The 144,179-nt window shown below is 43.0% G+C and overlaps 1 protein-coding gene across 2 annotated transcripts; it reads left to right on the top strand.

Annotated features, from left to right (window-relative positions):
- The first annotated feature begins 28,055 nt into the window (after positions 1–28,055).
- On the top strand, positions 28,056–143,723 carry LOC149308062 (LIM/homeobox protein LMX-1.2-like). 2 transcript variants are annotated; one of them, XM_089537004.1, is made up of 8 exons: positions 28,056–28,242; positions 33,822–34,008; positions 134,505–134,737; positions 135,118–135,296; positions 136,042–136,119; positions 137,014–137,080; positions 138,818–138,979; positions 143,263–143,723. In XM_089537004.1, the coding sequence occupies exons 1-8, from the start codon at positions 28,056–28,058 to the stop codon at positions 143,418–143,420; spliced, it is 1,251 nt and encodes a 416-aa protein (XP_089393130.1). In that variant the 3' UTR covers positions 143,421–143,723. The 2 variants fall into 2 exon arrangements, with proteins under 2 accessions (XP_089393130.1, XP_089393131.1); XM_089537005.1 differs by having other exon boundaries at positions 28,173–28,242; positions 138,818–138,958.
- Positions 143,724–144,179: the final 456 nt, after the last annotated feature.

The following is a 144,179-nucleotide window of genomic DNA, read 5'->3' as shown; positions in this document are numbered from 1 at the left end:
GAGCATTGGGAAAGAGCTGCCTTTTTCCCACCCCTCCTTTAATTGACTCCTATGCCATATTAAAACACATAAACAACTTCTAACTGGCCTGCCTCTTTGGGTCTCGGCTGGATTAAGACGACAGTTCGAGAGGTGAAATCCTTGTAATTAATCCCGCATGCCAATCAGCCCCATCAGCGGAGCTCCCTTCGTTAAGATGGGTGTGTTTTTTTTAATGTTAAGCCACATTATAAACATTTTTAACAGTTCACATCTGTCTTTTATAAAAGAATTGTAATTCATATTTTGGATTCACCCCCTCCCTTTTCCTGAGGTGGTTATATTTCAGAAAGACACATTCCAGCTGGGAGATGGACCAGATTTTTTTCCCCTAGCATATCAAGGGCAGATGAGACTTAGTTAAAACAGCTACAAATCGGAAGGATTATCCATAGAAGCCCTGCCAGAAAAGAAAGGTATGGCATCCATGTGTCACCTGTCTCAGGTAGGCACACTTTCAGACCTGTCAGATCTGTTTGGCTTTCTTTCAACCCGCCAGCAAAATCGACTGCAAAAGTTCTCGGCTCAGCATTAAAGAACAGAAGAGCACTGAGCCTGAGAGCATGTTTTCAGTTCTACAATCGGCCCTTTGTATCCATGGATTCTTTATCCAGAGATTCCAGCATCCGCAGCTTGAAAATATGAGATAGATAGATAGATAGATAGATAGATAGATAGATAGATAGATAAATTCCAAAAAGCAATCCTTGATTTTGCCATTTTATATAAGCATCGCCATTTTACTGTCCATTGTATTTAATGGAATGTGAACGTATACAGATTTTGGTATCCATGGGGGGTGGTGGTGGTTCTGGAACCAAGCCTCAGCCAATACCAAGGCCCCACTGTACCACTGAAATGAGCTCTTACCATTAGGTTGTCCCAAGTTATCTTCATTTTGGAAGCCAGATGTAGATGTGAAACTGCATTTTGCTGCTGTGGTTAAAAAATCCCAGCCCAATGCCATTCTCAAAAGAGTTGCCACATCTCCAGGATTGGCCTGGCATTTCTGGGCCTGGCCTTGTCTGATCCTCAGCATGAGCGGAAAGACTCTCAGGGTGAGAGCACTGCCTTGAAATGTATTTGTCAATATTTTAATTGTGTGCTCACAAATGGTTTCCAACTTGTGGCAACCCTAAGTTGAATGGATCCTATTTTTTTCTGGGGCTGAGAGTGTGTGACTCACACAGTGGGTTTCAATGACCAAGAGGGGAATTAAACCTAAATCTCTAGAGTCGTAGTCCAACGTAGTCTATGTATTTTCCTCTAAATTTTTTTAAAAGGCTATATTTTCCCTCTTTCCTTTTTAAAAGATCTCTCCTGATTTTAGTCTCTTCAGCTACAACTGGGATGGTATGAAGCCATACTATGCTGTCTGCATACTATGGGGAAATCTCAGGCCCTGCTAAATAAGGACAACTTTGGGATGGAGTTTCCAGGTCTCTGGGCCTGATCCCGCTTCTCCCACCCTTCTGGTGTTATCTCAGCACCAAGGTCTGAGATCACTTTGTCAAAGCAACAGCCTTTTCTACTCTATAACCCATCACACCAACTTCCCAACATTTTATGACAGGCATGGTGCATATACAACTCTTGATATATCATCAGTGTCTGCCATCATGATATCACAAGCGGTCATCCCTAGGTTTCAGGGTTTGGCCCTGAAATCTCAGGGCCTGGAATAGTCCAGCCTGGCAATGCTAAATCTTCCACTAAACCCCTGTGCTGGCACAGCTGTGGGGAGGAACCAGCTTCCCTGGCACTAAGAAAATCCAAGGTTGATCTGCTTATATGCAGGGCACCTTGTGTTGGGATATAAAAGCCAGAGCCAGGTGGCCCCTGTCCTGTTTCAGGGTGACCAATGGCTAGGAAAGTACACAGCCTGGGAAACCAATCCAAGAAGACACCAGTCATTCTATGGTCAAACACCAGAAGATCTAGTAGAACAGATGCTGTGCCCCTGCTTTCCCCAAACTTTAGCTTGTATGTTGGACTGTTCTCTTTGGTTATTTCCTCACTGGCATTTGCCCTTGTGTTAGAATTTGGCACCCGTCTTCTTCGGGTCAGATCCAACATGGCTCCATGCAAAGGGAAGGGAAGAAGTTAAAACGATTAAGAAAGGTGTCAGGCTAACAAGAGTGGAGGAACACCATCCTTGGGGCTGCTCTCATCCATCAGTGTCAAAGGAAGGTCAAAGGGGAAAGCGTTTATCGTTGGCTGATAACCTTTCGAAGCCTGGGAGAAGGGGGACTTCTGAAGGAGACACCTTTCTGAAAAGCCTCCAAGCTTGCAAAACTTCCCCCTCCTTGCTAACCATAACCTCACCCCCCACACATTGCTCCACTCATAAATTCAGGCCCACCTGAAGATGGCAAGATTGGTTGTGTTTTGGATGGGCTGGTGATGAATCTAGAAGGGACAGTCTTGGCTGGAGGCTTCTCTCAGGGAAGAGAAAGTCCAAAATAAGCAAGCTGAGGTCATCCCAGGTCAGTTTTCAAACAAACCTCAAAATAAACACAGTCGGGGATCAAAGGCTTCCTATGAGCTCAAGTCTTGGACTGGCAGAAGCCAGCTCTTGGATGACAAATGAAGACTTTGGTCTGCATCCTGTTGTTGGTCCCAAGTAGAGGAGACTCACTCCAGCTATGGGATTTACTATATGTTGGCTCGCTATTCAACAATTTATTTGGTGGGTCTAGTCTAGTTGGAACTAACCATTAGGAGTCAGGTTTGGTTTTTGGAATGTATATATTCGGGGCATTTTTTAAAGTGGTGGGTGGTTGAATCCATTGATAAAGAATCCGTAGATACAAAGAGCCGCCAGCGATGGGTCAGGTTTTATTTTGTTTAGAGGAGATCTTTATGAAAGGCACCTTGAATTTCCCCCCTCACAGTATGTAAGTAAATCTAAGATTGATTGTGCGAAGGGATCTTGGAGCACCTTTGAGACCAACTGAAAGAAAGAAGCTGATCTCCTGAGCTTTTGTAGACTCAAGTCTAGGAAAGCTTATTTGGCCAGCTTCTTTCTTTCAGTTATTCTCAAATGTGCTACAAGATCCCTTTGCACACTGATTCTCCAAATTAACAGGGCTATGTCTCTGAGTTCTAAGACTGATCATTTACCACCTCTGTCTTTTTGGCCTAAATACACAATTTCATTCCAGGGACACAGTTTCATCTTGCGAGGTGTTTTTTGTATTTTCTTCTCCTTGTTACTTCTGCTGCTACTGTTGCAGTGATCTCTGTGCCAAACAATTTTTAAGCTGGAGGTTCCAGTCCAGGATAATACATACACGACTTGTATGTATATATATATATAAACAAGACTTCTGGCAAGTTGGTTCTGGAACTCAGAAGGATACAGCTAATCACTTACAACACATATTTATATTTATTAGGATGATTAATGGACAACATCACTTAAATATATTAGCCAAATGGCTAGGTGTCTGCTTCCTTCGTTTCCAAAAAATAATAATAGTGAGCTGTATCCAAAACCACAGTAAAGAGTATAAATTAATATGTATAGGTATAAGGTGACCTTGGACAAGCCACACTCTCTCAGCCTCAGAGGATGGCAATGGCAAACCTCCTCAGAAAAAATCTTGCCAAGAAAACCCTGTGATAGTTGACTTTAGTAAGTCGGAAATGAAGCCGTGCAACACAACAAACAGGTATATTTAAAAAGCTACCATGTTGTAATAGTTTGACTGGTTGGACTATAACTCTGGAGACCATGGTTCGAATCCCCACTTGGCTATGTGAACCCAACTGGGGGACCTTGGACAAGCCACACTCTCTCAGCCTCAGAGGTTGGCAATGGCAAACCTCCCTCTGAAGAAACTTGCCAAGATGGAAAATCCATCCTACCCAGGATAGGCTTGCCTTAGGGTCTCCATAAGTCAGGAATGACTTGAAAGCACACAACATGCACCCCAAAACTCATCCTCAGGTTAACAATATAGATAGTTTTTTAAAGTAATACTCAAATTCATCCTTAGATTAACAATACAGATAGTTTAAAAAAATAACACCCAAATTCATCCTCAGATTAACAATACAGATAGTTTAAAAAATAATACCAAGATTAATCCTTAGGTTAACAATACAGATAATTTGTTTTAAAAATACTCAAATTCATCCTCAGATTGTGGAGATGTTGGGAAGGGGATCTGATGGCGTCTAGGGGAAGCCCTTGACTTCCAAAGGAAATAAAAGACCCTTAACTCATCCCCTTTTATTTCTAAGTGTGGGAGCATCCCCCACCAAACAAAAAAGAAATCCCATTGAATCCAAGATAATGTTCCTTTTTCTTTATCGCTGCCTTCATTTCCAAATCTTTGTCCTCAGAGGCTCGAAATCAAGGACTTCTTGGAATAGTTTTTTTGGGGGGAGTCACTGGAAGACTTGGAGGACTGAGAGAGTGGACCCAATCCGTGGGAAGAAAAACAAAAAAGACAAAACCCTGTCTGGACTCTTTTCTTTATTTCTCTGCAGAACCTGGGAGGGAGAGAGAGACAAGACAAGGGTGGGATGCCTGTGGAGAGAGAAAAAGAAAGAGATTGACGCCAGGATTCGAATTTAGAACCCTTTGGGAAAAGAGACTCTGGCAGGATTCCAACTCCCAGACAGAACCTATAAATCGGCTCACTGATCCAGGTTTACTCTGAAGTAAGCCCCACTAGGTCCAACAAGGCTGGAAAGAGTTAAAAATTCAGGTTGCAATGTGAAGTGTGTCTGCAAACAAGTCCAACATCTATTTTATTAGCCCCCAATACACTTTTTCCAAACCCTGATGCTAATAAATAATTGCGACCAATACCTCTGTTTGTTATGCCAGAATCATCCTACAACAAGCATTGCTATTCTTTCCCCAAAATCTCATTATGTAATTATTAACATTAGCACCTTGGGGAGTATCTTTTGAAAGTCAGACGCTAAATAGAAAGGAAAGCCAACTGTTCACTGTTAAATAGAGGTTTCCAAGTTTAATCATCATCATCATCATCATCATCATCATCATCATCATCATCACAATAACAACAACAGAATAATCCCTCGTTATTATTACTAATGTAGGAAGGGCAACCTTCACACAGGGCTGAAAGGGGGGCTTGAATCCAAATGCCCACTGCCTTAGATGATGATGATGATGATGATTATGATTATTATTATTCTTAATAACAACAGCAACAATTATTATTATTCTAAGGCAGTGGGAAGTTCAAGATCCCCTTTTAGCACTGTATGACAGCTGCACCTTCCTTATTATTATTAATCATCATCATCTTCATCATCATTGAAGGCAGTGGTAAGTTCAAGACCCTTTTCACTACAGCGTGAGGGCCGCCCCATCATTATTATTATTATTATTATTATTAATCATCATCTAAGGCAATGTGAAGTTAAAGACCCCTTTTCAGTACTGTGTGAGGGCTGCCCTGTTGTTGTTGTTGTTGTTGTTGTTGTTGTTATTCATCTAAGGCAGTGGGAGGTTCAAGATCCCTTTCAGTACTGTGTGAGGGCCATCCCTTCATTATTATTGTTATTATTGTTATTATTATTAATCATCATCATCTAAGGCAGTGGGAAGTTCAAGACCCCCTTTCAGCCCTGTGTGAGGGTCTCCCCTCCTTCATTAATAATAATAACAAGGGATCATTCTGTTTATTGTGATGATGATGATGATTAAACTCGGAAGTCCAGATTCAAAAAGGAAAGCGGATAATAATAATAATAATAATAATCATCATCATCATCATCATCATCATCATCATCTATTAATAACAACAACAACAACAACGAGAATGGCTCGTTATTAACTTTCAGGGGAGGAAAAGAAGTCGCCTCCCTTCGTCTAAATCGAGCTGCATTGACCCTTTCAGGGATTTCGCATTTTGTCTTCCCCTTCCACTTTGATTTTACTCGGAGTAGACCTATAGAAACCATTTAACTCGCCTGGATGGAATAAACTACAACCTGGTCTCCTCTGGAGGAAGCTTTCTCAGCAACGTGGTTTTAATTTTAACGAAAAACATCCTTTTCCAAGAGAAGAAGGGAAGCAAGAGAAAATAGCTGAGTGAGACACCATTCTCCAAACGCTGGAAATTTAATCCGGATCGAGTCCGAATTGGGAAGGAACCTGTACCTCTCCTAATCCGAAAGCGAGCCAACGTTCTGTTCTTATTTTGTTATCATTATCATTATTATTATTATTATTATTATTAATGTTGTCGGGTTTGTTTTTATTTATTCGTGTATCTAGGAAAGGAGGAGGCTTGGCATTTTGAGCAACAACATTAAAAGTGGTCGAAATAAATATTTATTTACGTGTTTGACTTCTTTCAACCACTTTTAAAAAGTTATTATTCAAGATTCTTAGTCTCTGCTTTTTTTTCCTTTCCCTGAATGTGTCCAAAATGGGAGATTTTTATTTTATTTTATTTTATTTTATTTTATTTTATTTTACTTTATTTTATTGAGATGGAGAAAGTTTTAATTCGGAAGCCACTGCTTTCTATAGGACCGTTTTCTTGAAAACAAGAGGATTGGGATTGGGGACATTTTGGGTGAACTTTTAAGGGCGCAATTTAAAAGGAAAAATTCATTTAAGAAAATGAAAACACTTGGTTGAACTAACCTGGCTTTCAGACTATCGTTCCCATCATCCTCGACCCTTGGGGTGATCGGAGTTAGGGCTCCCAGGAGTCTGGGGAGGACTGGTTTCGCATTAAAAGTAGCCTGAAAAGAAGTTGTTGCTTTTTGAAAACACACTTTCCCTTTAACCATCAAGAAACTGATCATGGCAATAACATTGATTTTTGCATCGATTTTTGCATCGAATTTGGTAGGAAGGATGCCGCCCTCCAAATATAGCTTTCTCACACTGGAAAGAAGACATTAAAGACAAAACTTATTAATGAAGAACAAGAGAATCGTCCAGAAAATACTTGTAGAAGAAAACCGGCGCCTCTCTGGTGCGTAAAATCCATTACTTTTGCCGGTGCGTAAAGAAGACCCATTGAAATCCATTGGGCAAGGGAGTCAAATTGAACTCTATTGTGTTTACTCGTGAGTGTGACTACACAACACACATATACATATTAATAATTGCTACTTCTTAGATTTGAGAAAAAGGGGGTTTTCTTAAGAAAATCGTTTACTTTCTGCTGCGTAAAATCCATTTCTTTTGCCTGTGCGTAAAGGAGGTCCATTGACATGCATTGGGCAAGGGAGTCCATTTGGGTCCTTTTGGGTTTCCTTGTGTGTCTATACACTAAACACACATACACACATATTAATTGCTACTCCTGCTTAGATCTGAACAAAAAAATGGGGCTTTTGGAAAGGGCGCAATATCATTTTTTGTGTGCAAAAAATGGTGCCACCGCATTTCCAAAAAGCCCCCTTTTCGCAAGAGAGAAGGGGCTAAGCAATAAGGATTTTCGGCTTCAGGTTGAAACATATTTACAGGAAAGCAAAACCTTTGGTTTTATTAATTTTTTTAAAAAGGTGGAGAGGGAAGAAAACTAGGTTTTGGCCCCGATCCTCAGCAGGGAATTTGGAAACTGGAAATTTTCCTCACTGAAGGACCTTGTTTTTAGCTGTGGATGGTGTCTACCTAAGAACAAAAATGCTGCTTAGTGGGATAAATTCAACCCAAATGAAACCTTTTCCCTTCCTTCTTTCCTAGTTTTGTGAGCTATTTAGCTTCCTCTGTCAGAGAACTTTGGGGCCACAACGAACTACAAATCCCAGGATCCCCTAGCATGGAGCCAGGGCAGTTAGAGTGGTTCAAACTGGATTATTTCTGTATTGACGGTGCACCTAAATTCCCCAATAACTAGACATGGATGGAGAAAGAAAAAGGAAAAACGTTTAAAGCATGAAGATCCGTGCCTCGGATCCATGCTTTTTGCACCAAGAAATGCCAAATGATGTGGTTTGTTCTGTCTTTGGAGCTGAAGGAATGGGAGGGTGGTTTGAGTGGAGAGAAGGAGGAGAAATAATATGAAATAAGAGGGATCCGTTTTTGATTTCATGGGATCCGACGTTTTGACTTTCTTCCTCGGAAAAAGATTGCTAGGAGATCCTGGAAACTGTAGTTTTGTGAGACTTTTAGCCTTCAACATAATCCAGTTCGATACCGTTTCCACTGCCATGACTCAATGCTATGCAGGGAGTAACTTTGAGACTCACTGAAAGAAAGAAGTTGGCAGCAGGAGCTTTCCTAGACTTCAGTCTACTTCCTCAGATGCCTCTTGGAGAACTTTGGTGCCACTACAAATCTCAGGATGCCATCGCATGGAGCCATGGCCACTAAAGCGGGGTCAAAGTGGATTAATTCTGCAGTGCAGATGGCCTCTGAGGAGGAGACTTCCCAATGCGGGGAAATGGTTCACTTCCAAGGAAGTCTGGGCAGGGAACCAAATGGAAAAGAAGAAGGCGCACAGTGCGCTCTTGGCTTCTTTGCTCATTTTTGGATTGGGATCTCCAGTTTCCCCAGTACCTGAGGAAAGGGGAGAGGGAGAGGAGAAGGTGGGGTGGGTTAAGGGGGGGGTCTCCTCTGGTCTTTTCCAGGAACTATTCCAAAGAATTTTATGGTCCAAGAGGAAAGCCTCAGGGAGGCGCCTCAAAACGCAGGCACCTGCTCCAAAAGTCAGGTTGGCGCAGGCACCTTAGCTTTCTTCCCCCTTTTCGTTTTTATTTTCCCCCTGACTGACCGCAGCCAAAAGAAGAAGGGGGCGGGGTGTCTTTTTCTGTAATTTATACCCCAACCCAGGCATGGAGAGAAAAGGCCTGCTTTGGATGGAGCTTGCCTCTCCAAGTTGTGCCATAAATTACCAGCCGGCCGCTGCGCAAAGCTGTCCAAACAGTGTAAGGGTTTTTTTAAACTAAAATAAAGAATGGGGCCTTTTGAACGCCAGCAAGACCATTAAGAAAAGTCAAAGGGAAGGAGAAGAGAGGGGTAATTGGAAGAGGAGGGGCTCTGCCCCCAAGGAGACTCCAGATTCTGGGATTCCAATGGACACTAAAGGCGCTTCCAAAGCGCTTTGGCTACCAGGGTCCAAAACATACTGCAGAACATATTGCTACCGGGCTCCAAAACACACTGCAGAACATATTGCTACCAGGGTCCAAAACATACTGCAGAGCATGCTGCTACCAGGCTCCAAAACATACTGCAGAACATATTGCTACCAGGCTCCAAAACCTACCCCAGAACATATTGCTACCAAAGTCCAAAACATACTGCAGAACATGCTGCTACTAGGCTCCAAAACATACTGCATACATCCAGTTTGACACCGTTTTCATTGCCCTGACTCAGTGCTATGGCATTCTTGGAACTGGAGTTGCGAGAGAGATTTAGCCTTCTCTGTCGGAGAGCTCTGGTGCCACGACAAGCGACACTTCCCAGGATTCCATAGCACCGAGCCAGGGCAGTGAAAGTGGTGACAAGCTGGTTTAACTTCTGCTGGACAGGTGCAACCCTAGATGGGTCTGGAGGAAAAAGTCCTATGGCTACCCCCATTCTGCTGAGAAATGAAAGAGTTCCGAGTGCGAATTACTGTAGCTTTTTTTTAAGACTGAGAAATCCCCAACCTCAGATTTAGATGACCAAATGCAAAAAGGAATAAATAGTGTGCACGAATAATAATAACGAATAATATATGAGTATAAGATATAATAATGTGTGTGTGTATTTATACATATATAATGTGATGGTTAATTATTGCTATTGCTATATTATTATTATTATTATTATTATTATTATTATTATTTTCTTGATTGTCATTTTATCCCGCCCTACCACCAAAAAATGATCGCCCTAACAGCCAGCATCCAAACCAAACCAAACAGAGAAACCTGTTCAAACCATCCCCAAACTCTCCAAAACTACTGAAAAGGGGATTCCCACCTGCCTCTTCAGCCCAGGAGAGCTAGCATAGTCATCCCTAGAGGAAATATATCAAACCCATTTTTAAATTTAAAACCCATTTTTCAATTTATCTCACTCCTCCTTTTCTTTCTGCCAATCTTGAACTAACCGTTATCCAAGCCAAGAAAGTAAAAGCGAATTTTGAAACTGGAGAGCAAAAATGATTTTCTGCACTAAGGAGAAAAGGGGAAAGGGATGTTTATGGAAGAAAGATGCACCTTTTGTTATTTTTTTGGAAAGCGCAACCCTGGAAACCAGCCTTCTGAGAGTTTGGTTTTGCTTATTTTAATCCAAGAGGCTTGAAAAAGCAAGGAAAGACTTCCCCCCCCTCCCTCCTTGCTTCCCATTGCGGCCGGATATAAGAAAAGGAGTTAATGCTGGGTGCTAATGGAGAGGATCTTGGAGTATGTGCAAAGGAAATCCTCCTTTTGGTTTGGATAATTCGGAGCAAGGGGAATGGAGAACGGTCTGGAAACCAAAATAAAATAATATTTTAAAAAATCTCTCCAAACAGCCGCCTCTGAAGCCAAAGAGTCAGGTTTAAGTGGTGTCGAAAGAAAGGTCTTTGGGGCCCAGAGCAAACCCTGGAAGGGGCCAAAGTTTCCAAGAAGCAAATGGTGAAGGGTTTAAGGAAGGTTTCCACAGCTGGCTGTAACCCAAAGGCAGAGGAGGAGAATAGTGGGAAGCCTGGCTCAAGAGTCTCAGGTAGGACTGGATCCCAAGGTGGGCCAGCTTTTGGCCAAGGGATGGATTTTGGAGAGGGTTCAAGGAAGGCAGGAGGGTGAGGAACCTGGATCAAGAGGATGAGGGACGGTGGGAAACCTGGTTCAAAAGTCTCAGGTAGGCTTGGCTCCCAAACTCAAGGTGAGCCGCTTTTAGTCCAGAGGAAATGGGAATTCATTTTTGGAGAGGAAGGTTTGTTGTTGCTGTTATCTGCCCTCGAGGAGGAAAAAGAAGAGGAAATGGGGAGAAAAAGAGGAAGGGGGAAGGAGGAGGAGGAAGGAAGAGAGTGGGAAACTTGGCTCAAGAGTCTCAGGTAGAACTGGATCCCAAATTCAGGGTGAGCCGCTTTTGGGGAAGGGGAGATGAGGATGGATTTTGGAGAGGGTTTAAGAAAGGGAGGCTAAGGAAGAGAAGGAGTGGGAGGGAACGGGGAGAGGAAGAGGAGGATGAGGAAGGAGGAAGAGAAGGGAAAGGAGCAGGACAAGCAGGTGCAGGGATAAGAAAAGGGGGAAGAGAGGCAAAGGAAGAAGTTGGAAGGCCTTGCGCCCTAGGCGCACCGACCTCTCCAAAGGCGCAGTGCGTAAAAAGCCCTTCCTTTCCCAAGGAAAGGTTTTTGTCCTGTGCCCTCAAACAGGAGAATTTATCACGGGTTTTCTTGGCAGGATTAGTTCCGAGGGAGGTTTGCCTTGGCCTCCCTGGGAGGCTGAGAGGGTGTGACTCGCCCTAGGCCATATAGCAAGGTTTCCATGGCTGAGAGGAGATTCTAACCCCGCTCTCCAAAGTCTCTCTAAAGTCCTTAGTAGTCCAATGCTCAAACAAATCACCCCATGCCGGCTCACTGGCCAATAAGTTACTCTCTCTGGCCAGTAAGTTACTTGCCCTCAAGGAGCCAGGAGTTGCGTTCCTTGCCAGCCAGGAGGAGAAACGCACCTGGAAAGCGTTCCTTGGCCTTCCTGGCTTTGCTTTGGGCACGTTACTTTCCTGCAAACAAGGAAATTGGAGACCCTCCTCCATCCCTCTTGGGCTTCCCCCCCCCTTAATTTTGGGTTCCTCCACCCTTTTGGGACCCCCCTTTCACCCTCCCCTCTCCATCGGGTCGAGCCTGGCGGCGTTACATGTCAGAGTTCACGGATCTGGTGGAGGTGCCTTTAACTTCCAGCTGTAAAAAGACGGATATTAAAACCCTTCTAATGGATCCAGCGCGAAGGAGGGTTCCAGTTCCACGTTTCAAAAGGAGAGAAATTGAGTCTGGTATGGGGGAGCCCAAAACATTAAAAGCAAAGGGGGGCTTCAAAGGAGCCTAGGAAACACCCTCCTACACACACTTTATATAGTTGCTGCACCTGGCTGTTCGAAGGGGAGAGAAGGTTGGCCTTGGTTCGTTTCCTTGCAAGGCACTCAGTGTATTGTGTGTTCCATTGCAAGGAAAAGAACCAAGCCTTTGACTTCATGCCTTGCAAAAGCTGGAGCAAAACTTCCAGACTTCCCCATGTTAGTGCTTTCATACCTCTTTCCTATGGCTTCTTGGAATTGATAGTTTTCTAAGGGGTCTGGAATTCTCTGCCAGGCAGTTCCAAGGCCTAGGAGCTCCAGGGCCTTGCTGAACTACACATCCTAGGATTCTATAGAAGGGATGGCACTAAAGGTAATACTGGAAAGCTATAATTCTGCAGTGTGGAAGGGGTCTAAGAGAAGGGCTGAAGATCTAGGGCAGTGCTTCCCAAACGTTGGTCCTCCAGATATTTTGGACTTCAGCTCCCAGGCATTCCTGGCTGTTGGCCAAGCTGACTGGGGCTTTGGGACTTGAAGTCCAAATGCCCAAAGGACCAAAGTTTGGGAACTATTGATCTAGAGGGGAGGTACTTCTGCACGAAATGATGTTCGAGTTCAGCCCCTTGCATAGCTCCTTTAAGGTTCAGGCAAAAACCTAAACTTGGAAAAGATTTGAAGGCACATAGCAACAAATATGCTACCAGATGACCCTATCCATATATTCAGTTCTTCTCTGTGTGCTTCTACAGGTGCCCACCATATGAATTGAGGTGGGTGGTTGCCCGTGTAAGTTCTTCATGGTTGTGGCACTCCATTGGCTGAACATCATCCAAAAAGTGGTTCATCTGGCACACATCTTCATGTTTCTGCCTTCTAGTTGTGGTGGTTATTATTATTTGCCATCCAGTCAACTTTGTCTTATGGTGACCCTATGAATGAGAGACCAGTAAGATCCCTGGTCATCAACACTCCTTCCACAGTTTCACAAGCTTAGAGCTTTGGCTTCCTTGATCGAATTCATCCAATTTTGCTGTGGTCTCCCTCTTTTCCTACTGCTTTCCATGTTACCAAGCATATTCTTTCTAGGGAGTTTGATCATTTATTTGGAGGCCCATTCATTGGTCCTTTTTAGTATCCATAGAACTCTCCTTCTTAAAGAATTTCTTATCCTCCTGTTTCTTCATTGTCCAGCTTCCCTATACATAAAATTTGGAAATACAGTTGTCCAGCCACATTTGCAATTTGATTTTTGCAGATTTGATTATTCATGGATTTTACTAATATGTTCTCTCTAGGAATCTCTAGGTCCTCCAGTGCAACTCTGTGATCAAATTCCACAAGGAATCGCACTGGAAGACCTAGAGATTCCTAGAGATAACACTTCTCTGGGCATTTGTAGATCCTTCAATGCAATTCTATGGTTGATGCCTAGCAGATATAACCATAGAGTTGCATTAGAGACCTATAGATACTTAGAGAGGTGTTCTCTAGGGTTTGATTGCGGTTCTTCCACTTTCACAAAAGTCCTGTGCTCCTAACCCCAGAAAATGTGGAAAGCTCACTGTATTAGGTGTTAGGCAGAGGTGTTTTCATTTTCCTCAGCTTTTTAGGCCTGGTTTTAAAGAATCTGGCTGACTCTTTTATGCTCATTTTATGATCCTGCGAATTTTTGTATTAAATGATGATTTTTACACTGATTGTTGTCTTTTTCTATAAACTATCCTGGGAAGGTAATTGAGGAGCGATATTAAAAAACAGTTAAAATAATCATTTTATTTTGGGATTGTTCCAAGCCGCACCTATATGCGGATGTGACTTGGAACTGGAAAATGACATGCTGGAGTTGGGTGGCCATGATAGAACTTGCTGGCTCACTTTTCATCTGCTAAAACTTTGTATGAAAAGAATCCCGGGGCACTTGAGGTTGGCCAGAAATTCATATACTATTATAAAATATAGTCTACAATAACAGCTGTTTCTTCAGGGCAGATGGCAGCTTTCACATCACCGGAGAAGTGATATATCCATTTTGGGTTTCAGTCCAAAATTCAAACAGGTCTATCCAGGATACTGAAACCTAGCCCTGAAATACAGGCATATCATCCATCTGCAGATGGTTTGGACCAAGCCCAGAGCAGATGCATAAGTCCAGTGACACAAAAGTCACGAGACACCACCATGTAGGCGTCTTGGGTTTGAATCCTCATTCAGCCATTGACACTCATTGCAAGTCACCCTCTCTCAGGGGAAGGCAATGGCAAACCTCCTCTGCCCAAAAACTTCTATGACAAGGTAGCCATAAGCAGGATGCTCAGTGAGCCAGCACTTGTACCTTGCGATCCTCCTGCACCACCCTTTGCGAAAACAACCCTTACAGAATGATAGACATAGCACCAAAAATATGAAGCTGACAAGTCTTTTCTTCTATTTTCATGCAACTTCAAATCATAATAATAAACATATCAGTTCCTTTGGTTCATACTTGGGAAAGCATTTGCAAATGCTCTGAGGAAGGCTGTTTGCAAACAGCTTTCCCATTCACCCAAGTCGCCACTGCGTTTTCCTAAGATGGCTGCCTTACAAGTCTCATGCCCTGCCCATGCCCAACTCATCTATCACTCACACTCAAGCCCCATCACGTATAGTAGCATAGGGGAAATAAAGGCTAACTCAGTTCAGATCCCATCAGCCACTGTTCATAGAGTCCATGAGGCCTGCAAATGTTCCCAGGAGTAACTGGCTAGAGACCATCACCTGGTAGCCTCTTCCACCATTTCAATAAACCTCCCTTGGCCTAAGGGCTTCATTAAGGGCCTTCTCTTCATCTTTAGCACATTGCTGGTGGGGTCCCTTCAGCCCTCCATGCGCGCAACATGCCTAATGATGCATGGAAGCAATCCTTTGCAAATTTTCCAGAAGCACAGGCCAACCGTTGTCATCATTACACAGGGTCCCCATCCTTAGCCCCCCATGGTTAGCATGTGCTCCTTTTATGCAAACCATGTGCAGCATAAAGATCTGTTGAGGCACTGAAACAGTTGCATGCACATGTTTTTGAACGGATCCAGAAATGCATCCTCTCCATCATATTTCCTCCTTTTACTTTATTTTTGGTCTCGCCTTGCCCTGTCAGCACCCAGAATGGCTCTTTCTTTCCTTTGAGCTCAAGCCCATATTCAAACCATGTTCACAGAGTTTCTTTGCTCTTTGCCTGTACAGTATTGGCATGGGTTGCCGCTCAAAATCATTTGTGTTCCTCAAACTTGGCAGGGCGATATGGGTTCTAGAAAACCATCAGAGAAACACCTCCGAGGCTAAACCTCCTGCATTGCGTTGGGTTGGAAGTCAATCTGCATCTGATTGGAGACCTGTGGGGTCTGAAAGATGACATTACTAGTATCTTAAACCCATTTGCTTGACTGAATGCAGTGGAATTTATTGACATAGGATTGTACTGCAGGGCTGATAAGTATTTACTTATGTGTTGGACTCTATTTATTTAAGGGATGTGTATCCTGCCTTTCTCCCAAAATGGGATTCAAGGAAAGTAATGGTGAGGCATGCTTCCAGACATGCATAGAAAGTCTCTCTGTCACATCAGCATTCCTCAGTTTTGCTTATTCCAGGGTTAGAGAAGTAATTAACATCCATTTTCGTTTCGCCACCAGATATAAAGAAACCCTGTGGCACCTTTGAGACTGAAAGTGGATGGACTCCAGTCCATTTTCCCAGATGCAAGGTGTCTGAGGAAGCCGACCGGAGTCCATGCAAACGTGTGCTAGAAATTTCACTTCCCAGTTGAGTTTCAAAGGTGTGACACGGGTTCCTTTGAACAGGCCGAAGTTTCCCTTTGCTAGCAGAAGTGTTTTGGATTTTGGAGGGTTTTTGCTTTGGATTTGGGAATATTTGTACATACCTAATGAGATATCATGGAGATGGGACCCAAGTTGAAACATGAAATGCATTGATGTTTCATAATACGCATAGCCTGGAGGTAATTTTATACTCCATATTTTAAATAATTTTGCGCACTAAGCAAAGCTTTACATACATTGAAGCAAAGCTTTGCGTACATTGAATGTCACTATCTTACTATTAGGATTTTGGAGGATTTCAAATAAGGGAGGCTCAGCCTGTATGAATCCTTTTATGCCGAAACAGACTAACATGGCTACATCTTTGGGAGGTCTTTCAAAAGCTGTAAAGGGCTACATCCACACTGCAGAAATAACCTAGTATGACCCCACTACCATGGCTCAGGCCTATGGGATCCTGGGATTTGTGGTTAGTTGTGGCACCAAAGCTGTCTGACACAGAAAGCTAGGTGTCCCACAAAACTAGAGATCCCCGAATTGCATTGCACTGAGCCATAGTAGTTAAAGTGGTGTCATACTGGGTTATTTCTGCAGTGCAGGCCCAGCCCTATAGAGGAGGAAGGCATGGCCTTCTCTGGGGAAAGGGTCTTGAGGGGCAATGTTGCCTTATTACAATCTCGATGTGGGGAATTTATGTGGACCTCCAGGTATTGCATGACTGCAGCTCCCATCAGCCCTGGCTGGCAATGGTGAGGAATTCTGGGAAGCAGTGCAAAACCATAAAGGAGCAAGCACTGTTTCCAAACTGCTTACACTTCACTTGTGCTTTGCATCTTGCTTTGGGGTCCTAACTACTATCTTTTCTTAAATCAGGGCATGCCAAGATATGTTGGGATATCAGAATATTTTGGATATGTTTAACATGATCTTAAATCACAATGACTGCAAAGTCTTTGGGGGGGCATTCCAGTCACTTTCTGGCTTTTCCTCTTCTTTGCAGTTTGGGGTTCCCTCCTATTGAAAGATCTGGGGGAGAAGGGAACTAAACCTCTAAAAGGTACATATTAATTTAATATAAGGGCATAAGAATTGGAGATGCTTTGAAGATAAAAAACAGTCACCCTTTTTTTTTTAACCCTGTACTTTTATTTGAGGAAAAATTCAAAGTCAAGCTCATGGACTCTTTGCAAATAAATCCTCCTCACCTGCTGTTTTCATGGGCTTCTTTGCTTTTAAAAATGGAGGTATCCGAACCCACAAAAACTCTGGAATATTGGGACTATTTATAATTGTGATATATTTTAATTTTTTATTATATTTTATCGTTATATTGTCTTTTGTAATCTGCCTTGATTCCCTCGGGAAAAGACGGAATATAAAAAAATATATATCATTGTTATATTATTAATATATTATTATTATATTATTATTATCATTATTATCATTATTATATTATAATATATTATTTATATTATATTATTATCATATTATATTATATTATTACTATTATATTATTATCATTATTATATTATAATATATTATTATATTATATTATCATTATATTATTATATTATATTATTATTATATTATAATATATTATTATTATTATTATTATTATTATTATTATTACCATTATTATATTATAATATATTATTATTCTTATTATTAATTGATGGACACTTCCTCCTATTTGCAATTCAATTTAATTAGCATTGCATTGCATTTCATTTAAGTAGAATTCAGATTAAATAGAATTAAATTTCAGTATAGTTTCTCTCCAGGTTAACTCTTTCTTTCTTTCCCCTACAAGGGCAAGCCAAGTAACTTCTCTGTCGTTACTCTCCGTTACTTTTGGCTTTTTGAATTGCTGGTCTCTGAAGCAAGGGAATGAGGAAAGTGCTTTGCAAAAGCTATAATATGTGTGTTTGTGAGATGCTTTGGTTTCTCTATTTTGATCTCTTTTATCTGCTTGATCACAATGAATTGCAAGAAATGCAAACAGTTTCTGACTTTTATTCCAAAGTAAAGTTGCAAATCGTTAAATATTCAAAATATTCATTTATTTACTTGTTTTATATGCTTTTATTCTCCCAAGCTTGGACCCAGAATAAAATAGGATTTCAGCTCAGAGTGTCCATGGGTTTTCGGTCTCCAAATGTAAAACCAAATGGGTTTACATTGGGAAAGTCACACTCTCTCAGCCTCAAAGGAAAGCCATAGCAAACCCTTTCTGGACAGATCTGGCCAAGAAAACCCCAAAATAGGTTCACTTTGGAAACAGCTTAAAGACACTCAGCAACAACAAATAGAATAAAACAGCAAGAACAGCATCAATAATAATAATAATAAGTATGAATTAATGATATTATTTACTCGATTATTATAATCATAATGATGGATTGAATTCTCTTTTTAATCCTGACTCGACTGGAACCTATTGAATGAATGGGGTTTCATGTAAGTGTCATGATAAATGCAGCGACGTTTACATCCAAGTAAATAAGTTCATCATTGGGTTTCCAATCCCCAGTCGAGATGGATTGATTATCGAGGCTCGAGATTGATTATTGATTATCGAGGCTCGGGATTTTCTGCAATGGATTGGAAGTCTTATTATGGGCAATTCCTAGAATTGTTATCGATTAACTCTTAGATAAGGTTTATTTATTTCAACCATGGCATGTATCCGGGGAAAAATGAAACTTTGGTTTTGGATAAACAAATTGCTTTAACGGATTAAGAGAGTATTGGTATGGATTTGCATATATATATATATATATATATGTATATGTATATGTATATGTATATGTGTGTATGTATGTATGTATGTATGTATGTATAACGCAGAGCTTGGAAAGGAATAGTGTCGATCCCAGCCAAATGTAAACGGTTTTTTAACAGTTTCAACACAATCGGACTGACGGAGAGGGTCTTTTCCCCAGAGGCTTCATTTCCCTCTTGGAATAATATGAGGGAGATCAAACTTTGGAGTCGAATCGATCAGGGTTTTTCCTTTTCTGAAACTGGGTTTAGGAACTCAGAAATATAAATGCTGTTGTTGTTAAAGAAATCCACCAACATTTCCCTTCTTTCCTTCTTTTCTTTCCTCCCTCCCTCCCTTCCTTCCTTCCTTCCTTTTCCTTCCTTCCTTCCTTTCCTTTTTTCCCTTTCTTTTCTTTCTTTCTTTATTTTCTTCTGTCTGTCTGTCTTTCTTCCTTTCCTTTTCCCCCTTCCTTCCTTCTTTCCTTCCTTTCATTTTTTCTTTCTTTCCTTTTCCTTCCTTCCTTTCATCTTTCTTTCTTTCTTTCTTTCTTTCTTTCTTTCTTTCTTTCTTTCCTTTTCCTTCCTTCCTTCCATTCCTTTTCCCCCTTCCTTCCTTCTTTCGTTCCTTTCATTTTTTCTTTCTCTCCTTTTCCTTCCTTCCTTTCATTTTTCTTTCTTTCTTTCTTTCCTTTCATTTTTCTTTGTTTCCTTTTTCTTACTTTCTTTCCTTTTCCTTCCTTCCTTCCATTCCTTTTCCCCCTTCCTTCCTTTCATTTTTCTTTCTTTCTTTCTTTCTTTCTTTCTTTCTTTCTTTCCGTTTCCTTCCTTCCTTCCTTCCTTCCTTTCCTTTTTTCCCTTTCTTCCTTTCATTTTTCTTTGTTTCCTTTTCCTTCCTTTCCTTTTCCCCCTTTCTTTCTGTCATTCTTTCCTTCCTTTTTTTTCCCTTCCTTCCTTTCTCTCTTTCTGCTTGATCTTTACATGGTTCGGACCTTCTTTCTTTTCCTCAAATTTTATTTGGACTCAGAGGACAAGGTCAGGTACTTTTAAATGTTTTTTAAGTTTTCTTATTTGACTTAATACAAACTTTCGGAAGGATCTATCTATCTATCTATGTATCTATCTAGTTTTGATCTCTTTGGAAAAGCGGGCTATAAATAAACATTATTATTATTATTATTATTATTATTAGTGTTTGTGTCAATATTCGAGGAAAGAAAGTAGAAAGGAGTTGATTTAACGTTTTTAAAAAGGATTCATCGAAAGGCACAATCCAGCTCGAATTAAACATGTTTTAAAAACCCTGGATTACTTTCATTTTGTAATTCTCCGGAGGAACAAATAATAATAATAATAATAATAATAATAATAATAATAATAATAATAAATGTGATTCTTAACGTACAAAAACAGAGGCGATTTTTCAAGAACTAAACATTTTGTTACGGAGAAATAGTGACAAGGACCTTCTCAAATTTCGCTGCCTTTTCCTAGATTTCAGGTGGAGCTTTTTAAAGACAAATACTGAAATTCTTCCCCTGAAAATGAGATTTAAAAATCACCTAGTTTAAATTAATCTACATCTACCTCCTTGGAAGGAAACCCCGTTGGATTTCATGAGTTTTATTCGTAGGAGAAGAAAAAAGGTGGTTTGCAACTAACGAACTCCTTTCGGAATCAAAGGAAAAGGCAGGGAGTTTCGAGTAACGTCGTTGCCGGGCGTTACAGGAACGACTCCCGATAACGAGGGATCCGGTCCTCTTTGCAAATCTGGCCACTGATCCATAAGATTTGTCAGCTGATAGGAAACGAATGGGGCTTTTTAAAAGTACATGAATAAAAAATCCCATTCCCTGAAACATTTTCGTTGCCTGCCTCCCTGGAGACACTTGGAGACTCCTAAGATACTACTGAGATACTTCTGAGAAAGATACTTTTAAGATACTTGGAGACTTTTGGGACACTTGGAGACTCCTAAGATACTTAGACACCCCCAAGAGAGATACTTTTAAGGCACTTGGAGACTTCTAGGACACTTGGATACTTCCAAGAAGGATACTTTTAAGACCCTTGGAGACTTTTAGGACACTTGGAAATTCTGAGATACTTAGATCCTTCCAAAACAGATACTTTAAAGACAATTGAATATCTTTAGGACACTTGGAAACCTCTAAGATACTAACTTCTAAAATACTTAGATACTTCCAAGAAGGATACTTTTAAGATACTTGGAGACTTCTAAGATATTTAGATCCTTCTAAGACAGATACTTTTTAAGAGACTTTGATACTTTTAAGGCACTTGGAGACTTCTATAACGCCTCTAAGAGCATTAGAAACTTTTGAGGCAGATACATCCAAGACGCATGGATACTTTCTAATTACAGAAACGTTTCCAATATAAAGTTTCCAATTACCTGAGAGGTGTCATAGAAGCATCTAACTATCTTAGGATCATAGAAGAGTTGGATGGGAGCGCAAGGGCCATCCAGTCCAGCCCCATTCTGCCATGCAGGAACTCTCCATCGAAGCGTACATCTTCCTAAGGTTTAGGTGGATTCTCTTTTCTTGCCATTTCCATCCATTGCTTTGCATTCTTATCTAGTAAACCTTAAGAAGAGGTATGACTTGATGGAGATTTCCTGCATGGCAGAATGGGGTTGGACTGGATGGCCCTTGTGGATGGAGAAGAAGCTCCCAAAACCCATTTTGTATTCCTCCTTGTCCTCCCAATTTTTGGAAACTGCAACTAAAGCCTGGAGGAGCTGCAATTGCAGGGAGCGGCCAGCAGAGGGCAGAGCTGCCGCTTGGATGCTCCATTTCCAAAAAGGCTTTGGATCCAAAGAAATGAATGAATCCAGAGTTTTAAACCCATCTGCTTTCACTCCGGTTGCAACTTCGCTTTATTTCCAGGTCCATTTTAATTCGGTTTTTAAATGAAACGAGGAAGCCCTACAGCCCGATCCTAGGAGAGTTTAGCAACTTGCCAAGAAAACCTTCTGATAAGTCAAAATAAGTCAAAAATATAATAATAATAATAATAATAATAATAATAATAATGAAATTGGAGGAACTCCTAAAACCTAGAAACGAACTAGGTAACGACAGAGCTCAGCCTTTAGGAAAGGAACGTATTTGGAAAGTAAAAGTTTTGAATTGAATTAACTCAATGCCTAAAATTACTATCTCAATAGCAAAAGGAGAGAAACCTTTTTAAATTTGGTTGGAATAAGAATGAGATAAGAATAAGGATCCCAATAAATTTCCTTAATTAATTAATTAAATCAATGCAAATATTAATTCCAGACTCCATTCGCAGGGTTCTCTCCTTCTTGTCCTTTAGGAAATCCGACTTTTTCAAAGCCTGTTTTTGCATCAAGACAACTAGCTTCGGCTGCGTCCGCACTGTAGAAATAACTCACTTTGATGCCGCTTTAAATTTTTAATTTTTCTTTCTTTCTCTGGTTGCTTAATCTCATTTTGTTAAAAGGCTGCATTTGGGATCCTGCAAAAACTGGGGTTTGCAGTTTAGCAAAGGGGTGTTTGGAGTCCCTCTTCTAGTGCCTTTCCAAAACAACAAACCCCAGGATTCCGGAGAAGGTTGCCTTGGAAGTTCAAGTGGAATCATAGCGCTATAACTACGCAGTGTGGAAAGGCCCGATGTTTCTATGGCGGGATTAAAAACCCTTTGGAGAAATCCACCCGTTTTTTCATTGGAACCACATTTAACTGAGTTTGGATTTTGTTTCCTTGCTTAGATGAGGGGCGGGTTATTATTATTATTATTATTATTATTATTATTATTATGTTGTTGTTGTTGTTGTTATTGTTCAGGTGGCCTCCCGTTTAGGAAAGAAGGGAATATTCTTCGTTGGAACCTAACTTTATACTGGGTTTGGATTTGGTGCAACCAGATGCCCTTTTTCCTTGCTTAGATGAGGAGAAGCGGATGATGATGATGATGATGATGATGATGATTATATTGTTGTCATTTAGGATCAGACCCCTATTTCTTCCCTTATTGGCGCAGAAGGCGATCCTATAGGCTTTCCAAAGTCTTCTCTAAGGGAATATGCATTGAACACAATGGAGTTTCCTTGCAAATATGACTATGGTTACTCTTCTTTCTCCCATCCTTGCACCTTTCTTGCTCTGGAGGTCTGGGATCCTAAGACCTCTTCCTTTGGGACCTGACCCAGGCGTCCTCCATTTCTCGGACCTGTCCTCCCTTTCAGCCTCTTTTTTTTGCCAGGGAGGGATTCCTCAAAGGTCCTCCATTTGGAGCAGGACTCAGGAATGGATATTTCTATTAGTCTTTGGGATGGTCCTCTGTTTTTCTGGACTGTCCTCCTTGGCAGTGAGGGCATCTGGGGATCCTAAGCGAGGGATCCAGGGATCCTCCCCCTCCTTTTGGTTGCATACATTTTAGCCCAGGATTGTGAGCCTTCTTTGCAAAACCAGGGAAAAGATTTGGGGATTGCATTGAAAATGCCTTTTTTCCCTCCAAAGTCAAAGGAAAAGAAATCCCTGCGTTTTGGAAACCTGGCTCCAATCTTATAGGATTGACACATATGTAAGTCCCATGGGTGCAGTAGGTCTACCCTACTTAGGAAGGGAAACCAAGGGTAGCCTTTAGGGTCTGAGTTTATAAAAAGAGACAGCTTGGCGTGGTGGTTTCAGGGCTCCAACTAGGGCTCTGGAGACCTGGGTTCGAATCACACCTCGTCTATGTAAACCCAATGGGAGACCTTGGGCAAAGTCACACTCTCTCAGCCTGAGAGACATAGAGATCGCATGTGGGTTAGAGTCTAGGGAATATGGGGTATTATTATTGTTGTTATTAGTACTACTAGTAGTATTGTAACATGCATCTGAAGAAGTAGGCTGAAGTCTACGAAAGTTCTGGCTACCAACTTCTTTCTTTCAGTTAGCTCCAAAGCTGCCATTTGCACATTATTATTACTATTATTAGTATCACTACTACTAGTAGTAGTAGTACTATCACTATTAATATTACTGGAATATGCCTCTGGAGGAGTGGACTGAAGTGTAGGAAAGCCAGGCTACCAACACTTTAGTCTCAAAGGTGCCACAAGCTCCCTTTGCATGTTATTATTACTTTTGCTGCTACTACTATTACTATCATAATTATTATTACTACTAAAACATGCCTCTGAAGAAGTAGGCTGAAGCCTAGGAAAGCTCATGCTACCAACCTTTTTCTTTCAGTTAATATGCAAGATCTCTTTGCATATTATTGCTATTATTATTATTATTATTAGCATTAGCATCATCAACATTGTTGTAACAAGATTTGAAGAAGTAGATTGAAACCTAGGAAAGCTCAAGCTACCAACTGTTTTCTCAATGGTGCTACAAGATCCCTTTGTATATTATCCTTACTCTTATTATTACTATTACTGTTATTATTACTGTAACATGCCTCTGAAGAAGTAGGCCTGAAGTCCATCATCATCATCATCATCATCATCATTGTAACAAGTGAAGAAGTAGATTGAAATCTAGGAAAGCTCAGGCTACCAACTCCTTTCTTTCAGTTTGTCTCAAAGGTGCTCCAAGATCTCTTTTAAAATTATTATTAATTATTATCTATTATTATTATTATTATTATTATTATTATTATTATTATTGCTCGATCTGTCCAGTTAAATTGTCCCATTATTTATTACTTTCTCGCCACTCTCTCAGTAGAAAAGCAGCACACATTTTAATGGAGGAAAATATAGCTATATAATATCTAAATGAATCCTTGTTTCTTTACTTTTTTAAAGGAGAGGAATTCAAAAGACAAACTTTCCCAAAGGAACTAAACGTTACAGATGATGTTTAGACAGAAAAAGCCTGGAAAAGCAGGAAAGGAACGAAAGGAGAAGTAGTTATAACGGCCCGTTAAAAAAATAATAACGTTCTTTGAAAGCTTGTTCGGATTCTTTAAGTTACGTTTGGAGGACTTTGCAAGCGGTTCCCCCCCCCCCCTTTATTTTGGAAAATACTAAAACTTGAGTTGGTTTTAATAATTTGATTTTAGTCTTAAATTTGCAGACTAGACCCATTGAATGAAAGTCGACTCGTTTTCCAGCAACGGATTAAAAAGCAATGGCTAAAACAAGTAACGAATTGATAGGAATGAACTCCTATGAAGAACTGGGCTTGTCCAAAGCAGACCTGAATTTGACTGGACTTTGTCAGGAGGGCTGTATTAATATTAATAATTAATAGCATTAATAGTAATAATAGTAGTACAGTGCGTTTGGTTCCAGGACTCCCGTGGATACCAAAATCCGTGGATATTCAACTCCCATTGAGTCCAATGGCAGAGTAAAATGGTATCTCTTGCATTAAATGGTTTGCTTCTTGGAATATATATATGTGTGTGTGTGTGTGAATGGTCAATCTATGGATATTCAAGTCCCATTGAGTCCAATGGCAGAGTAAAATGGTGTCTCTTGCATTAAATAGTTTGCTGCTTGGAAAATATATATAGATAGATAGATATAGATATATATACACACACACATAGATATTCGTATTGTGTGTGTGTGTGTGTGTGTGTGTGTATACACATACATATATATTCATATATAATACAAACACACACACACACACATATATATATATAAATTTCCAAAAGCAAACCTTAATCTTGCCCCATTTTATCTAAGAGGCCCCAATTTATTTGGCCATTAGGACTATATATATATATATATATATATATTCCAACCATTGCTATTGGACGCTTGGGTTTTGACTCTGGTAAGAAAAGGGATTTCCAGGCCATGATTCTACCCAATACTAATACTAATACTAATACTAATACTAATATATCATCATCATCATCTTAGAAATGCCTTTCTTTCCAAACCTTGCCAAGGAAAAGATGGCAAAAGGAGGCTCCCATTCTTGCCAAGGGAGCCAAAACCTGAGCCAGACGTTTGTTGGTCCTTTCTCTAGAGGTTCCAAACACACTGCAGAAATAATCCACTTTGAGACCGCTTTGACTGCCTTGGCTCAGTGCTAGGGGATCCTGGGAACTGGGAGACATGAAGCCTTCTTTATCAGAGAGCCCTGGGGCCACAAATAAAACTACAATTCCCAGGGTTTTCTGTCATTGATCTCAGAGTGGATTCTTTTGCAGTGCGTTTTGGAAAGCTTTTGCGCAAAAGGAGATAGGATCTAAAGGGAAAGAAAGCTGGAAAGGAAAGGTCTCCAAGAGCTTTCTTGGCCTCCATACTTGCCTCCCAACCAGAAAAAGACCCCCCAAAAATTGAAGTCCCCCAAAAAAAATTGTTTAGGGGTCCCTTTCTTTCCAAATTTCCTGGGAATTGTTTAGAATCAGACAGAGCACCCAAATGGATGGAGGGAATGGATAAATGGATTGGAAGGAGGAGAAGAGAAAGGGAGGAGGTAAGGTGGGTAAGGGAGGCTTTAGAGGGCACCCCAAAGTGGGAAGGAGCACCCCTAAAAGGACCAAAAAAGTCAAGCTTAGAGGCCAAACAAGTTGGGAAGGATCTAGTTTGTAGGGAGTTTTCCCTAGACACGTGTCTGCCTAAATATGTGAATGTGCATCTGTGTGAATGGCAGGGTCTGGACCTTGGTGGGTTACCTATCTAGGGTATCTCCTCCCCCTTCTTTCCCATCCCAACCCAGTAACGAGGAAGGAACGGCGTTACTTGTTGGGAAAGGAATTGGAGAAAGCCAAGTGGGTGGTTGCGTTGCACAAGTGTTTCCCCCACTTGTTCCTTGTCTCTCCAAGGGAGCCTTGGCCAGGTGTAAACTAGATCTCCCTTTGGTGCCCCAGGTAATATGGAGGGGAGGGTTGAGGCATGGTGGCACCTCTCCAAGCCTGGCATTCACCAGGGACCCTCTTTGGGGGGTACTCCTCCCCCACATAGACTAGAAATCCCACCCCCAGCCCTCTCCAGAGCCCCTGGCAGTGCCAAGGAGAAAGGAGGACCCAAGGAGGGCAAGGAGAAGGAGAGGGACCTACCTCGGTCGGTGCCCAGGAGCTCCTTCTCGGGAGGGCAGAGGAGGAGGGGGGCATCTGGGACCCTTGGCCCTTCCTGCCCTTCGCAACGCAGCCCTCCTTTCTTCCATTCAGCCTCTTGCCTCCCCTTCCCTTACATCCCTCCCTACACCCAAGGTTTCTTTCCCTTTCTCCTCCTCCTCCTCCTTCTCTTTCCTTTCTTCCCCGCTTCAATTCCTCCTTCTCTCTTTCCTTGCATTCCCTCCATCCAGTTTCTCTCTCCTCCTCTCTTCCCTTCCCTCCATCTGTTTTCTCCCTCGTTTCCTTACATTCCCCTCCAAATTCTCCTCCTCCCTTTCTTGTCTATATCTATCTATATCTATAACTTCTATATTATTCCATATTCCTTTCTCCATCCAACATCTCCCTCGTTTCCTTACATCCCCTCCTACTCTGTCCTTCTTTCTTTCCTTGCCTTCCCTGTATCCAATTTTTCCTCTTCTCTTCCCTTCCCTCCATCCAATTTCTCCCTCGTTTCCTTCCATTCCTCCCAGCCAGTTTCTCCTTCCTTTTCTCCTCCTCCCTTTCCTTCCATTCACCCTCTGCAATCCCTCCATCCCCTCTCTCTTTCCTTCCCTCTCCCTTTCTCTTTTTCTTTCTCTCCATTCAGTTCCCCTCTCCTTCTTTCTTTCCTCCCATCCAATTCCTCCCTCCTTCTCTTTCCTTCCTTCCCTCCCTCCAATCCCTCCATCCTCTCGCTGTCTCTTTCCATCCTTCTCTTCTTTCCCTGAAAGAAGCCCAAGATCGGCGATTTGAGGCTGAAGATGCTTCGACGGCAGAGAGAAAAAGAGAGAGAGAAAGAGAAAGGAAAGAAAGAAAGAGAAAATCTCTAAAAATTGAAAATTAAAAAAAAGGAAAAGCCAAAGCAGAAGAAGAAGAAGAGGAGGAGGAGGAGGAAGAGGAGGAGGAGGAGGGTTCCTTCTCTCCTTCTCTCCTCCTCTCCTCCTCCTTCCCTGCTCCTCCCTTCCCTCCCTCCTCCTCCCTCCTCCTCCCTTTCCCTCCCCCTCCCCTCCCTTTCCCTTTCTCTTCCTCTCCTTCCTTCCTTTTCTCCTTCTTCTTTCCCTAGTTCTGCCGAAGAAGGAGGAGGAAGAAGAGGAGGAGGAAGAGGAGGGAGAGGAGGAGGAGGAGGAGGAGGAGGAGGAGGACTCTTTGGCCGCCTCACTCGGGCGGAGGGATCCGGGGCTCCCCAAATGCCGGGACGGGAGCCCCTTCTCTGGAGGCCGGGCCGCCGTCTCCCTCCGCCGCCGCCGCCGCCGCTGCATCTGTTGCTCTTCTCCTTCTCCTTCTCCTTCTTCTTCTTCTCTTTCGGGGGCCCTGGCTGCCTCTGACCGCCTTGCCTCCGACGGGGCCCCCGCGCATGGCCCACCGCCACCGCAGCCACCGCCACTGCAGGCCGGGCCCCCTCGCCCCCCGGGGCCAGCCTCCCCCGGAGCCCCGCAGCCCCCCGCAGCAGGAGCCCCATGGACGTGGCCTCGGGGCCCCAGGCGCTGCTCGAGAGCTGCTTCGCACGGAGCTCCGCCGCCGCCGCCGCCTCCGCTGCTGCCAGTGCTGCTGCTGCTTCTGCCGAAGGCGCCAAGATGCTCGACGGGATTAAAATGGAGGAGCACCCGCTGCGCTCCGGAGCCGCCACCCTCGGCCTCCTCCTCGGTGAGGGATCCCCGGCCCTGCCTTCCCCGCTTCCTTGACTCCCCTTCCTCCCTGCCTTCCCTTCTTCTCTTCCTTCCCTCCCTCCCTCCCTTCCTTCCTTCCTTGCCTTCGCCTCTTTCCCTTCTTTCATTCCTTCCTTCGCTTCTCTTTTTTCCTTCCTTTCCTTCTTTCCCTTCTTTCTTCCCTTCCCTTCTTCTCACCTTCCCACCTTCCCTTCTTCCTTCCTTCCTTCCTTCCTTCCTTCCTTCCCTCCTTTCTTTCTTTCCTTGTCCCTCCTTTCCCTTCTTCCATTCCTTCCTTCCCTTCTCTCTTTTGATTCCTTTCCTTTCCTTCTTTCCCTTCTTTCTTCTATTCCCTTCTTCCCACCTTCACTCCTTCCTTCCTTTATTCCTTGTCTTCCTTCCTTCCCTCATTGCTTTCCTCCCTTCCTTCCGTCCTTTCCTCTCCTTCTTTCATTCCTTCCTTCCTTCGCTTCCCTTCCCTTCCCTTCCCTTTCCTCTTTCCTTCATCTCTTCTTCCCTTCCCTTCCTTCTGTCCTTCCTGGTTCAAACTTCAACTGGTGCGAGTTGGGCTTCTCTCCTCTTCTTTTCCCTTCCTTCCTTTCTTCCTGGTTCAAACTTCAATAGCTGGGTGAGTTGGGCTTTTCTCTCCTCTTCCTTTCCTTCCGTCTCTTTCTTTCTTTCCTCTCGGCTGCGTGGTTTAAACTTCATTTACTTGATGAATCGGGCTTCCCTCCGTCTTGTTTCGTTTTCTTTCGTCTCCTCTGTCCTGCCTGCTTCATACTTCAGTTCCTGGGTGAGTTGAGATTCTCTACTCTTCTCTTCCTCTCCTTTTTTCATTCACTCATTCATTCTTTCCTTCCTTTTCTTCTCTTCTGCCCTGCCTGGTTCAAACTTCAATTCCTGGTGAGTTGAGATTCTCTTCTCTTCCTTTCCTTCTTTCCCTTTCCTTTCTTCTGCCCTGCCTGGTTCATACCTCAATTCCTGGGTGAGCTGAGGTTCTCCCTTCCCTTCCCTTCCCTTCCCTTCCCTTCCCTTCCCTTCCCTTCCCTTCCCTTCCCTTCCCTTCCCTTCCCTTCCCTTCCCTTCCCTTCCCTTCCCTTCTTTCCTTCCCTTCCCTTCCCTTCCCTTCCCTTCTTTCCTTCCCTTCTTTCTTCCCTTCCCTCTGTCCTACCTGGTTCAAACTTCAAGTCCTGGGTGAGTTGGGATTCTCTTTTCTCTTCCTTTCCTTCTTTCCTTCCTTCTCTTCCCTTTGCCTGGTTCCAACGTCAGTTGCTGGCTTTGCTGGGCTTCTCTCCTTTTCCCTTCCTTCCTTCCTTCCTTCCTTCCTTCCTTCCTTTCCTCTGGCCTGCTCCAAACTTCAAGTCTCCCTCTTCCTTTTTAAAAAAGAAACGAAAGGCACCATCCGGGCCCCGATCCTGGGAAGCCCGTCTCTCTCTGCCTTTCGCCAAGGGCTTTCTCTTCCCTCTTCTTAGAAATGCGTTATTTTACGCACTTGGCTTCCTTTTACGCACCAAATGGGAGGAAAAGGCTGGCTGGGTTTGTCTGGATAAATCATTTCAAAACTCTTCCTTCGGGGCTTTGGAAATGCAATAATAATAAAATAAAATAATATAAAATAAAATAAGCTAGAATTTCCTTTCCATTTTCCTTTCCTTTCCACTCCTTTTTTCCCTCCTTCCCGTTTTCTGCCTGTTGCCAAAGTTGGTCCAACTTCGGGGAGAATATTTTCCATGGATCGGCCCCCAGTTTTTTGGAGGATGGTTTTGAAAACCTCGCAAGTGGCCACTTGAGACCCAAACTGGAGATTTGTTGGACAGGAAGAACAGAAAGAATAGAAAGAATAGAAAGAATAGAAAGAAACCCTCGTTCCAAAAATGTAACTTGTAGTTGGCTTGGAAACTCGAGCCAAAGTTGAAGCCTTGTTCCCCTTAAAAGATACTAGCAGGTCCCTAAATTTGGCTGCTGCTGGGTCTGTAGGATAAAGGCCTAATAATAATAATAATAATAATAATAATAATAATAATAATAATAATAATAATAATAATATATTCTGGAATGTACTTTGGTTCCTTTGCTTGGAAACTTTGGAGACTTGTTTGATTTAGGTTTTTATTCATTTTTATTTCCCCCTTGAATTTCCCTTCTTTCCTCCAAATATCCTTTTGGGTTTTTAGGGTCGTCTGAACCCAAATATTTCCAGGACTAAAAGGCCAATTCCCCCGAAAGGAGAGACGCGTGTCTGCCTTTCTTTCACCGTCTGAAAAGGGTCCATTTTGGGTGGCTTTCCAACAGTCTTTATTTTGTCCTTCCCTTCCTTCTTCCCAAAGTTACTTTGGTCCAAAGTGTCCCCACAAACCTGCAACTCGACATAGATCTTCCTTCCTCCGAAGAGTAACCTAATAGCACATTTTTATTCATTTATCAAAACTATCCAAATCGTAGGTTGCTGCTTTTTTATCTGGGCAAAAAAAGTGGACTTTAAAATCTCTTAACCTTTTGAGGCCAAAAATAAGAGAAATAAATCGAGATGATCAGGCTTGGAATTAATAATAATAATAATAATAATAATAATAATAATTGGATGGGAGGAATGTAAGGAAACGAAGGAGAAATTGGATGGGAAAATGTAAGGAAAGAGAATAATAATAATAATAATAATAATACGTTTTTATTCTGTTATGTTTATATATTTGTATTTTAAAATAATAATAATAATAATAATAATAATAATAATAATAATAATAATAATAATAAATACTAGCTAACCAAGTTAATAATGGGAAAGCAACCTGAGTGACTCCGAATTGAGGGAAATTGGCAAAGGGAGGTAGACACGTGTCTATTTCTCCTGGCCCTTCAGACGAACCTTCCTTTGAGGAATACGAAAAACGTGTCAATAATGGTTTTTAGTTAGAATTATTAGGATTAATAGGATGAGTTTATTTTTAAATTTGTTATGCCCACTCTTTTAGGATGATCCTAGCCCTAGAAGGCTTAGACTGTGTGGAAGTTACTTTTTGGATACTACAGCGAGTAAATCTGGAGTACGTTGGGAAAGATGTAAGGACGTTGTATTAGTAGTTTTAAAGGTTTCATAGGCAGGGTTTACTTCCGAGTGAACAGGCCAAATTTTCACCTGCCTGCCATCCTTTTCTTCTCCTGGTTTTCTTTACAAAGTAAAGTAAATAATAGCAATGCTATTAATAATATTAATAATAATAATGGCTAATACTTATTAATATTAATAATGAGTGAATGAGAACAAAAGGAGGCTTTTGAACACTGCCCTCTTTTTCCTTCCTCAGAAACAGAATATTCTCCAAAGAGTATTAAATGACTAGGGGTAGCAATAGTAATGCTAATACTGCTAGTAAAAGCAGTACTTGTTAATATTAATAATGGGGGAATAGACAGCAAAAAGAGGCTTTCCCTCCTCAGAAACAGAATTTCCCCCCCTCAAAGAGTATTAAATGACTAGCAACAGCAATAGTACTGCTGATACTACTAGTAATAGGGGCCCAGAGCAAGCGAATACTTGCTAATACTACTAGTAATAGGAGCCCAGAGTAAGAGGAGACTTTAGTTTCTTGGACTACATTGTTCCTCAAGACTCATTTGCTTCTTTTTAGGAACAAAGAGTCTTCCTAAGGGTAGGGAACGAATAGTAATTAATAGTAGTAGTAATATTCATGACAAGAAGCAAGAGAAGGCTTTTAGCCCCCTTTCCTCGTAAGGAAGGAAATATTCTCCAAAGAGTGGTAATAATAATAATAATAATAATTAGAATAATAATAAAGGAAGGACAGTCAGAGAAGGCTTTGGACTTTTGAAATGCTGTCCTCTCTTCCTCTTGCAGGAACAAAATACTCACCAAAGTACTAAGTCATGAGTAAGTGAGTACTAATACTCACCAAGAGTAATGATTACTAAAACCATAGTATTATGTGTCTTCTAGTCTCCTTATTGGTGACTTATGAATTTCATAGGGTTTCATAGGCAAGGAAGACTCAGAGGTGGCTCTGCCAGTTCTTTCCTCTGAAACATACCTCCTGGTATTGGTTGTCGTCTCCCATCCAAGTACTAACCAGGCCTGATGCTGCTTAGCTTCCAAACTCAATAGGACCTGGTGCCTTTTGGGTACTTAGGCCCAACTTATTTCATCATAAATTGGCCTTAGGGTCGCCATAAGTCGGAAAGGACTCGTACAACACGAGTAGTAGTACTACATAGTATACATATGTCCAGGGTGAGCAGATGTCCTCCTTTTCCAGGGCGTGTCCTCCATTCCAACCTTCTGCCCAGGAGGAGTGCCAATATGTCCTCCCTTGTGAGAAGGTTGAGAGAAGCGTGAGTTTGCATTGACATCTGAGTGTTTGTGGCTTTTATGGAGAGAGGCATTGGGGCCTAGTGGTTTGGGTTTAAATTTCCCGGATTTCCCTTTCCCTGCCTCTTTGTAGCTTTTTCTTTGGTGATACCCAGATAAACCTCCATTTTGCGGGGCCTGGTCCTCCTTTGCGTGGAGGACACCTGGTGGACCCTTCCTCCCCCCTCCAAATTTTTCCTTCTCTCTTTCGTTACTTTCCTCCACCCAATTTCTCTCTCCTTTCTTCTTCTCTTTCCTTACATTCCCCATGCAATTTCTACCTCCTTTTCTCCTTCTCTCTTTCCTTACCTCCCCCCTTCCATTTTCTCCTTCTCTTTTTCCTTACCTTCCCTCCATCCAATTTCTTCCTCCAATTTCTCCTTATATCTTTCCTTACTTCCCCCTTCCATTTTCTCCTTCTCTCTTTTTTTACTTTCCACTCATCCAACTTCTCCCTAATTTCTCCTCCTCTCTTTCCTTATCTTCTCCTTCCATTTTCTCCTTCTCTCTTTCCTTACTTCCCTCCCTCTAATTTCTCCCCCATTTTCTCCTTCTCTCTTTCCTAACTTTCCCCCATTCACTTTCTCCATCCATCCTTCCTTTCTTTCCTTACCTCCCCCTTACATTTTCTCCTTCTCTCCTTCCCTTCCATCCAATCTCTCCCTCCCTCCTTTCTTCCTCCCTTTCCTTACCTTCCACCGTCCAGTTTCTCCCTCGTTTCCTTACATTCCTCTCATTCAATTTCCCCCTCCCTTTCTTCTCTCTTTCCTTCCCTCCATCCAGTGTCTCCCTCCTTCTCTCTTTCTTTACATCCTTCCCTTCCAATTTCTCCCTCCTTTCTTCCTTTCCTCCCTTACTTCCATTTTCTCCTTATCTCTTTCCTAACTTTCCCCTATTCAATTTCTCTCTCCTTTCTTCCACTCTTTCTCCCCTTGCCCAATTTATCCCTTTCTTTCCTTACGTTCCCCCTTCCATTGTTTCCTCCTTTCTTTCCTTACCTTCCCTCCATCTAATTTCTCCCTCCTTTTTCCCCGCTCTTCCCTTCCCTCCATCCAGTGTCTCCCTCCTTCTTTCTCTCTTTCTTCACATCCTTCTCTTCCAATTTCTCCTATGGTTGACCCTGAATGCGAGGCGGAGGGAGTCCTGGACGTGTCTTCTCCTCCTTCTGATGCATTTCTTCCTTCCTCCCTTCCTCCCTTCCCTTCTTCCTCCAGGGTCGGAGTGCCAGCACCCGGCGGTGTGCGAGGGCTGCCAGCGCCCGATCTCGGACCGGTTCCTGATGCGCGTTAACGAGTCCTCTTGGCACGAGGAGTGTCTGCACTGCGCCGTCTGCCAACAGGCCCTCACCACCAGCTGCTACTTTCGGGATCGCAAGCTCTACTGCAAGCAAGACTACCAACAGTAAGGAGAGAAAACCCACACAACCACACAGCCACACAAACACACCTCCACAGACAACGTTTCTCTTTTAGATGCTCCAGGAAGGTTCCCCATCTGCTTTGCCCACAGGACCCCTGTGCCACTCTCAGGGGAGTTTCCCCGTCCTTCAGAAAAACCCGACTTTTAAGGTCCAAAACACACTGCAGGAATTATCCACTTTGAGGCCGCTTTAACTACCCCGGTTCAGTGCTAGGGATTTGTAGTTTCTTGGGACACCAAAGCTCTCAGGCAGAGATGGCTAAATGTTTCACAAAAAGACCAGGTTTCCTTAGCATTGAGTCAAGGCAGTTAAAGCAGTCTCGGACCGGACTGTTTCTGCGGTGTGTTTTCAGTCCCGATCCTAAGCAATATATTGGGGAGGTTGTTCTTCGGAAAGAAGGGGACAGAGCGCGGGGGGGGGGCTGTCCCTTTTTTGTCTTCCCAGGTGGCCCTCCTGGTCTGAATCCCTTTCCAACTTAACCAGATCCTATGCAATATTGGGAGGGAAATGTGATTTTTTATTATTATTATTATTATTATTATTATTATTATTATTGAGATCGGGGAGAAGGAAGAAGTGTGTGAAAGGATGGGGAAGAGAGACAAGGGAGAGGGGTCGAGAAAGAAGGGCTTGCTTTCCAGCCTGTTGTTGTTGTGTAGGGATCCCATTAGGACCATTGTTTCCATAGTGTCAATGCGGTGTCAGAATCAATAGCGTCCATTATTGGGGTCCGGATTCTCCTGCTCCATTTGTGGCTTAGGGAATTCCATTAGGGACCATTGTTGCATCGGAATTATTGTGTTGGGGTTCCACAGTGTTGCTTAGGGATTCCATATCATGTCCATTGTTGACCGAATTCCACAGCCTCCATTGTTGCGTAGGGCTTCCATATATGTCCAGTGTTGACTGACTTCCACAACATCTATCATTGTGTAGGGATAATGTCCACTGCTGATTGAATTCCACAGCCTCCATTGTTGTGTCCGCAGTTGCATCGGAGTCTATAGTGTCCCTTGTTGTGTCGGGATTCCATAGTATCTATTGTTGTGTCAGCTTCCGTAGTGTCCATTGCTGCGTTGGAGTCAATAGCATCCATCGCTGGGTGAGGATGCCACAGTGTTCGTTGTTACATTGCGTCAGTGTCCATTGTTGCGTTGGAGTCAACAGTATCCATTGCTGCGTCAAATTCCATAGCGTCCATTGCTGCGTTGGAGTATCCATTGTTATGTCGGGATTCCATAGTGTCCATTGTCGCACTGGAATCGCTAGTCCCCATTGCTGTTTGGGGATCCCATAGTGTCCGTTGTTGCGTTGGAATTAATAGTCATCATTCTTGAGTCGGGATTCTCCAGCACAATTGTCCATCGGAATCAATAGGGCCCATTATTGGGACTCCAGAGGACCCATGGTTGCGTAGTGATTGTCCGAATCGGACAGGGTCCATTATTGTGTCGGGATTCCCTTAGGGACCATTCCTGCCCGGGGATTCCCTAGTGTCCATTGTGACGTCAGCAGGGTTCCATTAGGGACCCCATTGTTGCGTCAGGATTCCACAGCGCCCATTGTGACGTCAGGCCTGGTTAGATTCTAATTCGTAAAACCAACAGACAGACAGACAGATTTCTGATACACAGATTTCACTGAACCTAGTCCTGATCAATAGAATCACGTCCAAAAACCCGCAAGCAGCAGTCCCTTTATTGGGCAGATAGATAGATAGATAGATAGATAGAGAGAGAGAGAGAGAGAGAGAGAGAGAGAGAGAGAGAGAGAGAGAGGTCTGAGAGATGGATTTCTGACAGATTTCATCTGGAACGAGTCCTGATAAACTGAATAACACCTAAAAATCCAGGAACAGTAGTACTTTCATTGGGCCCACCGACGGACAGACAGACAGACAGACAGATAGACAGAGAGACAGAGAGACAGACAGACTGCTTATAGATTTCCTCTGAACCGAGTCCTGATAAATAGAATAACATCCAAAATCCATAGACAGAGATACTTTTACTAGGCCCATAGATAGATAGATAGATAGATAGATAGATAGATAGATAGATAGATAGACTTCCTCTGAACCGATTCCTGATAACCAGAATAACGTCCCCAAACGCCACAAACAGCCATACCTTTATTGGGCCGATAGATACATAGGTAGATTGATTGATTATTGAGAGCTTTCATCTGAACCAATAAATAGAATTACACAACTGATTGATTTGATTGATTGATTTCAGATAAATCTGTTTAATCCCAACCGAGTTCTTCCTTCCAGATTAATTCCTTCGAGGGGCCTTTCCTTCATTTCAGCCGCCTTCTGTCGGCGTTACTTTGGAGTAACGGTTGACTCCCGTTATTTCATTTCCTTTCATTTTTTGGCCTTTTGAGGCACCGAGGTTTTTATTATTATTATTATTATTATTATTATTATTATTATTATTATTATTATTCCCCTTTAAAGCCAGGAAAATATGAAACGTCTCCTTTGTTTGTGTTTCAGAAATAGAATAATATTTGTTTTCCACTGGCGGCTTGGTTGAAATATATATATATATATATATATATATATATATATATATATATATGAAGGTATTATTGCTAAATTCCTCAGTTAAATATGTTCTTTTCTAATTTGATGCGATTGGATTTAATATTTTTGGAGGCAATAAATAAATACAGTATTCTTTCATTGGAAGAATAGTTGAAATGTTTCGATGGGAAAAAGTGGAAGGAAGATGGTTATAATTACAATTATCCATAAATAAAATAAAATCAATAATTGTAAAAGGAGAGAGAAACCAGCTAGAAAGTAATATTATTAAATCCCCTTCATTAAATACGATTGTTAATTTGATGGAGGAGGGATTAGATTTAGCATTTTGGGGCAGTTCGTATGCCTTTACTGGGAATAGTAGTTGAATTACTTGGAGGGGAGAAAGGTATAACAGTTCTGGATGGAGAGAGAAACCTGAGAATTTGCTCGACTAGAAACATTATTATTAAACCCCTTCATTAAATAGGATTGATAATTTGATGGTTGGGGTTGGATTTAATATTTTGGGGCAGTTAATATTCCTTTACTTGGAAGAGTAGTTGAATTACTTGGATGGAAAAGATGAAAGGAAGAGGTGGAACAATTCTGGATGGGAAGCGCATCCTGAAAATTCACTCAGCTGGAAGTATTACTATTAATTATTAATTATTATTATTATTATTAAATCCATTTAATAAGTTCATTAAATATGATTGATAATTTGACAGTTTGGGGTTGGATTTGGTATTTTGGGGCAGTTAATATTTACTTGAATAAAACAACTGTTTTGATAGAGAAAGTGGAAGGAAGTTTGCTCGTCTAGAAATATTATTATTATTATTATTATTATTATTATTATTATTTTCCTTCATTAAATATGACTCTAATTTGAAAGTTGGGGTTGGATTTAGCCATTTTTGGGCAGCTCCTATCCCTTTGCAAGAATATCCTGGCATAATATTATATTTATAAATAATATTATTATTATTAGTAGTAGTAGTAGTATATTTCTTTGCTATTTTAGTTAATATCCATTTGCTGGAATAATAGTGGGATTATTTTGATGATGGAAGTGGAAAGTAGAGATATAACAATTCTGGATGGAGAAAGAAACTTGGGAATTAGCTCTGCTAGGATTATTATTATTATTATTATTATTTCCATTTATTAAATATGACTGCTAATTTGATGGCTGGGTTTGGATTTAGGATTTGGGGATGATAATATTGATTTACAGGAATGGATTATATTGGATTATATTGCTGGGGAAAGAAAAGGGGGTATCACCATTTGGGAAAGGAAGATTTAAATCATCAATCTGGATTAATAAATCCTATTATTATTGTTGTTGTTATTATTATTGATTTTTTGCTGTTGGAAAATAATCTAAGGCCAAAGATGGGTCAGAATTGATAGAATAATCCACGTTGAAACCTTTTAAATCCAGTCCAGCCTTTAAGGCACCGAAGACCGGCAAAGTCGCATAGAAAAAGGTGTATTTTGCCTATGGCTTTCCTTGAGTGTAAATCTAAAGGAAAGCAAAGGGGAATACTTTCGAGTAAAGGTAATATTCCTCAGCCATTTGGCTTTTCCAGGGCGAAATAGTGGGAAAAGGTCTGATTTTGTGGTTTTGAGAAAAGCCCGATTTTGAAGACCTTTAAAGCTGATTATTTTCATTTTCGTGAAAATCTTCCTTTAAAATAAGGAAATTAAACCAAGGAATATACTCAAAGCAAGGCAGAGAGGAAGACAAATTGCACCATTCTGAAAATCTAAAGAGGAAAATTATTATTATTATTATTATTATTATTCTATATTAATGAATTCTTAATTAATTAATATTAAAACTCAGCGTCCTGGTTTTTCTTTTCTTGCCCCCCCTTCTATTCTTAAGCAGTTTTCTTGGAGAGGTTTCCTCGGAAGGAAAAAGAAAAAGAGCCCGAGAATTTGGCCGGGAAGCAAAAGTCGGCAAATAAAACACCGGGTTCGCGTCCGCACTGCAGCGTCCGAGGGACTAAAGCGGATTAAAACCAAGGCAGCCTTGGTTTTGGATTGGGAGGGGGGTGAGGACACAAAGGGGTTTTGGCAGGAGGACGGCTCCCAAATTATTATTATTATTATTATTATTATTAATTAATAATTTTGAATTTGGGACGGTTCAATGCAACGTTAAATTCTGTTTTTTCCAGGCCTTCTCTTTGCCCTCGCGTTTCAATAGGCTGTTTCTTTCCGTCTCCTCCTCCTCCTTCCTTCCTTCCTTCCTTTCTTTCTTTCTTTCTTTCTTTCTCTCTTTTTTCTTTTCTCCCTCCCTTTGATCGATTCCTTCCACCGTTTTTCTTTCTCCTTCCTTCCTTCCTTCCTTCTTTTTTCACTTGCTTGCTTTTCTTTCTTTCCTTTCTTCTATTCTTACTCGTCTCCTCCCTTCCATTTTCCTCCTTCCCTCCCATCTTTCCTTTCCACTCTTCCTTCCCTCTTTCCTCTGCTTGTCTCTTCCCTTCCTCCCCTCCCCTCCCCTATCCCCCTTCCTCGTTCCTTCTCTGCTTTTTGTCTCTTTCTCTCTCCCTCCCTCATTCCTCTGGCCTGTCTTTCCCTCTCCGAAGAACCCCCTCATTCTCTGGGTCCTAGGTGCCCCACCCCAAACCAAAGCTAGGCCAGAGCCAGGCTTCCTGTGGCCCCATGGCCTTTGGGGCTTTTGTTCTCTGGGTGCCCCTTTCATGCCCTCCTGCTTTCTCAAGAGGCCCAAAGGCAGACTAAAGACAGCCAACCTTTCCTTTTTTTCCTGGGCCCCTAAGTGCTGGGTTGGAGGCTCACCAACTGGTCAAGAGCCCTTGTTGGGGTGCACCTTCAAGTCATTTTCAATGTACAGCAACCCAAAGGCGAACCTAGTTTTCTGGGCCTGAGAGGCTGTGACTTGCCCAAGGTCCTTCAGTGGGTTTCTATGGATGAAGAGGGAATCCAGCCCAGAACCCTCCTAAACCCTGAAAGTGCCTTGAACCCCATTCTGGGTGAAGGGAGGGATATACAGCCAACAAATAAATAAATCTCCAGAGTCCAGGTCCAAGGCCCAAATCTGGACACCATGCTGTTAGAGTAGATCCCTTGAATTAAGATCCCTTGAAACCCACTGGGTGATCTTGGGCGAGTCACACACTCTCAGCCCCAGAAAATCCTGTGACTGGAGCATGCTCATTCAGTTAAATGTCCAATATGGAGATACTGGGCATTAAACTCAATGAGTGTATTCCAGTTGAGACTAACCAGTCCAAGGGAGGACAAAGTTGGCTGGGAGGAACCAACACAAAGGAGGCTCTGCCACTTGGAGCCTCCTCTTCTCTCAGGCCCCTGAGGCCCTGAGAGCTTTCCAGACAGTTTTGGTGACTCCAGCATTTGCATCTGAATCAGCAGCTGCTGCCCTGGCAAAGCCATATTGCTAAGCTACTATATTCACTAACCCAGAAGTCTCCTCTTCCTCCACTTCCTTCTGAAATCTAATGAAAACCTCAACCAAGTTAAATTTGAATATTGTCAAAGCCTCTGGCTCCCCCATTTCACCTTAAGACACCTAAGGCGATGTCACCATGATTTCAGCATCCTTATCAAACCTCCCCTTCCAAACCTTTATTTGGGTATCTATTTGCCCTCAAATAAAGCCAGTGGCCTCCCAAGTTTGCATGCATTTGAGCTGTTTCAGTTGAGCTAATAATAGGCACGATGCTAGTCCAAAGTTTGGCATTTCTCAAATGGCCCACACTTGGGCAAGTCACATTCTTTCAGTGCATGGTGAACCTCCTCTGAATAAATCTTGCCAAGAAAACCCTAGGAGAGGGTTTGCATGAGCCCAAGTTGACCTTAAGGCACCTGAGAACAAGCTCCTCTGAACCCTCATGTGCTTTACAAATGAATGGGTCCTAGACCAAATCAAGCCTGAACCCTGAACCCTGAACCCAGATTACTTCTTCAGATGACTAAAGTGAGGCCACCTCATGAAAACACATGAATCACTAGAAAAGACAATAATGTTTGGGAAGGTAGAAGGTGGACCAGCATGGCATAGGGGTTTGAGCATTGGACTATGACTCTGGAGACCAGCTCAGCCATGAAACCCATGGTTTAAGTGCCAGCCTTGACCAGTTGGTGAACCTCCAACCCAGCTCTTAGGGGTCCAGGAAAAGAAGGAAAGGTTGGCAAGGGAGAGGGAGGACTGTCCTTGGTCTGCTTTTGGGTATCTTGAGAAAATAGGAAGACATGAAAGGGGCACCCAGAGAGCAAAACTCCAAAGGCCATGGGTCACTTTGGGCAAGTCACACACTCTCAGAGGAAGGCAGTGGTAAACCTCCTCTGAACAAATCTTGCCAAGACAAACCCATGATAGGTTTGCTTTAGGGTCACCATAAGCTGGAAACGACTTGAAGGGACACAGCCAGAAAGGTAGAAGGCAGGAGAAAAAGAGAAAGACCACATTGCAGATGGATAGACTCCATCAAGGGAGCCTTGAGTCTGCTAGACCTGAACAGAGCTGTTGATAACCAGGTGACTTGGAGGTCTCTCGTTCATGGGGTCGAAGTGGATGGCAGCTAACAGCCACAACCACGAAGACCCATATAAGATTGTGCTCTTACTTCCCAGAAACAAGCCTCTCCAGATACTAAATTTCTCCCGAATTCACTGGCACTCAGATGTGATTAACATGATTAAGGTCTCACCCCTGTCGCTCTCTGCCTTGCATCCTTTGTCTAGCATTTTGTATTCAGTTGTTTTATGACTTTGGGGGAGGAATGAATCGAAGATAGGAAGATAGTTGCCTTTTCTCTTTTCATCGGAGCTGGCTTGAAGGCCTGTCACAATAAAGATCAAGAAAAGGGAGACAAGAAGGCTAGGTGAAATTTGGATTTTGAAGCCAGTTGTTTGGAAACGTAGGAATAGGCATCCAAAATGGCTGGGTTCACTCTTGGAAAACAGGCCTTTGGAACAGCCAGAGCCAGGCTTAGTAGCTACTCCAGCTGAAATGTGAAATATTTCATGAACGGCACAAGAGTCGGGCAGGTCATGCGTCTGTGTGCATGTGCGAATGGCAAAACAAGGTCAGCAAAGTCCAAATGCGTTCAAACTGTGCATTCGAAAAAGAGTGAGAGATCTCGCTACGACATTATCAGCATGTGGCAGCCTCCCAGCTTTGGCAAAAAATAATGATTTTTGGGTTTGATAGACATAGTTTAAAGTCAACTTAATTATTTTAGAATTAGCATTGTCACTCAGTGTGTCAAATGACTGAACAGGGCAGATATTTTGATGCTGTAAAGAATAAATGGCTTGGGATCTAAAGCGTGTGCTTTCATATGCATTTAAAGGGTGAGTGAAAGAGCGAGTGAGAGAAACTCTTCTATTAATGATGCCTTTTATAACTAGCTTCTTCCTTCTGCATGAAGGTATTAAGTGTAACTACCGACTGGAAGAAAGTGTTGGATATGCTGGTTCTTTATGCATAATGTAAAATCATACATTATTAGAAAGATAGGTTCTGGTTAGATCCTTGAAAGGTTATAAGACTTTATAAAGGGAGAGCTGTTCTGAATATTATTAGTTCTCAGCTAGAGTAGACCCATGGAAACAATGGATTTTACTTCCATGTTGACCCATCATTCAGCAATTTGAATGGTTTTGCTTTAGTTGGGATTCACCAACAGGGTTCAGATACGTATCCTTGGCTTCATCCTTGGAGATATGTTGTCCTCCTAGATCTGTCCCTCTCACAGGTTACAATAAAGGGGAATAAAACCAGCTTATGTGAGTTCCTTGGGGCAGGGATCTTGTGCGTCACGCGGTGACAAAGCTTGAAGGCTCGCAACATCTCAAAGCCTCCTTCTCAAAGGTTCATGCGCAAGCGACATTTCAAGGTGCCAGCTCTTTTATTTGTTGTGGGTTTCTTTTGCCCGGAGGCTGTTTCCCTCCTCTTCTCTCTCTTCCTCCCCCTTTCTTTCTTCTCCCCCTCTTTCTCTTTTCCTTCTCCTCCACTTCATGCTTGTCACTAAAATTTAAGGCCCTCTTTGTGTGGAGAGTGGGGTAGAACATGGTCACTTCAATCGGGGCAACATAATATGACTCCACAAGTAGTCTGGCAGCTAACAAAAGGCGACATCTCTTGTTGTACATCCCTCTTTTGTCTGACATTCAGGAGGCTTCCCAAAAGATCCTGAAGTGAAGCTTGTGGAGGAAGGGGGGGGGGATGTTGGTAGGGAGGAGAGCAACTATGCGCACTTCATAGCGACAGGCCCCAAATCCCTTGCCATGGAAACAGGATAGTCATCGGTAACAAGATGTGGGGTGTATAAATATGGCTAGGGTTATAACTTCTGGCTCTGAATACTTGGGGATTAATGTCACCCCCTTTATATATATTAAATAAAAAAAACCACAGTGACACCCCCCAAAAGTGTTATTTCAAATGGAGGCCTCAGCTTGTGTCAGGATGGTTTGCACGTTATTAAAGTTCAGCCTTAAAAAGACATGCCCTCTGCAGGAATCTTGCAGATTTCAAAGGCCTTCGGGTTCCAGGTTGGCTGCAAAATGCTCCCCGTCTCCAAGAGAAAAGAGCTCTGGGAATTTACCCAACACCTTTCTACCAATATCTGTTCATCGGATTGAATAAATACTTGGACGTGTCACATAAAACATGGCGTAGTTTTGTAGTTGGAAAGGAGTTGCAACTTTCAGTAGCTGCAAAGTTGGACGGTGCATTTTGCGGTTGTTGCTATTGTAGATTATTTTGGTAATGCTGGAAAAAGCCTGGATATACCATTTGTCTTTTGGATCGCTCCTTTCCCCAGGTAGGGCTTCAGAACAATATATTAACTTTTGGCTCTGGACACACAGTCGTGACTAAAGGAGTAGCAAAATATGTATTCCATGCTGCCAAAATGGGGAAGCAGGATTGTTTGGTGGTTTGAAATTTATCATCATTTTCTCCATTCTTATTAGATGATGAAAGGCGTTTTATTTTTAAAGACTCCAGGCCTAGCCTCGCTTTACTGGAAATAAGCTACTTGCAATGCGGCGAGGCTTACCTCTGAGTAGACATGGAGAAGATTGGCGAAGATTGGAGTAGACATGGAACCAGATATTTGAATTATTATTTAGCTGTTAATTTTTTTAAAAGGGCTCTGAAGTCTGCAGTCTACTGAAAAAATTCATCTCTGAATATTTTGTTTAAATGCATAATAATCATGGTTGGATATGAACCCATTAGAGCTCTATGATCTTTCTCTCTGTCCTATCGCCGTCTCAGGCCTGTTTGGAGAAGGCCTCCTTGTTGGTTGCTCCCAGACTTTGGAAGGCTTTACCTTCCTAATGGGGAATGGGATCAGTTCTTGGGGGTTAACATGGTTTTCAGAAACTCATTCAAATATTAGATATTGGATGAAAAGTTAGGGTGGGAATATTGTTGAACATCAGACACAATAATCAGTACCTTTGGGGAAAACAGCAACAATTGTGGTTCCAGTGGTGCTAAGTACTTTGGCAGCAATTCCAAATGGACTGACAAAAGACATAAAATCCCATGGATAGGATGACAATAGCGCAGTGACACAAAGATGCTGCTTGGTAGGTGCCACATTATCCAATAATACTGCACTGAATCATAGATCCTTGAACAGAATCTGAATCACCGATAGTCTAAAACTCTAGTAATAGTCTGAATAACAACAACAACAGCAACATAGCAATCATAGTTGGATATGAACCCATTAGAGCTCTGACATAAAATGCAGAGACCCTTCTCTCTGTTCCTGCATCTCTTCCTCCTCTTTCTTCTTCTTGTTATTTATTTGAAGACAACAGCGTACATATTTGTGCATCTAAAATAGGAACTGTGAACTTTGATCTATCAAGTAGTCAAGTATACCTTTTATGTGTTCCATCAGTTTTGCGTACATGTATATGTGTGAATTTTAAATGGGGGTATGAATGTGTAGGTTTGCTTTGGAGAGAATAAGACCGAGCAAATTTCATTCTAACACCATGGTACCATTCGTTGCAAGTTGGCTTGAATTTCCTAGCGTGATGCAAAAAGGCACACTGTGTCGAGAACATAAGAACATGTGAACCTATTTAGGTACAGTTCGGCTCAATCTTATTTCCACATTAGCCATGGGCTGTAGCAGAAACGCATGACACGGCGCATAAAACTGTGGAATAACGAAACCCATATCTTGCAGATGGCTGTAATGGACAGCAACGAGACTAACATTGAAATGATGGATGAAGTTGTTTTGAAGGCTGGCGAGGAAGCAACTGAAAAGGCTTTGGTTGAGATTCCTAACCAACAGAAGTGTTCGTGGGGAATGTTGACTTTTGCCCATGTTTGCGATAGTGTGAACAGTCACATGTGAATGAAAATGATGGTTGAACCCTGTTTACTGATGCATGTTTACTTGGAAAGAAGTCCAGCTGAGTTCCATGGTGCTTACTTCTTTCCCACATGTATTTTAAGAGTGCAGCCTAAGTTTATGACCATCTGAAAAACTGCAGGCGAATCTCAAGATTTGCAATGCAGGTGACTCTTAAGAGATCCCTCTTTGTGGTATCTTAGACAAACACCGGTGTGTGTCTGAAAACATCAGATGACACAATTCACTAGAAATGATAACAATGCTTGGCAAAATGCAAGGCAGTAGGAAAACATGGGGATGGCTAGACTTAATCTTGGAAGCCAAGGCCCTAGGTTTGCATTGCAAGACCTGAACAGGGTAGTTGATGTCTAGGACACTTGGAGATCTCTCTTTTATAGGGTCATTGTATGTCGAAGTTGGCTGGACAGCAATAGGAAATGTACGAAAAGGGAGGATTTATATTCTTGGGCACTCACAAGACTCTGAAATCTTCACACCCGACTCCCAAAAGTATAGCAGTTGGCATCGAACATACTTTGGATATTTGTTGAAATCTCTATAACATTGCATACCCAACGTTCGGGGAATCGTCTGTGTGTGCATGCGTGTTATTCATCTATTACAAATCCCATGCAGCCCAGAGAAGATGAAAGCCCCTTAAGATATATCGTCAGAGCTTTTCTAATTGGCAATGGTAGCAAATGGCTGAAAGGCGGGTTGGTGGAGCGGCGTGTATCCGTGGCGGAGAGAGAATAAAAAGATATCAACATGTTGGCCTTTTGTTAGATCACAGCACCTCTTTGACACGACAAGGTAGCCTGCTGGGTCTGCTCCATGGTTAGATAGCAAGAAAACACCAGCAGGAAGCAAGGGAAAGAGGAGGAGTGAAAGACACAGTAAATCAGTTTGTATCTCTTCCCCTCCCTTTCTCCTTTCTCCAGTGTTTTTCATGTGAAAAAATGCAACCACATGCAATTAAATGAGAGTTTTCCCGAAAATCCACAGCCACCCCTTTCTCCCCATTAATTTAGGACCAAATACCTGGATTTCATTCCATTTAAACAAACAAGCAAACAGCCCAGGGATTGCCATGCTCTTTCAAATAGCAAGAAACGCATTCCTAGGTTCCTGTGCCTTGGAATCTGTTTTGGAGACAAGACGTTGCAGGGAGGCTCACGTCGATTGTTATGAAATGTGAGTTTATGCACACTAAAGTGTGTGCGCATGTTATTTTCTGTTAACTTTGGATTGCCTCTTGCGCGTAAACATTTGTGCTTCGTCTGTGATCTTAAATGTGTTTACTCAGAAGTAAGTTGGTCTCAAAATAAATCTGGAAACCATTGCTGAACACTCGGGAGAAATCGGAGTTGGGATTGCGGCCTGTTGTAAAAAGTAATTGCCGCTGATACCATTTGCAGATTTGGTCGTTTTATGGTTGAAGATAACAAGAGATAATCACTTTTTCATTTTAACCATGCAATTACTAGCTCTATCGGTAGATCAATCGACTTGTCTGGTGGTCGATTAATTGGCGATAATGGCCAATCTTAAATGGTGGAGATAAACCTCCACTGAAATCAAGGGAACTTTTGGAGAATGAAATTCTGGCGAAACCAATAGAGTTTGCAACACTGTTTTGAATGTATTATTGTGAGAACATGTTCAGCTGAACTGGAGGTAGAATGATGGTTTTATATCTCATCTGGTTAAGACATGTTCCTTTGAACGGCGGCCTGGAAAAACGCTTTAGCACCAAATGTTTAATTTTTACAAAATTATTCCGATGAAATTACTTAATCGACTGCATTAACGTGTTTTAAAACCATTTGGGGCCCTTTGCTGTTTTGAATCCCAAATGATTCAAAACAGAGGAAATCTGCTACGCTTTCCAAACAATTGCGCTCCTCCTTTCCATTTTCAATATGATGAGAATAATTAGAAATTTTACAGTTTCTTTAAATACAATAAATCAAACCTGCGCAATATTTCTCCAAACGTCTGGGGGAATAGTAATTTAAGACAGCCGTATGTGTTTTGTAGGTAATACGTATTACCAAAGTTAGTGCATAAAAACATATTTAGGATCACATTGTAAATAAGTGGGAAAACAGCCAAATTCTCCACCTCGGGAAACATGTCAGCCAAACTAAATAATTTAATATATAAATAAATCCTGGAATCCATAAAAGTTTTCTGTTGGAATAGTGTTGTCCCACCTGGATAATTTTAAGGGAGGTGAGGGGGAAAAATTATATATGCTTTTTCGCTTTGAAGGAAAGGGTGTGCGAAATGAATCTTGCTTTGCGGAATAATGAAGTGGGTTATTGGGAGCTGTTTGGAATGTCGGGGAATGGAATGCAGGTGGCGAGATCAAAGGTGCATGGAAAGCACAATCTATCACCCGAAATTCACTCCACATCTGGGAGATTCGCAGATAATATCAAGCCCAGATCAAGAGCTTCTGTGTGCATGCGGCGCCTAGGGTGCTCTCGCTCATGGGCCACGGGTTGTCTTGCCCTTAGCAAACTTTTGGGGTTTTCGCCCCTGGCGGTTGCATGCATCATGTGCTGAACTAGTTAGAGGTACTGCTTTTCACAACTTGGTGGATGGATGTAGATGATATGGGCGCAACCTTTGGGAGTTGCAAATGTGCTTGGAACAAATTCATCACTGACCGAGACGTAGCCATGATCCACCTCTAGGGATGAGTAGTCTGCATCGTGACATTAAAAGTAACAAGTGTTTCAAAAGATGCGTGCATATTCCCTGATGGACAGGTTCTGGAGAACCTCAAGGCTTGCTCATTGCTTTGTGTCGTTGCTGGAGTTAGCTGGCTCTGATTTATGACAACCCTGTGCCTTTTCATAGGTTTCCAACCAACTGGCTCGGGTCAATAAAACTCTAATGTCATCTATCCTTGTCTTCTCATGGTTCTTCAAATGTGGGATCGTGTGCCTTCTCATTGACTCTTATGGCTTATGAGGACTCTATTCGAAGGAGGGTTACCTTCCTCTAAGGCTGAGAGAGTGTGTTTTCCCAAGGTCACCCAATTGAGTGGGGATTCAAACCCCAGTTGTCTAGAGTTCTAGTACAACACTGAAGCCAGTACACCATGCTGTTTTTTCTTGTATTGTCATACTTAATAAAGTGTTAGATGATTGCAACTTTGAGATTATGTGAAGTTGAAGGCTTTCATGGCCGGCATCCATAGATAGCCACAGATGCAGTGAAACGTCAGGAATAAACTCTTCTAGCACATGGCCACAAGGCCCGAAAAACCCAGAAAAAACATTGAGACTATCTTCTAATGGACAAATTTTCAAATTGTGACTGTTTACATAGACACATTTTAACTTTTACGTTAACGGTGGGTGGGGGAGATATCCCAATCTGATGAACATTTGCTTGGCAATGAATCCATAGGATTTACCTTTGAGCAAATGCATATAGATTTGAAGCCCGAATGAGGGAATCATCACAGGTTCCTTTTCTTTGCCGCTGATGGCATTGTGTACATTATCAAAATGTGTGGATGTCTTTGCAAGGAAGCGAAGAGACTAGGAGACATTTTCAGTTTGTAAATACAAGTTGCCAATTCGTTCTCGTCTCTGGTCTCCTTCTTACCCAAACGCTCTGGAACTGAAATAAATCTCTATGTTAAGTATTCCAACTTTTGAGCCTTTAAAAGAATTTTGTAGGCCTTCACGCTCGGTTGTACAATATAAACTAGCACTCCGGACTGCGATTGCGATTTATATTCTGGACTCCTGTTTAATAGATACATCTCAGTGCTGTGGTCCAAGTTTTGGAAAGGCTTGATTGATTGTGGCTTTTGAAAAGCAGGAAGCGTCGGTAGACGCCAGGAGGATTTCGACAGCCAAAACGTTGAAATCCTAGATCAGAAAAGGGTTTCCTTTGCTAGCTTTTGAGGGAGCAGGTTTTAGGTGTGCGGCAGCTCTAGTCAGCAGTCTAGCAAAATGAAAACTTAAAAAATAATCTGCTCCTACTCCATGAAATTGTCCTACAATCCTCAAATTTCTAACATTGCAGAGTGAGACACTGAGTAGCATTCACGCCTCCGGCTCTTGTCTTTGCTATGTTTGCATTCCCTTGGTTATTTTGTCTGCCCCCTTTCTTCAGAGGCCTAAACTGTACTGTATTTTTAAAAGCTCAACTGAAGTTGTGAAGTTGAAGGCTTTCATGGCCAGCATCCATAGTTTTTTGTGGGTTTTTTGGGCTCTGTGGCCATGTTCTAGAAGAGTTTATTCCTGATGTTTCGCCTACATCTGTGACTGGCATCTTCAACTGAAGTTATCAGTTACTGCAATGCTGGAAGTTTGGGGGCTGTAGTAAAATTTCATTGGGGTCAGAATTCATATGTGGGCAGGGATGACTTCATTTTGCACACTCTCTCTTTATACCTTTGTCTGTCTATCTAGCTAGCTAGCTACACTTTACTATCTATCTATCTATCTATCTATCTATCTATCTATCTATTCTTGTTTGTCTTCAAATCATTTCCAACTCACAGCAATGCTAAGGTGAACCTGTCATGGAGTTTTCTTGGCAAGATCTGTCCAGAGGAGACTTGCCATTGCTGTCCTTTAATGCTGAGAGAGTGTGACTTGCCCAAAGTCACCCAATAGGTTTCCATGCCTGAGTGGAGTCTTGAACTCTGGTCTCCAGAGTCTAATGGTCAAGCCACTATGCCATGCTAACTGACCCTGTTGTTGTGTGCCTTCAACTAATTTCTGACTTGTGACAATCCTAAGGTGAACCTATCATGGGGCTTTCTTGGCACGTTTCTTCAGAGGGGGTTTGCCATTGCCATATCTATCTCTCTATCTATCTCTCTATCTCTCTATCTCTCTATCTCTCTATCTATCTATCTATCTATCTATCTATCTATATCATCATCGTAGATCTCTTTGTATCCCTTTGTCTTCACTATGAACACTCGAGTCCTCCCCTCCTTCCTTGAATGCATCAGGACAATTTTGTGGATGTGTCATCTCTTGACTACACGATAAATACCACTTTTCTGCCCAAGCTCTCCGGCAACCTGTTCTGCCTTGGCTTCTGTTGGCGGTATGTTTGGGGAAATGACTCTAGTGAACTAAATTAATGAATAAACATCCCAGGGAAGGCTTTGCTTTCATGATGGATCAACCAGTACTCATGACGAAATTGCTTTCGCAATGCAAATGCTTCCAGCAGTGTTACGACTGGCATGGTTTCTGTAGCTGATTCCCTCTGATGTGGATGTTTGTGCCCAGTGATAGCTATGTATTTATCTGTCCATCTGAGCATAGCATGGCCAAAATCCAGCTGCTAATCCTAACTACAATAGACTAACAGGATCAATGACAACTCAGAAAGCCAATGCTTAGGGAAGTCGCATTGATCCAGTGGATCTATTCGGGGATTGTATGTAAGACTCAGTTTTCAATTTCAGCATCTATGGAATTCAGCTGGAGCCATATCAATTCCTGCATATAAGCTGACAACTATGTAATCCATTTTGATTTAATGGGTCTTATCTAGATGGGACTAACAACACAATTTAGAGTCAACCTAGTGATTTGGGCCTTGGATTATGACTCTAGAGACCAATGTTCGAATCCTGGTTCAGATATGTAAACCCATTGGGTGGCCCTGGTCAAGTCACACTCTCTCAGCCTCAGAGGATGGCAATAGTAAACTCCCTCGGAAGAAATGTGTCAAGAAAACCATGTCATAGATTCGCCTTAGGGTCACCATAAGTCAGAAATGACTTGAAGGCCCACAGCAACAACAGCATACCATTTAGGCTTATACTTGATGGGGAGACCCTGCAACCTTCCTGATAATGTCGGATGGGAAGTCCCAGCAGCCCCAGACAGTGGTGAGGAATTCTGGGAGTTGCAGTCCAATAATATCCAGAGGGGCACATGATTCACAACCTGGTTAGGTGGAGAGATGCCGCAGATATGTGGAGAGCTAGTGTGGTGTTGTGGTTTGGGCATTGAACTACAAATCTGGAGACCGGGGTTCAATTCCCTGCTCAGCCATGGATACCCACTGGGTGACTTTGGGTGAGTTACACTCTCTCAGCCCCAATAAACCTCATGATAAGTTCTAAATCTAAAACATTAAATTAAAGAACAGTCTATGGGAGATGAGGGTTTCTCATCGGTAACCAAACATTGACATTTCTTCATGTCAGGCCGTTCTTTCTTCTCCCTGCTTCGTAGAAATGGGTTGGGTGTTGCGTTTGTTTTGATCCTCTCTGAGTGATCGAAATGTTCCAGGTTACATAAACATTACATCCCTCTCTCTCTGTCTCTCCCTCTCTCAGTCTCTCTCTCTCCCCCTCTGGTAACATTTAGTGCACAATTTTGCAACTCCACCTTGGAAAGAAAAACCAGGAGGGATTGCCTTCACGTAAGCTCCTGCCTTGTTTTGCAGAACCAAGAATGGCTTGCTTTATGGGAAAGAGGGAGATGCAGGTCGCCACTGAGTTCGTGGAGCAAGGGAACAAAGATCTCTCCTATTGTGCATGGCTGGGTGGTAACAGATACGGCACAGAGAGGGCCCAGTTAATGGCCATGCTCTGGTTAGAAAATCTGCATCACTTGGAAGAGGGGGAGAAAAAAGAATCCTTTTCTCATTAATCCCCGAGAACCCAGCACTGTGTTGGTATCTTGTGTCAGAAAATCCCGATCAGCTGTTGCATGGAAACTTGCCATCGTTTTGGAATGCGTGATGCTGTTTGTCTTTTCGTTCTTGGTTTGTAGGGAGTATGACTTTTTCCATGCACCGCTGACAGAATACAGAAATGGAGCCATTGTGGGTTTGGATTACTTTTGCTAATTTGTTGTCATGTGCTTCCAAGTCAACTCTGACTTATTGTCACCCTCTACGAGATTTATTCAGAGGGGATTTGCCATTGCTTTCCTCTGGGAGTCTGAGAGAATGACTTGCTCAATTCAATGAGTTTTCATGACTGAACAGGGATTTGAACCCTGGTCTCTTAGAGTCCTTGCTAAATATCCCACTACCCGGTTGTTGCTATTGCTTTTGCTGTTACTGTTGTTGAGGACCTTCAAGTCATTTCCAACATATGGCAACCCGAAGGCATAGTGGAATTCAAGGTGGCTATGAATAGTATGAAATATTTGTATGAAGGAGTATGAAACACTATTTGGTAATATGCAGATCCTGTGATTATACTCTTTCCTTCCTTCCTTCCTTTAAAAAAGGCATCCATGGAGGTGCTTGGGGGAGCCTTTTCAGCAGCATTTAATGAGAACTGACATCAAATTATGTTCGAGATGTCAAAACTTCCCCGTCGCAAGAGACTTGGGCAAATGGGGAAGGGTGGAAGAACAGTAATGAAAAGCAGCCGTGATTTCTGAAACGTGTGAGGAAGGGATTCTGACAAATTATAGAGCAGACCAAGTTGCTCTACAGGTCTGCCCATATGATGCCAACTCAAAATGAAATGGATAGATTTATCTCAGATTATGTCTGTCCACAAGTTAGTTTCTGTGAGGTCCTCCGTCTCCTTGCATCCCCAGCATCCCCCATAACATCTTATGGATGAAAATCAGGACATTTGGGATCAACATGGTGTAGTGGTTTCAGTGTGCATCCAGCTTGGGAGTTTCAATGCATATTGGTAGAACCTCATGCCCATCGTGTCGTGCATTTTTGCAATTCGGTAACAGGGTTTCTCAGTTCCTCTGCTGCGTAACTAAGTGTACGTAAAGATACATAACATAGACCGTAAGAGAGCATTGTGGTTGTTGTTAGTATTAATTCCATTGCAAAGCAATTACTGAGAACTAGAGTGGTGCAGTGGTTTGAGCATAGGACTAAAGCTCTGAAGATCAGGGTTCAGTTCCCCGCTCAGCCATGGAAATCCACTGCGTCATCTTGGGCGAATTGCACTCTCTCAGCCTCAAAAATCATAAAGACAACCATAAGTTGAAAATGACTCGAAGGAACCTAACATCAATAGAGTATCCTACTGAGGAGGAATAAAATCCCTCTCCATTGGAAAGCAAACTATATGATTGATATTGCTGAGACACTTTGTTCAGAACTGACAAAAACCTAGGAAGGAAGATACGGTTTGTTGCAACTTGTTGGGAAACGTATCTGTATTTGACTGGGGGGCAGAGTTTAGGTATGAGTTGGGAAGTTTTTGCATGGGTTCTTCTAAGCACAAGCTTTGAGGGTTTTAGGAGCTCGGTTTTCATGAGACAGCATTTATTTGGGGAATTAAAATCCGGGCAGATTTGGCTCTTAAATTCCCCCTGAAGAAGTTGGCCTGGTGACAAGAGAGAGGGGGGGGGGAGCATGGATAGACTCTTCACTTCTTCCTTCCAACATCTCCACCCTCAGAAGTCGTATAGTCCAGCAAGAGTGATTGGCAGGTGAAGCTGCCAATCATGCAGTTCAGCTATGGTACTGTCAGTAGAAATCGGAATCACACATTGCAGGAGGCGGGGGTCAGTGGAAAGGTTAATGCTGAAGTTTAAAGATGTTTTGCATTAAAGCCAACGATTGTATCAGTGCGCATTGCAAATCTGATTAGCAAATTTTGCTTTTGCAATTGAAATCGTGCCAATTTCCAAACTGTACAATGTCACTCTTCTTGTGCTGCGACTCTGTGCTGCTTTCTAGCCGTCTCAGTTTTTGACTCCAAAATTATTCTAGTCTCTTGTTACTATTTTTATGTTTCTTTATATGCTTTTGATGGTTTATGGCTATTTTTGTGCTTCTGAGCCAGTGTGGTACAGTGGTTTGAGCACTGGACTATGACTTTGGAAACCAGAGTTTGAATTCCTGCTCAGCCCTGGAAACCCACTGGGTGACCTTGGGCAAGTCACACTCTCTCAGCCTCAGTGGATGGCAATGCAATCCCCCTCTGAAGAAACTTCCCAAGAAAACCTTTGTAAGTTTGCTGTAGGGTCACCATAAGTCAGAAATGACTTGAAGGCACACATCAACAACAGCAACAATGGTTGTGGTTAATAGATTTTAACCAAAATGAAAATCAAACCAAATTGTCCATATGGATATGAATGTTCACTTTGGAAATATGAACCTGAATCTCACTGGCATCTTATTACAGCAACAGCAACAGCAACAACAACAACAACAACAGGATCAGTTAAGATTGAATCGTACTTCTTTCCAGCCCTAGTTTATTGCAATGCTCACTGTAGACACACTGCTTGCAACCTGACACTGAAGTCTGTGTTTCTCCAACCCTCCTTCACCATATTCCCAGTGTTGATGCTGCTTTAAAAAGCATCCAGCTAGACAGAGAATGAGGAAGACAAGGGAAAACGGTCAAGCATAAAAAGACATTGCAAAAAGGAGCTTCATTGCCACAGGTTTTGTTAACTAAAGGTATACCAGTAGTTTCTCCACAGAGAAGGAGGTTTACATGTGCAGCCCTGAGTAAGGAGAGGTGGGGCAACTCATCTCTTTCTGTGTGAATCTGCCCTACAGCAGGCCTTTCAACTATTTGACTGGAGTAGTTGAGAAAATGCAAAGCCATTCCCTGCGCAGTCCTCTGGAATCACTGATTCTGATGTGGTTTGAGGCTGAAACTTCTTTTTATTTTCCACGGTTTCAATTAGCCATCTTGCTGACATGTTAAAACAATAAGAGCGTATTTAGCATCCGGGTGATTCATAGTCTTGGATAGAACTCTTTTTTTTATTATGCAACATGGTGTTTCCCTTTCGCTTGTCGAGACTACAGAGAGAGTCTGGGAATTCAACCCATGGGATGGTGGTGATAGGGAAGAAGAGCCTATTATGGACTATTGGCTGTGAAAGTGAAGAAAACACATAGGATAGACATAACAGTCTGATTGTCCTTCTTGCAAAACATGGCCCTCTCTGACTAGCAATAGATTTTCACAATTTTGAGTGGAAAGCTAGGTAAGCCTGAGTATTTTTTTAAACTCTGTGTGTGTATGTGTATGTTATGTGTCGCTGTGTGTAGGGTGAGATCCTACATCTCAGTTGCACAGTGCATGTGATGCATTAAGTGTGATCCACAACCATTGCATTGGATGGGATTGTGGAAATCAGCCAAGATACCAAATGTGGAACTGAAAGCACAGTCAAATGTGCCTGGCCCCCTCCATGCACTATGCACATCCATGTGCTATGTCACTATGGATGTGACTGTGCTTCTGCCCTTTTGCTTTGAATGTGGCTGTGCCACATCAGGCAAGAATGTCCATGGACTTCCACAAGGGAACTTAACATGTGGGTAAGACACTGACAGGACTCACCTGTGTTAGTATAACCAGCCCTTGGTTTCCACGGATTCTTTATCCACGACTTGAAAATACGCAAATAATATATATAAATTCCTTGATCTTGCCATTTTAAAGAACGGTCACCATTTTACTGTGCCACTGTATTTCATGGGACTTGAGTATGTATCCATGGGGGGGTCCTGGAACCAAATCCCAGCAGATACCAAGGTCTCCCTGTACAAAAAATCCATGTCACTGTAATTTTATAATAGCTTAGGTGTGTGTGTGTGTGTGTGTGTGTGTGTGAGTGTGTGTATGCGCTGTATAAAAAAACATATTATACTGGCGAAACACTGCAGAATATACCCACACCCTCCAGACACGTAGAGAATAAAATTTTGGTGTTTCAGTGTTGGTTATCTTGGCCATAGAGCGGATATATTCAGTGACATGGGCTATAACTTTCAATTTGTCTGAGGCCGCAGCTAAACCTCTCATTTCTTCCTCTCCCATCAATCTGTTTCAAAGTCTATTCTAAGCTAGCAGTCAAGCAGAAAATACACATAAACAAGAGTGATGCATAGGCCCCACACCTTTTAACAGCCAAATTTTCATTCCCGGCCTTTCCACTCTTTGGGGACCCTTGTCTTCAGGTTGGTGGTAACTTCTACTCCCTTTAGCTTATTGATTTCGGACCTAAGACCATTAAGTGAGGTCCACAACCGTTGCCATTATGGTGTTGGAGGGAAGTGAAAGAGGGAAGATAGCAAGGAGAGAATAGCCTTGTGTTGCAGGGGATTTTATTCGGGATGTTAAGTGGAGTTTGTTTTGCCGCAACATCAATCTGTTGCTGCCTGTCATTCTTGTCCTGTATATCTGAAGACATTTGATGCCAACCATAACACCCTTTTGCTCCCCGAAGGCTTATAGGATTCTGCCCTCTAGTAGCTTCAAATGTTTATTTGTTCACAACCTACTTTCTTTTTAGAAAAGAAATGAAAAGCCTAGACTTGACCTTAAGTCTCCAAAAGAATCCATCTTCTTTCTTCTCCACCCGGTAGAAGCAAAGTTTGTGTAATTTTTCCTAGCAAGGTGCAATTGATGAGGCAGTGAAGGCTGAGTTATTTGGCTTGAACTCTTGCTGCTGGGTGGATTTGGCTGTTTATAAGGACTTCATCGGTTTGCAGGGGTGACTTCCTCGGATTTCAAGCTGGGATTGACAGCACTTCCTAACAGGAGCCATGGCTTTGCTTAACTTTCCTCAATCAAAATAAATGTTGGCCTTCAGGTTCTGCCTTGTTCCAGTCACTCAACTGAAAGCAGCTCCAGGATTTTTCCTCCCCACCCCCCCCCCCAATATATTATTCTTATTCTAAAAATACAGCTTCAGAACACATTGCGAGTAAAATAGCTGAAGGCTATAATCCAATTGCATTTACCTGGGAGGTAATGCTATTGGAATGAATGGTGCTCACTTCATAGGTAAAAATGCATGGGTGGGTGCCAGTTCTTGCACAACAGTTTTGTGAAATAATGAAACAACTTTAAAGGTGCCTCATGCAAAATATTTGTTTATACCTATATAATTCATAGTGAGGTCCACATAAGACTTCACAGGTTGAATTAGTCTAGGATGGCCGTCGTCTATGGTGGCTTGCAAAATATTCATTCTAAGGTGTCCGGTCTGTAGCAACCTTCCAAGTAAGACTTCACAAGATGACTTAGCCAAGGATGCCAACCAATTGCAATAGCTAACAAAATATTAATTCATAATATTAATGGAAGGTTATATAATCCACACCAGTTTTCCAAGTCAGACTTCACATTTGGAACATGCCAACCATCAATGGTAGCTTGCAAAAGATTTGTTTATGGGTCTAAAATCTCTAACAACCTTCCAAGGAAGACTTCATGGGTTGCGTTTGTCTAGGGCTACGTCTGCACTGCAGACTCTATGCCATGCCTCCATGCCTCTATGATATGGAATTCTTGGAACTGTAGTTTGTTGTGGCACCAGAGCTCTCCAACAGAGAAGGCTAAATGTCTCACAAAACTACAATTCTTAGAATTCTTTAGCATTGAACCATAGCAAAGTGGTGCCAAACTGCATTATTTCTGCAGTGTGGACAGCCCCCAGGATGCCACTCATCTACAAAAACTTGACTACAGAAGTCTAGGCGAGTTCCTATCCCTTGACATGGAAGTCTAGGCGAGTTCCTATAAGGATTGAATGAATTTCCTCTTTTTATTTTCTGTTATTGTTCCACGGACAGGGAGAGAATTTCACCTCCAAGAAAGAAAGAAAGATCATCACAATTAAAGTTCAGCAATTGAAATAAACTGAGGACAAAGGGGGAAAGTGAGAGGAGGAGAGAGAAACCGAGACTTTTTAAAAGCAGCTGAGAAAGTGGGATGGCACAGAATGAATCTGACCATCCCTGACAAATGGATACATTATATGATACCATATTTGATAAAGTCTTTCCCCAACTTTCATCCCCTATAGGGACTGTTTAAACAAGGAGACTCAGAGTGTTTGGAAATGTTGGAGGCATTTTTTCTCCCCCTTTAGAGGCTGCTTGGGGTAACAACGCACAAAGCCGGAGAGGTCCCATGTCCGCCCAACTATGAGAGGGTGGAGGCAGTCCTGTCACCGTGGGCTTTCGAACCAGGCCTCCTATTCTGTGCCTGACATGAATAAGGGGATTAGGATTGGCAAATTTCCGTTAGCTCACTCTAGCAGACAAAAGATGCCAAGGTTTTAGTGTCACAGGGCCTGATAAAAGTACAGAAGCCTGTCAGTCAAAAGGCTCCAAGCCACTTGTGCCCGTGACATAATCTCATTAGGAGATAAACCAGCAAAATCCCTTTCATGAGCAAAAGTTACATTTAATTACAGCTACGTTTCCCCCCTTTTTTTCCACCCCACCTCCATCTCTCTCTGTCTATCTCTCTCTCTTAGTTTACTGGCAGAGTTTGCAACCAGCCAAAAGTTGCTACTGGGAGTGTAGCGAAAGGGGAGGATGAAGGCCAACTAAAAAGGAATTGTGCCCCCCATGAATATTTTTCCAAATTTCTAGCATTGCAATATTTAAAACATTGAAAATTGTGCACCCCTACAATTCTTCTATGTGACCAACTGCCTTGGTCACTTTGTTGTCCCTTTGCTTTGAATGCCAAAACTCTGTTTCTAAATATATAATTGTGCAAAAGATACCCTATGTTGGGCCTTTAGCAAATATACCCTTTCTAAAGGCCCAACGGAAGGTTTAAGTTATTGTAATGCATAAAGTTACTGCAATTCCATAAATCAGTTTTAGGGTGGGTAAAAGCTGTTCTATCCTTTGGCTCTGCAGTGCCTCATTGTTGTTGTTGTTGTGTGTCTTCAAGTGGTTTCGACTTACGGTGACCCTAACGCAAACTTATCAAGGCGTCTTCTTGGCCAGATTTGTCTGGAAGGAGCTTGCTTTTGCTTTCTTCTAAGGCTGAGAGCATGTGACTTGCCCAAAGTCTATGGCCAGCTTAGAAACCTAATGTAATGTCCTCTCTTTATCTGTCTCAATGAGCACACTTCATGGATGCAATCAGAAAGAGTTTATTGGAAAGATTTGTCCATCAAGTTGCAAAATCTCACCAAGGAGTTTTCATAGCCTCAGCTTTGTCTGAGAATCTGGAGATTCTTCCCTGTCCATCACTGTGGAAACCAACTTCAGCTGCCCCCTTTCCATTCCCCCACCTCCCCTGTGCCTTCTTTACACAACCAACTGTTCGGAAGTCTCTTAGGCTAAAGAGCAGATTCCTCTGATCTGATTACTTTAACGGAGCCTGCAATTCTCCCTTTCGCCCCTTTCATTGTCCTCTCTTCAACTAGAACTAATGTATGTACAGCTGGGAAGGAGCCAGCATCTCTCCTCCTTATCTTTCCTCCCATGGCCTTATCCTTTTGGGTAGTCTCCTCTGACCTCTACTTTGAACAGAAATGGAAGCAACTGGCAATGGTCCCTCATCGAGTGCAGCACTGGGAGCCATGCGGAGGGCACTGTCTAAACCATGTGCCTCTGGAGCATTTGATACTTTAAGTCTCGGGGTGTACTATACAGGGTATTGTCGCTCTTGTGTGCCTTCAAGTCATTTCTGATTTATGGCAACCTGAAGGCAAACCTATCACAAGGTTTTCTTGGCAGAATTTGTTCAGAGGGAGTTTTGCTAGTGCCTCCCCCTGAGGCTGAGAGAGTGTGACTTGCCTAAGATCACTCAGTGGGTTTCAATGGCTGAGTAGGGTTTCAAACCCTAGTCGTCAGAGTCGTAGTCCAATGTTCAAACAACTACACCACACTGTCTCTGTTTTGACTACATAGGGTGTATTTGCACATTTATATCACTATTGTGCCAGTCATGGCTTCACCTTATGGAAACCTGGGAATTGTAGTTTGGGGAGGTACTTAGAGTTCTCTGTAGACAGAGGCTAGAGCCACAGCAGAGAACTCAAAGTATCTCAACAAGCTATAAATCCCATAGTCCCATGGGGTAGACTTTTTGACTAAAATCTCTAGACTGATACATGAATGTATACAGTAGATCTTTTCATAGGAACATGGAAAACCCTATGAATTCCTTTCCAATCTTCCTACCAATGGCAACGCTGCCAACAAACCCTGGAAGATAAGTCTTGTTTCTTAGCCCTGCCAGTCCACCCCCTTACAAAAGGATTGCTGCCTGCCTTCAAGACAGGAAGAAATGAGCCGGAGGAATACTTTGGAGATTAGGTTTCAGAACTTCACAGTCTCAGCAAACCCACCCACCCCCCCCTTACAAAAAGCTAAAATGATTTGTGTTCAGGGGTCTGTGACCCACTGAGGCTTCAAACAGCCAGCCAGGGAAACACTCGGAGTTCACAAGGATGGTAGATGGAGATGACCCAAGTGAAAGATAATGCAGATGGTTCCAATCAAGAGCCTGGGAGGGTGACAGGAGAAGGTCCCCCGGCTTCAGATTCCCAGTGAGGTGTAGCCTCTGAGAAATTACTAGCCGGCATTGTAATCCCTGGTGCAAAGTTCATGTTTTGTGGGAAACTGGCCACCATTTGCTTGGAGAGGTCATGGAAAGACATCAACGCACCATTGTTTATGTGCCATGGGCAGGTTCATGTGTGTATTATTTGCATCATATGGGTCTTACGGACTATTGAAGCTGCAGCTCATGGATGGCCCATGGACCATGTAAGTAACCACTTAGAGACCCCAATTCTCCCCCCTATTGTTGTTGTGTGCCTTCAAGTCATTTCTGACCTATGACAACCCTAAGGTAAACCTATCATAGGGTTTTCTTGACATGTTTCTTCAGAGGGGCCATTGCCATCCTCTGAGGCTGAGAGTAGGTGATTTGCCCATGGACACCCAATGGGTGACCATGGCTGAGTTGGGATTGAAACCCTGGCTACCTAGATTCCCAGTCTAATGCTCAAACCATTATGCCACACTGGCCCTCAAAGGTCAAGGTACTTATGGGGATAGATAAGGAGGCATGGAATGAGGGCATTGTTCCCCTGATAAGAATTGTACTTTCCCAATGATTTTTTTTTTCCAGTCCTCAAAAATCTAGCATGGCAGAGAGTAAGACACTGAAAATCGTTCAAACCTAGATCTCCTCTCACATTCCCTTGGTTACTTTGCCACCCCTTTTCCTCTGGATACGTAAATTGGGGATGTGTTCCTTCTATGAAATAAATCGAATTGCTGATCAGTTTAAATGACACTCGTTTTGAAACTGGTTCCTGTTGCAATGTGATTGATTCCTGTCATGATAAAGCATCTAAAACAGAATGGCCAAAGTACAGCCCATGGGTTGTGAGAGGTCCTGAGTTCTGGCATCCTTATTTCCAACATTATGATTTTAAGAACCAAGACCATGCAGTATATTCACACATGGGAAGAATCCAAGGCTTTGCATCCATGGTGAAGACTGGGGATGTGCCTATGTTTCAAAACAAGCTCACTCCCATAGCAGAAACTCTGCAGCCCAGAAGCATCCTTCAAATTCCAGCAAACGAGACACAAGCATGCTTTGCTTTTTAAAACCTTGCTGGCTTATTCCTCTTCAACAACCCCCGCACCTAATATACATATACCATTTCTGGCAATCAGCTGATTTTGATGGGTCATCTCAAAAAGCGAGCCACATCTGCCCTCCATATGTCTCCTGTTGCTCTGCTTACATGTGCATTTTAGGGATGTGTTATGTTAATCATATTTATTGGCCAATCTAGTAAGGGGGGGGGAGGATGAAGTGGAAATGGTTTGCAGGTTCACAGGCTCCGAACGGTCTTTGATTGAGGGTGAAAAGGTGGCCATGGCCTTCAATCCTGCCAATTGACGTGCTGCATGATGTGGGGTCTCTATGCAGACAGGTTTAGTACGATTCTCTCCCACTCTTTGGGAAACTGGAAGGATTGCACAGATTTCACCCCTCTGCAAAGCACTACCTTGGCATGCATGTAGCTTGGCGGATGGGATGCTATACCTTCCAACTATCTTCAGTTGGCAAACACAATCTTGATTAATTCTCTGTTCTCACACTTTTTCAGCTGCTTTCAAAACGTCCCAGTTTCTCTCTCTTCCTCCCACTTTCTCCCTTCATGATCCGTATACTTCAGTTGCTGCAAGATGAGTTTGAATTGCAGAAGATGGCAACGGAAACCTCCTCTGATGAAATCGTGGCCAGGGAACACCATGATAGATTCGCTTTAGGGTTACCGAAATCGATCCAATATAGGGAGAGGCGGGATGCAAATAAATATTATCATTATCATTATTATTATTATTACCTAAAGTTGAAAATGAATTGAAGGTAGACAACAACATACGATTTAAGCATGGTGTAGTCATCAGAACAATGGCCTACAGTTCTGGAGATCTGATTCCCTGCTCAGCCATGGAAAACCATTGGGTGATCTTTGGTGAGTCACACACTCTCAGCCTCAGAAAACCCCATGATATGTTCACCTTGGGGTCTCCATAAGTCAGAAACAACTTGAAGGCACGCAACAACAACCAAACCCATGGGTAAATAAAATTGATCAAACTCATAAAGCCATCTGAGCTACATCACTTCCTGCTTTAGCAAATTCTGTAAGTTACTTTAGCTAAATCTTTGGAGATGTGTTGTGTATGTCACAACATCATGTTCTTTGTCTTCCAAACCTAACTCCCAACCAGATGACTCTTGGTTCTGAAGGTCCAAAGAAGGGTGGAAGGTTGATCTCTCCTTGCCATTCACCATTGCATAAACTTTTGTCGTGTTCCCCAACAAACCTATGACCCATCTCCTCCCCCCGACCAAGAAAGATTTGAGATCTAAAGTGGAAAAAAAATTAATTATGGGGCCTTGACTGATTGTAGCTCTGGAGAAGTATGGTTCTAATCCTTATTAACGTTCTCCAAAGTCATGCATGAAATATGACTTTTATACCACACTTTGGGCCATGTGTTTTCTCTTTCCTGATGTATTTTTCAAGCTATCCACAGCTCTCGCTGTGTTCATTATTTGAGGAGAGATTCAAGCAAGCTCCAAACAGATCCAGCACAGAGGGCTTTTGTGAAGTGGGGGCCGAGAAAGAGAAGAAGAAGAAGCAGAAGGGGGGGAGAAATAGACATATCGTTCTAGCTTAGGAACACAAATTGCATCTGATTATTTAGCTTTGAATGTTTTCCCCCATGCTGTTTTTATTTAAAGAAAGAAAGTGCATTTTGCTCTTGATAGTGTCTTCAATTAAACTGAAAGGGCTCTCCGATAGAAGTATGGTCTTTTTGGAAAAAATAGCTGTTACAACCACAAAATTACCGTAAAAACCTGTTTCCAGTCAAGTCGTGCTTTACCACAGCACGAAGTTTAGCTATTTTCTTGTATGCGTTCCAACTTTTGTCGATAAACAAGCCCTGTGTGTCTTCTTCAGAAAACAAAGATGCACACTCTGCCTCCTCTTAGGACACTGTTTCCTTTAACTGTCTCTGGAAAAATGAAAATGTTGTGGACGTTTCTTTCTTTCTGCCAAAGAAACTCCTAACATTGATGTGTGTGTGTCACAAATCTTGCCAAGAAAACTCCACAATAGGTTTCCCTTAGGGTTAGTATGCATTGGAAATTACTTGAAGACACATGACAGCAAAGTATGTATGTATGAGAATAAGCAACCTACAGCCATAAGGATGCATATGTCTTTGGGTCTAATCTCAAAAGTGTTTTGCAAGCAAGCATGCAAGCAATACTGACCAGTGGTATAGCTTGGAATATATAAGCCTGATCATGGCTGTTGCCATCATCTTGTCTTCCAGAGTAGTAAAGATGGTGATAGGAAGCCCCCATTGACTGGAGGAAGGCACCGATCTTAGTCCAGAGGTGTTATGCTCCTAGAACTAGAGTTACCAGATCTCAGGGCTTGGTCCCAAGTCTCCACTTTTTGTGGGTCATCTCCAGGTGGGAGACAAGGACGCAAGTTCTCCAGACTTGGTAGACTTAGCTTTGGGCAAGAGGAAACGGTTGTGTATACATCTCCAACTCAGCTAGTATAGAGCCAAGTGACTCAGATGAAGTTGAAAGTTAGCAACTGGCTCAATGTCACCCAATGAGCGACTTGGCCAAGTGAAGATTTGAACCTTTCAGCCTGGTCTAACACTCTGACCACTCTACGACACAGCTCTCACCACCAATAATGAGAAGGTGTTGATGTTCATCACCACGTGATAAACAGTCATCTACCCATAAAGTTAGGACTTTCGTGGGCATCTAGTGACCTATGTAACGTATCTGTGAGAGCTTTGGTCTCACTTTGGTCCTCCAGATGTTTGAACGTCAGCTGGTTGGGGCTTCTGGGAACTGACGTCCCAAATGTCTGGAGGACCAAAGTTTGGGAACCAGTGGCTTGGATTAATTTAGTCTGAAGTGGGAAGGGAAATCCTGATTTCATCCAGTTTTTCAGAAGAAAGAAAATAGCAAACTTACCTTGGGAGCAAATAGTTTCTTGGTCTAAGATTTCAAGTAATGTTGACTTTGAGCTGGAGACGACATTCTGCTTTTAAACCTTAGGAGTCCAAATACTTCAAATTTTTCCCTTGCCACCCTCCTCCCCAAACTTTGTTCAACTTTTCTGAGGTCCCATCAGTCTTGTCAGTTGATGGAAGAGATTGCAACTTCTGCTGCACTCCTGAGTGAACTTCGCAGTGAGAGTCAAGTATCAGCACATGAACTGTCCCTCAACTTTTCATTCCCCTAATTGCTAATCCCCAGGTTGCATCTGCACTGGAGAAATAACCCAGTTTGACACTGCTTTAACTGCCATGGCTCTGTTTTATAGGATCCTGGTATTTGTAGTTTGGAAATTATTTGAAGACACATGACAACAAAGTATATATATTCATTCTGACACTTCTGTTGCCTTTTGAGAGCAATCTTTTTGTCACGAGGGCTAGAAAGCCAAAAGAAAGCTGGGATTCTCAGGACTGTGTTCCTAAGGATGTAATTCCTCACTGGTTTTCGTTTCCAAAGAAGCAATGTGTAATTTGAGGAATCTTCTTGCTCTTGCGAGAAACGGCTTGAAAACCATGCAGTTTTCAAAGCCAATTCGCAATTTGGGACCTCTTCTGTGCAAAATTCACATGGAGTTGTTTTGTACAGAAAGTAGCATATTCTGTACTGGAAACAGCTTTTTCTGCACAGAAAAATAATACTTCTACATGGAAATGTTATTTTCTGTGCAGGAAAAAAAAACTATTTCCATTACAGGGGAAAACAAAACGAAACAAAACCCTCTTCAATTGCAACTTTTTCTGTGCCGAAAAGAGGGTTTTTTGCGCAAAACAAGTACCTTGTAATAGTCTTGCCACCTGTACATGCTCCATTCTCCTATGGATGTAGACAGAGTTCAGCTTTCTTGAACTCCGCTGTGAATTTGAGTTCGAAGACGAGGCAAACAAAAATCCTGCATCGCCTTTTAGTCCAACCTGTGCATAAAAGTCATGGAGGCGGTTGCGGAAAAGGTTTCCGCACAACTCTTTCCCAGTCTGGCCTCTGTTTTCAGCCAAGAAGCTGCTGTGCTGCAGCAACATGAACTGTGAGTGCTCTTTTTTCGTAGCCCCTAATAAATGCAGTGTTATGAGGATAAGTATAGAGCAGTTTTTAACAGCTATAATTAAGGCGTGGGGTTGTTTTTAAAGAGGTCTGAACTGGCGGTCTGTCCCATTCGCTGCGTATCAGAGAGGGAAGTTTGAGCTAAATGCTTTTGACTCCTGTTGGACTATTTATTTATTTGAAAGCTGCAGTTCAAAATGGCAAGTGTCAGATCCTGAGCAATGTGAAACAGGGAAGCCTGAGCTGTCTGATATGCCTTGAGCTGCAAATAGACTAGGGCTGCATGCAGAATGAATGCAGTTTAATGCCGCTTTAACTACCATAGCTCCAGTCTATTGAGTCTTGGGATTTGTAGTGTTGTGTGATATTTGGCCTTCTCTGTCAGCGAGCTCTGTTGCTGCAACAAACTAAAAATCCCAAAGTTTTATAAGATGGCACCTTCCACCTAAAAGTAATGCATTTTCTAATACCTAATTTCTGCTCCTCTTAGAAACCAGGCTGGTGTATGGTGGGTCCTTCACATTTGCAAGTCCCCCATGAAAGTGAGAAAACTGCAACTGAAAAAAATACTCCTTTTTTTTTAGCCTGAGAGAACACCTCTCTAGGAATCTCTAGGTCCTCCAGTGCAACTGTATGATCAACAAGTGATTCTAAGTTGACAATAGAATCTCACTGGAAGACCTACAAATGCCTAGAGGAATGTTTTTGCTAGGAACCTCTAAGTCCTCCAGGGCGACTCTATGGTTAGCATCTGTCAGAACTGCACTGGAGATCCTACAAATGCCTAGAGATCTACCTAGGGTCACAGGTCACACAGTGTGTATACACACACACACACACACACACACACACACCACTTTCCTCCATGCCAGCATTCTCTAAAGATGCCAGCCACAGATGCTGGTGAAACATCAGGAATAAACTCTTCTAGGACATGGCCATATAGCCCAAAAAATGGGCAAATAATTATGGATGCCGGCCATGAAAGCCTTTGACTTCACGCCTAGAGAAGTGTTTTCTCTGTGAATCTCTAGGTTCTCCAGTGCAACTGTGTGGTCAGCATGCAATTCTAATTTGACCATAGAAGCTCACTGGACAACCTACAAATGCCTAGAAATCTCTAGGTCCTCCAGGGTGACTCTGAATCACACTTGAGAACCTTTGTTGTTTGTTGCTGTGTGCCTCCAAGCCATTTTTGCACTATGGTGACCCCAAGGCAAACCTATCATAGGGTTTTCTTGGCAAGTTTCTTCAGAGGGGGTTTGCCATTGCCATCCTCTGAGGCTGAGAGAGTGTGACTTGCCCAAGGTCACCCAGTGGGCTTTTATGCTCGAGCGGGGAATTGAACCATGACCTCCAAAGTTGTAAGTAGTCCAGCGCTCAAACCACAATTCCTAGAGAGAACATATTACTCAAATCCACCGATGGTCAAATTTTCAAAAGGCATGCATACGACTTTCCAGATGCATCAAGCTGACCCCCTTTTTTTTGAAAAGGGGCTTCCCTTCTTGCTTCAAGGTGTTTCTCAAAAGGCAGCACTTCTCGGCTCATGTCTGCTGACATCCCTCCAATGGAGAAAGTAGGGGGCAAAGCGCATGGGCGGGGGGGGGGGGAGAATGCAACCTTCTCAAAGGAAAGCTTCATTGAAACATTGCCATGAATTCAAAGTGACTGGGGCGTGAGCAGAGAGCAGTCCCTGAAGATCCCCGTCACGGTAGGAGAAAACACTTAAAAGTTTCTTGAGTGTGCTTGGGTTCAAAAGTCAGAGCTGGCTTCAATTAGCCTGGGAGAGCTTCCACAATCAACCATTCCTGTGGTCTTTGCAGCAAAGAGCTCTCCCCAACCTTCTCCCCCCTCCATATATATATATATATATATGCCATCTTGTGCTTCTTTTCCCATCATCTTGGCCAGAGCTTGAAAAAGGTTCCTCTTCAGGACAACAGCACCCAGAATCCTCCACCCAAAATGGTTTTTTGTTTTTTTTTGCTAGCTAGAGGGTTCTGAGATTGGTGTCCAAAAAGGAAGCTTTCCAAGAAGATCTCCCTCCTTCTGTTTCCTTACCTGTGGCTTTGGGATGAAACCTTTTTAAGACAGTTGCAGAAATCAAAAGCCCTACAGATTGCAAGAGGAAGGATGGAAAAGATAGTTGAAAATATTTGGACAATATTTTGGTTTTTAAATGGTTTTCTTAAGTGTTGAGAAACCAGGACAAAGACATTGTAGAAATTCAGGCTTTATCCAGCATGAAAAAAGCATATGGGTTTTTGTGTGCAGAAAGCAGCGTTGGAGGAGTTTCCAGACAAACAGCTTCATTTTCTGCACCGGAAATGCTGTTTTCTGTGCAAAAAACAACCCCTCGATGTTCATTTTTACCCCTCCATATTAAGTTCCAAACTGTCTTGAAACCATAGCTAACCTCTTTGGGTCCCTTAAAGGAGAAAAGTAGAATCTAAATTAATTAAATAAATTGAAATTGTCCTTGAGCAGAAACTACGATTTCTTGCCCGTTTGTAGGAGAAAGGTGTGACGGAAGCTGAATAAATAAGTGGAAACGTATTGGGCAGGTTCTGATCTATTCCCATTTTGCATCTGATCTTTGAACATGATGCTTTATAGTCAGAACATCCTTTGTTGGTGGTTTCTAAAGCTGGTGGGGTTTTGTGCGTGTGAGAGATGTAAGTGATTTGTTGAAGACCCATAAGTCAAGAAGAGCTGTTGAAATACCTTATCCCTTGGTTATCTTTTTAAACTGCTTATCTTCAGCCAAGATTTATGCTAACATGCTTCAGGGAAGGTTGGAGGGTATCTTTATGGTAATTGTCGAAGCACCAGATGCCTTCAGATCCTACAGCTTTTGCTTATTTATAGCCAGAGTTACCATGTCTGATGGGCCGACTTGGCTTTTTTTTTGTCTCGGGGAAGGAAGTGAGAAGATTTTGTCTTGATGTGTTTGGCATGATGGAGCCCGTCCGTGGAAGGAATAAATCTTAAGAACGCTACGGTGTAAGTTCTTTGTACCCATCTTCTGCTGCAGGACAATTGAATGTAAAGCCCTCTTAAATCTTTCTTGCTCCTTCCCGGAGAAGTCCAAAGAAGCTGTTTTGTATCTTCCGTCATTTCCAGATACGAAGCTGTGATTTAAGAGTTGTGTCAGTTCCCAGCATGTGTCTTATTGTCAGCCTTTTCAGGGGTGAATGTAACATGGGAGAGATATGTTCACTTGTATCCAATCTCGGGGACGGGAGATTAAAGGCACTTTAGGTGGAAGTTCTATACATGCCAAGCTGTCAATGCCAAACTCTTACAACTGCAGAATTAATGCGGTTTGACACTGCTTTAACTGCCATGGCTCCCTTCTATGAACTCCTGGGATTTGTAGTTTGCTGTGGCACTAGCCAACTTGCCATGATAGAGAAGGCTAAATATCTCATTACAAACCCTAGAATTCCAAGGCGTTGAGCTAAATCGGTGCATTAAATCTTGCCCTTCCCTGTAAGTTCAGGCAAAAGCAAACTGCTGCAGCCTCTCCTAGCTTGTCTCTTCATCATTAACCACATTTGCCATCTTGGCCACACTCTGGAGTTGCTTGGCCACATGCATCTGGTTTTCATCTATGAAATGTTGAAGGTGATTGGCATCTCTGTATTTAGCTGCACTGACGCGACTGTATCCACTTGTTAAAACATGTCAGGGTGCATGCCGGACTGGCACCCTGTTCCAGAGCCCAAGCTCACCTCCATAGCATCATGAGATGGCAGAGTGGGACATAAAGAAATGTTTGCAAATATCTGAGTCCAAGAGGCCCTTACTCCTTTGTCGTGGGCGCATCTGCAAGCCGCTGCCCCCAGTGCCAGCTGGCTTTTGTGCCCTGGCAGGCAACAGTGGCCTTGTCCTCTCTGGGTCCCAGCTGTGCTCTGTGCCCTGAGAGCTCTGTGGCTTCTTCCGGAGCCAATGTTTTTCGATGCCATAGCTAGTCCATGCTGGTATCATCCAGGAAAGGCCCCAGGGGCTGTTGAGAGGATGGAGAATGCTTCTGTGAGCAAAGCTGTTGGCTAAAGATCAGTGGACTCTTGTTGGGAAAGTCTCAAAGAGAGAGACATTTCCTTTTTTCTGCACAGGGTAGTGTCTATTTTAAAACATACATAGGTATATTCCAGCTATAAAAATATTGGCAGGAATGCACATATGCGGCAAGTTATTTTTTGGATTCCAGTTCCCACCGTTCACGCTTGGTGAGAAATTTGGGGAACTGGAGTCCGAATAAAAAGTAACTTTTTCCTTGTTCTGTGGAAGAACTGGGTCAGTTGGAGATTCTTCATTCCTGGTGTCACGTTTCCCCACTTTGATCTGGAGTTTTCAAATCCGAAGCCTGATTTATGGTCCTCTGGCTTTGAACTTTTTACATGGATTACAACCTGGAAAAGGACATCAACTTGAGAGAATTTTATCTCGGTAGTTCTGCCTCATTTGTACATGGCACGCACCTCAAAGGGCTTGGAAGAGATGGATTCTGTTCATTTACTGCCCAAAAGGAAAACATTCAAAACAGTCATCCTTTTTTCCTTTATTGCAATTGCGATTTTGGGGTATAGGCACTGCGCTTTTGGAAATACTCATTGCAGTTGCTTCATAAGCGATTGCTTATAGGTTTCTTTTTGACCTTCCAGCCAGCTGTCTAACATGAAAGTTTGGATCCTTCTTTAAGAAAAGGCATGATATGAATTGGATCAAAGGCAGATGTGTATTTATTGATGGTGGCGCAACCTTAATGCAACTGACCTAGGAGTAAGCTCCACTGAATATAGCATTGTGTTTCAAAAATCCTTGAATATTTTGGATAGTAACCAGGAGTTGTATAGTACCAGGGCTTCATAATACCAGCAGGTCCAACTCATAAATTTGGCAAGTAGAGGTGATGGTGGCTTGTGGTTCTCATGACACTGATGGTCATGTTGTGATGGTCATGGTGGATCTGCTTGAAGACAGCTAGTGTGGCGCAGTGGTTTGAGTATTGGTCTATGATTCTGGAGATCAGGGTTTGATGGAAACCCACTGGGAGACCTTGGGCAAGTCATATGTTCTCAGCCTCAGAGGATGGCAATGGCAAACCCCTTCTGAACAAATCTTGCCAAGAAAACCCCATCGTAGGGTCACCTTAGGGCCACCATAGGTTGGAAGGGACTTGAAGGCACACAACAACAAACACACTTTTGGGTGAAGTCGGATTGGATAGCTCCTTGAAAGTTTGGGTGAAAATCTGGAGTGGACTTAGAGCCTTCCAAGCACAATGGTCCCCAAACTTTGGTCCTCCAAATGTTTTGGACTTCAACTCCCAGGAGCTCCAACCACCTTAGCCAACAGTCAGGAATTTTGCAACCCAAAACATCTGGAGGGCCAAAGTTTGGGAATCGCTCTATTGCTCTGAAGGGGCTCAGACTGTGGGCCTTGCCATTTCAAGGTGTGCATGTGTGTAGGCCTGGTCACATCACCTTCCTAGGGTCACTACCATCAGCATTGCGTAGCTCGTATCTGCGTATGGTTTCCAGGTTCCATAATGCGAAGGTTGACTTGATTACGGCACATTGCTTCGCTTGCCCAGTTCATTTCACACCCGCCTCCGGAGCCACCTCCAGAAAGCAGCACTTTGATTATTTCTCCCCTTCTCCCCCCCCCCCCATCCTCACGCAACACCCGTTAAATAAAAATAGGCCATACATAATTAAAGGCGCCGGAGCTTTAATGTAGCAGAAAGACAGTCAGTATAATTTCCTACTTAGCGCTTAAAGGCCTTCTTTTATTAACTGTTATGAAGATAACTTTTGCTTACTCGGCTCATTTCATAAACGCCGATGAAAACAGCTTTCGTTTGGGCTCTCTGCTCCAGCAGCAGGAGGACATTGGGGACAAACGGGGCCGACAATTAGCGGCCCTTGAGTGCAGAATTAATGCACTTTGACACTGTCATGGCTCCCTCATATGGAATCCTGGGATTTGTAGTTTGTGGTGGCACCAGAGCTGTCTGACAGAGGGATAAATATCTCACAAAACTTTAAATCCCAGAATTCTGTAGTATTGTTCCATGACAGTTAAAGTAGTGTCCAACTGTTTCCAACATTATTTTGGAATATATGCATTTGCATATATGTCCATCATGATGTATCTTGGAGATGAGACCCAAGTCAAAGCACAAAATTTGTTTATGTTTCATATATAACCTTTTAAATGATTTTGACCATGAAACAAAGTTTATGTGCATTGAACCACCAGAAAGCAAAGCTGTCATTATCTCAGCCTTCCCATGAAAAGAGTTTTGGTTTTTGGAGTACTATGGATTTCGGTATTCTGGATAGGGACGACTCAAACTGTGTCTCTTTAAATTATCCTCGTGGCCAAGCTGAAAGAAAGGTGTGTGTGCATGTGCATAGGAATAAGTCTTCCTCCCCATGCTTCTGTCACTTTTCACAATAAAAACCCATCTATTTTCTGAAATATCTCCTCCCACAAGCCTGAAAGTCAGCCCCGAAGCAGTGATTTCTTACTGGCATGACAGCTTTCCTGCTGCGGTGCATTTCGGACCTTGGGCTGTCATCACTGTCCCATCACTAGCACATCTTTAACCTGTTCATGTGGCAGACATGTGTGGTTTTGTTCTCAGTGTTTTGGCAGACAAAGCTTGGAGATACTTTTGGAGGGAACACCAGCCCAGAAGAAATGAATATATATTAATTGCTCCATTGCCTCTCATCAGATAGGAGAGAATTCCATCCAGTTCATTTTCTGGTACAAAAATGGCAGATTCATTCATAGAATCTTACAGTTTGAAGGACCTGGAAAGGCCATCCTGTCCCAGGAATCAACTCTAAAAGGTAAAAAGCTTATCTGAGAAACCATATATATGCTTTTTACCTTTTAGAGTGGATTCCTGGTACAGGATGGCCTTTTCAGGTCCTTCAAACATACACATGCACATACATTGGTGGTAGTTCAAAAGCCAGCTTCTAAATCCATAGCCAGCAGCCTTCACTAGGATTAGAGAGAGTCAAGATGTGACTTGATCAACTTGCTCCTAAGGGAACCTGTTAGAATACACACCTTTCTGCACATACAAACCTTGGATGGTTGAATCCATAGGTAAGGAATCTGTGGACATGGAGGGCAGACTGTATTCTTTAGTGGAATTGAAAAGAAAAAGGGAAATAGAAAGGCTATCAGATCTGTCTAGACATGTTTCCAGGATCAGATCTATAAATGGGGAATGAACATTCTTGCAATACAGGCAATATAGTGGAATATGATCATGATGTTTCAACCATGCCAGATTGGCAGGGACAGATAGCTATGGTAATTTTCAGATAACCTGGACCTATACAGTGTAAGGCCTTGTAGGTCACAGTTAGGTTGCCATATCTCTTTTCTGGGAGGCTGGGAGGAGATCTTCCCGGCAGGCAGGTGCAACGCAGCCACCTCCGGGGTGCGTTTATCACATCTCCCCATTGGAGATGGTTGAGGATTCTGCACCGTTCATTTTGCACCAGGGGTTAACTCAGGTTCCCCGTCTGGATCATAAAAGCTGCGAACAAAAACTTGAGAATGAAACATTCTGAACATGGGAGAAAAAGCAAAACTGACAGATTGTTCCCATCCCTAACCCCTCGGGACTTAAAGTGCTTTTTGTGTGTGTAATTCAGTAGCAGAAGAACCAGTCTTCCTCTCCCGAGGGCAGAGGTGTCTACCTACCTATACCTCATGAAGAACATTGTTCTGTTGACTTTCCCAAATGGCTGGTCGGATATACCGTGGGAAGGCAGTTTCAACTTTGGTATATCGCCACTTTGGAAGCTTATTTCTTTTGTTTGTACTTTGCGGCCAAATATAGCGAAGAGGATTTTACCACATTTCTGTACACGGAGTCCAAACTTTGGAGAGGTTAGAAGCTGAGAGCAATCTCCTATATCCCCCAAGGAATGTAAATCCTTGACTATTAATGTGAGAAGGAATGATGATGGCATTCCCTCCAAATGTTCCGATTTGTCAGCAACAGTCCCAACTAATCCTCTGCCATCCCACTTTTTCAGCTGCTTTACAATGTCCCGGTTTCTCTTTCTTCCTCCCACTTTCCTCCTTAAGCTTAACTTCAGTTGCTGCAAACTGAACTCAAAGTGCAAAAGCCATTTGTAAATTAACTCAACAGGGAGGAAAGGTGAAGATAGGGCAGAATCTTGTGCTTAGCAATAAACCCCAGAAAAAGGAAACATGTCCTAGGTTTCATTTGTGAAATGTTGGAGGGTCTATCAATGGCAGGAGAAAACTGAATTTCTGTGGTCTTCTCCCTGTATTTGAACATCCCAAAGGAACACTTCAGTTTTTGCATTTAAAAATACTGTTTTTCCTCCAAAGAAAACAGGTTTCCTGGTCAGTAAACTGTTTTCAGCATAGGCAACCCATTTTCTGCACACAAAAACCCTGGATTTTGACAGACGGAGAAATGCATGTTGTCCTCTGCCAAATAATTTCTTTTCAAGATATAAAAACACTCAGAGAAGATTGTGCAGAATTCTTGCTTATCTATTACTCTTCCAAATGAAGCTTCCCAATCGTTGGGAAAACCATTTTTCTTCAACCTGGAAATGAATATTTATGCATACTCCTTATATCCCTGAGATCCTCCAGTTGTCCTTGTTTCATCAGAGGACATTTGCATTTTGTGAAAGGAAGCACCTCTTCATTATAAAAGAGTCTTCCCAGTTCTCAGAACTTCATTGAATATACCAGCCGATGCCATTGTAAAACTTTGCAATTGGTAATTTTGGGAGATGCTGGGAAATTCTGTTTGGGTTCCCTGGTTTAGGACACAGCCTGTTCACATTTGAATAGAGGTGTGGGAGGAATCCGATTTCAATCCAAGGTTACATGAGCTTGTCTAAGTCTGGACATCCTGAACTGTTTATGGGGAGGAGACACTTGGTGTTCTGCAAGTCTCTCATTGATGGATAGCTAATGATGTATCCGGAGAGAGAGAGAAAACCCACACACATCTGAATTGTGCATGGAGGAGGCCCAAATTCCCACCTATAGTGCACATTCAAAGCCATGCTCAGTCCTGGAAACCCACTGGATTGCTTTGGGCAAGTAAATTGAGGGAGCCAACAACAAATCTTCTCTGAAGACATCTTGCCAAGGGAACCTCAAGAGAGGGTCACCATAAGAAGAAGTCAGTTTGAAGGGACAAAACTACTAGCGTTACTACAAATAACATTACTTCATTAGCTACCATGGGAAAGCACTTTTACGTTTAAGGTGTGGCATTATAAATTATGGGAGTAATAAACAAGGAAGAAACCAAAGTCCCAGTTTAGTGGATGTGAACTACTGTGGGGCTTCTGGGGGTAGGAGGATATATATCTATATCTTTATCTATATCTATATCTATATCTATCTATCTATCTATCTATGGTATGAGGATGTGGAACCTCTTCCTATAATGACAATTGTATTTTATTGTTTATTGATTGATTGATGGTTAAAAGATCTCCAAGTACATATTGGTGGCCGTCAGGTCAAGTAGTTGAGAATGGAGAAAGAGATGGAGAGAGGGTTGGAAAAAAGGAGAGAGAAAGAAAAGAAGAAAGGGAAGAAAGAGAATGCGGAGGCAAAGCAAACCATATTCTCTGTCTCTCCCTGCATTGTGTGGTTTTTTTCTCCTATCTTTCTTCTGAAAGTCTTTACATCATTATGGTTTTATTTAATGCCCCGAATCAGAATAAACAGCCCAAGATGCCTTGCGCAACGACGAAATAATGGGATAAAGTGGCTCCATATGAAATACCTGGTTTGTATCAAACATTCTTAATGCCTTTCCAAAAAAACAAAACAAAACAAAACAAAAACAATCCATAAATCCTCCGAAATGAAACGACTAGTGACTGCTTTCCCCTCTTTCAATCCCCCCCCCCTTCCTTTACATTTTATTTTCTGTTGCTAAGTCACAATTTTGAGCTTGTTTTCCTAGGAGGCTAAGTACCCGATTATTGCCCTGGTTAACTTTGAGGAAAGTCTGACAGTCAAAAAGGTTATGGCCGTTGTAAATTGTATGGAACGGCTTAATAGTGGGGGGTGGGTGGGTTTGCCGGGTATGGACTGTTTTAATCAGACAACTCGAGACCACTGTAAAACAAAGTGGGCATCTGGATTCGGAGTGACAGGAACAATGGACAGTTCCCCTGCTTCGTAAAACATATTTTTGGGGGGTGGATGGATAGAATGGAGGGGGATTGAAATTCATCTGGCCAAGCTTTGGCTGGGAATGCGCAAGAGGCCGAAACCTAAGATTTCGGTAGAGCCTGACCATTTGATAGTATTTGTTAAATGTTTGTTGTTGTTTTGTTGACATGCTGCAGCTGATAGTATTTGGCCAGACTGAAGGAAAGGCTAATGATAAGAGAATAGATGGGGCCAAGATCCTCCACGAAGGAAACAGGGCATGACTTTTGGTTGGTAAGTTAGTTAAATACTTTATAATATTTGTAGCTGAGGATCTCAAGAGCCTTGGTTTGCAATTTTGGAGACCAGAGTTTGATTCCCTTCTCGGCCATGGAAACCCATTGGGCGACCTTAAGTGAGTCACATGCTCTCAACCCCAGAGAACCTCTGGAGACCAGAGTTCAATTCCCTGCTCAGCCATGGAAACTCTCTGGGTGATCTTGGGTGAGTTTCATACTCTCTGCCCCAGAGAACCTCATGATAAGGTTGTTGTTGTTGTTGTTGTTGTTGTGTCTATTTCTGACCTATGGCGACCCTAAGGCAAGCTTATCACAGGGTTTTCTTGGAAGTTTCTTCAGAGAGAGTTTGTTGTTGCCATCCTTTGAGGCTGAGAGAGTGTGACTCACCCAAGGTTACCCAGTGAGGTTCAATGGTGGAGCAGGGATCCTAACCCTGGTCTCCAGAATCATAGCTCAGTGCTTAAGGTCGCCTTAGGGTTGCTGTGAGCCAGAAACAACTTGAAGGCACACAACAACAACAATGTTATCTGAGGATCTCCAAGCAGAGTACAATAACACCAAGCCATTTAAAATAATAAGACTCGTTTTGAAGATGAAAATGATAGTAAACTACTATTTACCATTTCACAGATGAGAACTAGGATATGTATGGCCATGCAACATCAGAGTTTGATCAAGGAGGCAAGAGTTACCAATGTGGAAGAATAGACAAGCGAGAAGAAGCTGCAGCAGTTTGCTTTCGCCTGAGCCATACTGGGAAGGGCAGATTTCTATCCCCCTTCTCTCCCCACTTCCAAGTAGAGCGGTGTTTCCCAAACTTTGGTCCTCCAGATGTTTTTGGCCTCAGCTCCCAGAATTCCTGACTGTTGGCTAGATTTGCTGGGACTTCTGGGAGTTGAAGTCTGCACAAACCTGGAGGACCAAAGTTGGGAACACACTTATGTCGAGTTAATGGCTTGAAAAACTACCAATAATAATAATAATAATAATAATAATAATAATAATAATTTGTTTTATTTATATACCGCTATTCCAAAGATCATAGCGGTGAACAGCAAGTAAGCTAATTAGCAAATAAGCTAATTTGCCCCCAACAGTCTGGGTACTCATTTTAGCGACCTCAGAAGGATGCAAGCCTGAGTCTTGAACTCACAACCTTGTGGTTTTGAGTGAATGGCTGCAGTACAGGCATTTAACCACTGTGCCACCAGGGCTCCATACCTTTGCTCTTGGATCTCAGTTTGCAGCCTTTGAAGGAAACAAGGGACAAAGGAAGACAGTGGGAGGAGGAGAGAGAAACTGGGACATTTTCAAAACAGCTGAAAAAGTAGGATAAATTGGTCAAATTGGGACAATAGGTATGGGAACCCTAGCATTGGATCTTGGTCAATTTACAATTTTCTCACTGGGTTTGGATGCTCCACCTGCATGTCTGCAGCCTTGCGTCTTGGATCCCAGCAGCTTTGTCAAGAAGCAGAGGGCGAAAGCAAAGGGAGGGGAGAGGGCCCTGAGATTTATCTTTTTGGCTGACAGTCAAGGCAAATGATTGCCAAGGCAATCTGGCAGTTTTTAATCATTTTATCTCTCTTCCCCCTTCTCTCTGGGGAGACAGGCAGCGTTTAGCAGTCTGCTCAGAAAGACCCTGGGGCAAATTTCAGCAGCAGTGGCTCCGAGGCTTCGATTATTAGCTCTGCTCATAGGAGCACATTCAGATCTTTCCCAAGGGACCCCGGCGTGAAAAATTAACACCAGCTCAGTGGCAGATCATGGGGCCGTAGGAGCAATGTAACTGTAATTACTCCATTGATATTCCTTCCACAATAATGCTGTCATGGGTCATTTACATAAACTTGGTTTTTCCCCTTCTTCTTCTTCCCCTCCCGAATATGCAGGCACAGCAAAGAGAAGGGAATCAGGGCAACCTGCTACAGGCCCTACAAGGGACTTACACATTCCCTATCAAGTTTGTATTTGATCCTTAAAAGTATGAGAACTAGAATATAGAGTGGGCCCTTGGTATCCGCTGGGGTTTGGTTCCAGGACACCCCCTCTCCGGTGTATTCCAAAATCCATAGATGCTCAAGTCCCATTGAATACAATGCCCTCGTAAAATGGTGTCCCTGATATAAAATGGCAAAATCAAGGTTTGCTTTTGGGAATTTACATTATTTTGGAATATTTTCAAACCATGGATGGTTGAATCCGTGGATATAGAAGGCCAACTGTTGTAGGGAAAGGTGGCAAGAGATTTGACAATGAAAGAGAATGCTTCATTGGGTGGTGGACTGTCCTTCTTTAGCAATCTTCTGACTGGCGTCGGATGGGCATCTTTCAAGAGTGTTGCTGTTGTATATTTCTGCATGGCAGAGGGCTGGACTAGATATTCCTTGGGGTCCCTTCTAACTCTAGGAGTCTATGATTCATCACATGAAGTTGCATTTTTGGGTACCTGAGCAAACTGGGACTAATGTTTGTACTTGTTGACCTGCAGTTACTATTGTGCCCATGAGCCTAGATGTTTGGCACTGTTGCCATTGCTTGATGAACATGTGTAAATACCTCCCTATAGTTCCCAAATTATGACAAAAACAGTCAGTTGGCACCTGCACCGATACGGAGAGATTATTAATTAGGATCCCGTTTGACCTTTATTTCTTTCCAATGATATTTGCCTTTAAAATGGTTGTGCAATTGTTCTGTTGGTGAGAACGCCTACTAAGCATTTCCCTCCCAGCCATGTTTTGTCAAATGAACGCCCCCGACGGGTTAAGAATGTGCTGTAGATGTTGTAACTGTGATCACGATATGTTTGTGTGTCGAAGGCCTAGGAAAGGAGGAGACTTGGTGGAAAACTAGGCTTTAATTACCTAATTAAAGACTTTTGGAGTGTCAAGTCTTCCTGGGGACATCTTACCCGCCATGAGGCTGCCAAGCGTTCATCATTTATTTGGAGCTGAAAATGAATTATCGGGAGGAATGCTGGCTTGGTGCGTGATCCCCTCTTTCTTTCTTTAGGCCCTCTGTGCCCCAAGCAGACCTTTGGGGTGAAGCATTGTTATTGCTGTTGCCATCCATGGTGGGGTTCGTAAGAAAAGACACCGATGGAAGGCACATCTCCACTCCTCCAAACTGGGAGTGCTGAATATTTAATGATGCCCTACCTTGTGTTTATTTGGTTAGCTTGTCGATTTTTATTGTTCCGTCAATAGCTTCTCATCTCGGCACACGGCGATGATCTTTAGCGGCTGGTCTCCCGGGAGGCCCAGGCGTTAAATGCAATTATGGATTTTAGAGACCCCCGCAACGCGTTTGATATTTTCTCACTGATCTAATTTGCAGGCTGGTAAGTTTATTGTTTGGCATTTTAATGGCGTCAGGATGCCAACGGAAAATTTGATTTCTCTTGATAATTTCTCCACCCCGCCCCCCCAATGACATTAACGCTGATCATGGAGCGGCATGGGTTTTATTTTATTATTTTTAAGATGCAATATCTAGGAAAATGTTTGCTTTAAAAAAAATTAAGACAGAGCGGTGGGAGGGAAATATCCAGGTTTTAACTAGGCAGATCACTTTACCCATCAAAGCATCAAAGTATTTTGTTACAATATATGTTCTGCAAAATCTTGAGGCTGCTATTAGGATTGGAAAGAAAGCCTTACATTGGAATATCACATCCACCACCAATATTTTATGGCAAGTGTCTTTCCTGCTCAGGATCTGCTGCATTTCCTCTATAATCCCCCTCTTTTCCTGATCCAGATTTCTTTCTTGGGGCAGTTCAATGCTATACTACCCATGTCTAGAGTATTCCTAGGAGTTAAGGTGGAGAGTTTTTTCCCTCTGTTTCACTGTCTTCTCCATTCCATGCTTTATAAACCCAAATTCCTCCCATCTCAAATGGAAAGTTTAAGAATTTGGCATCTTCTTTTTTGGTTTTAAAAAAATGATCAGAAACAACATTCGACAGACAAAATCTGGAACCAAACTTTTCAGACTAATTCAGGAGCAAAGGTTACTCCCATCCTGGGTTCAGATCTACAGTTGGAAGTGCCAAATACTCAAATGTCACCTTCTTTCCCTCTTACACAAGAAGACAGTTGTGAATGTTGTTCAGTTCTGATCAAGAACGAATTGAAATGATTTTTTCACCCATTCTGAGTGTCTACAGCTCACATGTCTGCATCAGCATTTTTCAGGTTATTTGGTATGGGGAACTGGCACCTATTTTTCTAATATGCCAGGGACTGGTATAATATTGGTATCTATGGGGTAATGTTAATTCCCTGGAAACTCTCTGCAAACCCACTGCTGATGGCTCACAGAATCATGGACTCTTAAGAACTGGAAGGGACAACAAAGGTCAAGGAATACATCTAGAGCACTCCTGAGTATATATACAGTTGGCCCTCCACATTTGCCATTTTGATTTTTCTGAATTTGATTATTTGCGGTTTTAATTAATATGTTCTTTCGAGGAATCTCTAGGTCCTCCAGCGCAACTCTGCCAGAAGTTGACCATAGAGTTGCACTGGAGAACTTAGAGGTTCCTAGAGAAACCACTTCTCTAGGCATTTGTAGGTCTTCCAGCATGATTGTATGGTCAACTTTAGGCAGATGTTGACCATAGATTTACACTGGAGGACCTGGAGATTCCTAGAGAGGTGTTCTCTTAGATTAAAAGAATAGTATTTTTTATTTGTAGTTTTTCCACATTGGAAAATCCTTTACCCCTAACCCCAGCAAATGTGGAGGCACCACTATATGCTTAGAAATTGTGCATAGGTCATTTATGTCCTAAAATTTCACCTAAATGTGCTTTCGTCTGTAGAATGAGTTCGAGCGATGCCTACAGTTTGAAACATGGATACTTTTTAAAAAAAAGGGGGGGGTGTTCCATAGATTCAGACTTTCTAGATTTGCATAACTTTCTTTCTTGCTTTTTATGAAGTGGATTTCAATTTTCGGGGTGGAGGGGGGAAGAAGACGAAGCCAAAGGGTCTTTTTGGTTGTCAGAGCTCTGTAAACCTTGCAAGCTAGCGCATGCTTTCCAACCCCAGTTGGTCAGAAATGTCAAGAGATTGTCTTACATTCTCTGCAGCTTCTCCCTCTGGGAGAAATTGTGATTTCATGTACAAAGGTGCCTTCAGATCTCTTCCACGTTCCCTTCCGGAGAAGGTGGTGTTTTCATCCCCCCCCCCAACCTTTTGCAAATGCTACTAAGGGTGTGAGGAAACCTTATTCCTTATGTAAAGCTTGTCAAAGTCAAAACCCTTTTTTCAGTGACATGCTGCTGGTAGCCTCATTTTGATTTGGCCTTTGCTTCAATGCTGGGAGAAGGTTTCATTTCTGTCTTTCAACAGAAGTGTGAAGGCTGGGCCAGCTCTTGTAATAAATCTCGCAAGATGCCAAAAACTGTGGCGTTCTTTGTTGCTGGGGAATTCACCAGCCTTTGAAAGATTCAAGGGGCTGTTCTCTCATTCCTTCCCACACATGCCACCTCATTTTGTATTTTGCATTGAAAAATAACCAGAGAGAAAAACAAAATAAGCTTTGCATACAAGTTGCTTATTATGATGGGCTGAGATCCTATATCACAACCTATGTTTAGGAATCTTGTGTAGCTATGTGAAGCTTGTGTAGCATGGTGTAGATGTCTGAGCATTGGATTATGACTCTGGAGACCAAGCTTCATATCCCAGTCATGGAAACCCACTTGGTGATATTGACTCACATTATCTCAGCCGCAGAAGGTGGCAATGGCAAATCCCTTCTGAAAACACTTGCCAAGAAAACCCCATGATAGATGCACCTTAGGGTTGCCATAATTTGAAAATGACTTGAAGGAACACAACAACAACAACAACAACAACAACAACAACAACAACAACTCTACCTTGTAGAAATGCAATGCAAAAGTGAACTGGAAAGATGCGCATCCAGGCACCTGCAAGAGTGGTCCAATGTGCTTCTGAGGCACATCAAGTGTTTCTGCTGTGCTCCAGCACTGCCTAGCCAGTGTCTGGATGCACATCATTGCAGATCGGGCCATGGCAAAATACCTGCCTCTATTTCAGAGGAAGAAATGGGCAGATCCACTTCTGAGCATTCTTTGCCTAAGAAAACCTTATGCAATTCATGAGGTAGCCATAAGTCTGATATAATAGCCCTGTTTGAATCTTTGAAAGGTTGTCATATTGAGTATGGAGTAAGCTTGCTTTCTGCTGCTCCAGAGACTACTAGAACATGAAACAATGGATGCAAACTATAGGAAAAGAGATTCCACCTCAACATTAGGAAGCTAATAAGAGCTGTTCGATAGTGGAAGATGCTGCCTTGGATTATGGTAGAGTCTCCTTCTTTGGAGGTCTTTAAACAGGGGCTGAATGGCCATTGATCAGGGGTTCTTATTGTGTATTTACATGGTAGTGGGTTGGACTGGTTGGCCCTTAAGGTCTCTTCCAGCTTTATGATTCTATGATTCTGACAGATGACTTAAAGGCACATATAGCCATATACATTTTGAATGCTCAGCCATATACATTTTGATTGTCCAGCTTTACCAAACTATAGAGACCAGGATCCCATGGGATGGAACCAGGATGGTTAAAGTGGTATAATAGAGCTATAACTATGTAGTGCATAAGGGCCCTAGTTCTCTGCTTAATGGCATCCTCGTCCAAGTCCTGTTTTGTGATAAAGAAATGTCTGCATTGTCTTCTCTCCTGCATTGTGGTGATGCATTTCTTTTGGGTCGCATGAGATGCCCAAGTGGTCACTCCTGCCCACATAGTCCTCCTGTCTCTGTGAGGGTCATTCTCTTGACCACATCTTCAAACATTTTCAGTCACGGTTCTTGTCTTCTTAGCTAAACACTGTAGCAATTACAGCTTCTGGGATTTTTGGGAGCCCCAAAATATGATGCCAAACATTTTTGGGATGCTGCCAATTGAAACATGTTCTTGATAGAGCTGAAATATGAATCCCAGGTCACAGATGTTAAAACTCAGAAATATGTTCTGCTGGACAGAAGTCATGAGGAATGGCTAAAGGAAAGACCATGGAAGTCCCAGACCTTCTGTTCTGTGAATTGGAGTATTTTTATTGATCGTGTGTTGGCACATTTTTACATGTCTCCAGAGGTGTGAGGACTAGAAGCATGAAATAGCATGCTTGTAAGTACACCAATATTTCACTAATTTGCCTTTTCCTGTATATTGCTCCTCTTGAATTCTGGCTTAACAATTGAAAAGTTAGAGATGAAGTCTAGTGGCCCCATCTTGAAACATTTTCAGCTAGAATTCTTCCATTCCCACCTAGTCACTCAATAACAGCTGGAATTTGGGTTTGCTGGTCCAGATCCAAACACCGGTGAGAAAGCCGTCTCATTGCATGAGCTACATAGTTTAAACTGAAGTTCAGAAAGCATCCAAGTTCTGATGGGATGTTGGCTTAAGGACGGAAAAAGCCTGAACCTCTGTGATCTGTTAGCAGTTGATGGATGAGAGTCACTTTTCATTCAGCAACGCCACCAGGCTTGTAACATTTGGTTGGAATATCTATCAAGATGTTAAGTGGACGGCTGCAGCCGAGGGTGAAATAAGACCTGTGTAATCTGATGTTCCACTTAGGAAAGAAAACACAAATTCTTAACACCTCAGATGGAGCTATGCCTATTGGACATGATGAAGTGCTTTCAAAGGGTTGTTCAGTCAGTACCTGACAATCATTTCCATGAGTTCTTTGAGTGCGGAATCAGGGGAATGTTGCGTCTCTCTTGCCAAAATTTGCAGGGCTGGTCTTTGGCATATCAGAAAAACCCTGAAGCTAGATCTGGCCAAAGATCCTAGCAACCTCTCTATTCCAGCATTTCTGTTTCCAAAGTGACCACCCAATTACCCCAATAGGAAGTCTACAGCAATACTGGAATGCAACAGTAGTGTTCATTTGGGAAGTGTTGGAGGGTATGGCTGCGTTCATGATGGCAAAAGTTATTTGATCTGTTGGTTTAAATAAATAATAGAGGAAGATTACACAAGCTGGGAAAGGCTGCAGCAGTTTGCTTTTGCCTGAGTCAACGGGGAAGGGCAAGATTCCATGTCTTCTTCTTCTCCATTGAGTGAATTGAGTGTGCAATTTGAAGTCATTTTGCAAAAAAGTGAAGTAATCTCAAGGACAAAAGGGGAAAGTGGGAGGAAGGAGAGAAACTGGGACACTTTAAAAACGTCTGAAAAACTGGGATGATAGAGGATTAATCATGCCAGATCAGTACAGTTGGAGAATATGTGTTACAGTGCCTATATCTGCCATAGAGCCTTCTTACTTGAAGACTGGCATAAGCATGGAGCAGTTGTTATATATCGGGTGGTGGGCCTATTCAGACGAGAGACTGCCAGTAGCTGGGACATGGCTATCAGAGTTGCTAATATCCTCCGTTTTACTGTATATCCTCGACTATAGGTCAACCTTATGTATAAGTCGAGAGCAGGTTTGGGGGCCAAAATTATGGATTTTGATATGACCCATGGATAAGTCGAGGGTAAAACTTAGGGTCATGTAATAAAAAATGTAAAGGATAAAGCAAAGGAAAACAATGCCAAGGAACTTACAAAATTCCAGCAGGGATAACTATTAGTGCTCACACTAAAGGCTGGATGGATGAGAGAGTAGCAGAGGGCCAGAGCTTCTAGGGCAGATCAAACTCTTGCCTTTCCCCAGGAGATGGCTGTGTGTGTGTGTGTGTGTGTGTGTGTGTGTGTGTGTGTGATTTAAAGTACAGTATTTACATTGACCTGTGGATAAGTCAAATCAGTTTTTTGGGTCAATTTTTTAACCTAAATTTCTAGACCGATACATGAGTATAAGTAAGTTCTTTTCAGATTGGTTTGGTTCCTAACTGGAGATCTGGAAGGGTGGAGGGAAAAGAAGGAGAGAAAAGAGAGGCAGAATCATGTTCAGTTTGATTGATGCAATTTAATTTTATGGGCAAGAAAAAGGACTGCAACGACAAACTATAATATTCATGAATGCATAATTTCCATTCTTTTGCAAATGTGAGTTGTCCTTCTTCCAAGTCCTGTCTCTGTCTTTCTCTCTCTCACACACACACTCACTATCTTTTAAGAACAGAATATTCTGGCTTCTCCACCCATGCCCCCCACAACCCCATTCTCAGCATGAGCGCAATGCCTACGATTTCTGGATTCTAATTATAAACACAGAGGAAACATTTGCCAGCGCGAAGGCAGGACAGGAGGGAGAAAACTGGTTCAGATCCCCATATCCAGTCCTGCTCAAGTGCATAGCGAAGCCAAAGGATGTTGTTTGTACTAAAACAGTGAGAAATTAATAACGGCGCTGTGTACCAAAGAGTCGATACCAGGCTTCAAGCCCAACGTTGTGTGGAATAACCTCTGCACGAAAACAAGGCCCCGAATGTTATTTTGCATAGACAAAAAAACTCCCCATGTTTTCTCTGGGATCCCGAAAGAGGATGCCAAATATTTTTGGGCAGCTGCCGACTTGAAATGTGTTCTTGATAGAGAGCTGAAATCTGAATAGAGGACATCCCGGGTCACAGAAGTTAAAATTCAGAGATATGTTCTGCTGGATGGAAATCACGAGGGGTGGCTGAAAGAAGCATGCAAGTCTCAGAGCTTCTGCTCTATGAAATGGGAGTCTTTTTGCAACTAGGGCATGGAGAACATTTTCCACACAGTTTTCCAAGAGCATGGGGACTAGGAACATGAAGCAGCATGTTTACATGTAAACAAATGAACAAAGATGAGAGGTTTTCATTTGCATTTTTCCTTGCGTGTTTTGCAGGTTAGCCTTTCCCTGTATGCTACTCCTCTAGAATTCTGGCTTAACAATGAAAACTCTGCAAATTGTAGCAGGAGCCATTTGCCACAATATTCAGTTATGGTGCTTCTTTCCACCCATACACCTTTATGGAGGAGTGATGCATTTTGGATGACCAATTTTGTTTGATACAGTGTATAATCTCTCTAGGAAACCAGGGTTTGAAACCCCAAAAATGACTTGAAGTCACACAAAAGCAACAATACCAGTCATCATGCCAATACATCACCAGACAAAAATAGTCTCCATATATATAACACAGTGTAGTGTAGCGGTTTGAGTGTTGGACTAGGACTCTGGGAGAATGGGGTTCAAACCACACTCAGCCATGGAATCAAATGGGATACTGAAGACACTAAGAAATAGTTATGTACCATCCAAGAAGGTAGGACTGCATGGCTAAAATATTGTTGGTTGCCCCAAACTACAATAGACCTGTTGCATCATCTATTGAATGGAACGTCAACAGCCAGTTGATTCAATGGCTCTAATCTTGTTGGACTAATAATAGGATTTAGGTCCATGTGAAATGGTGGCACTTGTGGAATTGCACTTATGGAACTATGGGGTGAACAGATTTGTTGCACAATGGCCCAAAAAGTACAACCGCATATGCACACAACAGGATTCAGGCCATGTTATGGCTTGGTGCAACCTCTAGTCCCAGGCTACATTGACTACCACTTTCTAGGAAGCAAGACCAGAGGATGTCTTATTTGTGGCCTTCTTGAAGACATCCATTTAGCCAACATGGGAAAGATGCTGGACCAAACAGGCCATTGGTCAAATCCACCAGGGCTGTTTTGATGCTCTTCTAAACAGTTGCCATTGCAGATTATGTTGTTTATTATTGTCGCTGTTGTTGTTTTTGTTGTTGTTGTTACCTTGAGGCAACAGGCCAGGCTGACCTTCATAAGGGGGAAGGGGATGAGAAGAATCCAACAACAGACACTCTGTGTCAGAGCAAAACATCCACATCCACCCCTCCTTCTAACTTGGAGCACATCACAGTTGCCAAACTCGAAACAGATGTGGGCTGTACCGCAACAGTGGTGGCCGTTGCCAGCAGTTCACAGTTTGCTTTTTGTGTAACTTGGAATGAAACTAGAGTTGCTCGAGCGGGGCCGAGGACAAAGCTGGTGGGACGAGAGGGTAAAAGGCCACATTCAACCAAAACACCCCACCTCTTTGGTGTCTGAAAGTGAAGGGTAGACCTGAAGGTGAGAGATGCTGGGGCTTGGTTTGGACATGGACTCTTTATGATCACCAACTTGGGGTCTCCAAACCAGGGTCCCCAGAGTCAGTTTGTAAGCAGTGCCTGAAGTTTAGAAGACTGAAATTGCTGCGGGATCAGCTAGATTCATAAGCCCTGTTCAAACATGGGACTGAAATTGGGGATGGAAATAAGGGTGGCATGTGGATCCCAACCTCCAATGTCCCCTGGAACTCAGTTGAATGTGGTTGCACAGTATTGCTCAGACGTTTGCATGGCCTAACATCCAAGTGGTTGTGGAGACTGGAGGGTGAAGTTTACCTGTAGACTCTCATTCCTATATTTAGTTGCATATGGTCCAACATTCTCATTCCCATCCTTAGTTGCACACTCCAGCATTTCACAGAGGAAAGTTGGGACACACATAGCCAAACAACATCAGAGAGTAGCCAAGATGGCAAAAGTTATTAATGATGAAGAGCACTCAAGTGAAGAGAGACTGCAGCAGTTTGCTTTTGCCTGAATCTCCTGGGAAGGGCAAGATTTCTCCCCTCTGCTTTGAGTACATTTTTGTATTTTGAACACAGTTTGCAGCAACTGGAATAAAGCTGAGGGTTTAAAGGGGGAAAGTGAGAAGAGGAGAGAGAAACTGGGAAATTTTAAAAACAGTGGGGAAAGTGGGACAGGGATTAATTGTTAGTTGGAAGGTATGATGCATAAAGTTTCAATTGAAAAGTTTTTGGATATTTTGGTCTGATGTGAAGAATCTGCATTCAGTACAAGGTTTCAGCAACAGAGATGTGCACGTGCATCATTTCACCCAGATGTGCATTGCACACATGAATGCATTGAGCATTGCACATAGGTCCGCCTGCAAATTCAGTTGTATAATGTTGCCATAAACATAAGAGTTGCATAGGATGATCGATACCTGACTCCGCTTACAGAGGTTTATTCTATACTATCCTTGTTCTCCCCCAAAAAAGAGAAGGAAATATCTGACTGTTAAGCAAGGCTGCTGTAAAGAATTTTTATAAAACAAAATAGGTGGGCTTAAAAAGATTTATTTCTATTTAATATTTTGTATGTTTTTAGTGGGTTCTGTTCTACTCATTCTAAGACCAACTGCCTCGAGTCCCATTTGGACTCAAATGATAATCCTCACCCATTCCCAAGAAGCATATATATCTGAATGCTGTGGTTTCCTGCACCCTCCCTTTTCATATTAACAGAGGGATCCCCGATGGGACATGCCCTTCGCTAGGCAGGGAGCAGAGTCTCTCCTAGGCTGGCAATGTGACCTCGGGATCACGGCTGTTTATTTTATTAACGCTGCTCTTTTTTTGCTAATGTGAGAGCATACCTCCTTTTCCACACACACACACACACACACACACATGCACACCCCCGTTGAAAAACACTCCTCTGTCCCCCATCTTAACAGGCGGCATAGGACAATGTACCATGAAACTGCCTAATGCGGTAGAAAATTGCTAATGTAATAAAACAGAGCTCCTTGAAAAATTAGTTAAAGCTTTATTATTCAGCCTTCCTAGGCCGAGAGCGGATCTGTTTCCAGAGAGGAGAAATTCTGCAGAGAGTGGGGGAAAGTAGCATAACAGGGAGATGAAAGAGATGGCTTGTTTTCAGACTTTCATATTATACCCATATACATGCCTTGTTTTGAGCTGCTGAACTGATTTCACACTTTATAGGTGCATGAGCAGCTACTCTTTATTTATTTACTCACTGCCTTCAAGGTATTTCCCCAAACAGGCTGAATTAAAGATCTCTAGACTTGTGGGCTATACTAGACAAGTCAGTTTGCCAACAAAGGTGTGAAATGTTGTTGGTGGTGTGCGTCTTTCTGACTAATGGCAAGCCTATAATGGAATTTGGGCCGAGAGTGTGTGACTTGCCCAAGATCACCCAGTGGGTTTCTATGGCTAAGCAGGGAACTAAACCCTGATCTCCAGAGCTCACGTCCTGCACTCAAACCACTATGCCACGCTGCTTTTCTAGTCTGAAGTACGGACCATAAGTCAGAAATGACTCAAAGGCACACAACACACACACATTTATATTCTCCACCCTGACTTGCTTGCCCCCATGTTTCAACAAATCTTCACCCCATTTAATCTGATCCGTTTTTGTGGATTCGTTTTATAGGCAAAGTTCAGATGAGGAAGGAAAGTCTACAGCCCCCAAAATACACCTCACTTGTGTGGGTCCTACCACATTGGATAACCTTGGCCGTGTTTAACCACACTCTGGTGTTACTTGGCCTCACGTCCCCCATTTTTTGCTTATGAAATGACAGAAGGTATGCTCCCTGTTGGTAATGGTGACTTGGTCTTGTGTGAATTGCGGTGTTACAACATCTGGAGGGCCACCCATCACCTGGTCCTTGATCTCCATTTGCTGTGAAGCTGTATCATGAGAAAACATTGGAAAAGACAATAATGCTAGGAAAGGTGGAGGGATTTAGAAAGAGAGGAAGACTACATGCTAGATCGATGGACTCTGTTAAGGAGGTCATGGGTATGAGTTTACAAGACCTAAGCAGAGCAGTAAGAGAACCAGTGTGGCATTGTGGTTTGAGTGTTGGACTGCAACTCTGGAGACCAGGGTTCAATTTCCGGCTTGGCCATGAAATCCACTGGTTGGCCTTGGGCAAGTCACACCCTCTCAGCCTCCAGGGATGGCAATGGCAAATCCCCCTGAAAAAACTTGCCAAGAAAACCCCATAATAGGAGCATGGTGGTTAAAATCCAGTACAGCTGCCACAACGTTGTGAGTTCGATCCCAAAGGCTCCAGGTTGACATCCTTTCGTAGGTCAGTAAAAGGAGTGCTCAGCTTGTTGGGGTCAATTGGCTTACAGATTGTAAACTACTTAGACAGTGCTGAATTCACCATGAAGTGGTATAGAAATTTAAAGTGCTATTGCTATTGCTATTGCTATGATAGGGTCACCATCTTTGGGTTGCCATAGGTCAGAAATGACTTGAAGGCACGCAACACACATAACCATAGCAGTGGAGGATAGGAAATCTTAGAGATGTCTCATCCACAGGGTCACCATGAGTTGGGATCGACTGGAACGCAGTTAACAACAAAGGCTGCTTCCTAGGCCTGCCCTGCCTTTCACTTGCCAGGAGAAGAGTCTGGGATCCATCCATCCCTCCAGAAACAAAATACAGAGTGTTATTCAGGAGCATAACCTAAAGCAACCCTTTCTCTCGCTGGTAAGATCAAAGGCCCGCCAAGAAAAATGCTGTGAACTCGATCCATCCCTACAAGGCCTGATAGTCACAGATAATATACATTTTTGTAACCGAAACCCACATTTTTTGGAGGGGGAAGATGGGTTTTCTTTTTTTCCCTCCTTGTTGCCCGTAACACTATCCCCCTGTCTGTGTCCTCTCCCGCCCGGTCCTTGGTTCTCAGCTGGCTTTCTTGACTCGGCTACAGCTAAGGAACCGGACAGTAGGAAAACATGTCAAGCGTGAGAAGTGGCAAGGCGAGGGCAAACATGACCTTTCGGGCTCCTAGTTAGTGATCTTCTGAGAGCGCATGGAGGCAGGCAGCGGAGTCAGCGAGAAAGTGGAAGGAGATGGGAGGCTTGGGGGCCTCTTGCTCTTTGAGGGACTTGAGTGTTTTGTTTTAATCATGGGGAGAAGCGCTGCACAAGCCGGACTCTGCAATCCTGAGCGAGGAGGACTTTCTCAAAACAGCGAGGAAAAACATAAGTCAGCAAAGGAGCCAGGACTAGGCCAGCAAGTTCTTAGGGCATCCGATAACAGGAATCGTGGAGGATCCCAAGAAAAGGAAATTAAGTGGTATGGGAGTGGATGTTCCTTTAGCTGTTCTCTCCGATGCATCGTCATTCAAAAAGTGATGTGCATGCAAAGTTTTGTTTGGCTCTGTTTGGCATCTCGGGTAGCTAGGGTTCCCAGATATGCCATTGACAGCTTTCTGTCCAGCGCATTGCTGAGAAAGCTATCTTTGGTTAGAGTTCAACCTGATTCTTTCAGGTTTTGGTTGTGAAATCTCAAGGTTTGGTATGTTCTTTACTTTTAATGTCCACAAAGTAATGCAGGGGATGAATGCGTTTGCAGCGATCAAGTCCCTGGGGTCCTTTTTGCTGCATATTCTTAGCCTTGTGCAGTCATATAATTCCTTGTGGAGTACATTTTTTAAAAAAGGAAAAAGCAGAAAAGACCTTTTCTTCCAAAGCAAGATGGCTCCTTATTGGTCTCTCAATGAATCACTTGGTTTGTGTAAGCAGGACACAAGCCCCCGTTGCACCTTAATGTGGTCCCTGCAAATCTTCCCTCTTTCCCATCCCTTTATTTCTGGGATTCTCGGTGGCAGAAACTCTGAGCTATACCTATCTGAAACGCAAGTACAATGGTTTATAGCCCATAGAGGGATAATTACAAAGTACAGAATCACAGATTTTTATAGTGGGCTTTCCCCCAAGGGTGCTCTTAGGGAAACAGTGTGTGTCATGTAGCCAATTTAGATAATGATCCTGATAAAGATAAACGGAATTGTTTATTATAAGTAATTGGGTCGACCATGTACCTAGGACACAGATGTGTGCAGAGGCGAGAGGCGAGAGGAAGCCATCTTTCAACCCCACCCTCATCGGTTAAAGGCAACAAGGACGCAGGATTTGCATGGAAACTCTCTTCCCGAAATGGAGAGAACAACATCGAGAAGGCGGCAGGGATGTTATCTAAAACAACAACACTCCTCCCATTTTGGAGCTTTGGATTTCTCCTCCCAGAATTTCTGATTCTGGTCCATATTGTTTGGAGCTTCCGGGAGCTGAAGTCCATAACATCCAGAGATCATAGGAGAAACACATGCTTCTACCTATTGTCTCCATCCTCCCATATGTGTGGTCTTTTGTGGATTCAAGTGCCAGTGATAAACCTTAGAGTGTTTCCCAAACCTTGGTCATCTAGGAGTTTTTTGGACATTGACTCCTAGAAGCCCTAGCCAGTTTGGCCAATAATCAGGAATTCTAAGAGCTGAAGTCCAAACATCAAGAAGACCAAAGTTTGGGAACCGGTGTAGCATACATACATCTATCTTCATCAATGGTATCATGATTAAAAAATCATAATGACAGCCATGCTCCCAACAGAAGTGCATGCAAGTGTGTTGTAGTTGCACCTACAAACCATTTCTAATGCTTTTTGTTCCCACCAAGAGTGGGTCTTTGGCAAAGCAAAAGGGTCTAAATTGCCCATTGAAGACTAAGAAAACACAAAATGAGTTGCCTTATCGAGAGAAATAGCTGCCAGTATTGTTAGTGGTAAAATTCATTCCATCATCAGTTGTGAAGACTGCACCTAAAGTATGGTAAATGAGATGGCATGATGATTCCTGTTTGTCAATACGTCAAAACACAAAGACTCTGCAAGGCCTGGCTCTGTTGTACCATTGAGGTTTGGATGGTCTGTGGTTTAAGGGTACAGCATATACCTGATCAAAAGATGTCCCCAGGTACTGTCATTGGCATCTCCAAGGCTGGGAAGATCCCATTCCATGTTTGAGATGGTAGAGTGCTAATGCCAGTTGGTGTGGGCAACACTGAGCTAGTTGCACCCGACTTGGAAGAAGGTAGCTTCTCATACACTGGTAATTAACCGGTGAGATAAAAATGTGCTGTTTCTTTGCAGTATTTCAGAACACTGTATAAATACCACGAATAACATCTACATCCCTGCAGAGATGCAATGGGCAGCATCCTCTGAAGGCGAGCACCAATGTCAGAGTGCCTTCTAGTCATTTCCAATTTATGGTGCCCCTACAGGAAACTTATCATGGGTTTCCTTGGCAGGATTTGTTCAGGGGGTATTCAGCATGATTTGTTTCAGAGGATCTGAGTATGGGAGAGTCCAACTTGTCTAAGGGTAGGCTTCCAGGGCTGAGTGAGGACTTGGCGCCAAAAGAAAAGCTTTTTCATCCCCATGGAATTTAATAGAGCCCTGTTCTGTTGCAATCATCCATATACAACCAAGGCAGAGTACTCTTGACCTCTGCTCTTTGTAGGGCATTTTCTGCCACTTCTTGAGAACCAAGTGTAAGCTTGGAGGCCTGTGGTGACTCGCTTGTGTCCCTTATCTCACTTGAGATAAGATGAGATCTTTCAGTCTCGAGCACCTTGTCGGGCTATTAGCATATGACAAGATGGGTTGTTTCAGCCCTCCATCAATCACCAAATGATAGCCCTCATTATCCCATAATTGCTACTGTTAGCCTTCTCTGGTCTTCTTGAGATCCATTTCCCAGAAGGATTGGAGATTTGATCTTTATCAAAAAAGAAAAAGCAATTCTTCCAAAGGTGTGAATTTTTCCTCTGCAACAAAATGAAGGGGAGCATGCCTCCAGTTTTGTAGCCATCTGCTGGTGGAGGATTAGTGCCCTGGGAAGACAGAATGAGTGAAAAGGCAAGGGAGGCATTGGTTTTTGCAACACTTTTTCCCTTTGTTGGGCAACACTGTCGTGAAACTTGCAATGCGAACGCAGCAAAAGCATTCCATGCACGGCGTGGCGTGGCTTTTATGCTTCTTACTTTCCCTTCTCTGCATCTTTGCTTGCAGAGTGACTTGAGCTAATCGAAAAAAGCCTTTGCTTTCCCAGCCAAGGCAAATCCAACAGTAAAATAGAAGCAGGTTGCAAAAACTAATTTTTTTGTTTGTCCATCAAGAAACGTCTCTCTCTTTTTAAAAGAAGAATGTGTGTATGCGTTTGTCTCTTCCCCCCCCCCCCACTGTCCTAGGGCGTTTTCGCACCAATTAATGCCGAGGGTTTGGAGGAGGAAAAGGGAGGCCTTTTGCAAAAGAGAGAAAAGGGAGGAGGGAAATCTTATTTGTTGACATCAAATCGCAAGTGCTCGGCATGCCAAATGTATGTTTTAAGTTAATTGCTACGGCAGGGCCTCTGTTTTTCATGAAGAAGATGGTTTCCAACTGCCGCGCGCCCATGTTCCTCGTTGCAATGTTTTCCTGCGCGTCGCACACTCTAAAATACCCAAAAGGAATATATACATATATATATATATATACTGAGATAATTATGGGCCATTAGTACCCTGCTGGAGATTGTTTTATTAATGGAGCCTGGATATTGTGACGATCACAGCTTTAAAAATGCATGGATAACTTTAGACAGACTGCTTTGGCATTTCCCTTCTCCCCTTTTCTTTTTCTTTTCTTTTCTTTTTCCATCAGAAGGGAAAGAATTAAAACACAAAAGACGTGCGATGGCATGCACACACCAATGTGAGCGATTGGGCCTTTTAAAAATCTGAATCCTGAAAATTGCTATGCCTTTGCAAAAGACAGAGCGCAAAGAGGATGAGAGAAGCTGGTTTATTCTCATGTGGTTCATTGTTTTGATAAGAACGTACTGAAATCTGCTATTTCCTCATGCACATAACAGAATGGACTTGAAATGTTCAAGATTTAAATGCAGGAAAACCGACAGAGCTATCAATTGAGGCAAAAGGCTTAGCTCCCCAAAGCCGCCTTCTGAATTCCTGTGCATTCAACCATAGTTTGTGACGGTACTGAATTAGGGATGCCACCTGTTTATTTCAAACAGGCCTCTCATCTTTAACAGCTTTAGCATGCAGGAACAACATGAATCTTTCTCTGCTGGGAGCAGCTACATACCTATTATATTTGTCAGTAAAAATGAGTGACCAGTGTGATACAGTGCTTTAAACGTTGGACATGGGCTGCATCTAGACTGCAGAATAAATGTATCTGGACATCGCTTTAACTGCCATCTCTCAATACTATGCAATTCTGCGATGGGCAGCTTTGTTTATTTGGGTCTCTTCAGACCCGAACCACTTCAGGCTTTTGATACTCTCTGCGCCAACTGACCTTAAAGCTTTCCCAGTGATACTGAGTTTGGAGAAATACCCCATTTTGACATCGTGCCTCTTATATTCTCTTTGCCACTTCTAAATTACACCCTTCTAGCATGGAATTTGACCCATTGGCCTAAACTTGGGGACCAAGGTTTGATTCCCAGCTCAGCCTTGAAACACACTGGGTGGCCTTGGGCAAGTCACATACTCTCAGCCTCAGGGTAAGAGAATGGCAAACCTCCTCTGAACAAATCTGGCCACGAAAACCCCATGACTTTTCGGTCACCACAAGTCAGAAACGACTTGAAGGCACACAACAACAGCAAAGGTGGTATTTAGCCATCTCTCTAAGACAGCTCTGGTGCCACAACATACTACAAATCCCAGGATTCTATAGGATGGAGCCATGCAAGTCCCACTCTCTCAGCTTTGGTAGAAGACACATTGGCAAACCTCCTCTGAACAAGTCTTGCCAAGAAACTCCTATGACAGGTTCGTCTTAGAATCACCATAAATGGAAACAGAATTAAAGCCACGCAACACATACAAAAAGTGAGGCTTCTTTCTTTATTAACTTACTCAGATTTTGGGGGATGTATGTAGCACAAATGAAATGTGAAACTTCAGGACTTGAAGCCGCATCTCCTGACCTACGCAGATACTTGCCATTCTGTTGAGGTTTCAAAAGTACTGATCACGCATATTCAAACATATTTTTTGCACCCATAAGGGCTAGAAACTTAGGTTTTTCAACATCGGATCTATTGGGGTGGAAAACAATGCTCTGCTGCTTTGGTGCACTTCCATGGGCTGCTTGCAGCTGTAAAATATTTTCTACTAATCGTACAAATAATTCAAAACAGAGAGAGAGAGAGAGAATGCGCACACAAGGTTCACCACTAAACATTTCTGTGTGTAACAAATAAAACTTGGAGATGAGATTCAGCACAATGAGCCACTCAGAAGACTATGTCTATATCAGAAGACTATATCTCCAAAATTATTTAGGTATATTCCAGGATATCATCGCTTGACTATGATATCAGATCTGTGTGACTTTTGGGTGCATCCACACAGTAGAAGCAATGCACTTTGACACCACTTTAAGTGGCACGGCACCATCTTACAGAATCCTGGGATTTGTAGTTCTGCAAGGCACCAGCCCTCTTTGACAGAAAAGGCTCAAGACCATGTAAAATTCCAAATCCTATGCTATGGTTGTTGATGTGTGCCTTCAACTCAGTTCAGATTTATGGCGACCGTAAGGCCACAGGGTTTATTTGGCAAAATTGGTTTGGAGGGAGGGGGTTTGCCTTCCTCTGAGGCTGAGAGAGTGTGACTTGCCTAGGGTCACCCAATGGATTGTCATGGCTGAGTGAAGATTCAAACCCTGGTCTCCAGAGTCAATAATCCAATGCTCAACCACTACACCATGTTTAAAGAATGTAATTCAGTGGTGCAGAGAAAACATAAGAAGTATGATTTTAAAGTGAGGATTTTCTCCAAACTCAATAACATTGGGAAAGCTTTAGGGTCAGTTGGCACAGAGAATATCAAAAGCCAGAGGTGGTTTTGGGTCTGAAGAGGCCCAGATAAGCTCTAGTGACTTGTAACAAATAGACGTCTATGATGGATGGGCTGTGGTAATGTTAGATCGGGAGGATAAACGCTGATGAAAGAGGTCTTTTCTACGGACCCTGAGGCTTTCTTTTTCTAAGAGGCCAAGAGAAAAGAGACAGTTGAAGCTTGACAGTAAAAAAAAAACACACCACCCCCTTAAGACAAAACAGTTTTACCTGGCTTAGTTATGGATGGACTGGAACCGTGTTGGCTGAGCACTGTCTGAAAAAGAGGACAAGGTTTTGCAAAAATCTTGCAATTTATAGAAAGCGTTGCAAACAGAGAGCTAGTATGAGATAGGGGTTTGAGAACTGGATAATGACTCTGGAGACCAGGGTTTGATTTCCTGCTGGGCAACCTTGGGTAAGTGACACTCTCTCAGCCTCAGAGGAAGGCAATGGCAAACCCCTTCTGAACACATCTTTTCACAAAAATAGCCAAAGCATAATGCTGAGTTAAAGCAGATTTAAACGTTTTCAAAAGCTTTTGAAGCTATGTACAAAAGTTTTGGAGATGCATGAATAAGCCCATTTCTGAAGAAATTTCCCAAGAAGCCCATATGATAGGTTGGCCTTAGGGTCACCATAAGTCAAAAAATGACATGGAGGCACCCAACAACAAAGGCAGAAGAGAGACTTACACTTCTCCCAGAAAATATCTTAGCCTCTTAAGAGAAGTATGAAATATGCCCATAAATCAGATTATTTAAATAGCAGATGGCTCTTTGAGCATACCCAGTGCCAGGCTCAGTTCCATGGCTAGGTGGATACCCAAGATGCATTCAGTTGTGTATTGCGCATAAGTTCACGCCCACATTGTGGGTTGTGGAAACGGTTGTGCATTTTGGCATCTGGCTTCCGTTACACCATGTTGACCTTCAGGTGTTCTCTTGATGCCTAAAAGAAGCGAGTGTTGGCACCAGATCGGGCTGCTAAGAGGTGGGTATGCCACACATGGGATGCCACATCCGAGAAGGCCCTCTCCAATTTCTCATTGTAGTATATTGACCTCAATGGACAAGACACAGGGGGGGACTCAGGGAGGTAGCCAGGATTTTGGGAAGGGGGGGGGGGTCCAGACTAAGTGCTATTATTATAATGGGGCTTGGGCATGGCAGCGTGACGGCACACACCATTCATTGTATCTAATGGAAGGGGGGGGTCCAAACCCCAAGGATCCCCCCTTGGGTACGTCCCTGGGGGACCCCCTAACCCAATAGACCACAATCCCTAGGCAAGAATAAATTAGGAGATATTTTTGTTCAAAGGTTGAGGTAGAAAGCTATTTAGAGCCCTAAATATCACATAGTTGGGATGGTCAGATAGTTGAGATGGCACCATGCCCAACCTCTGTGCATCACCAAACCTCTCAGATGGCCATTTTTGGAAGGAAAGTGCCATTCTTGATCTTGTTGGGCCTAGCAAGCTCATGCCGATTTCTTATATCTAATACCCCTAGTCTTCTGCTTCCACCGTATGATGCAAGACCTCTAGTTTTCATGGCAGAACTGCTTCCTGAGTCCACGAAGCAAGCAATTTTTATTTTTCATTGCTTTGGAGGCTTGCGGTGGCGGTGGAGTACGGAAGGGGGGGCATTTGCGGTGTTTGCTTATGGCCTGATTTGATTCCAACGACAGCATTATAACTGCCCCATATTTTTACGAGAAAAATAATAAATAGAGCATAATGGTGAGTGGAGAGTTTACATTCCCAGTGGAAAGGATACATCTGTTAAGATGAGTTTCATTAAAACCTTAAGCGAAACAGACGGGCAAATTTTCAAATTGATTCCATCTTTAAGCGGGCTTGTCGAGAAGAGCTCTCTTGGAGACGGACATTATAAAGCATCTCTCGTGTTTTTTATCCTGCTTGAAGATAAACAAAACAGAACTAAAAAGAAGAGGGGGAGAAAAACATTCCTGGAAAAGGAGCCATCCGCTCCGTGGGTCATCGTTTCAACCTCTCAATTAGATTTGGGATCGACTAATTAGATATCGTTCATTAGCTGCGAAAATGAGATCAGAAATCAAGCGCTGCCCTTCCCAATACAGTGGGGTCTTTCTTCCTCATCCATCATTGTTTTAAGTAACCAATTTAAAGGCAGACAAATGCATAACCGGCATTATTACCTTGTCATAACTAGTTAGGGAGAAGGACCTGGAAGGAGCTGGCGTTATAAATCGTTTTTATCACATTACTTTGCAGTTATCTGTCAGCCCCTTTGCTTAAGATGAATGCAAGACAAATAATCACATTATAACACCGAGATGCAGAGAAGGCTCTGTGTGTGTGTGTGTGTGTGTGTTGTGTTAATTGCAGGCTGTGGGGGAGTTAAGAGATTAGAAAGATATTTGCAGCTTTGGTAGACTCCGTGGATCTAATCTACTCACAACGGTTGCTTTGGGCACCCAGTTTTGGAAAGATGGGTGAAAATGTATCCGCAGAGCTATAGCTTTGAATTGAGATGAGCACTGGTTCTGCCATGAGGACAGTCACCTTCACACTGGAGCACTTTGATACCACTCTAACAGACGTGGCTGCCTTTTGTAGAATGCTAGGATTTGTAGTTTAGAGAGCCAGTGTGGCATAGTGGTTTGAATGTTGGACTACGACTCTGGAGACTGGAGTTCAATTCCCAGCTTGGTCATGAAACCCATGGCCTAAGGCAAATCATACTCTCTCAGCTTCAGGGGAAGGCAATGGCAAACCTCCTTTGAACAAATCCTGCTAAGAAAACCCCATGATAGGTTCACCATAAGTTGGAAAGGACTTGAAGGCACACAACAACAGCGACAACACAAGCAGTAGAGCTCTCTAGCTGAAAATTTTAGATACTTCACAAAGCTACAGATATGAGCCTGTCCAAATCTTATGTTAGGGGTGGACTTTCTCTCCATTCCACCTCCTTCCCAAACACGGCTGGTGAGAGCATGAAAGAGAGCCTTCTTGGTGGCTGCTCCTAGACCTGTGAAACTCCATCACAAGGGAGGTATGATCTGTCCCTTCTCTAATGTCTTTTTGCCAGTAGGCAAAGATAATTTTCAAAAGAGGCCTTCAGCCTTGGCTGACCAACGTGTGCAATTGTAAAAGTGGTGCTTCAAGTGAGTGTATGGTTCAAGCATACTTTCACTTGAAGCAGTGTGTGTGTATATGCATGTTGTATGTTTTCCTTATGGTGACCCTAAGGCAACCCTATCCTGGGGTTTACTTGGCAACATTTGTTCAGAGGAGGTTTGCCATTGCCTTCCCGTGAGGCTGAGAGTGTGTGACTTCCCAGTGGGTTTCATGGTTGAGCTGGGAATCGAACCCTGGTCTCCAGAGTCACAGTCCAACACTCACACCACTAAGCCACACTAGCTCTCATGGTTAAAACATTTGGAATTGCTTATCTTGGAGGGAGGTAGACACTTAGTTTTTGGAGATCTTTGAACAGCAGTTGGATGGAGATCTTTTGGGAGTGCTTTGATTTGTATTCCTGCATGGCAAGGGGTTGGATTAGATGGCCCTTTCGTCCCAAAGATTCTAAGATTTTACGATTCTTGGGGAGGGTGGAACAGTCAATATTGTGACATACTGCATGGAAGAGAGCTTCTTAGAAGTGGAATGTTACCTTTTTGAGCTTTTCTGGGTGGCTATGATCTGAATCCCATTGTTAGTCCCAATTATTTTTGACCCCACTGAATCATTTAGGATTTTCAAAAATGTTGACCCACATTTGATTCAATGGGTCTCCTGCAGTTGGGATTACCAACAGAATTTAGGCATCCTATTCAGCCATGAAACCCACTGGATGAGCTTAGGCGAAGCCAGTGGCAAACCTCTTTTGAATGTATCTGCCAGGAAAAGTCCATAATAGATTCTCTGTAAGGTCACCATAAATTGGAAATGATTTGAAGGCACGCAACAACAAACAAACTTTACAGAAAACAGTTTTCTACTTGAAGATCTGTCCCCTGTGTCTTCTGTCTGAAAGGCTGTCATCCAATGCAGGGGGAGGACGATAAAAGGACAGAGGGATGTTGAAGCTGCCCTTCAAGAGTTAGCAAACTGAGCATCAGGCTCATGGGTCACCTAACCAAAGTCTTCCTCCTTGTAGGAAAATGTGTTGTACTTCTATCTAGAAGCCAAGATGATTGAACTTAGGCTGTTGTAATTTGGACATATTATAAGATGACATGACCCATCGGAAAAGGCAATAATTCCCAGTAAAGTGGAAGGCAATAGGGAAAGAGGGAGGCTTGCCAAGAAAACCCTATGATAGGTTCACCGAAGGATCACCATAAGTCAGAAACCATTTGAAGGCACACAATAGCAACAAAAACTACGGTCAAGGAAGCCATGGCTTCCTTGAACTTGCAAGATCTGAGGAAAGCAGACGGCCTGTAGTTCCAAACACTTGGATTGTTTCAGATTTGGGCTTACATGGAAAGCATATATGATCTTCATCTGAATTGTGTTCCAAACCACTGATTTTAATGGGTTCAGAACATGCAAGAGTTTTGTGTGTGTGTATGTGTGTGTGTGTTTCTGTTCTTCCCCATCTCCATCCCTCTCCAGTCTGTCTTTTTGAATGTCAAATAACAAAAGTGTAATGTTTCTCATCCATCAGCAGGTGGGTCCTGGTTCAACAACAAGCCCTTCACCTCTCTAGCTGTCATTTTAAAAATATACTCTCTTTTTTTCTCCTCCTTGTAAAGAAAGAGAAGACACTCATGGTGATTTCGTCCTTTTTCTTCCACTCTTGGTGATGTTGAAAATGCATCTTGTAAATAAGCACCCCTGTTGCTTTCTCCACACTTCTAATTTTCCTCGCTCTTCTTCTTTTCTGATGTAAAACGCCGGACAAACATCGCCCAAACCGGTTGAACAATGACAAAAACCACCACATGGCACTTGTCTGTTTTATGGGGGATTTCTGAATGCACTTTAATTGTACCGTTACTTATGTGATGCAAATATTGCTCTCGAAGGGACTCTGTTCAAATGAGGAGTAATGTCCCAGGCCCCTCTCCTTCCTAAATTACAGTTTAATCATTATTTCTTCCATTGCACTTGGTTCCAAACAACAGCAGAGACACTTCTGGAGTATGGGATCCGGGAACGTTGGCCTGGGGCATCACCAACGGGGGGTATCTTCCTTGGTTTTGTGTTCTTTGGCCTTTTCTTTTCCAACGTGAGTGATCCCGGTGGCAGGGCACAGAGGGCAGAGCACCTGGGGATGGAGTCTAGTGGGAGGAAAAAGACAGAGCCCCGGAGGCACATCAGTGCAATAAAAGGTGACAAGAAACCCAAGGCTTGGGTCACCAGGGAGGTGGAGAGGGAAGCTGCTGATTCTATTGAAGGTATTAGGCCAGAACCTCCCTTCTTAGCAAATTTGGCACCTGGGAGACCCTCGATCCAAGCAAGGGGGTGGAAAGACCTTCTGGCCCCTTATTTGGAGCCAGTGCCTTGGGCGGTGGGACACCGGTTGGGAGAAGACCCCCCCTTCCATCTTGCCTGCCGGTGGCAACATCGCCCATTGCATCTCCTCTCCATTATTCATCCAGCCACACTCGAAAACAGCTGGTCTTCAAGGGAAATTACCTAATGAATCCACAATAAAGCCATTGTGTAGGCATGACATTTGCAATAATAAATTAAGCCCTCCAAGAGGCTGACCACATTCGTCTGGTTTCAGCGTATTACCGCCTTCAGCTGCTACTATGCATAACTGAAAATGGGATGATCTTCTTTTTAGTTTTGGAAGGGGGGAATAGGTCTCGCACGCGTGCACCTTGCAATCCCGTCCCAGGTTGAACTATAACTATATTCCATGCCTTTTCGATCCTCTTGATCCCTATTTTATTTTCCCTTTCTACAGGCCATCAGCAGGGAAGAAGACAAAGATGGTTTCTGGGTCTTCTTCCTTCTTCTTCTTTTTCTTCATTTGCTTTGCATTTGCAATGATGGTCTTTTGTTGTGTCATATTTATCTTTGAATTAAATGTGGAATTTAAATATTTTTCAAAAGGAAAATGTAAACAGGGTGGCGGCGTGCAAGCGTTCGGTGGTTTGCTTTCTTTTTTGCTTTGCTTGCTTTTATGGGAAGGTGGGGAGGCAGGGGGGGTTGTTTTCATTTGGAGACCCGAGGAGGGGAGGCATCATATGGATTTGTCCCTCTTGCCCACGCCTGCGCTCCAAGAGCTGTTTTCCTCAGAAACGGTTCCAGCAGCACGGAAGGATAACATGAGGCTAATCCATTCCGCACTTTCCCCCAAATGATCTGGACATGCCTTATATATTTAAAAATGCCTTGGCTCATGCGAAACATGCTTCGAAGATTACCATTTTAAAACAGGCTGCTCCTTTGCATTTCTTGGCCGGAGCGTTTTGTTGTTTTGAAAAGGGGGGACGCATTATAGAATTAGCTAATGATTCAACAAACAAAAGGGAGATCCAGTGCGGACTCCTCGCTCCCCTGCCCCAGTTGGATGTATAGGAGGAAAACAACGAAATGTAATTGTCCATCTCCGTAGAAATTTTCCGTCTTTTTGCCTCAGCGAAATATTGTGGAACCAGTTTCTGAGTCTTTCCATAATTGTCTCTAACAAGTTGGGAGTTGGGGGCGGTTGGAGGAGAGACAACGCTGACGCTTTTTGCCAGATTTCTTGGGGGCAAAATGCATACTTTCAGAATACGGATAAAACAATCTTCGGGAATGGAACATGACAAGTAGGAAGTCTGTATTCTTATGCAAGGGGAAGCGAAAAGCAGATCTAAAGCAGAGCATGTTTGTGCAAGTATTTCAGATTTCATTGGGACCCATGTTCCATAAGCTTTCCCATTCTTCTTCGTCGTGGGGGTCCTTTCTCGACAAACTATGACTTCCATTGTCCTGCTGGTATTGGATTGAATGGTCACACTGGGTCATTTTGTAGCATCTAGTAATGTTTGGTCATGACTCATTTAAGTCAGGGATTTGGGTCTTCACAGTTGTGCTTTCCCTTCCATTCATTAAAAAAAATTCTTTGCACATTGCTTCTGGAGAAATTTGTACATTTTGTAAGTTCTTAGTTTTGCTTGCTCTCTAATTCATCCTTTAAAAGCCAAATACTTTCTGCACTTAGGAAGAAACTCCTAGGAAGAAACTGATGGGTTTTCTAAGTTCTTAGTAGCTCTGCTCTCTTTCTCTCATTCATTTTCTTTTTAAAGTCAAATTCTTCCTTATGAAGGAATTGGTTGATTCTGTAAGCTCTTATCAGTTTTATTTCCCATTCAATAAAATTATTTCCATGCTGCTTCTGAAGAAATGTTGTACATTTTGTCATCAGTATTGCTTTTCCTTCCATTGGAAACAAAAATTATTTCCCCCAAACTTCTTAGGCTGCATCCACACTGCTAAACAAATCCATTTTGACACCCCTTTAACTGCCTTGGCTCCATGCGCTGGAATTCTGGGACTTGTAGTTTCTTATAGCACCAAGGCTCTCTGACAACAAAGGCTAAATGTCCCCTAAAACTACAATGTCCAGAACTCCATGGCAGTTAAAGCGGTGTCAGACTGAATTATCTTTACGTTGCGGATGCAGCCTTATAAGCAATTTGTGAATTTTGTAAGCTCATCTCTAAACAAGTCCTATTGCTTGTGCTTTTCCCTCCCATTCACTGTTCTTGCAAAATATCAAAGTTCTTCTTATACTTCTTATCAGGAAATATTTAAATTTTATCATGTCTTACCTAGAAAGCCCAGCGCTCAGTTCCAAACCTTTCCAGGTATGGATAGGTGAGAACCTCATCTTAAACCCCAAGAACTGTGGCAGTCAATCTTGACATTTCAAAATGATTTGGTTCTTGGAATGAGGCAGCTTTCTGCATTTCTATGGAGTTACGAGGGAGGCTATATAGAGAATTTTGTTTGATTTAAACTTTAAAAGAAAAAAATCCTGCCTTGCCAATATAATTGCCTTCAAAGTGCTTACAAATTCTGGTTTCAAACAATATTAAACAGCCTGCCATAAGCAGTGTGAAAATACAACTTTTGGAAGGAGCTAGCCAAGTTAGGCTTCTGGCACCTTAAAGACTCACAAAACACACACCAAAAATATTGGCACACATTGTGGAGCACAGCCCAATGGCATCCAATGAAGTGGGCTAGAGTCCATGAAAGCCTCTGCCAAACAAAGCTTGCTAGATTCTGTTTCTTTTAGTTTTCCCAAGTAAAACAGCAGCACCAGCGGTTCAAAACAGACAGATTCGAAATGTCAGTTTAAAATTAGGGAACGTGGGATGGATTGAAGACTGGCAATTGAAAGGGAATTATGATGATGCCAGGCCAAGGTGACTAGGGAGTGGATTGCAAGGCTGAGCCACCGATCTTATCACGATCGGCGTGGTTATCGGGGTGGTTATGATAATAATGACAAATATTTCCATCACATGGTAGGAAACAATTGCAATCTCATGCCCTCCAACATTTCACAGACGACAACCACGATGGATGACCAAGCGACATCCATGTGTGGTCAAGACAGCAAAAGTTATTAAGATGGAAGATCAGACAAGCTAAAAGTGGCTGCAGCAGTTTGCTTTTGCCTGAGCCTTCTGAGGAGGGCAAGATTTGTTCCCTTTTTGCATTTTGGACCCAGTTTGTAGCAACTGAAATAAGCTGAGACTAAAGAAGGAAAGTGGGAGGAGGAGAGAGATATATTGGGACTTTTTTAAAAGCAGCTAATAACAGAGGATTAACTGAGACTGTCGCTGCCAGATCGGAAATGTTGGGAGGCTGCGCTATCTTGTTTATATCCTTGCAAGATTGCTCTTTTGTCACCGAGTAGGAAGGAAACGGATGCAGAAGACAATCATTTGCCAAGGAAGGCATGTACGCAGGTAAGAGAAGATTAGGATTCCACCCCCTCGGAGGTGTAACTTCGAGCCTATCTTATATTAAATTGGCCCAGCTTTCACCATGCTTATCTGACTATTTGCAACTGTTTCCAATGCCATAAAGAAAACACAGAAGGAATATGGAGGCGCCTGGGCAAGAGATCTAATCCGAGAAATCAAAACAAAAGGATCTGATCAGGGAGGGTTGGAAGCCAGAGGTAAATCCCTTGGGAGGCGCCAGCGTTGTGGCAAGGATTGGCACAAGCAAGAAGGCTCAGATATGAATGGATGAACTTCCCTAATTCAGAATATTTACCCATCTTGATCTATGTTGGCTTTCTCAATTAGCAGCAGCTTCCCAGCCATTGCTATCTTCCTTTTAGAGAGTCATTTTGGTTTGGAACTAGGATACCTGAAGAAAGATCTTCACCTATATTTATATATCTACTTGTCATAGGCCTAAATACGCTGAAGGCACCAGATCCTGTCTGATCTGGAAGCTAAGCAGGGTCAGCCCTGCTTAGTATTTTGATGGGAGACTGTCAACAAATACCGGGTTCTGTAGGCTATATTTCAGAGGAAGGAACTGGGGAAACCACCCAAATATTCCTTGCCTGAGAAAACCTAATGAAATTTATGGGGTCACCATTAAGTCAATAGACAACACAAATCCTGAAGGTACCAGATCCTGTCTGATATTAGAAAACCAGACAGGTCAGCTCTGGTTAGTCCTAGAAGGGGAGACCGCCAAGGAAGACCATGTTTCAAGGGAAGGAACTTACAAAACCACATTTGAATATTTGTTGTCTAAGAAAACCCTATGAGATTCATAAGTCAAGAGGTGACTTGAAGGCACATTTGTGGTTGTGTGCCTTCAAGTTGTTTCTAACTCACAGTGTATAAACACACCTTAAGGTCATCATCTCAGCCCTTTATGCAGTTACTCTACCGAGGAAGTGAGGCAAGTGACTATAGACTTTTTCACACTAGACAATCAGGGCACTTTTGGTGCCATTTTATCTGCCATATGGCTCCATCATATGGAATCCTGGGACAAGTGTTTCATGAGAGATCTGAAATTCTTTGCCAAAGAGCTGTAGTTTCTCACCAAACTACAGGTTTCAGGATTGTGCAGAGTGCAGACGAGTCAGTTACATTCATACCAAAGTGATGTAATTGTGTAGTTTAAAATAGACCTCCAAGAGAGTGGGCCTTGCCAGTAATATTAGACTCCAAGAGCCATCCAATCCAACCCCATTCTGTCATGCAGGAAGACACCATCAAAGCCCTCCCAGCAGATGGCCATCCAGCCTCTGTTTAAAAACCTCCAAACAAGAAGACTCCACCACAGTTCAATTCCACTGTCGAACAACCCTTACCATCAGGAGGTTCTTTCTAATGTTTCGGTGGAATCTTTTGAATTTGAATTCATTGCTCCATGTCCTAGTCCGTAGTACAGGTTGTGTCTTCCTTCTCCAAAATGCTTGGGACCAGAAGTGCTTTGGATTTCAAAGCTTTTCAGATTTTGGAATATTTGCCTATGCATAATGAGATCTCTTGGAGAAGGCAAGGGACCTAAGTCTAAAGATGAAATTCGTTTATGTTTCATATATACCTTATCCACATAGCCTGAGGGTAATTTTATATACCATATATTAAAAATAATGTTCTGCATGAAACAAAGTTTGTGTACACTGAACCCTCAGAAAGCAAAGATGTTGCTCTCTCAGCCACCCGTGAGGACAATTTTGGATCTTGGAATATTTCAGATTGTGCCATTTCAGTTAAGGAGACTCAACCTGTACTTCTATATTTTGGAATGCCTTCTCCAGAGTGGCTCACCTGACACTGGCATCATAGTCCTTTTTGGTATCAGATAGTATTCTTGTAGGTATTTCTTCAGTGCTTTTTTATCTTGGCACTCTTTCAACTCATGGCTGGTCTTTAATTTGATTTGATAAGCTACAGCATTTATAGTCCTGCTGATTTTATCTTGGTTTTATTGCATGCTCTCTTGAGTTATTGCTATGTATCTATCTGTCTATAGATGTGTCAATCCTGCCTAGAATACTCTGGTTGTCAGGACAGTGAAGAGCGATGGTGAGGAGATTTTGGGAGAGCTGGGACTGGAAAGTTCATGCTCTTTATTCTGATGAGTGGCTCTTTTTGCAAAACAAATTCTGTCAAAGTGCAGAATTTGATTCTTCTTCCCAATTCCTATCTTCTAAAGACCATTTTAGTTTGCTGGGGTGCATGCATATTGTAAAAATAGTGCAGGATATCACCACTTTAATTGCCATGGCTCTATCCTACAGAAATCCTGGGAGTTATAGTTTGATGAGGCACCATCCTTCTTTGGCAGAGATGGCTCAAGATCTTGTAAAACTATAAATCCTAGGATTCCATTGGATGGAGCTCCAGCACTTAAAAAGTGGTGTCAAAAAGCATTATTTCTACAGTGTAGATGCATCTTACGTCAGTTCCTTCCATGATTCAACTCTTCTCCATATATTTGTGGCCTTACCTGCTCAGGTGAACCTGGCAGGGGGAAATGGCATAAGCGTTTAGCTCTAGCTCTTTCAAGCCCTGGTACTGTCCTTGGCTTTATGAACATCGTGCTTTTCTTTGGACTTCCATGTTTACAGAGCTTTAATAAAGGGCCTCCACTTGGTAGGATCCCAGCCCTGATGAAATGTGTAGTGCGTCTCACTCCAACCAACCCTTGTTTTAGGCAAGAGCAATTGAGTTAATTGAGGATCATATTCACTTGGCTTAAGTTATTTGGGTTGGGGTCTGTGCGGAGCTGTACAGACAGGGCAAAAAAAGGCAGCCGGAGACCCTGTTTGGGTTGCCAATGCCGGGGACTGGTGGCGCGAGACCTTGCAGATTGCCATGGTGACAACGGCAAATTCCTCCCCGGGTCTTCAAAGTGAAAGACATATTTGTTTTGCTGGCACAACTTTGGGCCACAAAAGCCGGCTCTGTTGGAGGGGCAGGAGGGGGCTTCCAAACACCTGCCAATCTGTACTTTGTCCCTTTTCAAGCCCCCCGCTGATCAGAAATTCAAATATTTTTTTCCCCTTTGCTAATCTCCGTTGTAATCTGGAGAACATTGGGTCTTTCATGCTCCCAGGTTAAACAGTTTTTCCTTTTACCATTCCAGAGAGAGCGCAAGAGAGAGTCAGGGACTCTCTATTTTCTCCTGCTGCCCACGTACCTCCGCATTGTGGTCGCAGTTGGATTTCTTTTCACTTTTTGCCTCCCAGGGGAAAAAAAAGAGGGGGGGGGGACTGAAATGATTAACTAGAAAAAACTAAACCATTTCGTCACGACTGGTTTGAATATGTTTGCTTTCCTCCCTGTTGTGAGATAACTAAGCCCATAGGAAGTAAGTCCGCAAGGGTAGGTGGTGTGCCAGGCAGAGCACTGGCCTGGTTTGAATCTTTCTTTGCACAAATAATCCTTCTTTGGATGAGTCTAACCCACACTGCAAGATTTTTGTGAGGTTAAAATGCAAGAACCATGCATTTCTCACTCCAAGTTCCTTTGGAAGAAAGGTGGGATGCATAATGTTATCACTGTTGCTGTTGCTGGGTGCCTTCAAGGTGAACCTAAGGCAACCCTATCATGGGGCCTTCTTGGCAAGTTTCATCAGAGGATGTTTGCCATTGCCATAATTTGAAGCTGAGAGGGTGTGACTTGTGCAGAGGTTTCATGGTTGAGCAGGGATTCAAACCCTGTTCTCCAGAGTCATATTCCAACACTCAAACCACTACACCATCACAAAATGTGATCACACCCTCCAATATTTCCTTACTGTGAAACATAGCCTGCAGCACCGGGTCTTTATTGGTAGTCTCCCACCCAAGTACTAACCAACACTGACCCTTCTTAGCTTCCAAGATCTGACAGAATCTTGTGCCTTTAAGCCAGGATGACCACCATATCTGAAAGATTACTTTCTCCTGTATGAACCTGCTCTGTTCATAGCCTACCAAAGATCTTTAGGATTTCAATTACTAACATTGTATATTGCATAACCTCTCCACCCAAATCCTGTATCTTTGCCATTATAGGTTCCTATACTCTGTTCAACCAAGACTTGACCTGTAAAAGACAAGAGTAATCGTACTGTTAGGAGAGATGAGGCATCTCTTATCAAAACCTCAAAAGCCCCACCAGCAGACCTTTGAAGGGATAAGACTGGGGGGTAAACTACAATGGGACCTTGTTATCCGCTGGGGTTTGGTTCCAGGATCCCCCATGGATAACAAAATCCATGGATGCTCAAGTCCCATTAAATGTAATGACAGAGCAAAATGGTGTCCCTTTGATAAAATGGAAAATCAAGGTTTGCTATTTGGAATTTATACTTTTTTGGGAATATTTTCAAGCCGTGGATGCTTGAATCCATGGATTTAAAAATCCGTGGATAAGAAGGGCCAACTGTAGATATAGTTAGCTCTGTCTCTAGTACTCAAAGCAATTGGAGGTAGATCGGTGAATCTGGGGCCCTTTTACCCTACACAACTATAGTGCTATGACTTCACTTTAACAACCGTAGCTGCCTCCTTCTGTGGAGTCCTGGCAGTTGTAGTTTGGTAAGGCACAAGAGCTCTCTGGTTGTGGAAATCTAAATCTCTCTCTGTATACTACCACTCCCAGGTTTCCCTAGGATGAAACCATGGCAGCCAAAGCAGAATCATTGTGCTATAATAGTGTAGTGTGAAAAGCCCCAGAGGTTTTGTCCATGTGCTGTCCAAGGTGCTGAATCTCTTTTGGCAAGAGGGGACAGCATCCGAAATACCCTTTCTAAAGTTTGGGCAAAACTCCAGAGTGGATTCGCAACCCCACCGACATGGAAGCCAATCGCTATCACTGGTAATATGGTGGCAAAGATTTCCCATCTTTTGTAGGCAATGAAATAAACCATTGGTTTGCTGCAGGGGTCTGGTTCTGCTCTTGAGATATCTAGTTCCCAACTTTCTATTTTCAATGCACCAGCCTTGTAGTAGTACCACCATAACTGAGTATTACTACGTGCAGCCCCTATTTTGCAGGAGCAATCTAAATAATACTAATTTGGGACAAGGAAGGTTGTCATACATGTACCTTATTTTTTTTTTAAAGAAGTTTGTTGTGTGAAATTCTCCCTTGCTAGTTCAGATTGCAATACTCTCTTCCACCTCTCCATTCATTTTGTGTCTGCTAATAAGAGATGTGGCTCCTTGACACACACACACAACAAATTCCCAACCCACATGGTTCCCATCAGGCTATGAGAGCAACCAAGCCCTTCATAAGATCAGGCTTCCAAGTGTCCATTATCTCATAAAAGCCAGCCAAATCCCTCCTTGATTTTCTTCTTCGGATGCATTTGGAATAACCCACTCCACCTCCCAGTCCCAGACGCAGAGATTTGCTGTGTAAATAATCCCAACAATAATCCCGACCTGATTTCAGCTAATTAAATCTTGTCCAAACATCCCCACTCAGGGCCAATATCTCCAAAGACAACGAAAACACCAAAAGAAAGAGGTGACACAGGGCGGGTGCGAGCGGGGAACCTTAAAGCACGGCTCCCCCCCAAAAAAGAAAAGAAAACCGGGCCTTTAATCCCATATCTTTAGAAAGAGCGGGGGGGGGGGGATAGCAATGTCCTTCAAAAAAAAGTGGGGGTCACCTTTTTTCCCCTTTCTTTCTTTGGCCTGGGCACCAAGAAGTGGAATTTTTCATTAATGAGCAGCTGGGTCATCAACCCCACAAAAGCCCTTCTAATATCCTGTGGGCTTACAAGGGGGCAATGGGAGACCCTCGACAAGAGGGAAAATGTGGGGAGAGAGTGAAGGACAGAGGGTGAAAGAAAAGGAGAGGGACCCCCAAGAGACAAGGGCAAATCCCCCGGCAAATCATGATGTAGGCAGAGAATGGGCGGTCATTTTCGATTAAGGAAACCACTTCAAGATCCAGCCTTGACACCATCTTTTCTCCAGCTTTCCGAAGGTGGGATTATCCCCTCGGTCTATTTAATTACACATCAGAAGGGAGGAGTTAAGCCGGGAAAGGGGGGAAAGCAAAGAAATCCTTTGATTGCCTCTTTAGAGTCAGAGCTAAGTCAAAGAATATAGCTGGAAGGCTGAACTTTTTCATCCCAGCAATGCCTTGTCGCGGAGGCCTCTGCAAACAGCTCTCGGCCATCAAGAACCCTGCTCCGTCTCCGGTTAATATCCACGGCCGATTGAGACGAAGGCCGTTTAAGCTCCAGATATATATTCTCGTCCAGGCTGGTGATTCTTGTTATCCCCTGGTTTTCTCCAAAGAAACAGATGCTTTGTTTATTTCTGAAACAGAGAAGAAAAGATGAAAGCGACTATTGATTTCCAATGGGTCGGTTATGGTCGATTTGATCCCCAATTGCAGTCGGCCCTCCGTAACCACGAATTCTTTATCCGCACATTCAAGCATCCATGGTTTGAATATATATATATATATATACCAAAGAGCAAACCTTGATGATGCCATTTTATAGAAGGCACACCATTTTATGATACCGTCATACTTAATAAGACTTGAGCATCCATGGATTTTGGCATCCGTAGCGGATACCCAGGGCCCACTCTATTTTGTTTCCCCCCCTTTCCAATTTTAATTTTTGGCTTCCCGTTCTTAGGGACGAAAGCAATGTTTTTGGTTTGCTGGAATTTTTCAAAGTTAAAAAATAAATAGAACGATCTTCTTTATATAAGTCCAAATAACAACCCCCAGAAAGCCACCCCAAAATGTTGCAGAGATACTTGGAGAGTCCTGATTAAAAGCAGGGTCCTCTTGTAGGAAGTTGCCACTTTCAAGATCGAGACACATCTGAGAATGATTAAACGAAGCAAGCTATTAGATTTTTTTCTCTCTCTCTTAAGGAAACAATAGTTAAATATCTCTCCGCAAGTATGAAACACTTTATGGTACTGTCTCTGGCCAGCCTCATTTTAAATTGACTTGGATAGAACAGACACAGTATGTCTATCCAGTAGGTTATTACCTGCTGCCCAAGTATTTACAATCAGTTAAATGTGGGAGGTATCCTTCAGTCCTTGCCTTCTCTGACCTTGCCAAGGCTTTCTTTTCATGCTCATGGCAAAATCCATCAAGATGTCATTTTTTGTAACCGGGCAAGTTTAGAACATTTTTTGTTTTTATTTACCATTTCAAATCTACGTCTACATGTTTACGACGTTTAGGAGGAAACCATCTATGCTAGGCGTGCATGAGAATTTCATTGGGTTTGTTGTTGTTTTTATACCATTTGCTAAAAAAAAAATCACACATTTCCTCATTTAAATTGGCGGAAAGAACACGCGATATGAAAAGTATGAATTTAAGAGGAAAGGTTTGCCTATGAGCGGAGGATGCTGAGTGTGGAATTCTTTAAATTGACTCTGAATTCCTGTGGATCCAATCATATTTGTGGTGCTGAATTAGGATTGCCATTGCTTGCTTTTTTCCTGGTGGGCTCCTCATCTTTTCACAGTTGCATGCAAGGCACTGACAATATGGTTCCCTCAGCCTTAAAACCCAATAGGTGATCTTGGACAAGTCTCAGCCTCAAGGGAAAGCAATGGCAAACCTCCTCTGAACAAATCATGCCAAGGAAGCCCCATGATAGGTTCACCTTAGGGTCACCATAAGTCAGAAATAACTTGAAGGCACACAATACACACACATACACAATTTGGAAAATTACTAGCCTTATTTCCATTTGGTCAGTGCAGGTGGTTAACAAGGGCGGTCGGTCGGTCGGTTGGTTGGTTGGTTACTGGTAAGAACTTGCCCAGATTGCAAAATTGTGTCATAAACTTGAATCAAGGTCTTGAGATTTTAAAAAATGCAGTCCTAGGATTTGTAGTTTTACAAGGTCTTTAGCCTCTTCTGCCAAAGAGTGTTGGTGGCTCACAATGCTACGGACCCCAGGATCCTGTAGTTGAGGCCATGGCAGTCAAAGTGGTATCAAACAACATTATTTCTACACTGTAGATGCGTCCTTAGTGATTTTATAAATAATATTTGAATACTTGGAGGATTTGAATACTTGGAGGATACAAAGATGTAGGGAGATACGGACAGACCCAACCTGCAGTTTCTGGGTAAGAGAAATTCATGTCAGGAAAAACAAAAATCGCCCTGCAAGAAATGATTTCTATGAGATGATGAGCAGGCAATAAAGGAAGGAAGAGGAGTTGGGGAGGGGGAGAAATGAAATCTGTTTCCTCATTGCAGTCAGCCCACTTAAAGATCTGGGCCAATATGTTTTAAATTAAAGATATCATACTTTTAATACTGGTGGTTAGCCAAAGAAAATGTGAAGATTCACCCAGCTTGAAAATCTACAGAAGAGGCGCATATAAACAGAGGGGGGTGTTCTGATTAATAACTGATGTTGAATGATAAACCTACCTTCCTTCCTTCCTTCCTTCCTTCCTTCCTTCCTTCCTTCCTTCCTTCCTATTTTCCTTTTATTGGCACAAGATGGAAGCTTTCGAAGCTCTACTGGCTTAGAAAGTTTCCATCATACGTTTTGTACATTTTGGTTAGCCGATTAAAGGTATCACTGATGTTTATCACACTATACTCTTAGCGAGCTATGATTCCAGTGTGACTCCTCTAGCTGCCTCCTGCTGCATTCTGGGATTGGAAGTTTTAAGGAGGGGTATTTAGAATTCTCAGGCAGAGAACTTCTCTGCCTGAGAATTCTAAATACCCCTCCTTAAAACTGCCAATCCCAGAATGCAACAGGAGGCAGCTAGAGGAGTCACACTGGAATCATAGCTCGTTAAGAGTATAGTGTGATAAACCTCACTGTTTTGTGGGTTTTGCTGTTCCAGGAGCACACTTTGATGTTGCTTGGCCACTTGTGTCCCCGTGTTCATCTGAAAGTCTTGGAAGGCGAGTATCATCTCTCCCATACACATGCATGCACACAGATGGGGGCTGCATCCCCACTGCAGAAATAACCCACCACTTTAACTGCCATGGCTCAATGCTATGGGATGCTGGGAATTGTAGTTCTGTGAGAAATTTAGCCTACAGTTAAAGCAGTGCCAAACTGCATTAATTCTGCAGTGCAAAGGCAGCCTGAGTCATTTGGAAATAAAATGCCAACTACATTGAACTAGGTCTCCACACTTAAGGGAGCATCAAGATGTGACTGGAACCAGTGAGGCTTTGGAAGGTGAATGGAGAGCAACATTATCTTGTCTTCAGCTTCCACAAAGCCCTCATTTGTAGAACAAGCAGCTCTGGGGCTGATCCTGGCAAATGGCTGTCCCTCCGTGGCTACGGCCAACAGGCCTAGATTAATAGGACATTTCTTCCAGAAGGGATGACTCGTAGACCTCCTCTGACACGCAACACAATTTTATTGCATTGCTGAGACTAATGGCACAAAGGATGCCAGAGCATCCATCAGCAGCAAAGCCAAATTGGATATATAGTGCCCAGAGAGATGCTAAAAGGAGGCAGAGGCGGCCAGAAGAGTTCTCCATCAGGAGTACCAAGAATTATGCTGTTTGGTTTCCATATTCATGCACTCAGGGAAAAATCAACCTTTTGTTGCAATTCTTGGACCTCTCTGCATGGATAACACTGTTCAGATGTGGAGTGCTTCTGATCTGTTACACTTGTTCCCCAGATATGCCATTCCTTTCCTCTATAGTTATCTGTTTCTCCATCCACAACATTCAACATCGGTAGTTTTGTGAGGCATTTGCACTCTGTAGCAGAGAAGGGAAGTGCCAGGTTTCCATAGGCTGGGGTTACAGCACTTAAAGCGATGTCAAACTGCATTATTTCTACAGTGTAGATGCATCCCTAGAGTGGACCTATTAAATGAAATATTGACTCCCATACACAGAACTTGGTATCAGTTGGGGTTTGGTTCTGGGACCCTCCGTGGATACCAAAATCAGTGGATACTCAAGTTCCATTAAATATAGTGGCATCATAAAACAATGTCCCTGATATAAAATGGCAAAACCAAGGCTTGCCTTTTAGGATTTATATATATATTTGGAATATTTTCAAGCCATGGATGTTTGAATCCATGGATAAAGCATCTGTAGATATGAAGGGTCGGCTTTAAGTCTGTTTGATTCAGTGGGCCTTCTCAAGTCAGAAACCATAGGATTTAGCATTTGTGAAGTTTCCTGTTCTCTTGGAGGAATCAACACAGCAGCTAAAGCAAGGATATAAAGGGAGCATGGATTCTCATGCCCTTGTGTGCACAGAGCATTGGAAGTGGTATGGGTATGGGAAAGGGGGAAGATACCCAGGTGGAAAAACGCCTTTTCTGGTTGGATGACAGTTGATGTTTGTCTTGGAACAATGCTTCTCCATAGCTGCCTTGGGGAGTTCCAAGAAGCCCGCGTTCAAGCTAGCAATGGCGATGAAACAGGAAGAATTACCATTGTGTATTCTGTTAGGTCCGAGTAAACAAGGAGGCCTCTCCTGCCTCAGGTACACAGATGCTATTTGGACAGCTGCAGTGTCCATTTTGAAGGATGGCGTCTCTCGGCAGTCAATGCGCCAATCTGATACGAGGCTCACGATGAGTTGCGTGTCTCCATAGAGACGGTGAATGAGCCCACAACCGAACACAGACTGCCAGGGCAGGTTGACAGGGTTTGAGCAAAGCCTGAGCAGAGATGCAACACATCAGACCTCAGAGCGGGGTCTTTCCACTTGCTTAGCTCTGCCCAAACGCTGGAAAGGATAATGAGGAGAAAAATAGCAATTGAATGTGGGGGAAGTGGGTGGTACAGAATCAGCAGTCCAAAAAGCTCACCAAAAATGATGTGCTACATGCTGAAGATGCTAAGCCCTTGTTCCAAAGACATAAAATCAAAATCCAGGAGAAATAACAGCATGACATGAAACCTACAACAGAGAAAAGGGCAGGTCTTAGAGCTAAGAAGTAACTAGTTACAAATAAGTAGCTTTTGTTGTTATTGTTGTGTGCCTTCAAGTCATTTCTGACTTATGACAACCCTAAGGTGAACCTCCACATTGCCAACTCCAAGACGAAGTTGGGTTCATGGAGCTATTTGCTGCACGTTGTCATGTTTTGTTGATCAGGCAGTACTTGCTTCAGGAGGAGTTTTTCACCATTGCCGAAAAGGCCTGAACTACAAAGTTTCCCAGTAATAAAACTGCCTTTTACTAAGACCAGCCATTGATCCATCTAGCTCTGAGGGGCCGTGTCCATGTCTCCAAAGTCTTTTGCCTTACCTGCCCTCTGATCTTGGATGGAGTTCCCAGGGACTCAGCCTGGGATCTTCTGAAAACAAGTGCTCTACCACTAAGCTCCCATCCCCTCTTTTACTCCAAGGCCTCCTTCCATCCACCTGCTATTACAGATCTTCTCAGAAAGGAATGCCTGATCATCCTCCAAGGAATCTCTGTGGTTCTTTGGAACAGATTTTGAAAAGCAATGATATCATAGATTATTGGTTTGGATCCAGTTTTTGCTGTCCAGAGTCCAACGACTTGAGGAGAGCGCTTTTCAAAATAGATCAGTGTTTTTTGCTCACTGCATTCTGGTCCTTAAGCATTAGACTCTTCTATTTTGCTCTTCTTTTAAAAAGGAATTGTGTACAGAGCAGGAGGGAGGCTCTCAGGAGGGATATGACTGTTGGGACACTGGATGCTATTTTCATTCCTCTGCCCTCTCCCGTTTCCCAACTTATCCGCCTCCTCTCTGTTTTGACAACCATTCCTTGGAACCTTTGCAGGATTGCATACAATCCTCCAGCCGGCCCAAAGAGTGAATGCCAAGCCTTTGCAAGCACTGAGGATCTCTCAGCCTGTAGACGCTTCATGTGAAGAGTGTCTGCCTGGCAGCTTGAATGCATCCAAGAGAGATCCCAAATATGCTTGGAAGCCAGTTACTCTTTTAGCCTCGCAACCTCAAGCTGACCCCCAAGGCAGAGGTAAATCTTGAGGAGGGCAATGAGGGCTTGGCAGGGAAAGTAACTTGCAGTACTAATGGTTTGTCTGTTTAGGGAGAGACGAAACTGGCTGCATTCAGATTTTGGAAGCCAGTAATGGCGTAGTGGTTTGAGTGTTGGATTGAGACTCTGGAGAGCAGGGTTCGATTCCCAGCTTGGCCGTGAAACCCACTGGTTGACCTTAGGCAAGTCACACTCTCTCAGCCTCAGCAGAAGGCAATAGCAAATTGCCTCAGAACAAATCTTGCCAAGAAAAGCCCATGATAGGTTCCCCTTCAGGTCGCCATAAGTCAGAAATGGCTCGAGAGCACACAACAACAACAACAGTTATAAATTTATGAATATAAATATACTTATTTATAATTAGTTTGTTCCCACACAAACTCACCCAGCCAAGGAAGATGGTAGTCACTATCTGATTGCTACTCCACTTGGAGTAGACCCTTTGTCCCAATGGGATTTACCTTACATCTTGACCCACCGTTCAATGATTGACTCCATCTGTCTAACTTAGGCTGCATCTTCACTGCAGAATTAGTGTAGCTTGACTCCATTTTAACTTTCTTGGATTTGTAGTTTTGTGAGCTATTTAGCCTTCATGCAGAGAGCTCTGATGCCACAAGAAGTTACAAATTCCAGAGCAGTGTCAAACTGGGTTATTTCTGCAGTGCAGATGCAGCCATGGTTCAAGTGCTGGCTTGTATTGCTCTTTCATGCTCTGTTGTGGCTGTTGAGACAATGTTGGGGTGGACAGGAGGAGTCTGTGTTTGATAATTAAAATGTTATCTTTTAATTACTTTAGAGAAAGAGGAAAGTAAAGAGCTGAGCATGGAAAAGTTTCTTTGGGGACTACAACCCCCTTAATCCCTCAAACAGCATAGCCAGGGAGTGGTGGGTTTTGTAATCCAAAGTGTGAAATTTCTCAGAGCTACGATAAAAAGTTGCCTTTTAAAAATTCCAGCTAAAACAGGAATTAAATACAGTCTGAATATATCTTGTCCAGAATTATGAAATCCCAAATACTCCAAAATGGTTGACTGAGATAGTGACACCTTTGCTTTCTGAGGATGCACACATTTTGTTCCGTGTCCAAAATGATTCAAAATATTGTGCATAAAAGTCCCTTCAAGCTATGTCGATAAGGTGTATACAGGAAACATAAACGAATGTCATGCTTAGACTTGGGTCCCATCTCCAAGATATCACATTATGTATAGGCAAATATTCCAAGATCCAAAAGAAACCCCAAATCCTAAACATTTCTGATCCCAAGCATTTTGGATAAGGGAGACTCAACCTGGATTGGGAAGGAGGGCCTAGAAATTTGGCAACTAAAAGGAGTCAGGATTCTTATTTCGGGGGGCAGTGCCCTCTTTCTAACTCATGTAGTTACATCCCTGGTGAAGGGGTTTGTTCTTTGGTGCTAAATGCTTTAATTGACCAATTTACTGATCAAATTGATTGCCGCTTACGAACAGCCAGATGTAAGACCCGAATCCTAATCTTTAATTTAATGCCAATTCCTTCTTCTTTCCCTCCCTCTTTTTCTACGTCGTATGTCACCAGACACAACTAGCATGCTAACAAGTCACTGACACAAATACGCAAACCCTCCTGTTCATCATTGAATGGTCCATGTCTCACTTGCAGACCTGAATGTCAGAGCCTTGGCTTTAAAGTTAGATGCAAGATTTAAGGCCTGCACCCCAGTTTGGGTGGGACAAGTGGGCTGAACATCTGGGATTGTCTGCAAGTTGCCGACCCCGCAGATGCAATTGGCATTTGATAGACATATGGACCGAACAGACGAGGATGGCTAATGTAATGATCAGGGAGCGTTCCCTTCTCCAAAGGGTTAATGTGGGATCTTTTTAATTGTCAAAAGAGCTCCAGGCTATTAGGGTTGGCATATTCTTCAATAATCTGTTTTATTTTTACCTGCTGGGAGCTTAATTAAAAAACAAAGAGGCTCAATTTAAAGCCCATTACTATGCTAATTTTGTAGGAACTGGGCTGCGATTAAGAAGCTTTAAAAAGGGGAGTTTAGTTTGCCCTGGGGGAATAGGTTGGAGGCCGTTTTGATTTCGTTTCATTAGCTAGCTACAATTATTTATAAACTAAATGGAAATCATGATATTAAAGAGTAATAAAAAAAAACCTAGTGTCTATGTATTATTGAGCAGCGGAAGTTTTCGCCTTCCTCCCCCACCATTTTTTCCCTCCCTCGTTTTTTAATTTAGCATTGAAACGTGCCGCCTCTTTATTACTGTGACTTGCAGTTAACACAGCTAAATGCAGTTGTTAAATATAAGACGCCTTTTATATGGGCCCATAAATTGGGAGCTGTCTGCTCCGCTTTCCCCTATAGATCACGTGAATACATTTATAAAGACATCAGCGTGACAATAAAGATGAAGTGCGGACCGTTTGGGCGCAGAGTTTTATGAGATGGTAGGCAAGGAAGTCTTTTTGCGGAGAATAAATTATCTGAGAGGCACGAAGAAGACAGTGTGTGTTTGGGGACGGGTGCAGAAGAGGCAAGCCTCTAACCTCAACATGAGTCTGTTGCATCCAAAGAGCCAAGCTGGCCTCCGTAGCATCAGGATAAGGAGATATCAAAATAAATGGGGAAAGACAATGTGCTGAAGTAGTTAGCATTTCCAAATGGGATTTCAGAAGACTTCAAATTCCCTGCTCAGCCCTAAAACTTGAACCAAACACTTTCAGGTCTGAATCCTCGAAAGCATAGCCTCACTGGATTAATGGGATTTTCCCCTGTGTTGCCATTCAATGGTTAATTCAGTGATGTACTGAAAGCCTGTCTCCGAACTGCAGAAATAATCCAGTTGGACACCACTTTAACTGCCATGGCTCACTGCTATGGGATTCTTGGAATTGCAGTTGGTTGTCTCGATTTAGCTTTGTTCAGACCTCAACTGGAATACCGTGTCCAGTTCTGGGCACCACAATGCAAGAAGGGCATGGACAAGTTGGAATGTAGCTCTAGAAAGATGATCAAGATGGTCAAAAGATCTGGAACTAAGCCCTGTAGGGAGTAGGGTATGTTTAGCTTAAAAAAGAGAAGTCTGAGAAGGGATATGAAGGAATGTCATGTAGAAACCAGCATGGTTTAGGTGTTGGACTATGACTCCAAAGACCAGGGTACAATTCCCAACTTGGCCATGAAACCCAGTGGGTGATATTGGTCAAGTCACATCTCTCGGCATCAGGGGAAGGCCATGGCAAGCCTCTTCTGAACAAATCTTGCCAAGAAAACACCATGATAGGGTCACCATAAATCAAAAACGACTAGAAGGCACACAACAACAACATGGAGAAGATAGAGCCAGCTTGTTTTCTGCTGATCTAAGCTGCGCTCTAATGGTTTCAAATTACAAGAAAAAAATTCCACGTGTTACGGAAAACTGCATGCAAGAATAAATGCTTATAATTATAATGGAGGTCAAAATTGGATGGCACAGACTCCTGATGAAATTCATGGGAAAAAGACAAAGACTGGTACTCAGTGGTGACCACCAGCTCATGGAGGCTGAGTGAACAATTGTTTTCAAAGGCTAGCCAGGAAGCCCAAGGTCTTTCAAATGGCCTCCTCTGTTCCCCCTTTCTCCCTGAGCTGCCTCCTGACCTGACATACACCTTACATTCTTCCTTTCATGATGGACACAGTGGGTATGTGCCTCCAGGCAGCCTGTGACTTCACCCTGGCTCCTGCTTCAAAGCAACTGTTTACAGATGGTTTGCGTCGGATGCCCCATAAACAGTATTCTTTTTGTCTCCAAAATAAAAAGCAGCTTTAAGCCTTTAATGATAAGGGATTTGGGATGCTTTGCCGAGCCAAAGAGGGCGAGCCAGCCATCGGCTTAGTGAGCCGGAATGCACTGCACGCTCCCAATGAAACCACTTGGATAACCCACCCCATAGTCCCCTCCTCTGTGGATTCCCATCGTCCTGGCCCCAGATGTGAAGACAGGACTGACCTGAGTAGAAAATCTATAGGCAACTTATGGCAAGTAGGTTACAGGACTGGTCCCACTTTTAAGTAGGAACATAGTTCTTTTTAAAGCCAGGGCATAGGTTTGGGTCTTAAACCAGCTACAGGTTGGGTCTTGCTTGTCCAAAATGCTTGGGACCAGAAGTGTTTTGGATTTCTGATTTTGGGGGATTTTAGAATATCTGTATTCATGTATAGAGACAGTGTGGAGAAGTGATTTGAGCATTGGACTATGCATCTGGTTGACCAGGGTTTGAATCCCTGCTCAGACATGAGAACTCACAACACAACAAACATAATGGAATATCTAGGACAGTGATGGTGAACCTTTTACAGACTGAGTGCACAAACTGCAACCCAGACCCCACTTATTTATTGCAAAGTGCCACGTCCCTCTGACTTTCTAGTAAGAAACTCTGGCAAACTCTGTGCTAGGGCGACAGCATGTGTGCCCACAGAGAGGGCTCTGAGTGCCACCTCTGGCACGCGTGCCATAGGTTCGCCATCACTGATCTAGGAGATGGAACCCAAGTCTGAGCACATTTATTTATGTTTCGTATACACTTTATACATATAGTCTGAAGGTGGTTATAAAATTATCCAAGAAGAGAACCAGATCTCTGTGTGTGTGTGTGCATTTAGACTGCTCTCTGCAAGGTTTCCTGTGGCTCACTCTTGGTGTGCAGTCAACCGATGGAAAGAAAGGTCTAAGCCAATATTGATGTTTTTGGTGAAAGGTGCATTGCCTGCTTTACGCTTCTTGGCTTATCGACAAATCTGTAAATACAGGTGTGGAGTGTCCAATTTGCTAAATCCCCAGAGCAAATACAGAGGCCAAGATGAGGTGGGACCCTTACCATTGCTAGTCCTTTACTCCTGGTAATTGTAGGTTTAAAGGCTGACACATATGCACCAGCTTTCCCTGTTTACCGGCCCTTGAAAAGTCCCCACATCTACCTTTTACTTCTTTCAGGGGACTTATTAAAATGTTCCTAGTGTGAGATTTGTCACTCCTTGAAACTCAGCTTCCTCTTATCCAACAAATTAAAGATCTGGAATGGTGGGTGGATTTATTTTGTCTCTTAATGCAAGCACACATAAATGCACATGAGTGAATCTTGCCACTGGAAGGGACCATAAAGGTAATCTAGTTCATGGTAGAAAATCCACTTCTATGACAACCCTGAGAGGTGGCCATCCCCAGGTGGTTTTTGGATAGGATAGCAGGGGGAGACTTAGCAATGGAGATGTAGCCACATGCCAGGCATACATGATAAGCATCTCAGCCAATGTCTTTTGTGCAAAGCACACCTTTTTTTTTTTGCACAAAAAATAATATTTTGGGATGCAAATTTGAGCTTTGCACAAAGCCCACATTTGCAAAAAGAATTGTTTTGCAAATGCAAAACACCTTGTGGCAAGTTTGAGCCCATTTTTTAATGGAATCTCTTGAGAGAGTTATTTTCATCAAGCATGAGAAAAATTGCAAGTTACAGCCCTATAATGCAGGATTTATTTTCAGCATCCCAAAGAAATGGCCATCCAGCCTCTGCTTAAATACCTCCAATGGAGAGCCTACCATCTCCTGTGTCAGGATGTTCCACAGTCGAACACTGTGCCTAATGCTCACCTTAAGTTGGCTTCCCTGACATTTGCACCCATTAATTCCAGCCCTGCCCTCTGGAGCAACAGGGAACAGTCTGTTCCACCTTCTTTGCACAACAGCCCTTCAGGTGTGTTAAGACGGCTAGGCCGTCTCCTCTTAATCTTCTCTTCTCTAGGCGAAATACATTCTAGCCTTTCAACTGTTCACGTTTTTTGAATTGGGGTATGTAAGTTCTTCCTCCTCTAATTGGCCAAGTACTTTTGAAGAATAATTGCAATTAGGTCTGGAAAACTTTAATCTGTTCAATTGGCAGAGGAACGATATGATGACACTTTGCGAAGAAGGTGCAGAAAAGGGCAATCAAAATGATCAAAGCCCTGGAACAGCTCCCCATGGGGAAGGTTTATAAACTCTGGAGCTCCCTCACTTTGGAAAATGCAGGCGAGGAAGGAGAAGACACGATGGAGGCATATTGCAACATGCACGGTATGGGAAAAGGCACCCTCCCTCCTAGTACTTGAACCCGGGGTCATTGACTGAAGCTGGGAAGATTCAAGACAAACAAAAAGCCAAACCCTTTTTTTTCACGCCGTGCGTAGTTAAGCTGAAGGATGCACCACCGTAAGCTGTAGGCATGGTTGCCAACCTGGAGAGCTTTCAAAGGGAATTAAATAAATTCTTGGAGGACAAGTCTATCCATGGCTATTAGTCATGATGGGCATATGTTACCTTCTCTTAATCTGAGGTGGACATAGTATAGTCCGTGTGCCCCATGTGGCCTTTGGACTCTACATTTGGGGACCTGAAGCCCAGCACCAGCTCACCAACACCCCCCCCCCCACACACACACACACACATTTGTTTTTTAGAAATTGTATGATTTTTCTGGCAATTTTGTCCCCAGATCACACAGAAATATCTAGTCAAAGAATTGTTCTCTCTCCTCTCCCTCCTAATCCTACTCTGCTGCCAGTGCTGTGGAGGTGATCTTGGGGTTCTGGCAAGTAGCTGCCATCCAAGGACCAGTCTAGCTAAATACATAAAATTTCAGCACTAGAAGGTTGGCAACCAAGGGATAAAACTGATTTATGATTTATAGCCATATTGCCATCAACAAATTTTGTCATTATGTGCCTACAAGGTGTTTCCGACTTATGGTGACTCTAAAGTGAGCCTATCATGGGATTTTCTTGGTAAGGTTTGTTCAGAGGCGGTTTGCCATTGCCTTCCCCTGAGGCTGAGAGAGCATGGCTTGTCCAAGGTCACCCAATAGGTTTCCATGGCTGAGCTGGGCATCGAACCCTGGTCTCCAGAGCTGTAGTCCAGTGCTCAAACCACAACGTCATGTTGGATCAAAAATGCCATTGCTTCATGCTGTGGAATTCTTGGGTACATAGTTTAGGGATGTACTAGAGCTTCTCAGTGCCCTTCCCTAAACTACCAAGCCCAAGGATTTCATAGGAGGGAACCATGAAATAATTCTGCAGCATGAATGGGCCCCGAATCTAAAGCCGGGATTGCCATCAGAAGAAAAATGAGGATTTTGGAACATGTGCAAGGCAAAAGGCACCCCGCTTTTTGTTTTGCATATGCTTTTGAGACGACCTGCTGGAAATGTGTGGGTTAAACGGGGGAGCCCCCGCTTTCCACCTCCTCAACTTGGAAAGATATTAAAGTGGAATTAAACCTTTCCACAATCCCACTCCTTGAGTCATGCAGGCCTCCCTTTTTTCCAGTATTACGGCATAATTGTACCTAGCAGCGGGGTTCTGAGTGACTGGGCCTGGAAAGACACAAGGGGCGGGAGAGTTAAGTCCACAACCCTCCTGCCCCTTGCGATAATCCTCCTTGTGCCTTCCAGGCAGATTGGCTTTGGCAAGCGGGCTTGTGAAAAGATTTCTTTCTCCCCTCGCCTTTGCCTCCACCCCTTTCCCCCAAAACCAGAGGGGGAAAATGAGGGATACAAAAAAAGAGAGAGAGATTTGTGTTGTGACTCTTTCCCCCTTCTCTCCTGGAGAGGTGAGGTTGCTATAGCAGAGTCACCGCACAGGCCACAAATCCGATGGGGAATGGGATGCCGGTGTGCAAGTGTGTGTGTTTGTGTAGAAATGCAACACAGGGGGGAGGATCAGGGGAGTGAGCCAGGCAGCAAAGAAGATTCCAGACCGGGGATTAGAAAGGGGGCAACAATGGCCAACAGGAAGATCGGTGGGGGAACAAATAAGCGTTACAGCCCTCCCCGCCAAAGAAATAATGCAATGTGACAAAACAAGAGGAAGTCTTGGGAGCAAAGGAGGAGAAAAGGGGGGAATGGCTGACAGGCTAACTGAGAGGTGAAAGAGTGACAAAAGAGCAATGGATTTGCCTCCAGGTTGCCCCCCGGGGTTGGACGGAAAGGAGGAGCAAGAGAAAAAGAAGAGGGTGTTTTGGAAAGGAAGCATAGGGCTTCTCTTGGAACAAGAAGTCACTTCTTGCTGATCATTGAAGGGCATCCAATGAAGGAATCCAGCCCCACGCCTCCTTTTTTTGGGGTGGTGGAGGTGGAGGACAGGATACTACCTTTCAATCATGCACTCAGCCAGATGGATAGCTCAGAATTTGTCAGATATGCAAAATTGTGCTATTTTTGCATATACATATGCAAAGTTTCCTAGGCTTGTCCTCCACTGCTCCTTATCAAAGCTAGAGGGAGCAATGGGTTGTTAACACAACAAGGCCTGAATCCTGTTATTGGTCCTAATGTAGACCCATGCAGTTGTTGGAACTGACCTGTGTGTTGACTCTATATTTAACCATTGACTGAGTCAGTCTACTCTAGTTGGAAGTTACCAACAGGATGCCACCCTTTGCTTCTTTGAATTAGATTCTTTCATCAATGACAAAGAGTTAGGGTGTCTACAACTACAACTATTTCCAACTAGCATAGACTCATTGGCCTGTTACAGACAGCCAAAATAATGCTGCTTCGAGTCACAGTGGAGGTATGGTGTTTCAATGATGCATGCGTCCTAAGAGTCCAGAAGCTACACCAAAGCCATGCTCCAGTCTTTAGGGCTGGAGCGTGGCTTTGGTGCGACTTCTGGACTCTTAGGACGCATGCATCATTGAAACACCATACCTCCACTGTGACTCGAAGCAGCTTTATTTTGGCTGTCTGTAACAGGCCATTGACTCATTTGTGGAATGGGGAGTCAACACATAGGTAAAGCTCACCGATTCAATGAATCTGCTCTAGTTGGGAGTAATGACAGGATCCAGGCCATTATTGAATTATCATTGTAATGTGATCTTGTGATGGCTGCATCTACAGTGCAGGAATAATTACCATTTAACACCCCTTTAACTGGATAAATATATAAAATGTAAAGATATACGGATTGCAATTTTAATGGGTACTAACTATTTCATACTACATATGTAATTAATCATAATTGTTCCATGAAGCCAGAAAGATTCTCGGGGAAGCCACTGACATCAGATGTTCTTGATACTCAAAAACGTATACCCCATGTTTCATTTCAAAGGTGTGATGAAACGCTTCCTCGGTTGGTGTTTGCTTCGTTCTTCCTTTTATGTAGAGATTATTTATTGATCTCCAAGACTGATAAATCCTCTCTTTCAGGGCAAAACCTGTCCTCTGCAGCTACAGGAGAGGAATAACATATCAATCACAAAAAATCATTAAGACTGCAATTCAAAACAAAACAATTACAGCATGACAACATTGAGCCGGCTGTAGTTAAAACAACACACAGAACTGGGTATTAAAAAGCATTTTTAAAGTTTTCAGAATCTGGTTAAAATAAAGTAATTCAGAGGCCATATATCTCCCTCTACAGGAGAATTGCACTACTATGGAGCAAGAACTTGTCTCTCATGCCTATCAATCTAGTAGATTTCTAGAGAAGGGCCCACAGGAGATGTCAAGGCAGGTTGACATGGGGACAGGTAGTCCTTTCAGATTATGTGTTTCCAATAAGAGCTTTAATAGTCATCATAACTCTTTTCTGTACAGGTACAAGATAGGTCTTATACATATACCCTGATTGCTTGGCACCCACAAATTCTCAAGCAGATGTATATATACCACAGTGAAGCTTCTGAACCATCTTGATAGCCAGCCCTGGATGGAGCACCTCAAAGTAGCTTAGTCTGAAGGACACTAATAAATGAGATGAGTTTTTTGTTTCTAGATAGGATCACAGTTGAGGAATCAACCTAAGCTGAAAAAAGCTGGTCATGCAATGACAGTATAGAAAGGAAGATGCAGTCTGCACCTGCTTGCCACACTCCCAACCTCCTTGTATTCAAGGCCTTGCATCCACATAGAGCCTACACTAGGGATAAGCAACCTGAGTACCTCCAGATATTTAAGACAACAAATCCAGTCATCCCTGGCATTGGTTTTGTGATGTCCAGGTTCATGAAAACTATAGTTTACATATTAAGAGACAGGTTGCCCTCTCTCATACTGCACACATTTGCTGTAGGTGTGCAATTCGTCCTTGGTTTCAGGCTGAATGTAGTGTGGAAGGCTTATGGTAATGGCCTTCTGTTGTTGTTGGCGGTTAAGCCAACTTTGTCTCCTGGCAGCCCTATCCATGAGAGACCTCCATGGGTCCAGCCCTGAAATAGAGAACCTTCCTATGTAAAGAGGACATATGGCCACCTTAAGTCTAGTAGTATTTTTTTCTATGAAAGACATGCAAACTGTCACTTTGTGATCGACACATTTTATTTATTTATTTGTGGTATTTATACCCCGCCCTTCAGCCCTAAAGGCTCTCAGAATGGCTTATTATTATTATTGTTATTATTATTGTTGTTATTATTACAATTATTATTATATGTGAGTGTGAATACAAGCTAGAGATGTCATTCTTTGCTAATTTCCTTCTTGAAGGAAGCAACAAGTAGTTTTAACAATTTTGTTCTTGCTGCGCAAAAGTCTTTGAAAAATGTGCCATTTTTTAGGATGATTTGCCGTTTGAGACTTATTCTGTGCCAAGAAAATTGTGTGTGGTTGTTTTGTGCAAAACAGGCCTCATGGAAAAGACCATGCTTCTGCCCAAAAATATTATTTTTTTCTGAGCAGCAATGTTATCTCCTGTGCACACAAAGGCTGCTTTGTGCACGCAACAACCACATGCGAATTTTGCAAAGAGCAAGTCCCAAACTGCGAAGATTCGCATCAGTCCAGGATTTTTCACATCAGGGTTTCTCAGCACTCAAGAAGCATTTTTCCCCTATCAGTTTTGAATATTTGTGAATATTCTTCCCATCCCTAATATATGTGAGATGGACGCAAACACACACATACAAAATGAAGGCTCATAGTCCAGGGTCAGAGAGCATCCTTTGAAAAACAGTGAACCTTCACTCAAATGTGTCCCTCTAGAAATTCCTGCCTCCTATTGTTTGAACAGAGCCCAGGTGAGTCCAGGCAGGCCTCTGAATATTGAAGTCCATTGGGAAAAGAAGAGGGAGTGAAGAAAAAGTGTTCATCTCCCATTTGGCAACAAATCAGACAGGAAGAGGAGTGAGTCTCCAGCCAAATGCCATTTCCCCCTCCAACAGCAAATCTTTGCCAGCGTCGCCTTCCTGCCCCCCACTGTTTTATACGGAGAGAAGGCGAGGAAACTGTAACACATGAAACATTTTGTTTATAAAACATCCATACTTTTTTTTGTTTTATTTTCCCCCGTTTCCCCCACCTCGCCCCCACCGCCTTTGCAATCTAGATAACAGATGACACCGCCGCGCTTCCCATGTCTTCCGCAATAACTTTACTCCAAACCCCCTTTCGAGGGGGTTATTAATAAAAGATGGTGTTGATGAGTTTGGAATTTGGCAATCGACCCCCCACTGGAAAGACATTAACACCGCAGGACGAAGGAATCTCTCCCTTGCAAATCAGGGACTAAATGGCTTCCTTGATGGGCGCCGGGCATGAGAAACTCCTGTACAGCATCTCGGCAAACCAGCGGATGAAGTGATTTGCTTTTATAGAAGCCCCAACTCTCACCCGCTTCCTCCACCCTTCATCTTAATGTTCCCATTCCGGGAGAAAGAGTTGTCATAAATTCCTTCCCTAAGTCATTCTTGCCTGCCATGCTACCCAGCCATCCTTTAAGACCAAACAAAAACAATAAAAGGGTTGTGAGTTTCCTTCGTATTGTATGGGGGCTTGTTGGGTGTAGGCCAAAGCAAGGCGTTGCGGGGCTGCAGGTCCCTTCAAAGAATTGTGTGGGTTCCAGATTTAGTTATATTTAGAGTAGTCCAGGAGAGAGCTTCTGCAGAGCCTCTGGCAAACAGTGGTCCATATCCTAACCAGTGGTTCCCAATCTTTGGTCATCCAGTTGATTTGGACTTCAGTTCCCATAATTTGTGACTTTTGGCCTAGTTGACTGGGGCTTCTAGAAGCTGAAGTTCAACACTTTAGAGGACCAAAGGTTGCCCTAGACCCACTATGAGTTGTGCCAATCCCTCACACTGTCACCAAATGGAAGGAGAAATCCACTTCCATTTTCCAAAAAGACAAATGTATTTATCCACTTACTTTGATTAAAAAAAAAAAGATGGCCAAAGTCCTACACCAAAGAAAGAAAAATCATGGAGTAAGTAAGTGAGAAGAAACAATCCCCTCATTTCAGCCCCTGATTTCTGTCATAGGCCTGGTACATACCAACGTGGGGCTGATTTTAGGACTCAGGAGAGTGCAGTGTCCACATGCTCCTGAGCCCTACCATGTGCCATGGGTGCCATCATGGCTCGCCCCCATCCATATGGGGGCCGCCATGATGACGTACATGCAGCGCAACATTTATACAGCACCATGCCACGCGGATGTCATCAGCGCACATGAGTGCGGTAATGGCACCCCACGCACACCCTAAAAACAACCCAGCAGGAGCGGGTTCTTTTACGGGCTCCCAGAGGCCATGCCGTTTGGTTGCTGTGACATCCATCTGGGGCAGAAAGGGGCTGCAGCCCCTTTCTGCCCATCTGTCAAGCCCCTAACTTTCCCCAAAAAAGGAAAATTGTGTATATATGTGTGTGTTTGAATGACAACCTGTGATCAACTGTGGTTGGTACTTATGGATGGACTTCATAGCATCACCAGGGGCTGTCCCTCGGTCTCAGGGTTTGGCCAGGAAACTTCAGGATCTGAATGCTCCTGAACTGGCAACCTTATTTGGAGACCTCAAATGGCCTCTGGAATCTGGAGCAGAGCAAAGAAAGGCAACCTCAGTTGAGTCTATGGCATCATATGTATGATTCTCTGTATTTTGGCCACAATATTTGAGTCTGATTCAAGTAGAGATGTGGAATATATTAGGCTGAGCCTGCAAAGATTCTACAGGTGGGGATGGAAATAAGTTAAGGTGCCTAATTCCATCTGATGCTCCCGTTGCAACATGTTTTCTATGGCTGCAGAGACAAAAGCCACTCTGCAATCCTTGCCTCACGTACTCTTTGTCCGCTTCCAAAGTTTAGCCTGAAACTACAGTTCTTTCCCTGCCTCGCCAAAATAATTGCTGCTCATTAATCCATTAGGCTTTTTAATTGCAGCTGCTCTTGCTTTTTGGGAGTATTTTTTTCCTTTATGGATCCAGCCAGCCCCCTTGAACTTTTTGTAGTTGTTCTTGTTTTCATCTCTCTCGTTCTCTCTCTCTTGCTCTCTAATCATTTTGCAGCTCCAGAGCAGATTAAAAGAAAATTGCAGCCATAATCTGTAGCGTGCAATTGCCGCACTTGTAAAGAGTAAATGGGTGTTACGGGAAAGGGGGGTTTAAGGCCCATTTAGAATCCCAAAGGTGGAGCACAAGGAGGCAATCTGGGGGCTTGCAAATGAAGGATGGTTTTAATTCTCTTCTTGCAGAAATGATTTGATTCCTCATCAATTTTGCCATCAAAGCCCTGGGAGAGAAGGATACCACCGAATCCACTCAGAAGACACTGATGGAATGGGCCAAGCATCAATTACAGGCCCCAAAAACAAAGCAGAGGATGCATCCATTCTGCCTCATTGCCATGAGGGACTCTGGATCCTTGGGCAAAACCTATTTTAAAAAACAACAACAGCGGCAGCAACAACAATTCCCTCTTTGCTCTGTTAAAGCCAGCCTGTGAATAAGCAACTATATCCGTACATACCCTCCAGTATTATGGAGATGAATCCTGGGACACATATGGCCAAGCACCTTCAGTGTGCGGTCAAAATGACTACAGTTATTAATGAGGAGAACAAGCGTGAAGAGGCTGCAATGGTTTGCTTTTGCCTGAGCTTACTGGGAAGGGCAAGCTTCCTTTCTGCTCCTCTCATCTCCTCCCTTCTGAGTTAACTAAGTGCAAACTACTTTTGCACTTTAAACACAGTGTGCAGCAACCTAAGTGAGTTGAGCACCAAGAAAGGTGGGAGGAGAAAAGGCCGGGACATTTTGAAAGCAGGCGAAAAAGTGGAACAGCAGACGTGCGCAGAACTCAACTCAGTAGTTTTGCAAGAGCCATATTCAGATAGGGCTGCCATTATGTTACAACATACAGGCATCATTTGTTTAGCAGCAGCCAGCAGAATGACTGATGAACCTCGGCCAGATGTGCAATGGGCACTGATGTGTTTTGGGGAGCTTTTCTATGTGCATTCTATGGCTAGGAAGTTCCACAACAAAACAGGAGTTTCCAAAATCAGAACTGCTTGATACACGTTGGAGCAACTTCTGACAGTGTCTGGATACCCATCTATACAAGTCACTAGCAGGGTTTTCTTGCATTTCTGCAGCATAGCTATCCATTGTTTTTGCATTTTTGTGCAGAAAAAAACATTTTTGTTGGCATCATAAAAATCATAGAACAGTGATGGCGAACCTATGGCACGCGTGCCAGAGGTGGCACTCAGAGCCCTCTCTGTAGGCACATGTGCCATCGCCCCAGCACAGAGTTTGCCAGAGTTTGTTACTAGAAAGCCAGAGGGACATGGCACTTTGCAATTAATAAGTGGGTTTTGGGTTGCAGTTTGGGCACTCGGCTTCTAAAAGGTTCACCATCACTGTCATAGAATCATGGAGTCGGAAGAGACCACAAGGTCCATGCAGTCTCACCCCCTGCCATGCAGGAATACATAGTCAAGAAGAATTGGTTATTTTGCAGAGAAAGCAGGTTTTGCAGGGAAAGAAGACTGCACAAAGAATATTTGTTTCCTTTCTCAATGGGGGGAAATAGATCGAAATTATTCCTGATGAACTAGGCAAAGATGTATAGCTCCGTTTTCTTCTAAAGCTATTTTTTTATGGGCTAATGTATGTTTTTAAGTTTGAACAAAGGAACTGCGTGTAAGCAAATAAGATTTAAAAACCCTGGACAAGTTGCATGAGTGAGCCAAGGACAACGTAAGCCTGGTTTGTCATCATAACCTCCGCAATAGCGCCTGTCCAAAGCTTTAAATAAATTCTAGCCAACTGAATGAGCCTCAACCGGTTGAGCAAGGTTCGTCTTGACGCTCCTGTCCTGTTTAGCGAAGCCTGTGAACCGCACTTAATGTGAACAGCAAACCCGACACAGCGCAGTGGTTATCTCTCTCCTGCGCCATAAATGAGTTATAAGAAAACCATTACAATCTATTTGCCCCACAAACAGGAGGAAATTAAAGACCCGGGCGAGAGGATTGGAAAGGTAAAGGTTAGTTCGTTAGGACATTATTATAAGAGCAAACAGTGCCGAACGGTGATTTGAAGGCGGCAGAGTGCAAGTTGAATTTAAAAAGCAAGCTAACAACCTAGGAGGTAATAAATCAGCCACCCATATTAAAAATAAATAAATAAATAAATGCGCCAGATGGTTTCTGTCTTGGCATTGCAGCCATGGCCTTGTTTCCACTGTTGCCTGCGTGTGGGGCAAAGATTGCTCATACTTTACAGCTTCCTAGGAACATCCAGAACCATATCTGTATTGCAACCTCTTCCACTTGTGAAGATGTTCCTTTTGCTAATTAGTCTGGGGATGTATGCTTCCATGAGCATAGCATACATATGGCACATGGATCAAGTTAAGATTGTTTTAAAAAATACTACAAGAACTGGCCTGGCATCGTTGGGTGGAGGCAAGCACTTCAGATGGCATGTGCTGGGCAGCCGAAAAGCCAACTCTTTACCCATTTCTTCTGGGGCTATTGGGTATTTTTCTTTCTTTAGGGACAGAGGTGGTCAGAAACCTGATGGTATCTCATGCTGATATAAATTACCCTACAGATATGGGGGGGACATTTTTTTGTTCAGTCCAGCACATCAAGGTTGCAGAAGCAGAGTTTTGCGTGCAGGGTTTGTCATGCATGGCTGTGAATTGTGCGTTCATGTACATTGTACACTGAGGTGTATCAGTATGCATTGTGCATTGCGCACACAGACACACATGTCCATTGGTTGCACACTGTCGCAGTCCACTAAAGAAGTGACTTTGTGCAGCCACCACATAATTTCATGAGTGCTAATCCTCTGTGATATTGGATTGCCATGTATGGGGGGCTGGCTGGTAGATGGATATAGATATAGATATAGATTGTTGTCATGTGCCTTCAAGTCATTCCCAACTTATGGTGACCCTGAAATGAACTTATCATGATTTGGGGAGGGGGTGAGAGTGTGTGACTCACTCCAGATCACCCAGTGGTTTCCACGGCAAGCGGGGATTTGAACCCTGGACTCCAGAGTCCAATACCCTGCTAGCTCATGAGAGCAAATCTACTGGTGCCAAGAGTCCAGTTGTGCAGCAAAGAAATTGCAAGGAACTTAGAGGTACAGCAAAATGGGCTCTTAGAGGAAAGCATCATGGAATCATGTTCTAGCTGTCTTGGTGGGAGTGCATGGGAAAAGCCCATGCAAACAGATATCAAATTTAGCTCAACTACAGGGAGAGTGCTTTCATTCTTCCATTCATTCATTCTTTCTTCCTTAAAAAGAAAAAACCAGTGCCAACACATACAACAGGAAACTGACCTTGACAAGCGGCCTGACGGATATCTCTTGATCAGGACCACAGCTCATTAGGTGGCTTAGCGTATAAATACAGGGCAGTAAACCTGTTGAAGGGCTGAAATGGAAGCTGAGCAGATCACCCAGAAAGGGGTTTCCAATCCAAGCAATTAATCTGGAGTGAGAGAAGCCAAGAGTCAGATCAGACACAGACATCCCTGGTCTTCCTTTTGCTAGACTCACAGCCCATAAGAATTGCTTCACTGGACCAGGTCAATGGCTTGCTTTAAAAAACTGTGGTGTGTGGGGGGGGTTAATGCCTTAGTTTGGGCATTTTATTAGCCCCCTAGGAAACCCGGGGGGGGGGGGGCACAAAATGCCAAAATAATAATAATAATAATAATAATAATAATAATAATAATAATAATAATTTGTGCCCCCCTGGGTTTCCTGGGGGGCAATAAAATTGTTGTTGTTGTTGTTGTTGTTGTTGTTATACTCCCAATGGGCCTCCATGGTGGACCTGAAATGACTGGGTTCATCCATCCCAGAGGTCCAGCTTGAGATTCCAAGCGTTCCTTTTGGGTGATGGGTCTAATGTTTTCCTCGTCTTTCTCTCCCTCCTGTTTTTGATAGACTTTTTGCTGCCAAGTGCAGCGGATGCATGGAGAAGATTGCGCCGACGGAATTTGTGATGCGCGCCCTGGAGTGCGTGTACCACCTCAGCTGCTTCTGCTGCTGCGTCTGCGAGCGACAACTGAGGAAAGGGGATGAGTTTGTGCTGAAGGAAGGGCAGCTGCTCTGCAAGAGCGACTATGAGAAGGAGAAGGATTTGCTCAGCTCCGTCAGTCCCGATGACTCCGATTCAGGTAAGGGGAAAATGCAAAATTTGGGTACTCAGACGTATACTCCACCAGTGGTCTTGATGAATCCTAGCCAATATGTTCTTATACTGACAAGGTTAGCCCAGCAAAGTTGAGATCCTACATCAGGGTTATGTAGCAACCTGTAGATTTATGGGTTGACTGTGTTAAACACTGAGGAATTGAACATGGAGCCAAATACACAACTGAAAGTACAACCAAATGCATATTGCCATTGTCCATAACATTGCATGCGCATCCTCATTTCTGTGACCTTGAACTGAAGGTGGACATTGTGAATTGTCCTCTTCCATAACTTATGCATGCATAAGACTCCAATAGGATTACAATCTGAGTTGCTGTGCATGTTTCCAATTGCTCCGCAGTGAAAAGTGACGATGAAGATGGGGATGTCAAACCAACCAAAGGTCAAGCAAACCCGGGGAAGGGTGGCGACGACGGGAAGGATCCAAGGAGACCTAAGCGGCCACGGACGATACTCACAACACAACAGAGGAGAGCTTTCAAAGCTTCTTTTGAAGTATCTTCCAAGCCTTGTCGAAAGGTACGGGTTTTGGGTAGACATTCCTTGACGTTGCTGAAAGGTTGTCACTAACAATTCCATTATTATGTTCTCTTGAGATCTTGGCAAAATACTTTGCATTGCGTTTGCAAGGCATCAGGATCAGGTCCTGTTGTCTACACTAAAAAGATCCCAGGCTGCAGGAAAAAGAAGCAAGTAGAAACATTATAACTGATCAGAATAGATGCTAGTGGACTGGAGAAACCAATGCTCTCATTTTGTCTTGGGTTTTCTCCCATTAACTTTGGATGGATAGATTGAATCAAGGAAGTCATGACCCTGGGACTGTTTGATAAGTAAGAACCACGATGTTATATTGCCCACCTTTCATGTTTTTTCTCTTTAAGCTTAGCTGCGATTCTTACAGTAGCTGCAGCAAAAGTGGACTTGTTGCGGTGCACTTTTTTATTTGTAATGCAAATGAAACAACTTGCAGTGGCGATCCTTTTAATTGCAGTGCAAACTGTTTTGAACAGCTTGGCTTTGAATGAGCGATTGAGAGCCATTAGCTTTGCAAAACGGCTTCTCTGGCTGGAAAATTAAAACGGTTAGAACCAATTTGTTGGTATGGATTAATGCAGCTGCCTGGACTTTTGGACTCTCCAAGGCAGCCTTGGCTAAATGAGGAGCTGACATGATGAGTACCTTCATTTCAAAATTTACTACTACACCAATGGCAGTGGATTTCAGCCCTGTAACCCATTGCAACTGTTTGCCTTCCTTGCAGGTAAGGGAGACGCTAGCAGCTGAAACTGGTCTCAGCGTTCGTGTTGTCCAAGTGTGGTTTCAGAATCAAAGAGCAAAGGTAAGATTTGGGCTTGAAAAGGAAGACTGAGATGGAAAAACATAGAAATGTAACAATTGGGGATGCAATTTGGAATGGGAAACCCCAAATATACATACAGTACATATGAATGAAGGCCTGTATTCTGTATCAGCCAATTAGTTCTGTATAATTGAATATTAGCTCAGTATAATTAACTGAGGTCCAAAACACACTACAGAAATAAACCAGTTTGAGACTGCTTTAACTGCCCTGGCTCAGTGCTAAGAAATCCTGGGAATTGTAGTTTATTGTGGCACCACAGCTCTCTCTGACAGAGGTTGCTAAATGTCTCTCAAAACTACAGTTCCCAGACTCGCCTAACATTGAGCCAGGGCACTGAAAACGGTCTCAAACTGGATTATTTCTGCCATGTGTTTTGGACGTAAGTAACTTCTCCTTGCCTGTCCACCCCACCAAACCAAACTTGAATTTAAAAAGAACAATCCAAGATGCTGAACCATATCCCCAAAATGGGTTCAAAACCACAGATGGCTTTTTCAGTGGCATACCTAGTATAGTTGATACCTGTAGCAGATCATTTTTAATTCCCGCTCCTCCTCTATTCAACAGCCTTTTCAGGATAGAAAGGCAATTCTCTTTAAGACCCAGCTAGCAGAGCCACTGGATAGCCATCTGTTAGGGATGCTTTGATTGAGAGCTCCTGCATGGCAGGGGTTTGGATTGGATGGTCCTTGTGGTCTCCTCCAATTCTATGATTCTATGAATTATTTCCAGTAAAGGAAAGCCCTCTTCCTTGCTAGGATTCCTACATTTTCTAGAAACCCCTAGAGAAGTGTTTTGAGAGCGTAATGGAGAGACAAATGGCTCTGATCGTGATGCACCCATTTATTCTTGGCTTTTTTTCCTTCTCAGATGAAGAAATTGGCTCGGCGGCATCAGCAGCAGCAGGAGCAGCAGAATTCACAGCGGCTAGGTCAAGGTGAAGCCACAGTTGCCACATGGATAGGACCAATGGGGTGGATAGTTTGGGTTTCTATGTCAAGGTGACCTACCCTCTTTTTCGAGTTATGTTGCATCATCTCTGAATATTCAGAGTATTTTGGAATAATTAAAGAGTAGATCTTAACAGGCTATTAAATGCAGATGTGTCTCCAAATGTCTACTTGTTCAGCTTGGCAGCACCTCAGCAGATCTGCAGCACCCTCCTGGTGCCAGTTGCAACAAAACCCCAAGGTGTATCGTCAGTTGTTGGCTTGTGATGTGCTGCACAACCAGCCGAGTGCTGCAGATGTCATTTCCCAGTGCCCAAAATCTGGAGCCATCCAGAACCCTTTGATTGGGGCAATGCCAAGATGAAACGTCACATTTTTTGTGAGGTGGCATCCTCAGATGCAACTAAAACAACAGTGGACCACCAGCATAGTTAGGTGCAGAATTTTAGCCAGGGTGTCTTGGAAGTTTCTTCTTTATAGGATCTCCATGTCAAGGCCAATTTTATTTGGACCTAACCAAAGGAATTTGGGCCATTAATCTTTTTTTAAAAATAAAAGGCAATTGCAGGACAGTATATGGTCTTGAATTCAACATTTGTTCTGTATTATCTGATCCTACTGCAAATCATTGGGCAGGGGCAAAGTTGGCCCTTCTAAGCCCTTGCTAAAGTCAAAATATAAGCCATGTTCTAAAGTAGTTCCCAATCAGGACTCTCTGAAAAGCAGATGGGGTGAGGTGGCCCAACCAGCTAGGTCTCTTGTCATTCACTTTCCCACTTTGCTGCTCCGTCTCCATTTGCAACAGCATTGCATGCTTCTTATCAGCTTTGGCCAGGTTGGCACCCAGCATGGCGCCAGTCAGGGCTGGCACACTCTTGTGGCAGGGAGTGGACAAACATGAACCTCCGCCCCGAAAAGCTTGCAACACCTTCCCTTCATGCAGGGATGCAACACAAAAAGACTGCATATGGATGAGCCATGCTCCAGTCGTCAGACGGGCGTTGCTTCACGACAGAGTCAGCAGCTTGGGTCGTGGGAGGGGATTTCAAGGAAACAAGTAGCAACATCTCATTCCAACTTGGCAGAATTTTTTGCATTAAAACCTCCTTTCAAATAAACCTCAGATGGAAGTGAAGGACTTGTGTCTTCCTATGAAGATAGAGGAAGGTCAAGGTGATGATGATCATGATCATGTTGATTACCATCATCATCATGATTTGTAGGACACTTTCCCCCCCCCCCAAAAAAAAAAAACTCAAAGGGACTAACAATTTAAAAGAACAAAACTTGCAAAAGAAAGTATTAAAATAGAATTAAATTAATTTAATTGAGGGGGATATGCCAGCCAGGGTGGTGTAGTGGTTTGAATTTTACGACTGGAGACCAGGGTCCAATTCCCCATTCAGCCTTGAAATCCACTAGATGACCTTGGGCAAGTCACACACTCTCAACCTCAGGGGACGGCAATGGCAAACCTCCTCTGAACAAATCTTGCCAAGAAACCCCCATGATAGGGTCACGTTAGGGTTGCCATAAGTCAGAAATGGCTTGAAGGCACACAACAACAACAACAACATACTATTTGATGCTGAGGAGCATATTTGTGAACATGACCCCTTCTGGATCAGTGAGCTCTAACAAGACTAGTGACAACTCTGAAGTCTACAATTTTCAATGGTTTTACTGATTGAATCTGAGAGGAAAACGGTTGCCTTGCTTTGCAGAAGTAATGTCCAACCGGATGGAAGGGATGATGACGTCGTACACGCCACTCGCTCCACCGCAGCAACAGATTGTAGCGATGGACCAGAGCAGCTACGCCACGGACCCCTTCCAGCAAGGTCTCACCCCACCACAAATGCCAGGTGACCACATGAACCCCTATGGTAAGACTCACTGGGAACCAGCTGTGGTTACCATATCCGAGTTGGACCACCAAGCCTTCCCTCTAGGCTTGGTTGGTCCAAGGACGGAAACATCTCTTATAACCTTTAGGGCTGGTGGGGCCTGGGAGGGACTTGATTCAGATGCGTTAATGATTCCCATGTATATCTGATTTCTTTCTTATTCTTTTTTTTGGCTTGATTTGGAATCCTGTAGAAGGCGTTCCATCTTGGGACCAACAGATCTGATAGACTCAGGTCCATGTCAGTTTCCTCTTCTGTACGCCCCAATACTATTTTTCCATTAATCTGCAATAATTTCTTTTTAATTAAACTTTATTAGAATAATATTTTTAAAAAACATATATCACAAGAATGAGGGGGGGAAAACAAGAGATTAATAACAAAGAGTTAAAATTGATCACAAAGGACTGCCCATGTGCAACAGAGAAACATGTTTCATGTTCCATAACCTGCCTCTCCACATCAGGCAGAATGCCACATCAGCTGTGGTTTGGCAAGGGCCCAAACTACTCTCTTGCTTACAGGGCTCCTTAGCAAACAAACAAACAATCTCCTCATAACAACAGTGTGGTGGATTGTAACATTAAGATGCCCAATCTGTGCCCAGGAGATTATGGCAGATCTAAATCTAAAAGCCAACCAGGTCAATCTATGCAGCTAAGTCACTGTCTGATCTTTGCATTGCACAGTCTTTTCACTGAGCAACATTCTTCAAGAGGTCATCGTGATCTGTACTTGGCTAGATCAGACCAAAGATCTAGCATTTCCCCCCTGTCTTTTTGTTCTGTGTTTTTTGTTCTCAGAAATCAAAGAGCTACATTGCCACTGAACATGGGGGATAGTTTTTTACTGGCTAATACTCACTGGATTCATGATGTAAAGACAACTGTGCTAGCACCCATCCTCAGGAGAATCACAACATTGGGCATTTAGGATCTTGGTCCTGTATCAAGAGAAAGTCAGAGATATAAATGCAATGCAATACAACACATCCAAGTGTATTGCATCTCATCACTAATATTTACAAATGTGGGTCCCATTGGGGGGAAAACAGGCTTTCTTAGGTTGAGATCATATGGCTTGCCCCATTGGGTTTCCTTGGCTGAGGAGGCATTTGAAGCCTGATCTCCCAGAGTCCTAGCCCAGCCCTCCAACTATGCCCCTGTTTTAGTGTCTTCATTATTTCTTTCATACTCCCTTCTTTCTTTTGAACTTTGGTAGACCTCAGGGTTTCCTAAACATCTCATGGTTCTTTTGTTCCCCAGTTACATAAACATTCTGCACTCAACACTGTAATGTTAGCGTCTGAAAAGGAGACACGAATCTGCAACCTCACTGCCTCATTTTCTACCTGCTGCATTTCTAAACACTTTTCAAAGGCAGTCTCACATAAGCCGCGTTGCTGTAATCTTTCTCCAGCTATCTGGCAATCTAGTTCTCATGGTTGATGGCAGCCGATAGATGCATGTGCCAACCATCTATTTATTCCTTTATCAGAATGAACAATCTTCCTTTGGCGGATCAGACTAAAGTTCTGCCTTTATCTAGGCATTTGAAGCAATCGCCCCGAGGCAATGCTCAGCCTCAGCATCTAGTGCTACTTTTACACACCAAGGTCCCATTTAGAGATCATGCCTTGTGGTTCATTTGCTTACAGAGTTTTTGTCCTGTTCTTGAGCCATACAGCTTTGGAACATCAGAAACTGGACAGTTCCCATCACCATCATTGTAAGAAGGATCCTTACAATCTGAGAGGCATAACACGCAAGGAAAAAGCAAGGAGGAGGGAAGAGGAAGAAAAAAGGGAACCCAAACATCACTTAAAGATATAGTCCTTGTCATGATCTGCTGGATGGAAATAGTTTAGGGATCTGAATGGAAGAGGTGCTGCTACAATTGAGAAGGGACCAAGGATGGTTCCTTCTCAGAAAATGCAGTGGAACAGGCCTCCTTCAGATGCATCTGAGGAAGTAGACTGAAGTCTACAAACACTCATGCTGCCAACTTCTTTCTTTCAGTTCATCTCAAAGGTGCTACAAGATCTCTCCACATGCTATTGATTAGCTGGTTGTAGTTAATTAAATTAGTCTGTAACAGTACAGCTAGAGATATAGTATCAAACTTAGATGCATGCTCATTATGACAACACCCCAGCTATAACCAAAGGGAAACACCACAAATGTAAGAAGCAGTTCTTTTCTAAAGCTGATGGCTCTTGACTATCCATTCAAACCAGCATACTTTGCGTTACAACAGAGGTAGCCCACAGCAATACATGGTTGCCAGGCAAATCCATGTCCACCCCCAAACTCTTTCTGCTAAAGTTCTGGAAGTTAGAACAAAAATCTTGTTGATGTCTTAGATCAAGGTTAGATTTATGGCTAGCACTAGGGTTTGGGTTAGGGTTAGGGTTTGGGTTAAATTTTCCTAAAGAAGTGGTGGAATGGTTTTGTCTGATGCTGAATATCCACATCCAATGTGAAGTCAAAGGTTTTCTTGGAGAACACGGCTTCATAGCATGAAAAACCCACAAAAAACTATCCGCATCCAGTTCAGTTCAAAGCAGAGCTGCACAGGCAGCACCATTGCACATGAATGTGCTTTACTTATAGATACACATCCATTCAGCACAAAGGCATGATCATTCCCTAATGTCACATGCAGAGATTCATTCAAAGATATAGGATTCCTCTTGACCCATTGTGTATGGTTGCTTCTTTAAAAATGTCTTTAACTTTTCCAAAATGCAAATCACCCCTCTCAAATTGGCACTGCCCTGATAAACCAGAACTCACTTTGTGAATTTAGGATCATTGCATTTCACTGGAATAGTGCAGGGGGGGGGGGGGGGTCAGAGGCAGGAGAATTGGGAAAGCTTGCATGCCTAGAACACATTATAAAAACACATTGCTTTCTCCTCTCGCCTCACTCCAGAGACAGTCCCATTTTGTCACTGGCATGACTGGGGTTCTGCAATTCCTGGGAGCCACAGTTTCCAGTGATGGAATGCTGCATCCTCTCTGCTTTGCCAAACCACTTCCCACAGATTGTTTGTTCATGTCAGAAAAGGAGCTCTCTCTTTCTTTCTTTTTTTCAAAGAAACAAAAACCCTCTTCTTAAATGCTGCAGACTGCAATGCAAACAAGTCCTTGGCAAAAATCCATGCCTTGTCTCCCCCCCCTGACCCACCCCCACCAGTTGGCATTAAACCCATGCTCAGCTGTTAGAAGGCTTTAGAAATAGATCTTTGGAATTGATTTTCTCTTATCTTGTTTTCTTTATTGAAATGACTTGCATATTGATATTGGGTAAACCCCACTGTGATCCCTCCCCCAAAAAATCTAAAGTTGCAAATGCATAGATGGCATAGTCTTTCTTATGACCATCCCACCTTTAAAATGTTTGTGTGTATTCAATTTCACACCCAGTATTGGAGTGTTTATTTGCATCTGCACTGCAGAAATAATCCAGTTTGATACCCCTTTAACTGTCATGGCTCAATGCTATGAAATTCTAAGAATTGTAGTTTGTTGTGGCACAAGAGAAAGTAAGGCGAAAGAAAGGGAGAGAGGGCATTAGCACACTTCCCCTCATGTGCTACTTTGCTTCACGCATGGAATACTGTTGGTGCAGAGCAGGGCTGGACAACTATTAAGGGTTAGATGGCCATGTTGATCTCCTAAAGCAGTGGTTCTCAACCTTGGGTCCTCCAGATGTTTTGGATTTCAGCTCCCATGATTCCTGATGGTTCACCAAATTGGCTGGGGCTTCTGGAATCTGAAGTCCAAAACAAACAGTGGCCCAAAGATTGGGAACCACTTTGGCTTTCTCTACATAGTTTTAGGTCTAGGCTTTCTCTAGATCATTTTAGGCATTTTACCATTATAGGGATTGACTCAGACATCAAGTTCCTGTTGGAAAAAAAATCTCTCTCTGGCTCTGAAATATCTGGGATGGGGGCAAAAATGTAGCAAAACTATTCCCACATCACCAGGGTCATGGTGGGACAACTTGAGGCAGACAAAAACAGCCCTGGGACCACATGGATCCCACAAGCCATGCTTACCCCTGCCTTGGAGTAAGAAAAACGTCCAAATGCAAGACTTCCTCACCTGCATCTGAAATGCTACTGTCCAGGAAAAGCAACATCGCATGCTTTTGCTGCACGTGAGGATCAGGTTTCTTTGGAAACTCCTGTGTTCTTTCTTTGAGCTTCCCAACCTGCTAACATGTCTGCCTTTCCTTTGTTTCCCCCCTTCCAGGGAATGACTCCATTTTCCACGACATCGACAGCGATACCTCTTTAACTAGCTTGAGCGACTGTTTCCTGGCCTCCTCGGAAGTAAACTCCATGCAGGCTAGGGTAGGCAACCCTATTGACAGGCTGTACTCTATGCAGAGTTCGTATTTTGCTTCATGAAATTCAAGGAAAGCAACAAAAATAAGCAAAAAAAGGAGGGGACTCTGAAAAGGACACTGACCGTCTTGAGTAACTCTCCCCAGAACCTTGTTCCTCAGCCAAGACTCTTACAGCCATATTTTCTTCTGCTCTTCCTTCGCACTGACTTTGGGCACTGTGATGACAGGGGCATCAAACTAAGGGAGACTCTAGTAAACACACACACATACACACGCACAACTGCACACACACACACATACACCTTGTTGGAAAGTACAGAATGGCATCCCTAACCCTCAAAAACAACACTGCCACCTTTGGGCCAAGGAGTGAAGCCACGATCGAAAGGAGCGGCCACCTTCACCTCTTCAAGGATCCTCCATTTGTTGTCTTCTTGGCCACCATCATAAAGGAAGGGAGAGTTTTCAGAGAGCTTTGCCTTTGAGATCGCTTTCCAGCTAATGGAGCTTCCAACGGCCACCATTTTGGGTTCCGCCAACGTTACGAAACAAACCGGAGAGACTGGAGTGCACCCTCCTTGCTCTTTCTCACTGCGTGTTTCACCTTCAGTTGCGAACCAATGGGCCCTCAGAACCCCAAAACGTTTTCACATAGCTGCAGTTTTCAAGCCAGCATCCCCGTACTTTGTCCCATCCGTTTCCCCCTCAAAATCCGGGACCTTGCCCATTGGTTTCAATCCCTTGTACTGTATGAAACATGGTGAGGGAGGGGAGGGACGACCACCTGGGAAGCAAGAAGACTTTTGGAGAGAGAGAAAGA

This window comes from Sceloporus occidentalis, unplaced genomic scaffold, assembly GCF_023333645.1.
Source record: "Sceloporus occidentalis isolate IW3139 unplaced genomic scaffold, rSceOcc1.0.p SCAF_8, whole genome shotgun sequence".
NCBI classification, from domain to species: domain Eukaryota; kingdom Metazoa; phylum Chordata; class Lepidosauria; order Squamata; family Phrynosomatidae; genus Sceloporus; species Sceloporus occidentalis.
The sequence above is the reverse complement of the archived record's forward strand: the minus strand, read 5'-3'. Positions and strand labels throughout refer to the sequence as shown.

Coding starts and splice junctions, on each gene's coding strand:
- LOC149308062 (XM_089537004.1), top strand. CDS start 28,056: ATGGACGTGGCCTCGGGGCCCCAGGCGCTGCTCGAGAGCTGCTTCGCA. Junction 136,120..137,013: donor TTCAGAATCAAAGAGCAAAG/GTAAGATTTGGG, acceptor TTTCCTTCTCAG/ATGAAGAAATTGGCTCGGCG. Junction 137,081..138,817: donor TTCACAGCGGCTAGGTCAAG/GTGAAGCCACAG, acceptor CTTGCTTTGCAG/AAGTAATGTCCAACCGGATG.